Raw genomic sequence first — 144,179 nt, 5'->3', positions numbered from 1 at the left:
AAAAATAAGGCTGTTGTCAGAACTTTTCAAATACCGTTCCTGTGTTAGGTCGATCATCCAGTAAACAGGTTTCTTAAATTCAATTTTCAGTTCGGTATGACAAACCTTAGTATGATTTAATTACAATAATGTGTTTAGTATGGCATTGTATGGCGTGCTCGCTATACCTTTGACATGCTTCATCTACCTATTGGAAATGAACTTCCGAAGGCTGACCAAATCCTTTGCAAAATATCTTTAATGTAATCCGGGCACACAAATATATGATTTGTAGATATGTAAATAAAGGTCTAGCTGCGCCATATCAGCAAAACATTGCACATTGGCCACACCTGAATTTGATCATAGCTACCATTTCATAACATAATGAACGTTGCCTATCTGGTTGTGTTCACAATAACTTTCATAGAATTACTCTTGAGATATTACCCACCAGTCAAAATCAACCATGCAAGTTCGTCTTACATGCAATTCACAACCTTTACAAACTAATGGGACCTAGGCCTCAGGTCCTTCCCTGATTATACTTAAGAGTATGAACTTTATACTGACAAAATTTGTGTGTTATCAATTCAAAGAATGGCCAGTCAGACACAAAAACAACAAAGGACCTCTTGGGCATCGTGTAGGATGTACAAACTCGTCACTCAAAAATGCGTCGATCAGAGTCGACTTGGCCCCTCCATGGTTCTGCTCTCATGCATTTACTTGAACTATGCGTATCATTTCAAAAGTTTATGTTCAGTGTAATTCTTTAGGGTACAGCGCATGATATTAACCCTTTGAGCGCCAAAGTCAATTTTTGTCACCGTCATAAAATATAACTAAGTCAATTTTGTCAGATTTTTGCCAAAATTTTGCTAAAAAACTGTAGCCAATGAAATGTTGTGTTCATTTGGTCCAAAGTTATCATAAAAATTACAGAAAAGTCAATAAAAATTGGTAAAATGTTGCGCTGAAATTTTGGTGGGAAAAAATACAGCACTCAAAGGGTTAATGTAACATACTATTATCAGTGTAATGAATGGGTTTCTCTTGTTTCGTTCAATGGAATTTTTTATTGTTCTTGACTCTAAAATTTGACAAAATGCAATGGATGAAATGTGCACAATTTCTAGTTTGCAGCTGTCAAAACCATACCATGCGCAAACACATGAGGTGGTAAGGGTAACGGGCTCGCTTTCGCAGGATGCTGAGTTCGAAAGCCATGTCCTAAGTAGTAAAATCACTATTGGAGAATGTGAGTTCAAGACTCGAGAATAGTGCTGTGCTCTTGAGCAAGGCACTATACTCCACATGGCTTCATTTGGTAATAAGTAGTGAGTACCTAAAGATTGGGCTTTCGCCTGTTGAGTGATTGATGTGATAAATAAGTATATCGATACAATGTCAATGTAGGTGTCATATATAGTAAATTCTTTATTTATTTCCCAATCGAATTATATTTATATATACACAGCAAATATGAATTACGAATGTATTTTTCTTCGGAAATGAACAAGTATTTTTTCAGTGTCAAATCAACATACGATGTTATGAAGTTGTTAGCGAATCGATAACCCATCGAAGACGACAGTTACTGAAGAAGTCAGACAAGGTCTGAAATTGAACTATAATTTTACGAAGAGAAAAAAATCAGGTATTCTTTGCCTATTTATGAAGGAAAGAAAAAATGTTTGTGTATGGAATAGTGTTTTGTATATATATATATATATATATATATATATATATATATATATATATATATATGTATATAATGTGTGTGTGTGTGTGTGTGTGTGTGTGTGTGTGTGTGTCACAAAATATAATGTACTAAACATAGTGTAGACTTTGGCTAGTACCTGTAACAATCTGACTTCAAAACACAGTCTCTCATATCTAACAGGCAGCAGGCTTTGGCTAAACGATGGCGGTTTATCCATTACCATTTCAGTTTCAATCCATCAATTAAAAGGGACAGTACCTGTACCTTTTAATGATTTTTACTGTATTCTTTAATGTCAATTACGGTTTTTTGTTTTACTGGAACTTTACGCTGACGAAACATTCTGAAATTATCGCTCTTCGATCACTTTTGAAATCACTGGACTTAAACACAATAATTGGTCAGTATATCTGTATCCGCATTAAAAAGTCGGAGATAATTTCTTCTGTTTGGCTTGATAACATATTGATTCAATTGTCACAAAGATTAAACTCACTATCCTTGTACATACAATTTCCTTGGCTGCACTGTACATCTTGATATTGTGTATTTACAATATAGATTCAAAATTGACTAGCAATCACTGTCTGACAAAACTAAATAACAAGGAGAACGATAATCAACATGTACAAAGCCAGAAGATGGAAATTGCAAGTCAGAGCCATAAGAAGACATTTTTCTCTGTTATTAATGGAAAGAGAAGGGTCATTCCTTCTAGCACATGTGGTAGGAACACGTTCATTTTAACAACTTCAAACCTTCTTAGAACAACGCCAATATAGAGTCGTTCACCATAGGCAACAATAAGCAGAATTTGAAATCTTATACGTGCACTTGAATCGAACGACAATTGAAATATATGGCGACACAATGTTGCATTGTATGAGACAGAAATTTAAAAGTTAGGTGTTTCTACAACATGTGATGGAACGGAATGAGTCAAACAATCAGAATATATTATAAAACTGTCATGTTTGTTGTGAAGTCCACTGCAGCCTTTGCCCAATTCCATTCCACCGAGACCAGCCATTACAAGTACACAAGCTACTGCAGTGGTCTGACATCAACAGTTTTCTCCCTGGAGGTGCTTCTATTCTGGCAGACAAATACAGTGAAAGTCTGATGCAACTCATCTGGCAATTAGTGGCTGCAGACAAGTTGGTTGCTGAATTGTTGTATGTTTCTTGACACTGATCGCTCAGGGGATCACCAAATGCAGAATGGATTTGCAATCCTGCACTACTGTATATCAGCTACCTGCACAAACAAACGACGAAGAATACAATAAGCTTTATCGACAGCCGTTGAGACGATATAAAATAGGGATGAACGGTAGTCATCCGGCCACATGTAGTTATAAATAAACGTGTAGGTCAGCCGAAAAAAATAATTTCATGGCAAACTTTAGGAAGGCAGGAGATAGCCGATATTGTAACATGGACGTCCTTTATCCAGAAGATGTATATTTATGCTTTTATTTTTCCGGTGAAAGACGGTGCATTTCTTAAGGAAGGGCAGTCAGTCTAAACCATACACGGCGTTTGCCCTTAGCAATGAAAGAGGCAATACAAAAAGGCAAAAATTGCAACATGCGACTTTGTGAAAGGAATATAGGCGATGATGCGAACGACTCTAAAGTTAACTTTTAAAATTATGTATAGAACAGGTACTGGTATCAACGCTGTTACATGTGGGGTTTCGAGCGAAATGGTTGATTGCTTTAGCTCAAAGACGTTCAATTGAGAAAGATTATCAAAAACATATGCGTTATCGATGAGAAAGTCTATTTTATTTCTCGACGTGAGATTGTAAAAGTGTTGGGGTTTATCGAATTTTCAAAAAATATACGCAGCGATGAGAAATGAGATGTCATCACACGGGTGGCATTCATATATGGATGGCCGGCTAGGCCCTTATTTCAGATCATGTGTAAACAGAATAACCTTTCTAACACAGTAATTTGTATCTTATTTGTAAGAAAAAAAGATTCGTCACTTGGACATGGTGAAAGCGAAATTGATATATCAAAGTAATTGGTAAACATTGAAGGAAATGTGCATATTTCTACTGAAATAGGGCTGAATAAAGTTTGAATCTGGGACATGACAATTAAGTTAGTACGGACAAACATTTTCGTCTGCACTAGCTTCTCATGCGAAGATAGGAGGCTATCTGGAAAGAACTTTTTTTTTTCATTTCTATGAACAACACTGTTCACTTAAACAGGTATTGGAGTGCAGATACCTTTGTTCCATATACCTTTGTTCTATTCTCATACCTGATTCACACTTACGCTATGGTAGGCCTACTGTGTCTTAAATGACGTGGCCTTTTGTAGTTTCAGCCGATACGTCATACGAAAATACCCTTAATTCTCGTAATTTGGTCGCTCGCAAAAATGTATTTCTGTACATTACCAATGGAAGCTGGGGGTTTTGAACATCTCTCGTGAATCACAGGGGCTTTTCGACTCCATGTTGTCTGTTTGTTTGTTATTTGTGTACATGTAATAATATGAGGTCATCCCCAACAACAGCAATGAATGAGTACGACGTTAGACCGGAGAAACCCTGGTAAAATTTACCTAATGAATCATACTTCAATAAATTTTAAATCCCAAGCCACTTGTCAGTTAAACCTAAGGTAATGTGCAGCTGTAGACAGGTTTACTGGATGATCATTTGTCGTGGCGGCAACTTGCATGACTTGTTTGAAGTGGAGCGATCTCCCATAGTCTTAGATGCTTTTACTGTAGATTCCTATGCTAGACTTCAGGAATCTATCTTTTCATCTCTCGAGCGCTAGGGAGTTTATAATGTCATATTCAATGGGTTTAAAGCTAACTGTCAGGTTAATCCGTTGATTCACGGCGAAACGGGTTCAACAGAATCACCTACAGTGTGAGAGTTGAGAGGTCATCCTAGGACATGCTTTTTAATATTCATGACGGGCATTAATATTCATGACGGAGCAAGCAATGGAAGAGACACTACATGTTAAGTACCTTTCTCTTATTTTATTGTTCAAATATATAACAGTAAGTCTCAAGGATACAAAATCTAATAAAAAGAAGCTTATGCTTTCGATGAAAATAATGATCTGAAGATTGTATGTCTTGCAGAATTGAATTCGAAAATTTACACATGATATGTAGTTACGCCGGGGTAGGGAAACTTTTGTGTTCCCCTCTGAGGTGTCCGGAACTCATGGCCTCGATCGTCATTTGAACAGAATGCCTCACTGTGAAATATTGTTCGAGCGCTGAATAGCCCCGTGTTAGATCGCGTATCGAAATCCAGTGCTATTAACAGTCAGTCCATCTTCAATTCGGTCCTTAAAACCTTCAGCACGCCTTCAAGACCATGGAGTGGCTGTGCAACTTCAATCGGTCAGTTCTCGTTTCTTTGCTTGTTCTTCAGCTGTAGAATAGGAAAAAAAAGTGGTAGATAAATTAGTAACGAAAGAGAAATGAGCAAGTTAATGTTTCGTCTTTAATTGCTGTATGTTCGGTAAGAAGTGTTTTCACTCGTAAGACGGTCAGTTTTTCAGTGTGCAAAATTTCACTTTACCAAGACAGATTCATCTCTTCAAAATTTTGTTTCTCTGTCATTTACATAGTCATTCTTAATCTTTAAACGGAGTCACAATCTCAGACAGCAGGAAAATCTATCTTTGGAGTCATTGACATCATAGGATATGCAGGTGATATGTAGATTCTGGGACATGTTTTCTGTTGGCTTGACGCCCATTTACGGTTGTAATGAGGTATCGCTATAAATAGAAAACTTTTGACTGCAGTGGAAATCACAAAGGTGGAATGAAACCGCTGTGCAGGTCAGCACGCACTCACATATCTACACGAATCTATAAGATATCACAATAACTACTTTGTTTGTGCGTCATCCAAATATTAATACAAAACGTTTGGCAGCCAGACGCCCTGAGCAGCATCTGTATTTTTCTCTCATTATGTACCAGTGGTTCACTACTTGAAAACCAATCGCGTGTTTCAAATATTATGTTATTTTCTAAGTTGTTGTTGTCGTCTACAAATAAACGACTGAAATAATGTATGTACTGGGTGGAACGCCACCGATATGGAAAAAGACTGGTGACATGTCAATTGAAAGGCGAGCAACTTCACCTAATAACCAGGTATGTGTACACCAAGATCGATTCGTAGTCAGAGGTTGATGCTAAAATGCGAAGTATGACCAGGCAAGTAGACTGGGACAGGTAATAATTGTGGCAAAAATGACAAATTGATTTTACAATCTACCTTCGAGAATAGCTTTCTCCACTTCTGGGTTGTTTATCGGCTTTCTTGCACCAACTTCAATTCGTCTCGTTCCTGTGCCAATTTCTGCAGCTGTTTCACATAGTCTGTCCACGGTGGTAGTAGTTTTTTGGCTAGGTGCGTCGCTTTCGTTGCCCGCCATTTCGCCTTCTCTTGAACAAGGGTATTGATCGTCAGCGTAAAACGATGTCAGTGAGGGATATCAGCGACTCTCCCTGCTGTTAAAAATTATGTGATACCACGACACCAACTTCTCTCGAGCAACTTCAGATAGGACTGGATTATTTCAGTTGTGTCCTTCTAGGCTAGCAAGACTGATATGACGAAGTATTCTCTCTGTGAAAGTAGTGCCGAATTGCTTTACTTCGGAGAATGGCAGCGTAAATACCCATTTTCGGCAAGACAATGCAACAGTGACTCACTATTCCAAATTCGCCACCCTCTTTAGGGGAATTTTGGTCCAGGTTTCATCGAAGATTGATGATTACGATCGCGGGAAATTTCATGCTGACGTGGCAGTCGGAGAAAACCCAATATTTCATTTCAGACAAATATTTTTTGTGCATTGTCAGAGTAAGGCTATAGGGCAGTGGCGACCAATCACCACTAGGGTTAAACTACCCTCCCTATAGTTAGAGGTGTTGTCGTGTCCTATGATAAACCAGCTCCCACTTTATTTTGAAGCGTGATGAAGTGTTACCCCCTACCACACAAAGTCTTTAAACGGATCCAATCCCTTTGCATTATTCCAACGTCTTGAACTGTCGGACAATGACTTAGTAAAATGGCAAATCGAAAGAAAAGACTCAGCACTTTTCATAGGTTAATTTTGTGACTTGTACAGGCAATGACATCACTTTTTCTGTGTTCAACTGAAAATATCGCGGATTGATAAGGGTATTGCGAAGGTAGCAAACCGCCGCATCAGAGTAATTTCAAGTAAGGATACCTTAGTCTGTAAAATGAATGCAGTCAATTTTCTATCTTATGATGCCTACGTACGTTCAGTTTACTACGCCAAGTTAAGACTCCCTATGAGACAACGGAACAGCAAAAAATCAGCGGATGGATAACATTAACAAAATAATATGGTAAGAAAGATTTTTTATGTCTGGAGCTTATATAAAGCGAACAATGTTCTAGAAATATACGCGCTGCAGTGAAAAAATACTCGGTATCGCCTATCAACAATTACGTATTAATATGTCTTCCAAACATGAATTAAAAGAAGGTAAGCTTTGTATATGTTACTGTTTTGCTCCTTCAAACACTTTCAGAGCTGAGTAACATTACTCAAGAATTCGAGCCAAGCGTATTCTTCCGTGTAAGATTTGTGCTGGTTCTAAAATGTCTTTGGTCAAATTTACAGGGGCTCCATATTTCATCGACGAGCTGCCTCCAAATCGCAAGCTCTACAAGGGCGAAGCCACCTCTCTTACTGTGTCGTATGGAGGGATTCCACGCCCTGATATCAGATGGACAAAAGTAAGTGGAACGGAATCGACATCAGGCGGTACATCAAGACTTACTGAAGTGACCAAACCAGGGACGTACAAGGCAACAATTTCAAACACGCACGGCAAAAAATCGTCACCATGTAAAGTGGTAAGAAACACTCCTACAAAATGTAAAGTCAATCGTTCTCAAGTTACTGTGCATGTAAATCGGGTAATTAATTATGACAATGCCCAAACCTTCAAGCTTTGTAGAAAACTTTGAAAAACAATGGCCTTACCTTCGTTGTTGTCATGACGTTCCTAGTGAGTTTATCTTCCGATGTACCAAAGAAATAGATAAACAAACGCTTATGATAATTGTATTTGATGCAGCATAATTTGCTCCAACAATTCTTCCGAGTATCATGTTCGTTCGCTCATGAATGATTTTATTGTCTTTGATTGTAAAGTTGCATGGGACTGCTTTGAATTGACGATATAGCAAAAAAAATACCCAAGTGCCCCTATGTAAGTAAAATAAGGATTTCGTAGACTTTGATGAACTTTGAAAACTTTGATAGTAATTGAAACATCTATTGCTAAATCTCAAACAATTGAATACTCAATGCAATTAATATGTATACTTTTCTTATATGTACGCTAAGGGTAAAATTCCACTCATCGATTTCCGAGTCGCTCGGGCTTTCCAAATGACATCGATATTAGTACTCTGAATACATGTAAGCTCATATCAGCTGTTCGGCTACATTTCGTTCTACTCCGTTATCCGCCCTGTTGCTTCGAAGTGATTTACAACCTTTTTTGTAAAGCCGTCGGTCATGCCCTAATCAAACTTAAAATGGTTATGAACGTTTAAGGAGGCATGCGCAGCAAATTATTTCTTCTCTCTATGAATACGTTGTCTGCATTCGTTGTTTCAACAGGAAATTAAAGAAGAATCGTGGTGCAACCTATTGTGAAGCGGCTCCAACAGTGAAGAAGAATGCCATCCGTTCTCAAAGAACATAGACATTCAATGATGTAATTCTTCAACCAGTCGTTTGAACTACAATTTCAGTCGTTACTACTTTGCTATTGCCTCATCCCTCAAGCGTGGCAGAGTGTTCTCTTTTCGACCCTTTTGTCTTCACCTACGACTAAAAACAATTTCATTTCGATACGTCAACACTGTCAGGTTTGTTTTCCAAATAATCATGCAACAAGCAAAGATGATAACGAGCTCCCCTTCACTGACTTTAGCTGTAACCCTCCAATTCAAAATAAGGCAAAATGTTATTTAAGGTTACATTCATTTGATGTCTTCGATTATTGCTTCAATGATAAGTCTTGTAAGGAATCACTGAACTCCTATGTGATTCAGCTTAGATCTCTGAAGTTTCAACCAACGTCAATCCTGAATCCGAAAGGATCATTTTTATGCAAATCACCGGCTCACCTGGTTTAGTTACTTACAGGCAAATTACATGATGAAGAACATTTCACATTCTGTCTTTTGTTTCATTCTGCTACAGTTCAACTGATCTGGTGTTTTCATTAAGCATTCGTCAACTTATCTTTTCCTATTACACTCATTCTCTTAACTTGGAAGGTGTCACTTATTAAATATTTCATGTATGTTTTCTAGCCAATGGCTGAATGTGTTATGGTTCATCTACTAAGAGTCGACGATTTTAGCTTGAACTTGAAGATGGAGAATTTTCATGACAACGCACCTTTGACGTCGCCATTATTCAAACTCATAACCTTTCGGTCGTTAAGTCAGAGAACATGGGCGAGCACAAAGTCTCATGACAAGTAGGGCTACCTAATTTCGCACATAACCACACAATTTTTTATATCAGTAAAAACATGTCGGAGCACCAAATCGCAAAGGTGTGCTGGACCTTTCCTCTACACTTTTTGAAATCAAATGCGTTTTTTTTTTAATTCTGGACGGACATGAGTCATTGCTCAAGCAGTTAATATTATTCATTCAAATTTTATTTCAACCAAAGTTGGACAGAATCCAGTGGTGTCCCAACCTGGTGGAAATGCCCTCGTCACACAAAGATAATACTAAGTTTTAAGTCTGCGAAACATCTTCGCTTGTAATGACTGAGATTTTCATCTGCAGCAGAGATTACTGCACAGCGTATTAGAGAGAGAATATATTTATTCTGTAATTAGCACACTATAGTATTGCCAACATATTTCATCCCTTGCATTTCATATAGTGAACTTGATAAGTGATTTATGAATTAAATGTTGTATGTGTTAAGTCACTTACCGAGAGTTCAATATGTGAAGTTGCTTACGAAATATTGTCAAATGTTGTACTATCTTCAAATGCTAATTATGTACTTCCCTTATATATCTTTCGTATCTACTGTGTTTTTTTAACCATTAAATTTTCCTACCTGTTTAGAGATGTGATTTTATATGATTAAATACTAAGTCTTATTGATCAAAGAAATGTGTCCTTGTTGCTGTGTTCCTTTGAGATGTTGTTTGAAAAAAAAATGCTTGGTTGTGCGACAAAGAAACTCAGGCTGAATATTTCTTCATACCAATGTGGCGAGAACAAGTTTGAAATCGTACGAAGACAAGCACTATGTCAGTAAAACTATACATTGCTTCGATAAATTTGTGTGCGATGTGTGATAGTAAGTGTAGCAGTGTGGGTGCTTTATGAACTCTACATCGTGTGGAGGGGTCGTAGTCAGAAAAATTGTAACAATTTAGCCCGGTTATTGAACCACTCTTTTATAGAGTGGGGGTTTGCCCGAGCGGTTCTGTCTGTGGCTTCTCCGTCAGGTGACCTATCTAAAACCTGGGTCGAATGAGTATAAATTCGTCCCAGCTAAAACTTACCGTATACATGCAGTAGGTTTTCGAACATACGGCATCCAGTCACCTAGCGAAGACACTTAACTCATGGTAGCCTTGAGTTGAAGAAAAAAGAAGGGAGTTCGACGCCACGTTTGTGTACTGTGACGCTCCTTCTATGGCCTCTCACACCGGTGTGAGAGGCCGTATAGGAAGCGTCATAGTACAAGAAACGAACTCCCCGCCTGTACGGTGGAACCCAGGGCTAAACTTATAACTACTTTGGCATAATGGCATAGATTGACTTCGATGATGGAATAGATTTTTTTGTTTCATTTCCTTTCTGAAGTACGATAATTTAAAGCAGGACGAATAGGTTTTATTTAAACCTGAACCAAAACGGCAAACAAACTGACGGAGATCTCCAAAAAAGTTATTGTACGAATACTGGAGATAATCGCACGAATACAAGTGATACAGAGCATCCATGGTAATGCAGGTTTTACAGGTAAGGTCGGCCAGCGCGAAAGTTGGCAAGTACTTATTTAAAAACCAGCCAGCTCAACAATCGACCAGCCGTGCGGCAAAACACAGGGCGATGCAACTCCGTGGATGGGCTGTAACTACTGACATGAAAGTTGAATTCTACGAGAGAGAGAGAGAAGAGAGAGAGAGAGAGAGAGAGAGAGAGAGAGAGAGAGAGAGAGAGAGAGAGAGAGAGAGAGAGAGAGAGAGAGAGAGAGAGAGAGAGAGAGAGAGAGAGAGAGAGAGAGAGAGAGAGGGGGGAGGGAGGGGGGAAGGGAGGAGGGGGAGAGAGAGAGAGAGAGAGGGGGGGGGAGGGAGGAGAGGGAAGAGGGAGGAGAGAGGAGGGAGAGAGAGAGAGAGAGAGAGAGAGAGGAGAGAGAGAGAGAGAGAGAGAGAGAGAGAGAGAGAGAGAGAGAGAGAGAGAGAGAGAGAGAGAGAGAGAGAGAGAGAGAGAGAGCATTCTGTCGAATGTTCCATTCATTCACGGAGACATAACCGAGTATTTACCTTTCGCAAAAAAATGATACATTATTGTTATCTTGAGAACGGGATACTTGGCACTTTGTCGTGTTTTGAGTGCATATGCTTAACCGACTTACCGAGCTGAGAGGTTCCCACCCGCTGCATAGTTTCATTAAATTACAAGTTACTGCATCTGTGTAATACATCCATGTTGCATTATAATACAAATTGACTTACTCAAATTATTGAGTGTCACTTGGCAAGACTGTAAAGGGACCCTTATCTATGAATAGCAGGCTTAAACTTGATAATTCTCAGCGAGCTTTGAGCTTTTGAGGCAAAGATTCATTTGACATCTTCTCGATCTTAGCACACACTTCAATCGTCAAGTGCAAAAGCACACAAATACGCAACTCTAAAAAGAGGGACATTTTTTCAAAGTCTGAGAACAGCCCTATAATTTTCATTTTTTTACAACAAAAAGCATAAAAATCAAGGTTTGGCCAGAAAATTGAATCCAAAATCTATAGCTAAATAGCTATAGATTTTGAAATTGGCAAAAGAGTCAATTAGTGATAAAACAGATTATTTATATTGGTCAAACACATTGCTTGTTCCTCTGGTTAAAACGGCATAACAATATGACCTTAGTTCTAACGATTTCACATACAAAAAGAAAATTTATGAATTATTTACATTCAATAAGGTTATTATGTCTACTACGCGAAGTTTTCTGAGTCTTTTGACGTTTACAATTTGACGAGATGTAGAAACTGACTGGTCCCATTTCAATCTGGATTTTCTTGATGGACGGTATAAATGAGAAGAAGTATATTGTATAAAATCAAGTATGGTGACGCCATCTTTTTTCTCAAATATTTGATTATTCTCATGTGCCAGAATTCAAAAATCCATGGTAATTGTTAAATTTCCTAGTCTTCTATGTGTTGTTCTCTGTCTTGATCTTGTGTATACAAGTATATGTATGTTTCACTGTCAATTGAGTGTCCTTTGACCCAAACTCTTCTTAAACTACCTCAGACATCAGAATCATATCACTGTCACTGCGGGTATGCAGTGACAGTTACACTGCCCGTAGGCAGTAGCAGGGCAGTAGCTGCATTAACTTTATATTTTTACCATATTTTTGTTCAGTTTGTACAACTGCGTTCTTGTTCTACTCCCTGCAGCATGTTGAATTGTTCAGTATTTCAGCTTGCCAACACAGCGTATACGTGCACCGTGCATTTGTATCATTGACAAATAACTTTCAGTCTGAACTCTCATCCAATTATCACCAATATTTAGACAAAAGGGTCTTGTTGGCAAATTGAATATTGTGTTTTTCAGCATGCTGTAGAGAGATACCAAGAAACTGTATTTGAAACATTGCAACGAAAAACTGGAAAAAAATTATCAACAGTACTGTTTCAGTTCCTGCCCCATTACAAGGCCAACTTTTTTAAAGAGATTAAATGGCATTCATACATTTTAAGATTTTCTCGAGATTAAAGTCATAAAATACGACAAAACTGTTCTAGATTTTGTTTTATTATTAGACAATAGTTAACTAACTAATTGGACCAAATGATGGGAGCCGAAATATTTCCAGGCTCCCCATAAGCAGATCAAACTTTCAAGTCCCCCTCGACTACCCCCGAAATTTTCGAATCCTCCCCCTCAATTCATCCAGCCCTCCCCTTCACCACTTTTTGTGAACGCGCCCTTGCCATAAAAATTCCAATCCGCGAAGTTAAGCTGGTAAATTCTGTGAAATAAAAAGGTCACTACCATAACGGAAACAGTCAACATGTTTGGTCTGTATTTCTGTGTCTGTTTTACAACTTGAAGTCCGAGGAGAATATTCTGATGGGGTATAATGCTTATTCAATTTTCACCTTTACTTTGAACTTCGGGGGTAAACAAAACGCTGTGACATTTCATTTACAATGTAGTGTACATCAGTCAGCAGGTGACTATATTTATTGCAATCTAAATAAATAAATAAACAAACATAAATAAATAAATAAATAAATAAACAAGAAGATGAATAACCACCCTACACAATGTCAAAAGATGACGATTGCCACTATACATAATAAGAGAACATCTTGCTGTGTTTTCTTAATAATTGAATGATTGGCGGGATCATCTGTGTACCAAACATTCATAGCATCTCTGGTCATGCACATGCGTCTTCAAGAAGCATTTGCATGAGGATATATAATGGTAAGTGTAAATAGAGTTACATGAATGGTGGAATTCTTATTTGACATTGAAAGAAGTGAACAATGCAATACACATTAGAACTTAGTGATGACACATTGTCGATAGAGCAAATACAAAATTGCTGAAGTGAAAGTCTGGCTCTATATACTAAAATGGGATGAGTGAAGTAATCACGATTTGAAATTACTATTTGGGTTATATTTGATGTAGCTTTTATACGCCTTTTTCTGGTATTCAATCAAGATCTGCCGATGCATGTGTACAGGCCGTTGCAGTCATTTACAATTGCGGCCCCTTGTAGTGCTTCTGGTCTGACAACAGTGGTGCAACTCAGAGGTAGACAATTGGACTTAGTGGACTTTAGGAGAGTTTAGTTTTTCTTGATACCAGTCGCATGAGGACCATTGAATGCTAAATGCATTTTCAATCCTGTACCTGTCAGCTGTGTATCAGCTACCTGCACAAAGAACAACAACAGCAATGGTGTTATGAGGCCAAAGGTCAAATAGCGTCCAAGAACACCCAAAGTTATTGTACTCCGTTAAAGTTATTGGACTCCGCATCCTCTGATACCGGGCACTCCCTGTACTGTATGACTTAACTCGATAGGTGAGACTGACGCGGGTGTATATAAATTGTTTATATGACAAAGTGGGCGGGACTAGCAAACAGTGGCCATTGTAACATAAAATATCGATTATCATGGAGATGTAAATCATTTATGCTATAAATTTTCCCGCTGTTAGAGGATATGTGCAGTCATCCCCACAAACTGCATCTGCCCATAGCAATAAAATGTCAGTTTGACTGAGGTAAAAAAGGACTTTGGCTGTAGTTATCTTAGGACGCTTGCCACTCTCAATTTGAGTTTTCACTTCCATTTCATGACATATAGATAATCGAGAAACTACTGTATGAGGTATTCTAGAAAACGATGTATATTCTCAAAGTGATAAGTTTTATTAAGCTTTCGAAAAATATACTGAAACACGATTGGAACTAATTTGGGATAATGGTGAAGTAGTGTCGATTTAATCTGTAAATGTAACATCATCTGCATTTCTTTTTACGTTACACACTTGTTTCTATGAGTAATTTACAATATCGGAACATTCAGCTATAGGGCACCTAACGCTTTTGAGAACTTTGAAAAATTTAAAGATCCAATTATCCCAAATTGGTTCCAATCGTGTTCTGAGTAGTCTGCGAGCTGAATCGCCATTACAAGGGCAGCATTTCCCGTTTAATGCAATCTACATTATTTATTAGGGCAACTTGCGTCTTGTTTATGCTTTGCACTTTGTAGTAAATATAATAGCCAGTCGAAAATTTTGGAAGCGAAATTAATTGCGTAAAGTGGTCAGTACACATTAAAGGCGATGCACCCAAGGTCCAACGAGCATGGGGTTATGTTGAGGCATTGGAACTATACGTCTTCACGAGTTGTGGGGAGGGTAGGAACACGACAACTGATCAACTGCGCTATCCGCTGGTATTAAAGACAAGCGACTCTCTTGACACAGGTAGCTAATTTTCACGAAAACGTTCTGCTCGAATAGGCCTATGTATGTATGGAACACCGTGACACGATCGACCTGCATGACCCAGATTTGTTCTATTTTCATGCATGATTAATGCAACCGACTATATATGCTATAATTGTAGGTTTAACAGTGTAGACCTTTGTACTTTTGTTTCGCCCGTCAACAGAAAATACATATCATTCAAATTTAGTCGCTTATAAAATGTATTTCTGTACATTACCTGTAAAAGTTGGGTTTTTTGACACTATACGTGAATCACAGGGACTTTTCGTCGCCATGCGTGTGTTTGTTCGTTATTTGTTCACAATAACATGAGGTCATCTCTAACCATAACAGAACAGGTTTACGGGGCAGTCCTTGCGATTTTACAGCTGGAAATCCTGGCACAAATTTTCAGAATGAATCATACTCCAATAAATTTTACATCGCAGTCCACTCGTCAGTTTATTTTACTTACTGTGGATCAACGGTTTACAGGGTGATACAGTTTGTTGGTATAGTTTGTCGGCAGGAGAACGCCTTTCCTTCGCACACTGGCAGTCGTGGAAAGCCTGACTGCCGGGAGTTTAAATGATTCGTTCCTTCATCGCTTAAGTGACAAGAAGCTTATCATCTTTATATCACTTTCATGGAAACTACAAGCAGGTCAATCTGTTAATTTTCGGAGACTGAGGATTTTGTATGATATATTGTATCATTCGAGTACGAGTTGCGAGGTCAGCCAAGGACACGTGATTTAATATTCATGAGACATTAATATTCATGAGAGAGTAAGTTATGACGCAGACAATCCAAGTTAAGTATTTTTTCTTCTTTTATTATGAAAATACATGAAATATTTGATCTTAACGGTACATTTAAGTAATAAAATGAAGCCTGCATTTTCGATGACAATAACAACCTGAAGGCTAAATCTTGTAAAATCGAAAATTTGGTACGCATGACATGTTGTTATGGTGTGATAACTGATATGTTTCTGTGGTATATGCCCGGCGTTCAACTTTGGACATTCTGTGAGCGCTATATCGACGGGTGGCAATCTCGCGTCCAAAATTCATTACTGAGTCCTTCAAAAATCGTCGGAACGAGCCTAGGCTGCCATGTGAGACTTTACTCCTTTTCTTCTTGTTTCCTTTTTCGTTCATCAGCTGTAAAATAATGTAGATAGGGGTATATGATCAGGAGTATGAAAACTGTATAAAGTAAATCGATTGCTCATACAAGTGAAGTGCAAAAGAATAGCATGTTCTGCAAAAGGCTTTTATCGCTGACAGGAGGGACGGGTTTTTCCATCGCGCAAACTGTCGCTCAAGCAAGCTACATAAATTCACACATTTGAAAACGTTTTCTTGAAACCTAATAAGAACCACCGACGGCGGTAAATTCCCAGCATGCGTCATTAGCAATGTAGACGACGTGTAGAGACGCCATTTGCTGACGCGATGCCCATGGGGTGGAGCCGAGGGTTCGCTAAAAATAAAATGCTGGCTTGATAATGTATGTAACAGCCTAGAACGTTGCTTGCACAAAAAGAACACTGGTTTCTGACTGAATTCTTCTCAAACAAAGCATGCTTCCACCCTTTTCTGTGGGCGTCCATACTTATATTATGGCCGAACTTGGCTGCCAGACTGTCGAGGTAGAAAATGGCCGTTCTTGTATTATGCAACGGGTTGAGCGTAAGTCTCACAAAAATTGTACAGTTTGAAGGAGCATTAGTCCAGCACAAACAAATGCAAAGTTATTGGTATCATATAGGTAAAAATTAATGGCCTAAGGGACATAGAAGGGTGAGGTACGAGTAAAAGTATATGTACATTTAAATGATATAACTAGGTGTATGGGAAAGGATGGTGGAAAAAATGAGAGGTCGAGTTTCAAATGCGATGTTACCGATGGTTGATTGTGTTTTTTTTTTCCCAAAGTGCATAGTGCCATGTCAAACTCACCTTCACGAAGCTCTTTAAGGACTTCTGGGTTGTTGATCGGGTCTCTGGAACTAGTCTCAACCCGTCTTGTTCCTGTACCAACTTCAGCAGCTATCTCACGCAGCCTGTCAGTGTTTGTGGTGGTTTTCGCTTTGGTCGGTTCGTTGTTTCCACGGCCCGCCATTTTGTCTTTTGACTTCTAGGCGCGTATGTCGATCGTCAACGTAACTATAATATATATATAAGCGAACGATGACACTCAGTAACTCTCCTTGCCAAGAAATTATGCGATATCAGGAGACTGACGTCTGACGACGACTCCAACAAGGGCTTGGTTATTTCTGATGTGTGATGTCTGACAACGTTCGCAAGAGTGATCTGACCGTGACAAATTTCGCCCGTTGAAAGTACTGTGGCTGGTACAATTATACTTCTAGGGGAATTTTACGGCAGCGTAAATACCCGTTGCGGCAAGACAATGCTACGATGACTCATGATTCCAAATTCTCCGCCGATTGGAAAATTTTTGTAAGAATTTTACCGAATATTACCTATTACGATCTGGGGAAATTACGTGCTACGTCACAGTATACGTAGCAGAAAACGATTTATTTTCGACAAAGACTATGTTGTGCGCGTCGTCAAGAATGACATCATGTGAAAGCAGCGACCAATAGTGGCTTGGTCGAAACCATATGCAATGGCGGCCCGGGTGTTATTGTGTCGTTTTACAACACTTTCACGGCATAATGAGATAAAATGAAGAGTATTCCTCCCCTCGGTTATTACACTGATCCAAACCTGCTATTTTTTTTCTTTTGCAGTCAACTATCGGATCCTTCCGCAGAAAAATAGCAACCAAAAGCGAAAAACTTTGCTCATGGGCCCCAGAATTTTCCCCAAAGTTAATTTCTTCACTTTTACTAGAAATGACATCACTTTTTTGAATTTTCGACTTAAGATATCGCGGAATGGTAAGATCTCACAAACGTAGTGAATAACTCGGGAAACCTGGGTATTAAATTGTTGTCGAGTTGAGGATGCCTGGCTTGGCAAACGTCATAGAACCTTTTGAAAATCGCGCACTTTGCATATTTTGTTCACTACGCCAAAAAGACCCCCTCACGAAACAGCAATGAAGAGAAATTTCGGCGGAGGAATAGGATCAGAGCAAAAGGTAAGATGGTTTCACATTCTTTTCATATAAAGAGAGAGAGAGAAATCAAAAACGATATATCGACGATCGCCGATCGCAACAGAAAAACGAAACATGGATTCCGAACCAGAAGAACGTAAGCGTCGCAATTTTTACCACTATTTGTTTCTTTCTCAAGGAAGGTTAAATGTTGGGTAAACGTGTGCAAGTTTTCGAGTAAAGATTTACCAGTCGATCACTTTATTCTGTAACCTTAGTTTAATATGCCTTTGAAAATGCATTTGATCACACAGACGCCCCCTATTTCACCAATGAGCTACCGGCACGTCGCAGTTTGGAGAATGGTCGGACCATTGCGCTCGGCGTGTCGTTCGGAGGCATTCCAAGACCTAGAGTACAGTGGACAAAACACAGTGGACACGAGTCAACATACGGCTATACATCACAGCTCAAGGACGTGTCCGTGCCTGGGCGGTACACAGTCACAATTTCGAATACGCTGGGCCCAGAATCGTCATCATGCTCTGTGGTAAGTAACTAAGACTTTGCCACCGCAAGAGCCCGCCGATCGAAACTTTTTTGATTTACAAAGCGCATAAACGTTGAACACTCATTGGACAGCCTCTTCAACGTAATTTGTACCCGTCTTGTCGGAATATCCTCAATACTTTGCGAATGTAACGATATCGTTCTATAAATATCTAAGACTTAGTGAGAGCAATCCTGTGTGAGCCCATCAAGCAAAACAGTCACTGATTTGAAGGGATTAATGTTTTGAAACAATCCGGAGAGAAATACTGAACTTTATCTCCCTCACGGTGTTAAGCAGCTTTTCCTGGCTTGTCTTTCTTCCTTAAGCAATACGAAAAAAGGTGAACGCAACTGTCGGATAATGTTGATTAGTATAAATACCGCACAAATTTGTCCCCAAAATTATTCTGTATTGCCATTTTATTAATGTATAATCGTTACAGACGAGATAATATTCGTAAACGTATGTTACAAAAGTGCCGAATTTCACCTTGTCTTTGCCTTGGGGTTCTTGAATTACATCGATAGTATTCTCGGTACCTTAAATACGATTTTGCCTCCCAGGTGGGTCGTCAAAGTCCCAGGCGGTCAACCGTATTTCAACATGGCGGATTCTACAGGTGAAATACATAAGATTACAGAAGTCAACGGAAAGCTTTAGATTGTACAGGAATTTCGTACCAGAAATACCTAAAAAGATGAAAAGATGCAGGAATATATTCAGTTTCACAAACAAACAGAACTTTTTGACATGAAAATGGTTGCATTTGCGTTAAAAGTATTTATCAGATCACTATCTCAAACATGTTGTGGTGAGAAGTCGACTTTTTACCCACAATGCATTTCAATACCATACAGCATGACCCCTTAGCACAAGACAAAAGCTGTAAGGTGTCAAAATCGTATTTCCTCAACTAAGCTGTACTTCACTTTGTTCCGAACCTTCATTCGCTTATGTTCCTCAAATAGTTTGGAAATAATTACAACTTTTTGATACTTTTGAGAGACTATCGATCATCCACAAAGTCCAGTGTAAAAGTGTAAGTAAAAAAATGAGGGGGCGATGCTTAAAAGTGTAAGTAAAACAGTAAGGGGCTGATCCACAAACTGTATGTGAAATGGATAGGGAATGAACAATGTCATTACTTGGCAATCTACGAATATGTTATGTGACTTTGTCTCTCCAACAGGAGGAAGGTAAACGCAGTGCTTGCAACGTAATGTGAAGCGGCTTCAACTATATGCTGGTCATCAATGGAGTGGCCACTGGTGACTCTCACTTAGGTCATCAGTGCATTATACATTTGCCCCACTTTGGCGAAGAAGAGTTAAACGGTGTTTGCCTTCTTATGATTACAGCAAAATTTGATTTTCATGAGTATATATTATTAGGTTTGCGTAGCATTTCAACGTTAGTACATAGATGATGATGATAATGTTTCCTTTTATAGAACATTAGAAAATACTAACTTAGGCTGCATTCCTTGATTCAGTTTGAACCGTTGAACTGACGTCACTCCCCAACCTTGCAGAGTTGCTGCAAATCATCTATACACGTACTTTAATGGGATTTTAAAAGCATATTACATGTTTGAAAATACTTTTCAAATGCCTTATAGTGCTTCTACTTAGGTTTGCTGATTTGATATTAACTTGGTTTTTTTCCCTGTCGACACAAGATTATTATTCCAAATAAGATTCTCCGAGTTATTATTTATATATCCTGTTAATGTTGTTAAGGTTAATGATAGCTAAATGTGTTATGGTTAATCTGCTGAGAGTTTTGATATTTTAACTTGCACGTAGATAATTTTCTTTAAAATAGTAACAACCGAACAAATTACACTTGCTCATCTCGATCTTATTTCGATGTTAACAGTAAACTTGTGAAAGCATAGATTTCGATTACTGGTGCTCAGCATGGTAGCACACAACCGGGAAATGATAGCGCCATCACAGGCCAAACTGATAATTATTTTGTTCATAATGTCAAGAAGTTTTACGAGCAGGGTGACCCAAAGAGGAACGGACATCTTTTGGTGACCTAAGTGCATGTACACTTATACCATACAATTCCAGGTGAAACTCCGCCGTATAGCGTTCACTCCACTCATCGCGTTCACCCTACCAATCGCGTCCACTCACGCGTGCGTTTCACATGAAAGCAGGATACAAATCATTGCGTTCACTCCACTCAAACATTCACAAATCACAGACCTGAACCAAGTCTACAACTGACACAGGATTAGATTAAAGATTACACCCTGTAGCCAAAATGATAGAGACTTTCTACAAAGCTATAAGTAAAGGAAATCCTACGACTTCTCTAAGTTCAAACTAACTGTGGATTCTCTCTCAGATCATTCAATATTAGGTTTGCCGGGCCTTTGGATCTGATCAAATCTGTCCATTGGTTTGCAGGGACGTAAGTCACTGCCATTATATTTCAGGGAAATTTTATTCAAACTGAAGTTCAGCAGAAACATTAATGAAAGTATCCGTACTTAACAAAGCTGTGATGTCCAAATTTAAAGAAATTTCTCCATAGTATATACCACAGTTGGCACACACGTGAGCTTTCGGCAAGAGGTAAAATCTTTTTATTTTTTGACGTTCCATGCCATAATTTCAATATACTGTTATGATATAATAGCAATAAATCACATCTAGCGATGGTATACCACTCGATTTTGACCAGTTCACTTCACATATTTGCTCGTGCATATATGTCGTGAACTGGACTATCTCGTGGTATACCATCGCTGAGTGTGCTTTATTCTACTGTTTTCAAATACCAATCACATTCTCTTTACTATTTCCGTGTCTTCATGCCAGTGCTGTCTGATCATTTTAAAACTTTCTGTACAAGCTAGATTAAGTGTTATTTTGTATTAAATACTTATTTATCTATGAAAGTGTTCTTTTTTGCCTTATTCTGGTAAACTTAAAGGTAACGTTTCAGTGTAAACCGTGGTTGCACTACAACGAAGCTAACAAAGCATTCTTAAATGTAAATAGCATTGAGAACTGGCGAACCAGAACATCATCCAAACCTTGTGATAAAAATATCACAGGTCTTACCTCATGCTCACAGCCAAGTCGTACTGAGACCTTCCGATTGATTACTTCGATCGTTGAAAACTTCTGATATACACTCATCTCTGCCAATTAATGGAGAAGAAAATAAAGAAAACGCCATAGCTGATCATTTGCTCGAACAGTCGAATAATACCGTACATGTGTTTCTACAGATCGCAAGATAAACATCTGATAGTGTCAATTGTAATGCAGGGTATAACAGACAAAGTCTGGTACTGAGAAAATTAGCCGGCGATACGAGTCTAATGAGCCTGCGGCTGCATCAAATGTTTCATTCTTTATCGGAAATGTCGGAAAGCAGTTACCTACTGCAGAAATCTTGAGAAGTGAATACATGTCACGCGTAATACCTATAGGCAAGTTATACTGCAACGCGCAACGTGCATGACGATCGATTCTCACTCAGGCTGAGTGCATGAGCAAGGATCAAAAGTTTATGATGGTTTATGCAGTACTATTGGAAACGAAAATACCACAGCAAATATGTGCAGGCTCCCTGGTAGTACGTTTTAGATAATGTTTTAAACCGCAAACATTTGTGGTTTGACCTATAGCGAAGGCAGCTGTGTGTATTAGAAAGACAGGAAGTTTAGAAAACAGAATTTTCAACAGTTGGCACTGCGGCACATTTAAAGTAGTGGTGATGTGATTGCCCACCTGCTGTCAGTCCGTGTTCACCTGAAACATTTAAATTGGCGATGTATGCTAACTGGGCCGATGAGTACGGCACCTGTTGTTAGAAAAGCTCGTTTCTTATTGATAGCGCGGTCCCCTCTGAAATCAGACGTACCCCAAAATGTACGGTACAGTAGATCAATAGGGCCGTTCACAGTTTACGTCACTGTTCTCTAATTAATATGCAAAAATAAATATTTGTCCGCATTTTCAGATAACGCTTTTGAAAATTACGCATGCAAGAACGACGAAAATACATCTCAGTGGGTGACTGCTAGTGTAACAATGAATACTAAAAAACATATTCACGACTCTGAGTATTAGCTGCAAAAACGGCCATGTATGCAACATTGATAAAATTTGTCCGCATTTCAAGCTGCGTGTGCGATGTCGCGCGCGTACAGCTATATTTAGAAACAAACCTGTAACCGTGAACAGCGCAATTTGGCTGCAAAGATAGCAGGTATGAATTTAGAAATCTAGAGGGACTTGGGCCATCGATGCTTGTTAATTAAATAAATGTGTCTTTTGATGAGGAAAATCCGTCTCCGAACTGGGCGATACGCGTGTATTTCGGCCATTCAGAAATGAAAATAAATTCAGTTTCCAAACTTCACCCCTTTCTAATCCAGTGGCCTATGCCGTGTATCGAACCACATGCAACTGTAGTCAGTGTGTTTAATCATTTTCTCGACCCTGGGAAACGCTGTTTAAGTCAAATCGACCAGTGAAAAAGTTTGGCGTCTTTGTTGAGAGATACAACAGTACCATCCACAATCTTCGGGTGCAGCATTTTCTGCATCTCACTTTACGGCAATGTCGGAGTTTGCAAATAAAACCACAATCCATGAGAGGACATCAACAACCACTATTAAAAGGTGGGATGAGAATGATTCTGTAATCAGCAGTGGATTACGATTGCTTGACTTTGAAACTCTGCAAAGGATACTCTGTAAGTAATCGATTCATTTGAGTGATCAGATAACCTTTGCCTGTTTGCCTGTTCCTATCAAATCGTGCTTCAAAAGATTGGAGATAAAATTGCCTGACAGTTGTAGCTGAAAATCGAAAAATGTAAGCCCTTGCTTTCTCTGTATTCTGAAACACAGTCTGAAAAATACCTCAGAAGCGTTTGTTTACATGCGTTAAATTGTACGGTATTTCGTTTCTCCAAAGGTTATTAGACGGCGCTGACTGTCAATTGAGAGTGAGGCTTGTATCACAGGTCTAAGGTCCCACAGAGGGACCGTACGTAGGCATATAAAGTCTCAGTTGCATTATAAAAGTGTCTTTCTAGCAATCATGGTGACATTTAACCGGTAATACGCACAGATGACAGTTTGTAGGCAACATGTCTGTATCACATTCATTGGCCAGTGTGATTTCCATGGCTCGCCGCTCAGGGAGCTGAGCTCAGGGATGCTACAACTAGGTAGCTATGGGTTCATAGCTGTGGTGTTTTGTACGGGATTTCTGCCTTTAACTTGTTTTACGGGCAAAAGTCAAAACCAGCCCGTAAAAGGCAGAAATCCCGTCCGAAAACACCACGGTTATGGAGCCACAGCTAATGCTACCCACAGGGACGCGTTATCTTTCGAATGACGAATGTTGGTACTTTGAGAACCCATTTTCGAACATTATGACTCGATCTTTTATATTTGTTTTCCGTGTTTGCTTGTTCACAATAACATATCAATTATTAATGATTATTTATATTTCCGTCTGATTGTTAAAATAGTATTTTCAAGATTAAGTGCTTTGCCACTGTTCTTATATAAAACACCAAGGATGGACACAAACCGGGCACCTGAAAGAAAACTGCTCTGTACGTCAATCATTTCAAACGGAAACTGTCATTGGACAGGTGGCGCGTGGTTCATCGGAACGCGTACGGTCTGTACGTTACCACGTACGACTCGCGCTCGAATCCTAGTAAAAATCACTGAAATATGAAAAAAATGACCCAAAAGATATTCCACACTTCGCATATTGTTAGACAGGCACTAGGCATATATGTCTTACTTTAATGCCATGAAACAGTCGAAAACTGTGCGAGATCCACACTTCCGGGTTGAAACACTGGACGTCGTTTGCAATGTTTTTATTTGCACATACTTACGTCATAGGAAAGCAGGCACTTCATAGCCAATCAGCACTCGAGAAATCTATTGCGACATCGCGACCTGTAATTCAGTAATTTGCATACAGAGCAGTTTTCCCTTCGTTCAAGCAGCGAAATTACACTCCGTTTCAATGACCAAACGCACTATTTGGTAATGTTACCGAAAAATTATTTATTTGACGTAAGAAATGGCCATAACTATTGGTTTTGTTGGCATATAACCCGTTACAATGTAGATTTTCCCAAACGGTCTTGTTCGGTGTCCACCCTTGGATTTCTTATGAGTCGGAGTGTGTGTAGTCTGGTTCCCTGACCCATTTCCCCGGTAGAGGGCGTGGGGAATATAGGGTCAGGTACCGGTAGCCATCTTGAACAGAATTTTGTTCAAGATGGCGGAGGTTAGTCACCTGACAGAACATGCTACAACAAATATGGCTGCTACCATGAAATCAAAATTCGACTGGATCAGAATTATGTTCGAACACTGGTATCCTAACCAAAAACATTGGCACACGAGACAGGAAACATAAACTGAAAGGATTAATCCAAAAGTATCGGGAAATAGAGGTGATTGAAGGCTGGCTGTGATATCGCAGCAGTACTTGTTGCGTGTATCGAACACGCTAGGGTCATTGAGGTCATCGCCGACTGTTGCGTGACCCGATCGAATGACCCGAGCACGTTCGATACACGCCACAAGTACTGCTGCGATATCACAGCTAATTGAAAGCAAACTTTGTTGGAACTGTGAACGACGATTGATTTCGATGGATAGAATGGTGTCCGAATTTCGTGAAAAATGCCAGGCATCATGTCGACGTTCTAAAAGTATTAAGAGGTGTGCTAAATCACAGTGGCTAAATCATGGAGGTAGAAAGTCTTTCATTCTACCTCCACGGCTTTGTAGTTGGTGTCAAGTGAGCGAAACCCAAGAAAGATGAGAAAAAGTTACAAGTGTTACTTTCATCCAATCACAGCTTGTTTTATTTTAACCCAATAGCGTCCATGTTTACATTAGCCGGTACCTGACCCTTCCCCACGCCCTCTACCGGGGAAATGGGTCAGGGAACCAGACTAGAGTGTGTGTACAACTATTCATAGTACCCAAATTCCCAAGAGGTAAAATGCAGCGTGCGCATGACACAGCTGGGAGTATATAAACGCGTCCCTGTGATGCTACCTGTATAAGCCCCTGGTAGTACATCCAGTGAGCTGGACAGTTAATTCAATACAACAATACAACTACAAAATATGGAAACTTCACGATATTTTCTACAACCCCTAACAATGCCAAATACTGAAGTCAAAAATCTAGTTTATGCAGTATGCTGGGTCAAGACGGTATGTTCAGTCAATAGAGTTAAAAAAAATGGGTATATAAACATATATTATATCACAGACTACCTGTGTTCTATCCCGCTCAGTGCCCATGCGCCCCTGGACGTGTGTATATGCCACATACCGGTACGTCTAAGGGCGCATAGGCGCAGAGCGGAGTACAACACAGGTGACTGTAATTATATCAAAATTGGTCAAAACATAGAGGTCTCATGCATTTGTATTTTACGTCTGTCAATATTTTGTCTATGTCTGACTTTTTGTTTGCTATTTTTTTTATCAAAGTGAGGCCCGGACAGTCAAAAGTGTACAGAAAGCAACAAACTTTGTCAAAACTGTCGTATAATGAGTATACAATGGAGCGCCCCATCTTCCCTTTCTGTTCAATACGAACTTGAAATTGACCATTATCTTGGTTGGTATACTTAGTAGCTGAACTAACAGGGTATGCATGAAGAGCGAGACTGCCGAGGCAGTAACTTGACTGCATGTGCATTACTGTCCAATGCTACATCTGTTAAACTACAGACTCCATGTCAGAGGGTCTCGGGTCTGTACTACAACTGCGTGCATTTGGCATAAATACTGACCATCGTTCAGAATTGTAAGTGCAGTTGGATACTTTAGTAAGTATACAATAATAATAGAAGTATTCAATTTTTATCAACCTTATTCATGTCATAAATTTATTGATGTTATGACCAATGATGCCTTTTAGCCCTGTTTGTGAAACACCAAAACACCATTTCAAAATGCATGGTGTTTAACTTGTCAATTTGTGTGTAAATTCTATGCCATTCTATTGCTGAAAATTGTATTCTAGTCTGGACTAGATGTCATTTGTCAACAATAATATCAAATTCTGAACACAATGTGTCATGTTTTGAATGCACATTCTGATAATTTTGGAAGAAGAATAAGAAGACGTACATGTTTTCTAAGACAAAACAATGAAAATATTATCAAAAGGTAAGGTAATCCCTTTGAACATAATAAAAAATGAAGCACAATGTTCTCAGAGGTGTCCAACATTGTAAATATTCTCTTTATTCACTTTCTGACCTAAAAAAATTTCATATGAATATTGATGACCATAAAACATGAGTAAAATAACATTTGTGCGCAGCAACGATCAGTAAATCACTTTTGTAATGAATTAAACAAGAACATTCCATGGTGTCTTACTAAAAATACACTTTCATGGTGTCAGATGAACATATACGAAAGAAAAGGAAACCAAAATTGTACATTGCCAGTGCAACAGTCTTCACATCAGAGGTACACTTTGCCATTTCTGACAACACCAAGGGAACATGGATAATTGAAACCCACACATGACAAATGCATTTAGGGGAAGGGGATTTAGCTCAATTTTGATTATCCATGGCAATAAAATTTGCAAAAGCAATATGGCATATATGTAATCTTGGAAAATCCTGGCTTTCATGGTGTCATTGTCATTGTGGCCTTCCTGTTTCTCCTTTCATATATGCCCCTGCACATATATCTGTATATATATATATATATATATATATATATATATATATATATATATATATATATATATATATATATATAAGTATACAGATGTCCTCATGGGAAATTACAGCGCTCGATGCGTAACGCAGAGCATTATAAATAATAACACAAATTTCTTCAATTACAAAGTAGTAATATCTGTTACTTAAACCTGCAATCTTCAGACAGAATATATATATATATATATATATATATATATATTATATATATATATATATATATATATATATATGTGTGTGTGTGTGTATGTATGGGCAAACAGACAGAATTTTCCTGTCCAGGATTTTCCAAGATAATACAAAGTTGATCAAGGTGTGCTATATTGCTATTACGGCAAGTTAAACATGTTAAAAAAACCTGCATATTTACAGTTTACCATTGAATGCGAACATTGTATTTTGACATGGTGTGTGGCAAGTTCAACTACATGTATGTAGATGAGTAAGACAATGCCAAGAAATGGAAAGCACATCTCACTGTCTGACATTCTGATAACAAAGATAACATGATTTGTTTTCGCTAAAACTTGTAACAGTTGGAAAGGTAATTTTTAACACCAAACAAAATTTGAGGCACTGTACGATAGTATATTTTAGTGCTGCAGAATGAGAATGTCTACAAGAATACGATGATGAGAAACCCACTTTTTGCAAACATATTTTTACAAAGAACAGTGCCTGAAAAAAGCGTAAATACTTATTATTTGAAATTACAGAAAGATGAGGACCACAGCACATTTTTGAAAAGGTCAGATTCAGGCAATGAGAACAATAATGTTGCGAAAATGAGAGCCTGCCCTTGAAATAATCAATATAAAATGATTTGCCTTATCCATCTTTAAGTTACTATGTCTTTGGCTTGTGTTTGACAGTAGTTTTTCTATGTCGCCTGTTCTAAGATACCATCGGTAGACAAACACAGAGCAGATTCACAAGTCTGGAATCTAAAATGGTAGTTTCATTTGCCTGAAATTCTACCAGCCGTGAAAGAGATCAAAGAATTTGGTCAGGCTTGCATGCTGAAATAAGTGAAAACAGGCAAGGCAATGGGTGTATATTTGAGGACTGATTTTCTTGCTCTGCAACATGTCAGCAAGTAAAATAGAATCACTATGATGCTATCTGAGGTTGACAATGTGACAGCCAAGGCTGTTGTGAACTGTAAAATTGCAAAAATTTACATTTTTACACTTACAAATATTATGTCTTTAAGTTTTAACAGTACTGTAGTCTGCAGGATATACCATTCAAATTCATAGACCATAGTACACTCAAACTGGTCCTTTGGGGGTATATGTTTCCCCTCAAGTACATGGGTTGTTACCACTTTGGTCCATAATATTGGTGTTCTTCATTTGCCATTATCTACGACACCAATATATACAGAAATTCTTTTGCCAAAAATGTGAAATACAGATCAATTTCACAATCATTTCAACAACTGCAAGGTAAATTATACATGTACATGGCTTTTGGTGAATGTTCACAAATCTTGAAGTACAACTCACTGTAAATGAAAAAAATAATTCTTTCATAATATTTTCAGCTGTTGCGTGTGTGAAAAAATTTCCATTAAAACATGTATCAGTTCTACTGCAAAGAGTACAACGAACTGAGAAATGCAAATTGCAATAAGTACCATCCTCAACCTTGCTTTTACACACTGTGCACAATATGGTAACCATATCTATTTTAAAACACAACTCAGAGTTTGAGGTAAAACAGTGCAACTAGTTAAGCTATAGATAAAACTGTCAAATCCAACAGCAAAAAGTGAACTTTTGAAATTAGCTCATCCAAACAGTTACAGTAAGGCACAAATGATCAACTGCATACAACTGTGTCATTTGCATATGCTCTTTACATAAACTCACATAGTTTGCAAACTACATGAGTCATTCAGTATACCAACACTAGGGAAAAGACTGCATATGCAAAAATATTACTCGTGTCATGTAATGTTTTCGTCTAAACAGTGTAATTACCCAGTGACAACTTCCAATGGCTCACTACCAAACTATAAAGTGTTAACAGAGTTTATGAAAGCACATGAAAGTGTTATTTCAAGAATAAAAATTTATCTTGTAAAAAGATTAAAATTCATCATCGAACTTCAAACAAATTTATCATTCCCAGTACAATATTTTGCTAAACTCGGCAAAAAATTTTGTATTCCAGCTGCTTTTAGTCGTATATTGCTCTGCATGTGAGATACTGATACACAATACCGATCAGGAAATTTGGTTGTTTACAGCTGTATGGCACGCATACATTCACCATACCTCAAAGGCCGTAGATTTACAACAATGAAATTATATCATTTTGACTTCTTTATCAAGGTAATCGACAGTACAATTCCTTGTCATCAATAATGTTATAAACTGTGGTTGCATTAAAGCTGTAATAGTTGTAACTTTTGATGTTTTTTTCAGATTAAAGTGTTCTGTCTCTCAAATACAGTTTCTTGCTCCAATTTCAAAATTGTATAAAAATGCCAAGTGTTCAATTATTCAACACAGCTTACAAGCATGTATTGACCAATGTTATTATTGACAAACAAACAAATTTTTCGTCCAACTCCACTGGCATTCATTTGTCAACACCAACATTGCATTGTGCTCACAATGCCGTGTATTGATCAGGCCAATACCTTGTATTCAAACATTCACCACCATGGTTTGTCCCAAATCCATTGTTTTCTATGGTAAAGTTGGACCTGTATACAGGGAACTGGGGGTGAAAGGGTTAAGAAGTAGAATCAGAAAAGGGCAAGTAGCTGTAATTTTTGATGATTTTTTCACTAATTTTGTTGGTCGATTGCAATTTCTTCTTCTGATCCCCATGTTAAAACACCCACTATTTAGTTTGCCAACACAGCATCTATATGTGTAGAATGCACTGCTTTTGTTTACATTTGAATTCCAGTCCAGACCAGAATTCACTTATTAACAATGACAATGCAGTTTACACCATTATAAGTTATAGGCTCAGTTGACAAGCCGAATACTGTGTATCTAAACATCTCGAGGGAGTAGTACAAGAAACTGGGGCTGACAGTCATACAGAAAAATGGTGAAAAAAAATCAAGAAATTTACAGCCACTGGACCTTTAATAGAAGAAAAATAATCAAAAATAATTTCAAAAGTTACAACTATTGTTCCTGTAATTACAACAATGTCACTGGCACCACGGTACTCTTAGATACAATGTAGAGAGTTGACTTTCATAGTTTTGCTTTTTTTTTTTAGACAAGTCTTCCAGATGGAAATTTGCCCGCCATTTAGTCATACATAGTTTCTAAAAGTCAACAAATATGTACTAGAGAATAAAATACAATTTTTACAGACAAAATTCAGACTTTCACTAAAGAGAAAAATACCTGTAATATAAAGATTGCTAAAATAACTCAGCACTTGAGTAAAATAACCATCTTAAAATGATTTACAAAATCACTTGTTTTTATGAGGTAACATTACGGTTAATAATATTCAAGTTGCTTGTCAGTGATATGATGGATGTCTCCTATCACCATCTGTAGTGCTTGCTACATACAAACAATCTGATTGGCCAATCCTTGCATTATGTCCATCAAATCAGTGAGCAGAAAGTAGGAAAAAAAATACTGTAGTCTCAACACAGAAGGGAGCATTTTGTTTCAAACAGTATTTAAGTACTGTGCACAGTAATGTCTATGAGGTCAAAACATCTAGTCTTTATATCTTGCTCTGATTACAATAAAATAACGTGGACTTTTGTTGCAAAATGTGAGTCGTGACCTTTGACTTTGTCAAAGCCATTGCCCTGTATACAAGTCAAAAAACAACAAACAAAATAATAGGCTTGAGACATTTTTTGGGGGGTGGGAGTGGGGGGCTCAGAATCTAACAGATAGAATATCTGGATGTATCGTAGAGAAATCCCTGTACAGGACATGTAAATAACAATGTTAAATAGTTTTCTGCAGAAAGAAGTTATATGAACAGAATGTGATATAGTTCCGAGTATTGTTCGTAAATTTTACTCAAAACTCAACTGTTCAAAATAATGACATAGTTTGACTAAAGTACAATGTGAGCAACTTAATACAAAGATGTCAGTCTCAATTTACCTGTTCTCCCATACACCGCTATGGAGGTCAAACAATATCACTGAAAACAATGGGTCATGACCAAAGTTCTGGTGAAGATAGGGTCAAAGGTCACCTCATTGCTTGACACGACAAAATTACAGTTTTTGGCTGTCAATCTCACAATATGCTATCATGACTAAAGCTGAAAGCCTACTCAATCATGTTGCGGTTTGCCATTTCAAGTTTCATCTACAAATGACAAACACAGGCACTGCCCAATTTACTGTACATTGTATATTCTTTAAGTTATTTTGATCTTTGTACTCTTTACATGAAAGCAGAGTTGGAGGAAACACTTTGCTAGATTTAAAAACTAGGACTGCTTAAACAAAAAGAAGGAAACAGTTAAAAGAAACAGAGTAATATTACAAGCTGGTGACATTTTTCATGTAATTGACAGCTCAATGGTTATGTTGATTGCTGTCCAGTAGGAGTACGAAAAGTTTGTGTCGATTACATTCTACATGTATCTACTGTGTTGAACCAGCTACATTTTAAATAAGAGAATTTACATAGGACTCCTCATGTTGATGCCCCATCATGTTGTGAATTTGAAACTGAGATTTAAACTGTTTAAAAACACATTAAAATACACTTAGTAGAGCAATAGGCCAAACCCGGAATTCAAATCGAACACGGTACAAACAAAGCCATGTGCGCAAACGTGCATAGACGCATATTTCCATACGCGTTAGTACACATGTGGGCTTGTTTGTACTGGCATCACGTGATTATTTGGGCATACTGAGTCTGTAGAACGCATCGCGTCCTTTTTATTCCGGAGTAGAACCATTCTCTGACCCATTCCTTAACCAACTTTGGAATGGATGGCACTGTTTTCTACACAGTTTTTAGACATGATGACTGGAAACCCAAGGCAGGGACTAAACCAACCGCATGCACGCTGTGCAATAAAACATGAAAGCCATCGTTGTTGACAATCAAAGCCTTCACATAAAGCTGCATGCCTAACAATAAAATATGAAGATTTTCAAACTGAAAAGTTGGAAAGAGAGCCAAGTTCTTTTTCCCAAGCTGGCTATTTATAGGAATTTGGCCCACAAATTTTGTGTGTGTGTGTGTAAACATAGTTTGGGTGTGTATACTCAGGTATCAATAACAAATAAACACAGAATAATGGATGATCTTATGATTTACAGCCTGCTGAGCAGTTGGTCATCTTTGTTTAAAAGAATCACTCCTCTTTTACTGGAGTTGTGAAGGATAGGAATGGGTGCAGCCAAGAGCAGTGTGTCAAACATTCTGCATTCCAGTTTGTGGACCTTTGTCTCCATTATAGATGTGACCGGTCCTAACGAACTACAAAAATAGTAATATCCAAACACCAGTAAAATTTGAATCACCTGTCCAATGTTTGACTGAATAGTTCTTTTCCGGAATAAACAGGATGTGTTCTACAGAATCCATACGTCAAGGAGATCACATGATGGCAGTATAATCCAATACAAACGCGTATGGAAATACACATTTTTCTATGCCTATGATTGTGCATGTGGTTTTGTTTATAATGTGGCCCATCGGAAGATTGAACCTATTGCTTGGATCTGCATATGTGGAACACAGGTATGAGAAAGGGTCACTGAACTCCATTTATCAATTCTGAACCCTTTCACCCCCAGTTCCCTGTGTACAGGTCCAACTTTACCATGGAAAACAATGGATTTGGGACAAACCATGGTGGTGAAAGGGTTAAGAACACATCCCTCTCCTGTCTAACACTGTATGTATGTATGCTGTAAGGTAAGGGATTCTGAATTATGGTGACACTTTTGCTGTTCGAATTCCAAGAGACATGTATGAATGCTCTGTTATGCTATGGGCTCTAGTAAACCCATTACTGGGGGAAAGCCTGGTAGCCATTTACAAGCCTTCTCTGTTAATAATGTATCAACAGCAAACCGCAGAACAAGAAAACAATTAAATATATGAAACTGAGCGTGACAGTAACAGTGTTGCTGTTAAAACACTGGTACCTCAGATTGAGCGTTGAGTTTTTGAAAAATTCTGTCTTTCATAATAACATATACCTTTAGCCACATGTGAATAACAAAAAGGAAAAAACTTTAAGCTTACCATATTAAAATAAAATATGCATGTCCGTTCAGATAAAAACAGCATGAAAGAATATTTATAAGGTTCACCATAAACAGTTTTCCACTGCACGGTCTATGAGTTGACTATGATGACTGGGGCCCGAGATTTAGGTACATAAAGCTGAAAGATGAACAGGTGTACTTGCACATGAAACAAATCACAAGTTGTCAATGTATTTAAAATATACTTCCATGGGATACATACAGAGTCAATTAAAAATATTTGTGCCCACAGATGATACGCGACAGTGAGTAAACTCTTCGTGAGGGGAATACATGGAGATGCTTTTACATCACAATGACATTGACCTGTCCGCTCCATGGTCATCTCGTAGACTGAGTCTCTTGACTGTTTCGTAGCATAGCAACATGATAACTGAGCCCTGAGTGTTGGCTAGAGTTCGTGCGAACATACCGCGGGAGAAACCACGGACGCCCTCGGTGACGAAGATCTCCTTGAAAGCAGTCCTGATGTCGGCGTTCTGGTTGAGCTGTATGCGTACTCGTACAAGATCCATTGGGTGTGAGAACGGCACGGCACTCATCGCGGCCAGGGGCCCGGCACACGCTTGCAGCGCGAGAAGGGGTACGTTGGCGGGGGCAAGATTCACGAGGGCGCTCGTATACAGACTGTACATTCCCCACAGACACGCGCTGTGAGGAACAAACGTCAGAATGGAAGCAAGGAACCCTCTATAAAAAGCGGGCACCCCGCCTTTGTCACGGTAGATGACTCTGCACAGACTGGGCAATGTTCTGACCTCCTCCATCAACGGGCTTTCCACTAATTTCGCCGCTTTGCGATTCACCATCATGAACTGGGAGACAACATCTATTGGCACACCGATAAGTTGACATGTGAGGGACGCTAAACTGCCCGACATCATCGAAACTGAGAAGTCGCTCAAATCTGAGAACTGACGGTTTATGGCTTTCCGACTGTATGTGTATGTCGTTATGTAGATCAGAGTTGTTCCAAGGTGAAAGCATTGCACTGAAAATCCCCGGTAAACTGACGAGAAGCCCTCTTGCTTGATCACTTTTAAGAAACAGTCTACGGTGCCCCTGTAATGAGGTATACTTTCTTTGTCCATGAGACGCGTTTTGATCAAGTTGTACGGGTGTAATGTCGCTCGCATAGCGAACTGAAACATACCGTAGTACGGAAAGAACTTCCGCTTGTCCATGTCGTCCCATTCTATTGTGCTTCGATTTCTCCGCAAAGATGACATATTTGGCACACATTGTATCTCACAGTATTTACATCATCGAGTCCTATGCGGATTGTTCGGTAAATGATCCATTTTGCTCAGGTTTAACCACGTTTATCAAGACATCGCAGTTGTTGTCAGTTTACCGGCGTCGCCATTTTGGAGGTATGACTGCGCATGCGTTCGATCGCCGGTATACGAAAGAGGTCAAACTGGGTCAAATGATAGGTTGCACCACGTATAGCCACCGTCATTGTCGTGTTTGAACATTCAAATTATTAACGATCATATTACATAAGTTACTTACTTATTCATTGTCAAGTGTAATCTTATAAACGTTTTATGGGCGGAATATTTTGGTTGTATGAGAAACATGGGTGTTTGAACGTGGGTGTAGAATGGTGGGTGTTGAAGGCCCACCTTTGCTACCTTACCTTTTTCATACATTATTTAGTAATTTTATTGAATTAGAATCGGGCAGTATGGCGTCTCATCAATGATATTTCGCCTGAACTTCTGAACGATTCAATTGAAACGGTTGAAGTTTATTAGTTTTTGAGCAAAGTCTATGTTTTTCTTCGGGTTACGAAAATCAAGCAGGAAAACTTAAACTGAATGTCGCTGCTTTGAGTCCAGCTTTAAAGCAAGCCAATGGATAGCAACGGAGAAAACTCAGCCAATGGATAACATCTCTCAGGCACATATGGATGGAGTTTGATAACTCACATCAAGGAAACTCTATGAGATATGAGCATCCGAAATTCAAAATAAAGTTGCAAAGTGGTTAAAAAAAGCGCCCCGAGTCGGAGAATTTTGTTACAGGCCTGGCACAATGTAACGAAGAGTAAGAGGAAGTTTTTAAAACAATCAGAAATGGTGACTGCTCGTAGACCTGTATAACGCAATGCCATATTATTGGCCGCGTCGTGCTTGAATACTCGCTACCTTAAATGGCCTTCCTCTACGTGCTAGGGAGTCAATAACAGGTTACAGAAATGCATTCTGGGTAATAGGTCGACCATGAGCGGCCATCTTGTTCGTTCGTCTGCTATGCTGTCTGTGTGTGTTACGTGCACTGAAGGTCATCGAGAAAATGGTTTTTACATGTGAAGCAGCGGAATGTGGCTCTCATTCACGGAAATTGAAACATTTGGACAAATATCCATGGATGTCAGGTATTAGATGGGTCAAATGGCCTCGTAATCGCTTAGCTTTAGCTCGGTGGAAGAGGCTAATACGTCGAGAAGGTAGAAGTATCAAAGGTTCAGAAAACGATTGTGACTTTGCTAGGGACGTCTTGAAACTCTCAAAACGTTCCAGACTTTGTTCACTGCATTTTGATGAAGACCAGATCGACGATGGGGGATTTGCAAAAGGAGATCCAAAATATTTTGCTTGGAATAACTGGGGGAAACCTCTGCAAACACGTTCAACATCAACATTGACCAAGCTTAACGCAGCCAGGTCATCCAATTCAAAGGCAAATGATGCTTCGTCTGCCTGTTTAACACAGCCACCGAGTCTGAACAGTCATTGCGAAAAAATGGAATGTTACGATGTACCTGTCACGACTTCGTATTTTGGCAAGACAGTTGCGGTCGGACGTAAGTTGAAACTAAATCGCTTTTCAAACGTAGCAAATAGATTACGTGCCCCGACACAACTTCTGTGCAGCGAAGGCTTATTCTCTCCATCGCATTGTGCTATGTATGGGTAAATTGTAATTATACATCGCACATCTTGCTGACCCCAGTCATTTTGTTGATTGTGCAAAATGATAAACAAAACAATGTTGCTGCAATAGATTTAATCATTACATGAAGATGAAGAATAGTAATGCTCAATATTTTCGGATATTTATGTCTAATTATGAATTACCAAAGGAAAAAGTTTGCTTCCTACATTTTGCCAGTACTGGATTAAAAAATAGTTTACCATATATATTTCAACAGAGCTCAAGGCTAAGTGTTTGCATGGTAGTCAATGTAGACAACCATTTCCGAGAGGTAGTATTCTAAAGAAGACATCTGGAAATCTACCTTTACCCTAGCCATATGGCAAATTTTAAATAATATGTCAGTTTATCCACTTCCTCAAGCCATACAATATCAAGTCAATTTAGTTTCACCATACTACTTGTTTTAGTAATGTTGAATTTAAACATGTACATGGTGTATGAGCATGAACAGACTTTTCAAACTAAATGTATTCATGATATTCAAGAGAATTGTATTATGTAGAACATGAGGAATTTTTCTCCCAGTTGTTTATTCCTTATTTTATTTACAGGGATGAGGCCTCTTTTACAGAGTTGGGTTGGTACACCACAACCGATTGACCATGATTATCTACATAGTGCTGTACCTAACCTTGTCAGTATTGCCAGCCAAACTGATTTAACGTTGGAAGATATTGATCACCTGGAATGTTTAGCCAAATCATCATCTCCACCAGGACAGAACATTGTTGATGCTATCACGAAAACAGATGAGCGAGTCAACTTTTATACTGGTATCCAGTCTCGAAGTCTGCTGGAAGGTATATGTTTGTGATTTCTTAAACTGTCATAAATATGTATTGTGCTGTCCATATGATCAAGTTTGTGTAGTTTGCAAGGATGTCACTGTCTTTTGAAATGTCAGTCTGTAAACAGATACCAAAGTTTTATTTGGTAGGAAGTGCCATCCTACAGAGGCATAATTTTCTAAATGTTAAATTTTGTATTTGATTTTAAAGTTTGATTTGTTCTATGTGATCACAAAGATGTTCAGATTGCAAATTAAATAAAAAAGGACATGCAGGTGTAATACATAATAGAATATGCCTAAAATTATATCAAGGAAATTTATGATCCGTAGAATGTACTGAATGATTATACTGACTGTCTCCGTAAATGCCTGTAATTTTGTGGATATCTTTCAGTGAAGGTGAAAGACAAAATCCAGTTGCATGTGTAGCTATAAGCTCAATCATTCTTCATGTCTTAATAAAATTTAATGCTCATGTGTAAATATTAAAGAATGTCTTGTCTTAATTTTAGGTATCTTCAACTCTGTAAAGTTTGGTATTGATTACATGAAATTTTGGCGAACTTCAGACAGTGCAAAAGAGAAGAAATATGAGCAGAACAGCAGTCGGCGCCCTGGACGTCGTCAAGAGGTCCCTGCATACTTTCAGTTTATCATGTGTTTGATACGTATCCGACTGAATCTGCCCCTCCTTGTTTTGGCAGATTTGTTTTGTGTCAGTACCTCAACTGTTACTAAAATTACTATCACATGGGTATCATACTTGCATCAAACTATTGTTCCAGCATTGCTGATATGGCCAACTCAAGAACAGATTCGTGGATGGATGCCGTTGGAGTTTAGAAAGGAATTTCCATGTACACGAGTTTTATTAGACTGTGCAGATTTTTTGTAGATAAGCCCATAATAAGAGTGAACAATACAAAACATACTCCCAATATAAAAGCCATAACACATACAAATGTCTGTTTGGAGTTTCACCATTTGGAGCCTTTACCTTTGTTAGTGATTTGTGGTCAGGGAATGTTTCTGACAAATATATAACAGAGCACAGTGGACTGGTAGAGAAAATTGAAGCAGGGATGAAGTCATGACAGATAGGGGTTCCAAATAGAAGATTTACTTTTGAAGCGTGATGCAACTCTTATTGTACCCCCATTCACTAGAAAATGGCATAATGGCAAAAAGAAACGGCTAAATGTAAATGAAATTAGGAAAACCAGAAAAATTGCACATCTGCGCATTCACATTGAACGTGCTATCCAGAGAGTCAAATGTTGGCGTATCCTTAAACATCAAATGCCTGCAAGTCTTAAGGATGTTGCATCAATGATTGTACAGCTTGTTGCAGCTTTATGTAATTTAAAGGGTCCTTTGTTCTATAGTAAAGATGAAAAGCATCTCAAGAAGTTTAAATCCAGCAAGAAAAAGCCTGTCAAATATTGTTGATGCTGAACACATATTGACATGTGTGTGTGTTTATCCCATCTCATACTATTTCTGATACTGAATATTGTATGAAAAGTTGAGACTGACAAACAGGAACTGGCAGACCAACAGAAACAAAAATGCCTGGGTCTGTCTGTATCTGTTTCCATGTCTGTCTGCACCTGTTTGTGTCTTTTTTATCTTTCTGTATGACCCTTGCTGAAAGATCTGCAAACCTCTGGCATTGTCTTGGTATTCTGGCTTGGTCAGCTCTGCCTGTGTCAGACATGTAAGTTAATTGCAGAACTTTCAACCAGGGTAATACAAAAAGAATTGACAACTGAATAGATGCAAACAGATGGAAATAGACACATGTAGACCAAACTTTTTGTTTCTGTTGGTCTAGTGCTCTTTCCTATCTGTCTCTCAGCCTGTCATGAATATTCAATTACAAAATATTCTGAAATGGAGTAAACTTTTGTGCAATATGAAACCTCTTTCAGTTTTGGAGAAATTTAATCAACCCCAAGTGAAGTTAGGCATGAAAGGGTTAATGTGTACTACATTATATGCTCATTACTGTACAAGATATCCAAGATGAGATGTGTTGATAAGTTGTGAAATAAGTTTAGGTGTGATACCACCTGGCAATTTGACAGTCCAAACAAGCATTATTTTCAAAACTGAGCAGAAAGTACATATACATGACTAAATTATACATGCATCCAAAAATGAGTCAAGATAACACTGATAAAGCTGTAGAAGTGATAAACTCAGACAACAACACAGTGGTATGCCAATAGCCTATTCACATGAAACGTTATATCAGGTAGTGAACAGAGGAAGTACAGGCTGTGTTCAATTTGGACCAAATTTTGACTTTGTTAATTCATCTCACATTGGAGTATTACTAATAAATGGAAAGATTTTGCAAACTTTGAGTTTATGATTGTTTGTGACACGCGCTAGAATGCAAAACAAAAATAGACTTAAATGTAAAGTTATAGTAACATGTATCAATTTTGCGTTATTTTCCAAATTATTTTGATATTTCCAGTGTTTAGCTTTTCAGCACAACTTGTGTATAAAAACGTTGATGTTGTTGTGAACAACTAAATTTCAGTCCATAAATTTCAGTATGGACTGAATTCAGATATACCGGGTATTGTCTGTATTTTTACAGGTTACACTGACAAGACAAACAGTGTATTTCAGTAAAAATGTACATTGAGTATATTTGCATTCACATGGACTGAACATTGGAATTAAAGATACTTTCAACACAAAATCTTGCATCTACAATCAATGTCTTAATGTAATTTGTCCAAGAATTAAACACTCTGTTATATAAAAGTGGTGAAAGTTTGTGAAAAAACGTCAGATTAACCATGAACTCTTTTTTTTTCTGACATAAGGCATATCATTTTAATTTTTTTAAAGAAATTGTTCAACAGATTTTAGCTATACACTAAGGAAACAGCAAGTTTTTCCTGGAAATGTGTCTCAGTAACATTCACCTTTACAGGGCAAGGTAAACAGTAACACAGTAACAACAATATTCAGTGATTCAATACAGGTGTAGAATTAAAGGGCCAGTAACTCCCACTTCTGATTAGTTTTTGTTATTTTTGTTTTAATACCAAACATAGTTATTGTTCTACTTTCCATAGCATGTCCAAATACACACACACTAATCATCTTGTCAACTCAGCTTGTGAATGTATAGACTGCATTGCTATTGTTGACAAGTGAATTCTGGTCTGGACTAGAATTCAAATGTAAACAAGAACAGTGCATCTTACACGTCGACACTATGTTGACAAGCACAATAGTGTTTAAACATACTTTGGGCAGTAGAACAAGAAACCATGGTTGATGTCAAAAACAGAAACTCAAAAAAATCAAAGGTATTGGCCCTCTAAGTAGCAGATGTCAGTCCTTTTGTCCTTCCAGACTTTGAACAGTTTAATGAAGGAGAGGTGTTACCCTATCAAGAAAAAATGCTCTTGCTTTTTCTCGAAGAATATCCCATATTGCCTTATTGAAAGGGATTTTTATTACCGCTATAGCTTTCCTAGTATGAAATACCAAATCACATTGAGGCACACCAGTAACTCCCATTTGGAATTGTACTTGACTATACCATGGGGATTTCTCTTTTAGAGTCAGTCTTCCGTTTGATATATTGAAATGATAATCTGGGTCAAGTTCAGGAATTTCCCAGGGAAAAGTATTCTGATGCTTAAAACTGCACTTAACCTCAATAACTCTTTTGTTACAACATTCACAGACAGCCATGCCGTCGGGAGATGCACCCATAAATGGACTATCTGGATAAATGAAAAAGCCACATTCATTTACTTTAAAATTCTTGTGCTTTTGTCCTTCCTGCATAGAGTACAAATGTCTAGCCACAGTCTCATATTTCCTTCCATGTTTTACATATTTGTTCGTTTCCAGGCTTGCAGCTGTGCCCATTATCTTGTCCAGTAGTGATTTTGCATGGCTTGTGTTTTTTGTAGCTCTGACAGCATCTGCTATACTGGCTGTGATTCTACCTTTGCGTACTGCCTCCCACTCTGGAGTATTCTGACAGAGATTTTGTAGATATTCATGATGACTTTGAGTTGTATTTTCAACCATATACTCAATAAAGTCATCAGATAGAGAAGACTGTTGGAACTGATGATACAGAGTCACCATGCTTGGTACAGAATTATATTGCACATCTGGAGGTGGAGAGACCAGCTTCAACAACAGAGCACCAGGGTGATCAGTCTCACAGACCTGCCAAACAGATAACATGACTATGTAATGAATCACAGATAAAAACTAAGGGTCAATCTCACTAAACAGTCTATGAATAAATAATTAGTTTGGTTATGGCTCTCATAGTTCTTTCTAACAGTTACCACTATTTTGACCCATATTATTGGGTGTTAAAACAGTTGCAAATTTGAATTAGACAAAAATGGTTTTGTTGACATCCTCACCCTATCAGCACGGATTGTGATCATACATTGTAATACTGGTCACCAAGGGATGAGGGACAATCTATATCTATAGCTAAATGGCAGTATTGCAAAGAATCTCAACAAAAAGTTATTTAAAAACAAAAATGATTCAACTAATCAGACAAAGGGACAGTTGCTGTAATCTTTTTCAGCATTTCTTTTCATGTGAATCAATGATTATTTCCTGGACAACTCACTATTTGAAATGCCAAGTATTCAGCTTATCAACACAGTCTGTATGCATCACCTGCCATAGTTGTGAACAACTGAAATCATGTATATAAATTAAACTTTGAACACTAGAAGAAACGCTGAGTTTTTGTTTACAGGTCAAATATTGTTTCTTTCCACATGATTTACTGGGCAGAACAAGAAACTATAATATATGCATGCAGCAACAAGTTTACAAATGCCATAAAAATCCTGGGAAAAAAAAGTCAGCTACATGTACTGGACCATCTCTGTGAATGCTGCCTATAATGCAATGATTGCAAAGTAGGAATAAACTTACATGAGTCATGTGTTGGCGGATCCTTATAATATCCCCATTCTCCAATGACTTCAGTGGTCTGTAATTTGAGGGTGTTGGACCTGGCTTTTTGGTGTTGTCTTGTCCTTGCGATAGTCAAGGTCTGTGACTACCACAGGCTGGGACTCCCTTCTTGGTCTTGACCACTCACACCTGTTATCAGTTCCAACAGCTGTATGTCTGTCTGTTCTCCTGTCATTGAAGTCTGCCACGGCAAACAACAAACATGTGACATGTTTACAAGAGCCGTCATCTCTAAATGTTAGAAAATACAATATCAACAGAACTGTGAGAAAGACATATCTTGTACAGCTTACACGTAGGAAGTGAAAAATACAGGAGATGTGACATCACTTTTTAACCTGCAAAGTACCTACTTGTTAGCTGAATGTTCTTCCACTCTGAGCCATACAATATTTACAAAAAAGGAAATGCTTCTTGATTAAAGTTATGTATTTTAATCCCATGGAATTGAAATGTGCAATCCCATGGAACTGCGATGTGCAACAAAGATAATATTTTTTTTTTTGCATTAAGTATCAAATTATTTTTGATGGAAGTATAGTCTTCATTCTGTTACCTGCACACCTCCATCTGACCTGTGCACAATTAACTGGTACAGTAAGGTACACCACAATTTTCTAATACCCTGCAAATTATCATTATTCCTGCAAAGCATGTTTTTTGTTGCTACAATATTTATCATAACACTGAATCTATACAATAATAATTGGTCAGCCAAACATGTGATACTACCAACAGTTCATCTCTTTCCTTCACTTGTTATTACTCTAGTAGATACACTATTACTCACTAAAGTTCAATGTTTTACTTCTATGTTTTGTTGACCATGATTTCATAACATTCCTTCTGTTGATTTGTGTGTAAATATTACATCTTTGGTGTTATTACTCTTCCAGACTTATTTCATCCTTTGTTTTGTTTATGACGTGTTTGGCATGGCCCTGGGCCACAAGGACAAACTCAGAAATCGTACAATAATTTTAATTGTAGTGCAAAAACACAACACCTGAAGATCAAGGTCACACATTGACTACAAATTACAATTTACAAGTGCATCAGGGGAATGTTTTGCATTCTGTTATTCTACCCATTTCGACATAAACACACTGTTCAAGTAGATTTCTGTGTACAGGGCGAAAATTTTGATATGCATGGTAAATAAGATCATGAAAGCTATACTTACGCGGCTACACATGCACAGCCAGCTGAAAGTACTACTGCATTTTTTGTCATCAAAACCCATGTCTCATAGCGACCTGCAGTTTGTCTTTGCTCAGGTTTCACAGCCCCCTTTAAATAGACATAGTCGTTGTTGTTGTTAATGATGCCGATACTAACGCATTCAACATGACCGTCCTTGAACATCAGATATCCATCATCACATTTATAGTTACTTAGTCTCTCGGAAGTCCACTTGCAGTGAGAAACAATGTACGCAAAAACATCGCCCAGCGTTAGTGCAGGCGTATTCTGCAAGTCTCGGTCCCAGACGACAGCTCTGCCATTCAAATCAACACTTTTCCCATCGTCGTCCACAACAAGTCTCCGGCTTCGTTCCGATATCTCGTGATCACATTTCTCCAACACTTCATATCTTAATCTGCCTTTCCGCCAACTCAATTAATTCATTCTTTTTCTTTCCGCAATACGAAATTCCTCGATCACGAAGAAATTTCTGCAGCTGCTCTCGTCGCATTTGTTTGAATCTGTCCGCCATTTTTAAAAGTGGTCGACTGATCGGGACTTTTATAACTAGCTTAGGGGGTCAAAACCTAGTTAAGGTAGCGAGAATACCATCAGCAAATATTTCAGTCGTTGTTCATGTTGATTAAAACGATCCATTATTTTGTTTGAGTTATCGACCTAGCTCATGTTCCTTACATCTTTCTTTATCAAACTTGGCCATTTTGATGACAGCAAGATACGCGCTTCTTGAGACTACAGCTGTTTAATGAGTTTCCAAAGCAATGGTGATTGGTAGGAAAAGCCAATTTTCGACGAGCCAAAGTCTATGATTTTGAAATACCATGCCAGTGAAACTCCGTGAGTAGATAAAGTTCACAATCAGCAAGGTATTATAAAAGCAAGTCAATATGTACTAACGGAGTATCAACAAACATGATTTGAAATTCTCAGAGTGAAGAAAATTAACTTCTATGCAAATTAAGATCCATTTTTGCCATCAGGAATGAAAAAAAACCCAGAAAAATTCTGTAATTCAACTACTGTACAAGAAAGAGCTCAATTGAGGTGTATCCCACAACACTTGTTGGTGAGAGTTCAATTCTACTGCGGTTTTTACACTACAGCGCCCTCTACAGTCCCTTGCAACTGCGAACTTCTCTGAATATGTAAAGTTCACTGCGATGGATGATAAAGATTCTTTTAATATTACGATTTGAAAATGTGTCTACATATATGGGTGACGACATAGTTGTATTAATCGGTTGATGTAATGCCATAATACTACAATTTACGGTGTGGCAGCTAGAGGTAGGAAAGGGACAGCGAAACAGACTAACATGCATAATGATGATGCGCCTCGGGGACAGATATTGGGACGCTCGAACTTTTACAATTTTCTTTTGACCTACTACCAACTGTGGGAGCTCATTTGAAGCTTATTGGGTAAAAGAAGTTTTTACCAGCTTAGTTTTGAACACTTACACATGTATTTTGGTTTTCACACATTTGAAGTTTCTTGTCTTTATTACACACTTGTGAAAAACGGAATTTAATTTCCCACATACTGCCTTTTTGAATTTAAAAATTGGTAATGTATTTATCAACCCCTGAATTTTTTCTTGGTTTTGAAAGAGATTGGTTTGATTGAGGAGAGTTTGAACAAAGGTTTAAAATCGTTCATCTTCGAGGCGCGAACTACCTCGAATGACTCATAAGTTCATTCACGCACGCACAGATGGCTTGTTTCTGACCAGTATGATTGTCTGCAGCCGTTCCCGTTTGAGCCTAAAAAAAGTTGGTTTCTCATCCTAGACATATTGCAAAAATGATGCGCTGACGTGTTTTTTTTCTTCTCAATTTTTTGTTTTCTTCAACCAACAAGAACGCGAGCGCAACCCCCCCCCCCCAAAAAAAAAAAAACCATGTAACCGGCGATATAGGAAAGAGATAAATGCACATCAGCAGCGTTGCTTGGTTATTTTTGTAAAGTTCTGTGGTTTGACTTTTAGTGCAGCAATGCACAGTTTTGACAGCTAAATAGAACAGTGACATATGTGTACAGTTCTGAATGGAATGTTAGTGTTTACAGTTCCGTTTTATACAGCACTGTGTTATGCACTATCGTTGCGTATTTTTGCGGTTTTTTTTCAATTTTATTTCCTCATGAGCAGAAAAAAGATTGACCCGGCGGATCTGAATTAATCACGCGAGGATGAGAAACAAGCTTGTTTTTTTCTTGGTCTTGTCCTTGTTTATGTCATTGATGAAGAAAAATGTGAAATTTTAAGGTATTCTCTGGTGATAGACGTGAAACTTTTTCGTGTATGTCATGTACGTCCGACCGAATGTTTGTATGACGCAATACACGAAGCCTGTATGACGTAGTACCCGAAGCCTGTATGACGTAGTACACGCAAATCCTTATCATTTTAGGTCGCATTGCTAGGAATAGGAGATTATATACAGTAATTTGTTCGTGTTTTTTAAAAAGGATATTCAACTTTCATCTTGTCGCGTCAACAGAAATTTTAACAAAGTGTATGTGAAAACTCAATGTCGCCACGTTCATAATCAAACAAGGTTGCGTAATAAGCTTCCAATTATGTAAGGTAAAATTCAGTATATAGTCATAAGATTTTTTACGGGTAGAAAATTCTTAAAGCGTCAGAGATAGACGGAGACATACATGTACCGTGCAACGTGGAGGCACAGAGTACTACTACTGAGACAGGAATAGCGAGAGCCTGAGAAGCCAAGAGAAACTTAGAACACTTTAGAAACACGAAGGGAGGGTCTGACGGAAACAGGGACACAACAGAGACGGGGCTAGATGACACGAAAGATGAAAGACTGCAAAATATGAATAGAAATGAAACCATTTCACACCTTACAATGTTAGCCCTGGAGGCGGCAACTCGAATGAAGCTTAAGAAATCTTGTACGATTCGGGGGGGAATGTAAATTGTCGTGGAAGAGACACGAGAATAATTTTGTGTAGTAACTTTGAATTTTGAGTGATTTCATATTTGAATGTGAATTTGTCAATTCCACTGTGTGCTGGTGCGTTACAGGGGCCCGGAAAACAAACGATCACATTACAACAAGTCATAGAAACCATCTATGCAGAAATTGCTCTAAAGCTAAAGTATGCTCACTCCATTTTTCTACATTTTACTTATTCATGTTGATCGAAACCTACTTCTACATTACAACAGGGGGGAGGGGGACAGACAGACAAACTGAGAAAATATGAAGATGTACTAATTGACTTTATTGAGCAAAGGATGTGTCTGTGGGGTATCACTCTATTGGCGTCTTTGGTTTGGGGAGTTCAATTGTCTTGTAAGCTGAGCTCCATAATATAACGATTGTTATATTTCAGAGTGGATAAAAACATTTCTATGGTTTTAAACTTTAAGGAGCTCAAACACTTTAATCATAGAAACGGAAGTGGTACGCTCACCGTAAAAGTCACATCAATCCAACACTTCAAGGGTGAGTAGAGAACAACACCGTCTTTCAGTGCGGATCAAACTATAGTTTTCATGTGTGCCGTTGCACAGTGCATTTTGTTGGAAAAGCTAACACTTTGTATTTCAAACATGTTTCAAGGATCGAAAGGAAATCGTGTTTTTAAGTCACAGTTATACGATCCCCTCACCAAAGCACCCGTTGATTTCGTTGCATTTTCTCTAAGAAACATGCGAAACTCATAAAATTTTCAAGAAGATAATTTCTCCACATGAGGAATATTCTTAAACCGTCTTTCTGCCCCTCCGATTGAATCGCCTGATTTTCTTTCACACTGTGCAGTTACAGTATATACCTCTTTAAGAAGGCGTCATATAAAAAGTGGATATGAGACTTCAACATTCCGTTCATGACAGGCAATCATAGCAAGTATTTCTTCAGGTACAAGAACGTTTCCCGTACGCCATAAAATGAACACCTGTCACGGTTGTTTGCGTTTACACTGGGTCTTTCGTCGGGCTGATGTGTTGCCTGTGTCCCGACCTGATCAATGCTTTCGTCGTTTTCGATGCCTTGAAATATCAATCCATATGTAAGGACAACAGAGAATTTGGATGGCTCATTTGCCGAAATTCTCATCAGCAGTTGATCTAATATTTAAAATGGTAATTCACTAATTTTTGGATAAAGTAGAATTAATGTGGGGTCGATATTGTTTAGGATTTATTCATAGATTGATTCACCTTCTAAGTTATTGATTGACTGGTTGTTTTATGGCAGTTTATAGTAAGTATCGTTCCTGTTCGAGTTTTGTAAACAACTTGTGTACTAACAAGCTACGATCCATGAGCGTAAACATAATCACTGTCCTGGGTATGAGCAGTGGTTAAAGGTATATCTATACTTAAAGGCCCAATAGCTGTATCTTTTAGCATTACTTTTGTGATATTACTTCCGAACTAAAACAAGTTTGTGGGAATGTACTCATTGAGGGGTGTTTATACAAGTATAATAAACTGTCCACTGGGACTGCATGTGCAATTTTGAGCAAGACAAATAATAAACTTTTGCCCAAACGCAAAATGGCGCTCTCATGCAAATACAGCAACAATACTGTACGTCGTGCATATATATGCATTAGAATCTTCACAGAAAGAACAGAGTAGTTTAATATAATGCGTAGTGCTGACTGTTTTCCACTGGGACAGTATATGTTTCGTTTTCTTTGTAATATTATCAGTTTTTAAAAATGGCGGGGAAACAAAATAACGGTTAAAATTTAAATTTATTTGTCCAATTTTTCAGTAGCAAAAGACTATATCATTTAAATTTGTAGAATTGAAAGAAAACCAGAGAAAATAGTAAGCCTTTTTTCAAGACAACAAATTTCAAGAGTTACAGCTAAAGGGACTTCGACTTCGAGGATTGAAAAATAACTGATACACGTGACGACAGAGGTAATGTGCGGTATGCGGTGGTCGTCAACCCCACAAGCGTACTGTGTACCGTCGACAAAATCACCACGTTTATTACATTATTCCCCCTCTTAAGCTTACAAAGTATTGTCATAAGACGGAGGACTTATAAGACTTACAAAACTTCATTATAAGATTTAGAGGATATACACGAAAATTACTTATGCCGACATCGTGGAGTTGAAGAGAAAAGACATTGACACCAAAATATACGCATGCAACACCCATCGAGGCAACGTGGAGGGAAACTCGAGTTGCTCATCGAGTTGCTCATCGAGTTGCCTCGTGTAATAGGTGTAACGACATTAATTAAGGTGCAGTATTGTGTTTTATTGTTTTTTTGATAATTTTTGCTGGACGTTTAGAAAGCTAAATCAAACAGTTTAACAGTAGTAATATGGCTACGGTTAGACCTGTAGCTCTGGTTTAGCCGTCCGACCAAAACCTCGAGCTACAGATCTGCAGCTAAGTCTCGGGCTTCTTTCATTCGAGGCCGTGGGTCATATTTCCGAATACACCGTAGCATTCACATTTTGGATATAAGTTGACTCCCTAGTTTGCTGAAAAAGTCAAAGTTTCGACTCCTCATCCTGCATCGCATAAAATGATGTCCGCATTCTGCATGGCATAAATATTTCACGCTCGTATTTTTTTTTATTTTCTTGTCGGAGCTGAAATTTACGGCCCATCGGGAGATGAGAAACTCAGAAATGAAAAATGTCGCCCTAATACTGTGTAAGCACATTAAGGAGTATTATGTCAATAAATTGCTAATTTGCAGATTTGATAAACTTTCATAATTAGGGTGATATGTCTAGAAATACATCACATTTTATAAAACGGGGTAAGGATGTAAATCTTCCACTAATGTATATGTAATGACGTGTAATGATATGTTACAGTGTTTTGGTGCAGATGTTCATCTGACAGTACGGCACAGTACTGAAGATTTCCCATAATTCATCATGATTTGTACACACAGAAACTCCTCAGTGGAATCTACTGTGTCTCCCATGTGTAGACAAATTCACAGACAATTTTTTTAAATTTTGAAATCGTACTTTTGAGGACACCATTCTTCTCAATTCCCATTTTAAATGATTTAGCAAAGTATACTTGATTGAGAGAGGAGATAGCATTTTTGTAAATTTTCCACGGATTGTGTCTTCAGCCATACAGAATAATGTAATGAAAAGTAGGGAGACTAGTTGCACCTGCTTTATGAAACAAAAGGATATTGATTTTTTCCAAACAGAAAGACAAAAGAAATTTGCATGCTAAGTTTCCTCAGAGAATGACCCCTTTAGTTTGTCATAACTTGCTGCCAAAAAGTATGGCATTTGTAGTACATGTACCTGCAGAATGTGACTTTTACCGTTATTTAATGGTTTCTTTGAAATTTAGACTGAAATATCTAATCATACTTTCAGTAGATATAATTAATCAAGTATCTAGGGATTTTATATTATTGCTTTCAGGCAGTACTGAAAAAGTTATAAAAATTTTAATGTCGTGTGTACAAATCAAACTGAATTGTGGGAAATGTATTGTACTGTGTATACTGTAATACTGTGTGAAGACATTAAGAAGCATCATGTAAATTAATTGCTAATTGGCAAATTTGATGAACTTTCATAATTAGTGTAATATGTCTTGAAGCGCTGAATCAAATTTGTTGAAACGTGGTAGAGATATTTATCCTCAAATATTGTAATTGTGTGCAAAGATGTGTAGCAGTGTCATATTAATTAACTGCCGATTTGCATATATTATGAGTTTTCGAATTAAGGCTGATTTGCGAAGAAACGGTTCATCAAATTTGCTTCAACAGTAAATAATGACATGTTAATAAATTTTTATTTGCATAATTTATGAACTTTCCTGATTTGAGTGATGTGTCCAGAAATGCTACATCAAATTTGATGAAACATGGTATAGATATTGATCTTACAGTGCTGTAATATAATTCAGTGACACTTAGCAGTGTCATTTAACTTAATTGCTAATTTGCATACATAATTAATTTTTGTCTTTAGGATGAATGCCAAGAAGCGCTGCATCAAATGGTATGAAATGTGGTGCAGGAAATAATCTGTCAGTGTTATAATAGACTGAAAATAGTTTTGCAACATCCGGTTAATTAATTACTACTTGAATCATTTTTGTAATAAGGGTTGTAGCCGAGATTGGTTTTATATTTTCACCACCATGGAGCTCATTCTCAGCCATTAAGCCTCATCTGTGTCGCAGTGATTTTAATCACAGACCAAATTAATGAACAGGACACTATCTTCGTTCTCCGAGGACCTGTAATAAAATTACTAATTAACAAGTAGGGACTGTGTCATCAACAGTAACTTGCTTCATGAAAAAGTGACCCATTCGGGTGGTATACTCTTTGTACGGGTTACCCCACCCCCGGGAGTAAAACTGACCACCCCGTCGTCGGTGGTGGAAAAAGTGACACTATGTGTCCATGTTAAAAAATGAGCCAATTTCTATACCACTGCAATTGACTGTAATATACAGAGTTTGACAAACAAGGGTCACAGAGACATCTGATATTCAGCTGAGACACTCTGTCAGACTGACAAGTCTGTGAGGCGATGATTCATGGAGATAGTCCAGTAGAAAGCCAACTATCATATATGTATCTGCAAAGTCTGTGTCCAGACTAAGTATTCCACCTTCGCTTTTCTGGAATGCTTCATGTATCATCCGAAGTGCTCTGGGAGTCCTGTACACTGTCTTGTGCTTGAAGTAGTTGTCATTGGTAAACACGGAATCTGTGATTAAAAGAGGGCAATGGAGGAAATTCAATCAGCAATCTCAAAATACCTAGGTTTGCCATTTAGTTATATATGTAAGAGTATATATATATATATATATATATATATATTATATATATATATATATATATATATATATATATATATATATATATATATATATATATATATATATATAAATCAGTGCATTGATTTGAATAGGAACATCCGGGGAGTTAGCGGGCCGGTGAACGAAGTATTGACCTGTTTCCATGGTTACCCGGTCCAGTGAAGCCCTTCGACATTTTCCACGTCAAAGTAGACGCTTAACGCTTGAAGTAAAATATCTATGCGCGAACTTCTATTTTAATTTTCGTTAAAATCTGTTTGATGCTGGTTGATGATGGTAAATTGTTTGAAAATGCCCTGCATGTAACTAAATGACATATAGTATTGACTGTGAAGAGGTATGTAATAAAAATATTATTGCCTGAATACATGGGTTTATGTGCCCTCGCGGCAGGAGACAATGCCCTCCTGGCGTCGGGCAAATTGTCACCTGCTCTCGGGCACATAAGCTCATGTATTCAGGTAATAATAATAATAATAATAATAATATATATATATATATATATATATATATATATATTATATATATATATATATATATTATATATATATATATATATATATATATTGTTATTGCCCCAACTCAGAATCTAAAAAGTCAAAGGTTGGTGAGCAGTTGAAATCATGCGTGAGTTTTAGTGAACGGCAAAATTACCTTCGTGTGGCACTTTTTTCTCGAACAGTATGCATATTCCTACAACAGTATAAGGCAAGATTTCTGTCATTTGTTGCCTTCGATCTTGTTTTTCCTTATTTCGTTCTCTTATGCTCGGTTCCTTGAACGTCGTTGTAAGGTGTGCAGAGAATTGTGTGATTTGGATGATATACTTTACTGTTCCACAAATTTTGCAATCTTCGTGATATTAATTTAAATGCAGCACCTTGGTAGTGTGAGGAAAAGAACAGCTGGCTTTTTCATTTCTTTACTATGTAATAGTTTTTGTTTTATTCAAGGGAAAGCAGCTTCCAAAGCCATAGCTCCAGATGTCGTTTCCATCATTGTTAGTTTTCGTCAGCTGTTTGTTTGAATGGGACACAAATGAATGGGACACCGCTGTATAGTGCTTAACTTCGGTCACATATTGTACTTTACAGAGAGGGCCCGGGTGTCGCAGGAACTGCGCATGCACTCAAATGTCGTATGGGACCCATACGGCCGATTTAAACACTGTATCCAAGGTACGTTGGCGACTGACGAAAGTTAAACATGTTTCGTCACAATGTATATTGTAAACTTTTAATATTGTTGCAGCTATGTTGGCGTGATGCAACTAGATACCGTACATGAAATAAATCATTTGTAAACAAGAAAGTCGCACATGCGCCGTTCCGACAACCCCTTTCCTTCTAACCATGGATGGTACAATTTTTGTGATCCACCTTAATGGGCATTTCAAATTCTCTCTCATCAATCGCTTGATTCCATGTTTTTGTGTATACCCTTCACTGTATCGCTTTCAATGGTCCAAGGGAGTACATTCTTTGACAGACGAGTGATCATGATTCGCTTGAAGACGTGTTCGTTTGTCTGTCTTGTTTCATTAACGGTATACTTTTCGGGAGGTTTGAAGGAGTCTTTTTTATCAGCCCTATCTCTGAAAAATGATTAACTGAACACAACTGTCAAAGGATAACAAATTACTAACATTACATAAATAGACAATGTCAACAACCTCTGACTGTCGCTTTAACGTAGACTGCGCCTCGGGGACAGATAGTTGGACTCTCAAACTTTTTAAATTCTTTTCTGATCTACCACTTGCGTGGGTTCATTTTGAAGCTCTTTATTAGTTTTCTGTAAATCGAAATTGTATTTCTCTCCATAGAGTTAACACAGGGATGGCGGCCAGTTTGAATTTCAAATATCGGTAAATCTTTGATGATTTGTTTCTCTAGTGCCAAAACCCCGACCCACGATTTTTGTTCTTGATTTTGAAAGTGATTGGTTAAAAAATTCCTTGAGCAAAATTTGAGCGAAATTTTGAATCTTTTACTTTCGAGGCGCATACTACCTTAAAATAAGGCACTTTCCATAAAATAGAATGCAGACTTACCATTTCTTGGCGGCAACGAGAATACGGGTTCAATCATTTTCAGGTGTGTCTTTGCTGTCACATCATCGAGCTTCGGGTTATATCCAGGTGGTAGAAAAAATCGCGGTTGTAACCCAATCTCCTGAAGTCTCATTCCGGCACTGACGATCTCCCTCCGCAATTCATCTTTGTTTTGCCACTGCCAGAAATGACCAGGTTGCGGGGCATTACCACGAATTCCCACTTCATACTTCTCCGCCCAGTATTTCACCAACTCCGGGTGCTGCTTTGCAAAGTCTCCATAAACAAACACAGTTGGTTTCATCTTCCTCGGGTACGCTGCTATCGTCTGCATAACTTGCCCGAAAGTGAACGCGTTCATGCCGGCTTCTATCACGAGGGACAAGTTGCTTCCATTCCCGTGTTTGTTGCATGAACTTTGTTTTTTGCCAGGTATTCCAGGTGTATCTGAAGGTAGCTGTAAATTAATTAGAAAAAACCCTAATGCTGCTAAAGACAATTTGTTTTCTATAAGCTATTCACTCCAAGTACCCGTATGCTGGTTCACATAATTCACCATACAAATCTATCATAGGTTTAAGTCAATGGGTGGTAAACGGAAAATGAAAAGTCATGAGCTCGCGCGTAATTTCATCAAACAGCCAGAATGCAACAATTAAACCTTGATCAGTTCTTGATGCGTTCATAGTAGTGGCAATCATACTTTGCATAATTGTTGAATGGCCGTGCCAGCTCTCCGAATAGGCCCACTCTGAAATAAAACGCAGTGTTCTATAACGGACGCTGAAATGATCTCTATAACATTTACAAAGGGGAAAACGAAGTCAAAGAAATCACAAGGTTTTTAGGAGTGTGGATGATAATAATTATTATGTCATCAACGTTAAAGGTATATAGTCACCTGTAATCTAAATATGCCCATATATGGTCAAAGGGGCGTTCCTTGGTAACTGTGGCAAAATTTGGAACAGGTGACAGTATACCTTTAAATAACGTGAAGAAAAAGTGATCAATATACATGCGGCGGCCACATCCTTATTTGGTAAATTTACGGGAAGATAGAAAGTCACATAACTATCAACTGGCTACTATAGAAGGATGGAACCAATTATTAGGTCAACCTACCACTGGTCTATGTTCAGGAAATGTGTCAAAGTCTCCATAGGTCAGATACTCCGCTGACCACTCCAGTGGTTTTACTCCAGCCTCTTTTAACCTCTGATGGATGACCCGTTGGGAATTCTTGTTGTAATACTTGGCAAAGGAGTGAAATTCACCGTAATACCTATGCGGAAAACAGAGATGATTTGACCATTATAAAATCAGAATTTCCCATGATTAGCCTGTTTAAAACAAAGTCTGTCTTTTTTTAATCTTATCTTGTGAAAACTCGGAATACTAAATAATGTAAGGAAAAGCTGCTACCCTTATCTATATGTAAGACATCGTCAATGAAAATTCATTACAAAGCTTGAAAAGGTTCAAACGTTTAGTAAAAGTACGTTCCCCATAATTTTGCACGGAACTCGATATTTTAGTACATGGAGTAAAATGTTGCACTGAATGACATAATAATGTCTGGCTGAAAACAGAGTTGAGGTTATGCACAGTTGACATCGACCAGCATTTTAGAATGTTTAACAAGAAGTCACTGCAAACAACACGAATTATTTTTCATATCAAACAAAATTCATGAAAAAAAAGATTAAAAAAGAGCGACTTTGTCCCCTTAAGGTTGAATAGAAGCGTGCTGTTGTTTAGTACTGCTAATGATTTTTTTATACTTTAACAAAATCCACGACACGCCGTACTATTCTGAAATGTCTTTAAAAAATTAATGTCACCTTCACGGAAAAAAACCGCGAAAAAAAACATGCTGACTGAGCACTTTCTCCGAAAGGAAATATGTATATATATATATATATCATTGAGCATGCCTATCGTTCGGACAGCGACAATTGTATCTTCATCCTTCGGAAAGCAGTTTTTGAATGTTTGACAAAAGTATACAGAAAGAAACCTTCTTTGCTTAATACGTATTAGTCTTAATCAGATTTTTGCTTCTTTAGAATGCGCCTAGGGAACAGATATTCGGATCACAACTCTTCTTTACTCACTACTACCTCAAATACGTGCAGTATAAAAGAAAATGGCAACATCAAACACCATAAGAGACGAGTGTATCAACGGCAACGATGACGAGAACATAGCAACACCGACAGTTATTATTATTATTATTATTATTATTATTATTATTATTATTATTATTATTAAGATATGCTATCCGGTGAAAATAATCTCAAAACTTTTCAGAAACCTACTTATCTATCCAGGCGAACGTTCCGTCTCTCAGCATTTTGTCAAGAATAGCCCATTCAGCGCCCTCAACGTCAAGTTTGAAAATAACATGGTCTTCTTCCCTTGTGTTCTGCTGAATCCACTGTGACAGATCGATCGATGGTACTGTGATTTCTTTCGTTCGGGCGAACTTTTTTCTCATGTTTTCATCTCCAGCTGCTCCGTCAATCGCTCCTCCTCCCCAGTGCATGTCTTGTTTGTTTTGAATCTTTCCAGGAAACCAGGCTACTTCTAAGAAAACCTTTACCTCGCCTGGTTAATAGAAAGACGTAAAGCAACACGTGCAGTGTGACAGTATTTATGACAAATGCATAGCGTGCAATGACACATTATTGAAGAATAACGTTGATCGTAAGTTATGCTTGACAAAATAAACAAACTGTTTCTCAGAATCACCCCTACAGGTTTTCGATTTGCCATATCATAACCGCAATGACCTCTGACTTGTTTTCATCATTTATTTCAGGGTACTGCTATTTACCCTCTTGTCCATCAATGGTGACCTCGATAATAAATACTATTTAGACATATTACGACTCATTACAATACAGAGACTGTATCATTGAAGATTCTCATTCTGATTCTGTTTTGGAGTGCAAGTTTACTGTGCAATATCGCTCAGATCGCTGCGCAGTCCATTTTGACCAGTCGGCGAATTGTGTCTTGGCACGCTGGTAAAATATTGAACGTTATTACATGCCTGGATAAGATTGCAAAATTGTGCATTGGTTTAAATAGGAACATTGAGGGAGTTAGCAGGCCGGTGAACGATGAGCTGACAGGTTTCTATGGTTATCCGGTGACGTCAAGATAGACGCTAAACGCTAGATGTAAAATATCCATACGCGCACTGCTATTTTGACTTGCGTTAAAATCTATATGATGTTTGTTGATAATTGTAAAATACTTGAAAATGCCCTCCATGTAACTAAGTCATATAACGTTAACTTTGAAGAACAATGTAATAAAAATACTATTGCCTGAATGCATGGGTTTATGTGCTAGGAGACAATTTGCCCTCCTGGTGTCGAGCAAATTGTCACCTGCTCTCGGGCACATAAACCCATGTACTCAGGCAATAATATATATTAGGGCATTAACTCATGAAAGTTGTGAGGCACAAGAACTATATTGTATTTTTTTTCAGATTTTTTTTCTGTACGTTTTAATAAACTTCTTAATACACTAGGCCTACCTGTAATGATCATTCGCTTTAAACAGTATTAAGTTATCGTTTCTTTTTCTCCGGCAGTATACTTTTACTAGGCATTCCTTGTCGTAATATTACTGGGTGTAATAAAAAGAATAATCGTTTGTCACCCCTTTGAATTTCTGAAAAAATCCGAGAAGCAATGTTCTTTTGTCTTGCTTCAGATTTATTTGTGAAGGTTTACAAAACGTTTTTAAAATGTTTGCCTGCTAACTTGACGTGTTAGAATATTTTGAGATGTGTTTTTTGTCTTCAAAGTTTGCTTTAAATTTCCACGGCCAGGAGGAAATACTCATCGAACGTCTCTTTTATATAGTTATTATAACTTGCACCAAAATAATGCAATCAGATATGATTCATTGCCATATGATCGTAATCCACACTCCTTACCTGTTTTATTGGAGACAGCCACAGGACAATGTAACACATGCTTAGGGTCCTCTTTGTAGGGAGCAAAGTAAGGTTTCAATCTTTCATCGATTTCGAACGAATGTATGATAAACTGATCGGCGTCTGGGTACGTTTCTCTGAACAATCGGACCGACGAGGCAACATTTCCTCCGCAATCAAGGAATATCTTCCGAGGCTTCTGCTGCCTGTCAAAAAAAAGATTAATCAGTGTGCGTACCTCTTATTTACAATTTCTTCTTATTGAACATTTGCCCAACCGAACATCCTCTAGCCGTGCAATTACCAATGACTTGAAGCCTATTGCAGTATAAGATTATGTACAACACCAGACTTTCGAGTCTACATGTGCTCAGATCTCGTTTACATTTGCCTTTTTACTCCAGGTGTCAAGTCATTGCGGTTTACCTTACAAAAGATCGAAGTTAGCAATACTCGGGAGCGGGGTTCCCATAGAAAAATTGTACGGGTATGTGCCGCCCGAATGGGTCACGTTTTCACGAAAAATACCTAAACACGGGTCGAGTTTTCATCAGGAGAATTCCGAGTCCTTAACAGGGGTCGATAACAAAACAGACGTCCCATCCTTTAGGAAAACCTTCACATGCAACTGAATCAAGGTGAAAATTCCCCAATTTTGTCAACCAAAACCCTAACAATGGGTTATTTTGGAATTTACAAGGGTAGATATTTGCAACTCGGGCGACACATCCCGCATGCATATTATCAGGAGTACCCCCTGTCCCCCCGGTAACAATGTTTCTCTGTCGCAGTATATAGGCCAAGAAATTACATCTAATCCTCCTTGATAGTAAACGAACGTCTCAAAGGTGGTAAAATCTTGCTAAAACTTTTATTGAGTTTTTTTTTTGTCGAGAAGAATGGTTTTGTTGATAATAGAAATACCCCTTGATGAAGCATTTGTTTTGTATAGTTGTTTGTTTTGTTACCGACGAGCCTATCGCCCATGTGTATGAATCCGTTATGTTTTTTGATCAATAACAAATGGTTTCAAATCAGCTGTCACCATTCGCCATGTTGTCTGCACAATCGTGCCTAGGCTTGACTTTTCTCAATTGTGCGCGTTTAACAAAATTCTTTGTCTGCCGTCTAGTCCACGTACTGATAGATTTTCATAGAAAATTAAGAAAACAAACACAATTTTAACACTATCGAGAATAAAATTTAATACGATTTTTCTAAATTAAAACTGAGCTTATGTCAATACACTAAATGAGTTTTTTTCGTCTGTGTTTGTTTTTGCCCCGGCTGGCTGGTAGGTTTTTCAAAATTCCAAGGACGGCGAACAAAGAATTTTCTTTAAGTTCATTGCTTTTGTTCCATGGTCGTCTCGGTAGACTATTGGCTTTTCATATTAAAATGAGCTTCAAAGGTGTTAAACTTTTTGGAGGCTTTGTTTGTGGTTGATGATTACACGAGATTATGCGAAATATACGACGAGATGGCATCGTACTGCCAGTCACGTAGCAAGCATAGCTACTTTGTGAGCTCTCAGGCCAGAAACACTGCTTCACGCCAATCAAAACATAACACGCCAGCAGTTTCATAAACATGTCCTTCCTTGACGCACGTGTGAAAGACGGTATGACTGACCGTGAACCATTGAGTAAAACAAGACAGTATCGATAGAAGACTTTCAAATTTGGTTCAAACACACTCATTATATATTCATAAAAATATGAGAGGAATTTTTAAAACGGTAAAACTCACTTTCCTGAAGCTAAAAACAATCCCGTTTTCGCCAGCACGTCAATTCTGCTCAGCACCACACGAAAACAACAACACAAACTTTGCCGAACATACTTTCGCTTAACAATTGGCGAAAATCCGAAAATTAACGAAGGATTCATGGTCGGCACTCTTCGGAAAAGAGAGGCGAGAGCAACCTGAGGTGAGGCGAACATGGATGGGTTACGTAACCGCTTCACGCCTTAAACAATACCCGTTGCGACTCTATCTATCCTTCCCTATGCTTTTGTGTACGAAGTCTATCACGTCAGCACCTCCAAAGTATGCTGTTGGCCTACTATTGTGCCGCTATGCGTCACTGACTTCATCGGCACGAACTGTAATGTGCAGGCTATATACTAACACATTTTCGTCCTAATTTCACGGACACGATGCCACGCCCTGGCCATACAGTATACGATATCTTCACCAAACAGTGAAGTAAATGAGAGGAGGAAGTGTCAACGGTATGTTATTGGGTTGTGAATGAAAGGCATCGGATTAAGTTCGAAATGCCTTTATAGTCGGCTGAAAATATGGTTTGACCCCCAAAAATTGCTACAAAGTCGGCTGAAAATATGGTTTGACCCAAAAAATTGCTACAAAAGGTTTCTCAACGGATTTTTATAGAGTCAAATGTGCTTAATAACGAAGTAAAAGTCTACCAAAATCTGATCACCGGAAACGTGTCATTTTCAAGATGGCATCCATGATTGCCCGTATACTTAAAATGGCCATAACTACTTAAAAACCTAGACTAGTGATTTACACTTATTCAGCTGCTGAATGCATAGACCTCACAAATGTTTCACATCATTTAGACGATGTCCAGTTATGGTGTCACGCAAACAAATTAACTATAAATAGGGGAAAGACCAATTTTAGTGTTTAGAGGACGTCAGACGAAATTAAATGTGTGTGGCTCTGTCTCAATCAGTGGTGAGCACATTGTGGAGGCTGACGTAGTTTCATTTGTTGGTATTTTGATAAATAAACATCTTTCTTGGTCTGACCATATTGATAAAGTAAATAAGATCATTAGGAAGAAATGTGGTATTTTGTTTAGGCTGAGACACATCCTGCCACTACACATTCGGTTGTTATTTTATAATGCTTTTATACTTCCTCACATAAGTTATGGTATCGAGATTTGGGGTAATACCTACCCAACGCACTTGCACTGTATTTTAACAGCTCAGAAGATGATTGTTCGAACAATACTTTTTAAAAAACAGACGGACCACTCAGCACCATTATTTATCCAGATCAACATCCTAGACATTTTCAAGCTTCACAAATTGTCCCTTGGCACTTTTATTCATAGTCTTATTCATCAAAACTCACCACACTCTATAGCAGACTATTTCAGTGATTATAAGCATGAACATAATACTAGAATGAGCCTTCAGACGCACCTTCGACCATATCATGCTAAGTCAAATTCAGGTCAATTTGCCATTTCTTTTTCAGGTGCAAATGTATGGAATAATATTCCAGTTCATATTAGACAAATTGTCTCACTGTACAAATTTAGGCAATATTTCAAACGCCATCTTTTGTATGGACTTTGATTGGTTCTGTGACAGCTTTGTAGCTTTTGTTTGATAGGCACCTTACATGTTTTCCATAAGTTTTTGTTTTGGTTTGTTGTTTGTAAATTATTTTTTATTTCTTAAATGTATTCATTCTGTGAGCCCTCGTTAAGTATTTTTTACACCTCAATTTTCACATGTCGGGGTTCAGGCTCGACTAGCTACCAGCTATATCCTGTTTCCCCTTTGCCCAGATCATTTTTGACTTATTCAAACTTGTTGCTGTCTTTCATATTGTATGTAACTTTTCTGGGTAATAAATAATCAAATATGTGAGCTAGTCACAGGTATACTGATTGAACTTTGAACTTTGTCTTGGGAACGTGTGTCGGACGCGGGGGGTTACTCAGTCATAGTGCTACAGTCCGCTTTCTTTTTGTGTCCAACCTAAATAAAACCAACAATTCTTCAGCCGAGTCTAGATTTACCTTCCACTTTACAACTTTCTGCACTCCGCTGAATACCTATATGCCCCAACACCCATTATGAATATGGACTTGACACTCTGTGGCTGCATTGTGGCTTTTCTGTTTGAGTGATTTTAAGCATGGCAACGTTTTGAACATGTCACCGATTTGAGCCTTTGAGCCAATGCGAGCAGGGTTGCTGTTTCAATGTCATCTGTTTAAGAGGAGCCGTGGCCCTTTATATATCTTTTGAAGCCTAACAGTGGAAGCACAAAAGAGAAGTTTGTATTCAAGTTGAAATGAGTGGAGTCTTTTGAATGTTAGCATGATCTTAAGGTCAGAATTTTATTGCTTACACAGATATGCACATGTATTGGAGGATCCGGACTTAAATACGGTGAATCGATTTGTACTATAAGTCAGCCTAGCGGACTGTAGCACTATGACTGATCCACTGCTTATGGAACCAGTTCTTCTTGCACCGATAAGACCAGCAATTTGTAGTACCCATAAAAACGACAAATAGAACACGAAATATCGCATGAACAATACGCGTATTAATACTAGTTGAAAACCCGTATTTATTGGCGTAAGCCCATGCTTTGGTTGCCGCGGTAGTTCTCCTGTTGTATTGGGCAGCCCATAAAAGGGCCACCTATCACATCCGTAAGACATCAAACGACTTTGATGATATATTTTGACCAACGTAGCGCATGTTGTACTTGACTCTCCACAGTCGCTGTGCCTTGTTTTGTGCGCGCCCACGATGGGACTGCATTCGAAGGCTACGCGCTGCCAGACACAGCGACTGTCGGTTTTTGCAAGTATATGAATATTCATTAGGGTTGTGACTTCAAAAGAAACACCTATCTAACTGGGCGGAGAGAATATATACTAGCAGCTAGTAAACCTCTATACGCGGTATGGTTTTATTTTTCATTTTCAATTTTATTTGGCTATGGTACTTGTCATTGTTTATTTGATTTACGGATGTGTGGTGTTCTATAAAGTACCCGGACAGGCAGAAATCCGACCGGTCGCTTGCAAGAACGTCCAGACCCTGGGATTCGCGTCGCGTCTCTGAAGGGCGCGCGCGTGTTCCAACAGCATGAACAGGGGAAGACGCGAATCGCAGGGTCTCTGCCAGACTAATGTTGTACTTTTCTTTGCCTTCTCTTCGCTGACATTGAAACATGTCATTTTTTAAAAACGTTGGGGGGGGGGGGGTAATCTATCACCAAATTTCGAAAGAAAATTTCATAACTCCTGATCCGGGGCGCTTACGCGGACAAATACCGGTATATATGCAGTCTTTAACTTCTAAAACTGCAGACTAGTACACTGTTAACTCAGTGCGGTTCTTGACCCCCACCCCACCCCACCCCCCCCCATAGTTTTTATTTCTGTGAATGTTGCACACAGTATATCACAATTTATCTGTAGATGTATGTGTACAATGTATACGTTTGTAACCGCATATATCTATAAACACACCTCATTCGAACACCTAACGCATGAAGTACAGGCAAAATGCCATTCCATGAGTTTGTCGCAAAGGTTCGTTTGTTTGTAATTATAGAAAAAAAATTCTCGTTAGACATGCATGATGGCAAAGCCACAAGGGGAAAACATAGGATAAAAGAAAGTAATAAAATAGACAACGTTTAACTTGAATACCTTATTCGTATTCCATAAACACCGGAATGCAATATACATTTGCCGTTTTCAAAAATTAGACCAGATGAACACCTCCAAAATCCAGGTAGTTATACTTACCCGGCGTTAGCTTCTCCTTTGCTTCGATGATCATGCGATACAGCTTTGCTAAATTTTTCTGGCAACTTGAACCTTGCGGTGGGTGGTGACGCTACATAGAATCCCAGCATAAACGTTAGTATTAACAATCCTAATATGAACAGAGAACGTTGTCCGAGCCGGCGCGTCATTATATCTGGAATAAGCAATGAGGCTGTCGAGTTAACAATCCGATATTGTACTGGTCATAGTATTTCAACGACATCATTTCACATCCAAGGAACTTATTTCGTGGACAGGCGACACACTGTTCGCCCGTTAGGATCTTTCATCTGAATTCAAAAGCCAGGCAGTTATAATGATTGGAGATTAAACTGACGGTTAGACAACCAAACGTTTGTCGTATGGTATGCGGACACTGGTATGGCCTATACAATAATATGTCGAAATAAACACCAGTTTTATGAAACACTAAAATGCTTTTAAGACAATAAAAATGCCTACCTAACGAAACAACACCCTTAGTATGAATCCGGAATATTACGATCAATGTCTAGTTGGCGAACCCAAACACAAAGGAAAGCGGATGAACAGCAATGCAAGATATGGCCCATTTCAGTGTCAACATATAATACTGGACAAACCGACGTTTGGCCTCCAAACCATGGTCGCCGCTAAGAGACACCTTTGGTGTATGAAATGGGGCAAGGTCGACTTTCACAACTTGTGCTATAGACGGATCACCAGTCCGGGTCATTTCCACAATTGGCGACTCATTATGATAATGTATTCCGACTTTTAGCCAATCATCGACCAAAATATGTACATCATTTATGAAGTACAGGTCACGCCAGGTCACAAATTACGCACCAAGTGTGATCGGCAGTTTTTAGCCGCTAATTAAGCCCCTGTCTTATGAATTTCGACAAACTTCGACTGTCAACATAATCCACGTGTTCTGCAGAAGATCATGGCCAACAACGAGTCCGATAAGTGAAAAATATTCGAAATATTTTAGATTCATTTCTACCCCCAAGTTTACCGATTTCTCTCAAGTACCGAGAATCATTTTGTAGATGTTTGTCATCTATATTAGAAAAACTGTTTTCAAGGTCATTTGTGTAGGTACGCGTATGACATTTCAAAGTAAGAGCGACGTCAGAGCTTTAAAATCATACCCATGTTGTGGTTGTCCGACGACGAAGACTTAAAACAGTTCGTGTACACTCTAAATAGGAGACATTCAAAATATATCCCATAAACGCCCATGTGACTAAAATAAACCAATCACCGTGTCGATAAAGTCATGCGGAACACCGCCGCCAACGTTGAGACGTACGTCTGTGGTCTGACACATGCGCATATCGCGACTGTTTCGACTCCGCCTATCGAGGAAAACAACAGAGTCGCAGCAACAGAATCATGGAACTTAACATCGTAAAGTTCATGCCATGGACGGAAGACACTTTCACATGGTCTTCTAGACGTTTTCAGCTGAGGACTGACAATTGATGTAACCATCGGATGGCCAGTCATTTCATGTCTTCGTTCACGGTTCGATATAACGCCGGGAAAACGGACCTGTACGCAGGGCTATACGGCTGCAATACTAGTCACGACCTGCGATCAACAATGCTTCCCGTTTTCAAAACCGCGCACCGTTGCGCACCTATCCGTGGGACCCAAGTGTTAGGCATCATTAGAAAGCTGGTTTTCTGCCCCTTTGAATGATATAAGAAATAACTAAGTAAGCTAGAACTACGATCGTAAAACGCCCGCAAAAATGAGTCGACTGTCAACGTTAAAATCGCGGGAAAGTGTGATGGCGATTTGCGTATTTCAATGACTAACTTCAAAATGACGTAACGAGAAGAATCTCGCACGTACTACCCTCCAAAACTGCCATTTTAAAGTGTAGACCATTTTGGAGATATTTTCATTCGAAAGACACCGAATATCTGTCAACTGGGGTTAAAAAACCCGCCGAAAGTTGCCAATGGGTTCGTTCCCGCAAAATCGTACGTTCACTTCCGCATTTACAAATTTAAATATTCATGAGAAATTCCCTTCTGCCATTGGCCAATACAAAAGGTCATGACTTCAGCAAATGTCTCCTATTTTAGAGTGTACACGAACTGTTAAAATGGTGCGCGATTTTGGGACCTTATGTCAAGTGCCCTGCCACTGAAGTACCCAGCAGTCTGTGCCATTATTTTTAAGGGGTGGCCGACAGTTGTGAGGGACTAAATCCACGTGATTATGGAAGGGTAGGACTAGCAGTAGTGAGCTTATTGCAGTAGTTATTCTTATAAAAAAAATCGTTAGGCCATCCAAAATGTTCTACGGTCGATATAACGACATTGAGGCCAAATATGACACCTCGGTCACTCAAATGATTTGCGACATCTGTACAATGCGCTATTGTGCATGAACACAAGAAAGTTCTAAGGACTTGAAACAACCCGTTCCCATGTAAGATTTATTGAACTAGTACGCTGTTGATCTTAGTTAAGACCGTTCAGATGACAGAGCATAGGACGTATTGAAGTAGGCAATTGTCTAACGTCTACATTCAGCCCCTTACATCTTTCGGGCATACCTAAAAATAATTGTACACTAGGTACTCTCGTGGCAGCATACTTGACAAGGTTCGAATTTTGATCGCCGCCATCTCCGATACAAATGGGGTTTTCAGAACGATCGATGTGGGTACACGATTAATATTTGATGGCGCGCTGGCCTCTGATTGGCTAATGATAGGAAATATATTATGGTATAGCTTCGCCAATTTTGGAAATGACCAGGACTGATCACAACGGAGCGAAACAATCAATACTATTCGAGCCGCAACATGCATTGCTTCGTTTCAGGATCGCTTGCAATTGCGCTATCGCTATCACACTACACTGCAAACGGCATACTAATTTGCATTACGGAAGGACTCTGACGATGTGTGATTACAGGCTCCACGAAAAAACAAGAGTGTACGATGACGTCAACCAGAGAAAAATTCCATGAGATTATAAATATATCACATGAACAGTCTTCTTACTTTCTTTTGATGTGGATGGATCAAATTATTTTCACCAATTGCATGATTTTTGTCGCGATTTGTTTTATTTACCCGGATTACTTTCATTTAATGAGTAAAGTGAAAGCGGCCCATCACCCAGGAGATATGCCAATGATTTACAGGTACTTTCATTCATAAATCTGATCAAGTTGAATTTTTTTTACACCGAATGGTATCGCCACCAATCAGACATACGGATTCGGTCACGTGAACGTGTCAACCATTGTCTTGCGCTGTCCCGACGCCAAGGCAAGTCTGCCATCGGCGGACATAGCTTTCACCGCGCTAGCGACGGAAAGCCATAGTAATTCAGAGTTATTTAGAATATTTAAAAATATATTTATGAAGTTAATGCAACGACGCAATCGAAACAACAGTTCTCATTTTCAGAGATGCCGTGCCTTTAAAAATATCACAAGTTTACGACCTTGGCGAGCCCAAAAGATTCCGTTCGATGACACAGAGTGTACCTCATTGCATGCTTGTGGGAACAAGTGCCACAGCGCTGCCATCACCGGTCTCCGCCGGTGTCAACATGTCATTTCCCATCTCGGTCGTCAATGTCTACGTCTTAAGGACTTTGATATTTGCAGTGACGCATATTTCGTCTTTAGATACCTCAAAATTTTGTTACTGGAAGCTCTCTGGGTTCTGTTGTCCGTGTAAACTTTATATATATATATATAATATATATATATATATATATATATATATATATATATATATATATATATATATATATATATATATATATATATATATATACTGAGAATCTAGGAACTTGTAGTTGTCACTCTACAGGCTGTTTCATGCGCTAAGCAATCATCAGGATCATCCTGATGATTGCTTAGCGCATGAAACAGCCTGTAGAGTGACAACTACAAGTTCCTAGATTCTCAGTATTACCGCCCTGCAGAAATGCATTGAGCACTATACTTTGCCTGCATTGACAAGCAAACCATTTTCGTAATATATATATATATATATATATATATATATATATATATATATATATATATATATATATATATATATATATATATATATATATATATATATATATATATAAAGTATACAGATGTCCTCATGGGAAACTCGACGCGTAAAGCATAGCGTTATCAATGATAACACAAATTACTTTAAGTATAATATCTGTTACATGTTATTTGGGATAATTGGATAGCGTTGTAATGTAAGCTCACTGGGTTCTTCTTTCTATTGGTAATTTGTAATACTGCAACTTTAAGCTATAGGGCATTTTACACTTTTGATAAATTCTCCCAAATTTGTTCCAATCATGTAGAACATAAAAGATCCAGAAAACCGTTGAAGTAAGACATATCAGATTTATCAAAGGTAAACATTGACAAAACAGTTACAGCAATTTTGTTAACGTCCGTTACTCAGATATAGGGCATCGGTACGCTAATGGTTTTTGCTTCTTTATAAAACTAACTTCTGTACGTGACGACATCCGTGTTTAATGATGATGATGGTAATGATGATGATGATGATATTTTTGTTTTTTGTTATTATTATTATTATTATTATTATTATTATTATTATTATTATTATTATTATTATTATTATTATTATTATTATTAATATTATTATTATTATTATTATTATTATTATTATTATTATTATTATTATTATTATTATTATTATTATACTTTATTTAATTATTTAACGAGTGTAGTCTGATTTACAAAATGAATTGTAATTTCCATCACAGCTCTCTAAAATAAGTTCATTGTCATACAAGGGAAAAGCGTGTATTACATAGAATAAATATGAATAAATATACAGAAGATTATAAAATAAATGTCATGAAAGGTCTCACAAGACACAATCAATCCAAATCATAGCCCTCGCAGGGCTCGAAATTAACTTTTTACCCTGGTAGTCCACTTGGGCTACCATTTTCTGAAGTTGGTAGCCCAGTGACAATGGCTGGTAGCCCATGAATATTTTAGTTTAGGGATACTGTACTCGTCCGAGTATAAGCCCCGGTTCAGCAACACAAAATAGCAGTAAAACTTGGGGCTTCAACTCGAGAAACCCCATGTTATGTGTCACGAACGCTTAATTTATGCTAATTTATGTACATTTTAACACTTTCTATCACTTTCAAAATCGGCTTATACATCCAAAGAAATTGTAACTTGAGTAAAGAAAAACAGAAAAAAATATTCTCATGATCTTTATGAATTGGAGTCTCTCTATACAGAACGTAATACATACTGATCGACAACCATATAGATAAAAGACAGCGAAACTCAGCCAAGATTAACTGACACATTGTTTTATATTACTATTTCAAATCAAACTGATTACACAATCTCTTGATATAGAAGTGACAGTTTTGTGAAATTTCAGCATCAAAACCCCAAAACTTGACACAAGTACATCTTGTATGCTGCCGATCAACAGCATAGTGTGAACAGGCATACAAAGACTGCCCACAGGGAAAAGCAACTCAACATCCTAGTATCAAACGCTCTGCATCTTGTGAAAACAACAACATAGCAGTGAAAATTGTAATAGTCACCAGAAAAAAAACTCTTCACAGATGAAAGGATAATTGCTTCAAACAAATGAAACTGCATGTTGACTGCATTTAGCTTGTCCCAAAGTGACGGACATCGCACGCCAAGTATTTCATGTCCAAGGCTTTGGTAGTCCGTGTGGGCTACCATTTCATGGACTTTGGTAACCCAAGAGAAAATTTGGAGTCTGTGGACGCGGGACTACCGTAATTTCGAGCCCTGCCTCGTTCATGAGTTTAGTGTTACAGAAATTCCGTAATGCGGATTTAAAGGATAACAGAGTTTCACAGCTTCGAACGGATGAGGGAATAGCGTTCCAAATTTTTACTACTCGATAAGCGAAGGATCATTGACCCATAGCCGTATAAATTTCCATGACTAGTGTTACTTGTTTTTAAATGATGCATATCTGTGGTAGGATGGAATAAATAACACAAATCGGAAGCTGCGAGATTGTGCAGAGCTTTAAAAGTTATTACAGCATTAAAGTAAGTCATACGAAAGTCTACGGGCAACCAATGAAGACTATGAAAACAATTCGAGAAGAAACAGATGTATCGACACCTAAAATAACCCTGCCAGCTCTTTTCTGCAATTTACACAATTTCTGGAGATTTGTCTTGGAAGTACTACCCCAGACAGTGCAACAATAATCGACTACAGAAATAAATAACGCATTGTAAACCAAGAGTAGCACATTTATCTGAGTGAAAGAGCGCAGTTTTCACAAGATTCAAATTCTCCTAGACAAAATTCTTACCTAACCTATTAATGTGATCATCCAAACTTAAGATGTTGTCAATTTGCACACCTAGATGTGTGCGAGTAAAAACATTTACAATTGGAGTATCGTTGATTTGTATGGTGCAAGGGGCATCAGAATCAGTAAAAAGCTTTATTTTAGGACGTGATGCAGCAACCATACATTTTATTTTAGTAGTATTGATGGACATAGCATTGTTTGAACCTTGAAGTTGACATTTTCAATGGTAGCGATAATTAGTTTATTGAGGCAACACACTTTTATTAAATCACTGATATGTTGTTGTCAGTTTCAATGTTTCGGGCGTGATAAGTATTGCTACATTTCTTGTAATTATACTTTATCATTTTGGTTCTAGACAAGGGTAATTTTTCTCGTGGTATTTTTTTCCTAAGTTTTTTCCTATCAGGTTTGTTCATAATAAAAACTCAATACTTTTTTCTCAGCCTCATTAATTATTTCCTCGTGCCAAAGATTAGGCTCCAGGATAGCAGCAATTGTATGACTGCAGAGTATCAAATTTTCGCATCGATGGCGAAACACGCTCGTCTGATAGTTTTGAAATTTACTTCATTCTATGGGATAATGTCATGAATCAGCACAATCCAGGACCATCCATTTTATGATTGTGATATTGAATATGTTTTATGACTATTTCTGAATGTTCATCAGAAAATGTTTTGCTAAGACAACAAATGTCCGGTCATACGGCTTTAAATAATGTGAATATCAGGTGCTGCCGGCTTGTTAATTTCGTCAATTTTACAAAATCACCACAAAAACATGTTTAAACGCATAATGTACTGATTTTACATATTTTTGACCTTGACATAAAATTTGGGAGGGGAAAGTAGAGCTGTTCGTAACTGCCCTCATACCGGTATATGCGGAAAATATGCTCACTGAATTATAATACCCACGTGCACTGCTCTCCGGTATTTATGGTCTGCCTGTTTCCCTCTCCAAACATCAGTTAAAGCTCCCCTCTGCCCTCTCTTGTCTCCATCACAACCAAGATCGACGCAAATCTGTGCAAGCAAAAAACATCATTACCTTTTGGCATTGCTTCCCTCTAAGTTAGGCGCTAAATCTTCCCTGAAGCTCAACCAACTATGGCATTACCCTCCATACACCATATGGTAATTTTTCCGGTATTTTCTGGTATCCAGAAATTTTTCTCCCAACCCACTGTGAAAACTGAAATTTCTTTCCTTCCGCTGTTAACACGATGGGAACTAATTTGGGATAATTGGATGGTGAAGTGATGTCGATTTAATCTACAAATGTTATCTCATCTGTTTTTCTTTTTAAGTTACACACTTGTTTTTATAAGTGATTTGCAATATTGCAACATTCAGCTATACGGCACCTAACACTTTTGAGAAATTCGAAAAATATGAAAATCCAACAATTATCCCAAATTAGTTCCAATCGTGTTTGTAAATATTGACCTTCTTCTCCCCGCCCGCTGATTAGTTTTTAACTTCGCCTGCACGCTGAAAAACTGCGCACTAAGACCTTATTCCACGAATAGCTTTACAGGCGGCACCTGGAATATGCACATTCATCGTCTTCATTTGAACTGACTTTACTTCTAATATGATAAAACGCTATACAAATATTAATATGCTGTCATATTCATTATACGGAAATGTAGGTTTCATTTATAGGTCTTGGTTTTAAAACCGCGCCATAACATTCGCCTCGATATCTTCTTCGGACCGATTCATAATATGGTCTCGTTCTTACCATAGCCGCTATTTCATTACCCAAAGTAATATGAATTTCATGAATTTATAATCCAAGCGTGACCTAGTTTTTCTCCACACTTTACATATCGGATCGGTAAGTATCCGAACACATCGACAGTGTGTCATAATTTAGAGTTTTGTTGTTTAGATTAAAGACACTTCATTTAGAAACCAACAACATCTTTGATTTGTACCGAATGGGCCTTGCAAGTACATGGTATAACAACTATGGTGTGAGCACCCGGGGCTTTAACTGCTTATTCAAGTGGGCGGAAGTGGTAATGTAGAACAATCAAAGGATTGCGCATGACCGTCAGGCGAGTTCTTGTCTCACTCACTTTCAGCATTGCTTATCACGTTTAGCGTCAATAAACCTAACTTTGGCAATGTTACTTTGAAGTCAGATCAAATGCTATGAAAGCAGTATGCGTAAAATAGCCCTATTACGAAGCAAATCTGAAAGCCACAAACGAGCTTAATGGCTTTATCATAAAATCCCGCCGTGAAATATACAGGTGAGCCACTGCAATATTCTGTCGAGTTATTATCGACAGAGCATGTTTGCCTGATCATTAGATTCGTAAATGCAAATTAGTAGCAATTATCATGATGCCAGCCGCAGCCTCTCAAAACTTCTTGACCCGGATCTTCACAACGACATATCAGATTATAAACAATTCTCACTTTGGCTTAGAATTTTCTTTGGGTTATGGCAAGAATTAAGTTTGTTTCCATGGACAGCAACAGGGACGCTCTGAAACGATCAAGTTCTATGACATAGGCCCACTGTAGGAGCTGAGCTGGGAAAAACGTAAACCATAAGAAGATCACGATCAGAACTTGTTTGGTTACTGGTTGATCTCTTGGTATCTCTGATTTGTTGAGTCGGTATTAAGTAATGGATACCTGGACATAGGGGCTATAGTACTCGTTTACAACCCATGGGACGGTGCGCTGGCAGAAATATATTGCAATTCCCAGAGGCAGTAGACCGAGGGGTATAGCGGTGTGTTTCTTGTAACGCACGGCCACGAGCGTTTATAAGTGGGCACTATAGCCAGAATAAAGAATAGTACGATTTATTCGTCTTAATTTTGCAATTTTTTCTCTCTCAGTTTTTGTCACTAGTTTGTTAATTATTTATTTTCTGGTTGCATGTTTTGTATTGTATTTTTTACTGGAGCTGTAATTGGGCGCTTGCTCGTTGTTTCTAGTCAAATAAATAAATAAATAGATAAACAAAAAAATAAATAAATAAAGACCAGGTGACATTTCTCTTATAACAAGTCACGTGAAAATGCCATTGTGTTTGTGATTCTGTAATGTGCTTTTATTATATGAATTGCAGCAATACATCGTGGACGTTTACAGGGCATGTTCTCCACAGCAAATCATTGCAAATTTCTTCACAGAAAGATGCAAAATGTCCTCAACATACGGAATAACGCCCTGGATTGCACTTGAATCTTTGTTGTTGATGAGCTGATCAATTTCCTGCGCTATTTGAATAAGTGGAAAATCTTAGTGTTCTTGTGTAGTTGGAGGTTCGTTGCTCATTGAACTTTAACAAACCGCCATCGTTTGAATTTAAAACTTACGACGACATTAAAGGTATTTATTTATTTATTTATTCATTCATTCAGAAATCCTATGGGATGGAGTCCCATCTACAGGTTCGTCAAAAATTCAAAAGAAATCTGAGAGGAAAACATTGCGTAAAAAGTGGACGAGCCAATTAAACGCAACAAAACATTTACAAAACTAAAATCGACGGTGGGATACACACAGAAAATAAAAAAGCAAACAAACAAGAACAGCCATCAAACTATAACATGTCAAATGCCAGTCTTAAATGAATCACTATAATATCAATATTGTGATTGTTACGAACCAATTGCTCATACTTTTGCTGATTGTAGAAAATTTAAAAAAACATTGATCATGATACGGCTACGGGGTGGTCTGAAAGAAGGACAGTTGCGCAAAACTTTATCCGGTGTATTAAAGCAAAGCTTCCATAAAACATCCGGTAAGTTATAAAAGCCAGTTGCACACTTGTGTAAAAAACATCATTTCAAGATAGGAGAAAACGTTGCTGCAAAGTCGGTAATTTAAACAAGGTATGGTTAAACCACCGGAAACATTTTGAAAGACCCTTTTTGCAAAGGAAATGATCTTTAAGGTAATATGTGCCTCGAAAATGAAAGACTTACACATTTGCTCAAACTTTCCTGAATAAAACTTTCAACTATTTTCTTATCAATCGACAATAAAAAGCGGATGTCACCGTGCAACTAACGAAACAAATTGCCAACATTTTGCGATAATTGAAATTCAAAATGGCCACTAATCCTGTGTTAACTCTATGGGCGGAAAATAAATTATTGGATTTTCGATAAACTAAGACGGTGATAGTTTTTCTTTCTCCAAGAGCTTTAAAATTAGCCCCCTCAAGCGGTAGATCAGAAAAGAATTGTAGAAATTTGAGTCTGAATATCTATAAGAAATATCCCTCTGGCGTCACTTTCCAAGCCATTTATTGAAAAATACCTATTCTGAAGTACTATAACATAAAACATTAACATAAGCACAAGTATACAAGAAATTAGCCTCAAAAGAACTGCGATTCGTACTGCATGAGCTTCTGTAACAATACAGTAGATTTTCGATCGGATTCGAACTCACAACGTACGGCATCTAGTCACCTAGCGAAGACATCACAGTCAAAACCGCTCGGCCAAATCCCCACCCTTATAAAGAGTTGTTCAATAACCGAGCTAAGTTGTTACAATTTTTCTGACTGCGACCCCTCCACACGCTGTAGAGTTCACGAAGCACTTGCACTCACATACTCGCTATCACACATCGCACACAAACTTTATCAGAGCAATGAATACATCACTTTACTGGGCGAAAGACAACCTCGCAGAACTATATCAACCAAGGGTAGAAAAGTCAGTTTATTTCAATCGGATACGAACCCATAATTTACGGCACCCAGTCACCTAGCAAAGACATTTCAGTCTAAACCACTTGGCGAAAACCCCACCCTGGGAGCTTAGTTAATAAGTAACAACCATCAACAACACCTTTTAATTAAAAAAAGTCAACATATAATTTTTCATTATCAGATTCAGCACAATTTCTGATACTACAGTCTTGCCTGTCAGTCGGTAGGTCACTCAGTAAGTCTGTTTGACTGTCTGAAACCGTCTGTGGTTTGTCAAACACCTGAGCCAAGATGCACAGTACCGCACCGGACGATGACGTTAGTATTCTTCCGTATTTCTTTTTACGTGATCGCGCAGGCATGAAAGGGGACCTATCGTGCAGAAGATGTGTACTCCTTCGCAAAACACGATTCCTACCTGTTTATAATACAATGAACATAGGAGCATCATTACCACCAGGGAAGATAATAGAATATCGAAATCCTGTTAAAACGGATGGAAATACTGACGCTGATAATCAGCTATCCCTGGTTCGTCTGATGATATCGTGCAATTTTTGTACCCATGTCAACCTCTGTAGAGAACGAATGACTTCATGGAGTAATAACGTGATATGAGGTACTTAGTGGTAGAAAATCAGGCAATGCTCGACCACATTGTACTGTCCAAGTAAACAAATTCATTTGTTGTAAGTATTCTGTGCTGCTTAGACTGTACTATAGTCCACTGACACCTTTAACGTCGTATACAAAACAAAGAAAGAAATAATGTAAAGAAAGCAAAGCAACGACTAGGAGGCCATACAGCCTAAAGCTATAGTTACAGGACCAATTCCTTAAAAATGCGCCCAAATTTTAAATATCATTTTAAATTTACAATCCCATTTACGAGATATTTCACTTATACATGCATTAATCTTTCATTTTCAATTTTTTGGAAGAAAATTCGTTTGCTCTTTTACAAAAAAATTTGCAACTTTACCCATCTTATAGCTATTCATTAATTTAATTTCTTCTCTATGATATTCTTGTTTACATTGTACCTTTGTTTGCAATGGCAATCTACCCAAAGATGCACCGATTCAGCCCGATAAATTAAAATTTTAACATATTCAAGAACTATTACAGTCGATGGCACCTGGATAGGAAGTGAAGGCAATCGATTGAATATTTTAACCATAATGAGTTCCTCGCTCAAAAGATTCTGAAATAAAAAGATAGTGACTGCATTGTTCAGCTTAGACACTCTATCAGACTGACAAGTCTGTGAGGCGATGATTCATGGAGATAGTCCAGTAGAAAGCCAACTATCATATATGTATCTGCAAAGTCCGTGTCCAGACTAAGTATTCCACCTTCGCTTTTCTGGAATGCTTCGTGTATCATCCGAAGTGCTCTGGGAGTTCTGTACACTGTCTTGTGCTTGAAGTAGTTGTCATTGGTAAACACGGAATCTGTTCAGACAAACATGGATATAATCAATTATTGGAAATGTCCACGTGACCGTTTTTTGCGAGCTTTGTTTTTTCTAAAACCAAAGTAGTGAGTGGGAATCGTAAACCTTGTAAAAACATGTATCATCCATTTTACAAATAAAACATCTCTGTCTGTCTGTCTGTCTGTCTCTCCAAACACCCAAAAGTGTGATTAAGCTTCTAATGTTTCTGCTGAAATCGATCGTCACAGTGTTCGAAAGAAAGAAGAAAACTGAACAAGAAACTGAACATGCCAAAACGCTATGCCCTTTCTATTTGTTCTTATCTGATGTGTGTGACATCTTGCACCGACAAGCTTAATTACCGCATCAACTATAACAATCACGATGCCATTGCCATTGCATTGTCATTATACTGTGAATGCAAATTTAGCCAATATTTCATGATATCATTTGTTTACATATCATCTGGCTGATCTATATTGTGCCGTTATCAGGTCATGAAGGCATGTTTTTCAGACAAAAGACAAATGTAATTTGTTTCTTCTCTTGGCTGCATTCTGAATGTAACAGTTTGTAATTTAAAAAAGGGATTAATGGAGTTTCTCAAAATTACAATGATGGTGAAGATTCAAAAACCACAATTTTAATTTCTCAGAATTAGATCAACTGAAATCGATTCATTTTTTACGTTCCATCTTTTTTTGCGAATTTGGTAATCCTTCACATTTAATTGAGTTTTGCGCCAGCATGCCTTACACAAACTCTCTGCATCGTTCTGCGGTGGAAAATTTGTGTTTTTCTAATACTTACTAGATCTACAGAAAAAAAAACTGTCGTGTAATGAAATAGCTTTTTGTCTGGCAAAGTAAGATAAACATCGGTTCTAACACTATCCAAAAGACAGTATACAGCCAGTGCATGCGCAACAGCTAACTCGCTTTCTTACCATTTCTTGGTGGAATTGAGAACACTGGTTCGATCATTCTAAAATGTCTCTTGGCGACTATTGCTTCAAGCTCCGGGTTATATCCGGGTGGAAGAAAGAAACGTGGTTGTAATCCAATCTCCTGAAGTCTCATTCCGGAACTGACGATATCCCTCCGCAATTCATCTTTGTTTCGCCGCTGCCAGAAATGACCAGGTTGCGGGGAATCACCACGAATTCCGACTTCATACTTCTCCGCCCAGTATTTCACCAAGTCCGGGTACTGTTGAGCGAAGTCTCCGTAAACAAACACAGTCATTTCAATCTTCTTCGGATAAGCTTCTATCGTCTGCATAACTTGTTGAAAAGTGAATGTGTTCATACCAGCCTCTATCGCCAGGGAAATCTGTGTCTGTGTTCCATTTTTGTTGCAAAAGCGAATCGGTTTTCCGGCCACCCCGGGTGTATTGGGTGGAATCTGTAAAGAAATTGGAGACCAACACAGAATAATTTTAACGATGCATTTTGCAAGCCTTCGAAAACAATGCAATGGCCTGGATAAAACACTATAGATTTGTCCGTTAGGGTACTACACTACACTACGCCTCGACGCTGAATGATTTACGCTGTTGCTTAAATTTTCAATAAGGAAATCATTCCCCTCGGAATCAAGAATATAAGTCAGGAGTCACCGTGCAACGTTGGTACTAGAGAAACAAATTACCCGATTTACATTTACCGGCTCTTGAAATCCAAAATGGCAGCCATTCTTGTGTGAACTCTATGAGAAAAATACATTTTCTATTTCCATATCAGTAATCCCGTGAACAGTCCATTTATACGAAGAGCTTCACAATGAGCAACAGAAGAAGTTGACCAAAAAAGTATTGTAAAATTTTGAAATCCGAGTATATATCACATAGATGCATTCTACCTTTACATCATTTCAATAGACAATGTAACAAGAAGTTTAATGTTGAAAAAGTTGCAGCTGTATTAATATAGCCAGTTTGGATAATGGTAATATATTTTCACCTCGATAGATGAATTTATCACGTCAAATTTCTCTTAAACAAATGCGATAATTTTGACGCAAAAGGATCGTTGCTTTTATAGCGTCATATTGCACCAGTACAACAAAACTTTGTGTTGGGGTCGCCACAAAATTGCAAAAATTTAAGTCAACCAATGAGCCACCTCACTCGTGATGTAGATGTTGCGATAATGAAATTGAATTCTGTCACGTGACTAAACGGAATAATATGTGAATTTGTTCATTTTGCTATATCACAAAGTCGAACGCACCCGAGTAGCAATAACGGTCACCTAAAGCTGACATGGAGTATGTAGTGCCCGTTTTTCGCAAACATCGCCATGCCTTGGTTTATACTAATACAGAACTTGTCTGGATACAATGCCCACGTGTGATGGCTGCAAAAATTGTAACAGATTGATTTCAGGTAGTTCGCTCTCTAAATGAAAGAGTTAATATTTGATCGAACCTTGCTCACACAAACCTTCACCATTCTCTTTCAAAGTCAATAATCAAAATCAGGGGTGCAAATTTTGGTTCTAGCGAAACAAATTACCGCATATTTACCAATGAAATTCAAAATGGCTGTTATCCCTGTGTTGTCTCCATGGGGCAAAATAAAACTTCCGATTTACAAAAAATTAAGTCGGTGAAAACTTAAATTACTCCATAAGCTTCAAAATAAGCTTCCGTAGGTGGTTCGCCAAAAGAACATTGTAAAAGGTTTTAGAGTCCGAATATCTGTCCCCGGGGTACATTTTACCTTATATTTAACAATGAGTGCACAGAAAGGCACTCTGCACAAGCAAGATGTGGAAATCGCTAATTCTATTAATGACCTGCAAAGAAATATACATATAATTCAGTAAAAAAAGAAAACGTACGTTTTTTATTGCTATATTATTGACCGTCTATTTCTGTTAGCTCTTGAAAGATGAAGTTTACTGAGTATACATGCAAGAACAAATTAAAATTCATTATGTATAGAAATTCTTTGTTTGTTAAATGTACTGAGCAAAACTACCTACCTTTGTTGTGAAAAGTGACAGTGACAGGTAAGTATAGGAAGCGGATAATAAATATGTACACCTACCACAGGTATATGCTCTGGTAAACTGTCGAAGTCTCCGTATTGCAGATACTCTGCTGACCAGTCCATTGGTTTTACTCCAGCCTCTTTCAGCCTTTGACGGATGTCCTGCTGCTGTTTCTTGGTGTAATACTTCGCAAATCCATGAAATTCGCCATAGTATCTGACCAAGCAAAAGGGGTCCAGGGAAGGTACGGAGTACTCATTAACATAAGGTTATGGCATAACGCTTTTCCTATTGCACTTCAGTGCCGATACCCATTGTACACTCGCGCTGTAATACAAGTCGACTGTGGTACAAATGTAATGATAACTTTAAGCGGTAGTATTATCGAGTACTATTTCTTCTTATACCTCAGATCTCTGTAACAAATTTCAATAAGTATTTTGTACAATTATTATGAACACAGACTCTTTAGCGCCGACGGTCTGAATAGAGGACAAAATGGCAAGGACACCAACCAAAACTTAAAGCATAAAAGTTCGAATTTTAAAAAATCTCACTCCGGATGTATTGCCCCATAAGGACTGAAATTTTAAAGAAATACCTTTATGGTCAATTGTAAAATTAGCATGGAGCAAGAATTTCGTATCAGAACAGTCAAAAGTAAATCTGATATAGCAGCACGTCGTCAAATCTAATTTACTTGATATAATAATATTCTAAAATATATCTTCCAGGATGTCGATATTAACCAAGCCTGAAAAGCAATTCGTAGAAAAGGAATAAATTATTGCAATTAATCTTTCATCGATGGGTAATATGTACCCTTTCTGACGTATATATTATCTCACACATTCGTTCTTACAAATTTTCACTGTGTACTCTTGTAACATACTTGTCAATCCATGCAAAAGTCCCATCCTTCAGCATTTTCTCCAGGATCTCCCATTCAGCGCCCTCAACATCGAGTTTGAAAATGACGTAGTCTTCCTTCTTTGTGTTCTGCTGAACCCATTGTGACAGATCGACTGAAGGAATGGCGATTTCTTTTGTGCGGGCAAATCGTTGTCTCATCCCAGAGTCTCCGGCTGCTCCGTCCATTGCGCCACCTCCCCACTGCATATCTTGTCTGTTTTGAGTCTTTCCAGGGTACCATGAACTTTCAAGGAATATCTTTACTTGGCCTAAGAGGGCAAAGATAAACAGATACAATAAGAGGTTACAAAAGTACAATTTATAGCCATACCACGAATGTTCTGAACAAAGGAAGGGTCAATGATTATGATAGACAAAGGCATGATTAATGGTACATATTTTGTTATCTATCCAGCACGGCCAATCAAAACAAAAACACAGATGTTATCGTATGCATCAGCGGATCATTATTGATAGATAGGAAAAACCCTTACCAGTTTTATTGGACACGGCCACAGGACAATGCAAAATGTGATTTGGGTCGTCTTTGTAAGGCGCAAAGTAGGGTTTCAACCTTTCATCGATTTCAAATGAATGCATAACAAACTGATCGGCGTCTGGATACGTCTCTCTGAACATTCGAACTGTCGATGCAATATTCGCACCACAGTCTAGGAATATCTTCATAGGTGTGTGACTCGGATGCCTGTGAAAAAAAATGTTTGATCAACATGTCAGGGTTCATGTGGTCCTGATCAAATTACATGATTGTATAGCTCTTTACGCGGCTCTATTTGACTCACTTTTTTGAGGTACCAAATTTCGACAGCTAGATTTAGACAACTTCATTTTCATCGACTTTGCTTTGGAAAATAAATTTGACAAATTTCTTTCTAACGACTTTTATTTATGGCAGCAATCTTAAACAAACTGCAACTTCCTTGAGACTACAGTGCTGGCCAAAATACAATACTAGTTGCCGCTACTCGACTAGTACTTGTTCCTTGATTATTTGGTGCCCCTTCTCCATACCGTAATAAGAATGATTGCTGCAGTTTTTTTTGCCTTGTCAACTACAATTTTCGTTATCATACACATAATTTTACTGGTACACCGTGGTAGTACTCAACCCAATCTCTATTCGTCGTTCTGCTGATCCACGTCTTAGTCCAGTAAATCTGCGAGATTTTAGAACCCAACCCACAACAAAGTCCAACAGAATTTTTTTCTTCAGCATGTATTTTGGAGAGGTACCTAGGAAAACATCTTACAGTAAAAGTTAACCGGAATCTACCGGAGAGTTGCAAATATGGCTGCCAGAATTTCGACAAAATAACATAATTTACCATATACCATATGTGGACAAGCTATTTAAGTGTTTTAAAGTCTTACATTACTCATTTGGCACAGGGAATCATTTTAGAGATACAATATTTTACATTGGCACTTTGATAATTTGCATAATTCGATATGGCTGCCAAAATTTCTACAAAATAACATTTGCACCTATACTTCACTTAATAAACAAGCTATTTAAGTGATTTTACAGTTAAAGTATATTTTTTGGCATGGACAAACGATTTTGGAGGTACACTGATTTTCATGGGCACTTTGTCACTTTGCATAAATCCAATGTGGCTGTCGAATTAATCCGTGGCACATTTCGGCCAGCCAATCAACCATTTTCACCTTCAAAAACGAAATCGAAATGGAGCTATTTTCAATTTTCAAATGATTGAATTATCTTGATTATTAACTTTAAGGCCTATTTTTAAATTAAAATCTTTGGTCTTAGATTGATATGTAGGAAACAGGTGTATACTGCCGCGAGGATGGCACTTTGCGGCCATTAAAATGTTCCTCTAACAAACTTTATTTCCCACAATGCGTATTTCCGTTTTTCCAATTTTCAATTCACCAAATATCTTATTCTCCTATTTCATTTTGTGCGTGGCAGCTAATAGTATCTATCTTTGGCCTAGGAATGCATCAAATTGTGACTGTTATTTGCTCGGGTAACTCGTGCAATGGATCGAGTAACGAACATACAAAGAACAATAGTGTTTCGGCCGCCGGAAAGGAAAGTCCGAGATATTCAGTTTGACCTGACCTGCTGAAGTTTTGTCGCAAACTGGAACGTTGTGAAAAATTATGACAGTCATCAGCCCAATCAGAGTGCGGCGTCCACATTTAATTTTATCTGATCACTTTATTCAGCTGTCAATCTTTGTACGCAATGATGCTCTCCACATAATGATCTATAGCTAAGTACATTTAACCCGTATGCCGGCTCACTTTATAAATTGCACCCGTTCCAACCCGATCCAAATCTTGACCTTGAAGGCGTTTGATATCATGTTTGAGACATCATCGTCTTACAGTTCGTTCAGAGATACCACTTGCCCTGGGCAAACATTTTGGAGATGAACACCTATTTCGCGGTGACTTCTTCCTTTATCAACCATTTCTTGAATTTCTTGCGGCTGAACGCACCAACTTAAACATTGCCTGAAGTGCACGCGCACTCTACCATCCAAAGAACAGTTTTTTTCTTGTTTTCCAGTATGTGAGACGATGTTAGGGACTGGTTAGTTTCTTTCTTCATGATTATCACTGACACGTCTCTATGAATTTTCGAAATTGTCCTTGATTAATTCGATCTGCAAATTATTTAGTAGGAGTTTCTTTTGATTCGACGATTTGAAGTATTAATATTTTATGTGGGCGAGTCATAATGTGGTTTGCCACGGCCTAATGAACGTTTTGATACATTGGCTGCCACAGAACATGGACTACTCTTCAAGCATGCGCCAAGGAAACTCGTGACAAATTTCCGAATGAACTGCCACGTGTAACTGTTCCCGGAGAGTCGCGTCTCCTGACTGCGTTAAATTGCTTGCCACGCTGCTTTAATAAAATCGAGTTGCCCAGCAAGTTGCCTCATGCAACACAGTCTTTAGACAAACCGTTATTGAAGACTTTCTTATGCAGTAATCGTAACTATCTGCAACTTCCTTTGGATTATATCGGCCAAAATACAATACTAGATACCGCTATTCGACTGCTACTACCGCCACGATAATTTGATACCCCTTCGATATATAACCATGATTGCTGCAGTTTGTTTGTCCTGTTGACTTCAACATCTTTCATTACACACACATTTACTTGTACATCATAGTAGTATTCAATCCAATCTATATTTATTGTTCTGCTGATCGGCGTTACTGATAGTCGACGAAATATATCATTGTAGTAAATCTGGCTAAGTCCGAGTCGCAGGAACAGAGAATCGTAGCAGAGATGTCAAATGGGCAGACGAACCGAATCGCGAAGACTGCTTGTGCATCTTTTCCAGTACAGTCTCCTGTTGCTGGTTGTAACACTATTTACCCTTTGCTATGGTTTTCTACAGGTTTTCTAAAGGTTTTCTATCTGACAGAAATAATGTAACGATAGCCTACTTTTGTTGGGTTATGAATTCTATAGAATTGCTTAGTAAGGCTTTTCATTAGATTGCCGGCAGCCGGGAAAAAAATCGCTATATTCAACCAATCATACAAAGCGTTTCATTGTCTCATTGAAAATGGTTTGACCTAAGTTGGTAGAGTTCGCAAACTAACAATGGCATCTAACAATCGATCGCGCTGTATGGGCCACGAACCAGCAATCTTTGTTTGATTTTGGCGTGAGAAGGAAATCTCGGGGAAAGAAAGATTGCGCACTGTTTGACAATAATTTTCTAACGATGGAAGCCTGTGCCTAATAAAATAACAACGTGTTTTCATGAGGATTTTGATAAGATTAAACAACGGACATCGATCGCCAGCTGCAGATTCGAGTATCCGATGCTTGTAAATACTGACTACTGTCAGTGTTTGCTATGTGTTTGAAATGGTCCGAAACGTGAGCTTTTCGATCAGTCATTACTGTTTTCTGAAATAATTTTAAACTAACAAATTTCGTCATTGTCATTAGATTATTGCATATGCAAAGTCACCGATGGTTTAACTTGCAATTAAAGCTGCTGTCGAATGATAAAATGAATTCGCGTACGCGCCATCCCTGTATTGCAATCGATATTTCAGCAAAGAGACTCGTGACACCGACTGAAACATCAAGTCAAGCGATTTTTACAGTCTGACAGAATAAGCTTTTATGAATAATACGGTGTCTGTACGATATATGTTGATTTCCGTTCAGCAACAATGAGTTAACAAGTTTTCAAATGTCAGATCGTGTCACATAAATCTACGCTGTGACACGGTCCCACTATCACACAGCGACATTGCACGCCTGAATTAGTGGTAGATTATTGTTCGATTGTCCATGAAGGGGAGTAGAATTAAAATGACCAATATTTTTTCGCGATTTTGATGGCTAATATCGTATCTTTGTTAATTTTGCCATTCCAACAAATTCTTTGATCGGCAATATCTGGTAAACTGAGATCTTTTTTATCGAGTACAAAACAAATTGAAGCACCTCTCAGATTGCACCAGATTAATTAAACCATTGCACACATCAATTTCTCAATTTTTTTGATGCGAGAGGGGGACATCTCGTGCTCTCCCCCTCGGCCTCTTTCGCGTTCTCCCCCTGTACTTTCAAAATTCCTCCTGAGAGATATCTTAGTGAAAACCCTGTTAGTAATTACGCATTTTCGTTCTTTTTGCGGCAAAGTCAATCGAGACCCTTTGATACTTTGATAATTGGTGTTATATTTACAGAGACAGACCGAGAAGGTTTTTGAATGAAATAAAGATGTTTTTTTTTATTTGGATAATGTTGTCTTTTGCAATATCGCCCATCCTGAGTATGTGTAAGTATGATTGGAAATATCACAGTAAGGAAATAATGGGAACCTCTGATCAACATTCAACAATTAAGTTTCATTTTGTTTTGGGTGTGTGTGCAAAACTTAAAGAATTAAGTTTTTATCAGACATTAAAATTGTCGCCCCTTATACTGTGAACAAAGTTCGATCGCTATAGTAAGCGATAAATTTTGCACGGAAACAGAAACATTCTGTGTCCACCTTTGAAGAATAAAGTGCATGGCGTGCAATTGTCGTAATAGGCAGCAGTCTATAGAAGTTTCCTATGGTTTTTAATCGACGTCGGCGCATCTTGTCCAACGGCATCCGGTCGATTAAACTACATTTCAATAGTCCACTTAAATGACCACTGATTGATCTTACATCCTGGGAATTTTATGGTAAGGCATCATACAAAATTTGGATCATATTGTGGCAGAGTAAATTTTTCGTTAACTTCCGATATGAGTTTGAGTGCATAAATATAATGGTATGGTCGACTGTTGCAGAGTTTGAACTCAAGATGGCAAACTCATGCCCAAAAATGCTAGGATGTAAGAGTCACACAGGGGGTCATGGAAGTGGCCGTTTTATTACATACTGAGCTTACCCAAAATGTCATGACCATTGTGTCATGACTATACTGATGGTCTCGAGTGAAAAAGTACGAACAAAGGTGACATTGTGTGCGACTAGTTTAGAGGAAGGCAATTAAGTTTCCATAAGAGTGTGCCTGAAGGCTTTGGTATACTTCTCACTAAACCGTGAAGTTCTTTTCTTTTGATTTGAAATCGAGGTCGACCAGAATTCTCATTCTGTCGATCGAACTGCAGCTGGATTTAATACATTTAGACTAACCCTTTTTAACACTCTTAAAGCAACATGTATCAGACTGTTGCTAATTGTCCAGTCTAATGCATGGTCAATGTTGTTCAGTATTGTGAAATATCTGAAACTGATTGCGAAATAGTAATCCGAAAAATGTCTGCCCACTTTCACACTCACTCCATTTCATCATGATCTCTTATACGTCATTGGCTTCACCAAGGAGGTAGCACACTACCACGAACTTCAGACAATCAAAGAGATAGATTCTCGTTTCTACCTCCATGAGGGGACTGATACTTTAAGTCTTTATTACAATTCACTGCAGTCATTCGATTTCAGCTATCTGGAAAATCGCGAAATTTTCTGTTTTATATCGCCATATTTCATAGGTTATACAGGTGCCGACGTATCTACGATAACACAAACATGAGACGGGGTTCGCGGCAAACGTGGACACATGATTACTGAGCCAGTTCATCGGTATATCAAATGCATGGTTCAGTTCTTCCCAACGTCTATCTATCTATCTATCTATCTATCTATCTATCTATCTATCTATCTATCTATCTATCTATCTATCTATCTATCTATCTATCTATCTATCTATCTATCTATCTATCTATCTATCTATCTATCTATCTATCTATCTATCTATCTATCTATCTATCTATCTATCTATCTATCTATCTGTCTGTCTGTCTGTCTGTCTGTCTGTCTGTCTGTCTGTCTGTCTGTCTGTCTGTCTATCTGTCTATCTAGTATATTTGTTGTTACTTGCATCAGAAGTAGAATGCCGATGTGAATTAACTTTCTTCGGTATGCACAGGTCAAGAGATACATAATTCTTCGACATTCCGTCTAGGTCAGGGAACTGCATTGGATTATGGTTAACGTTTCTATTCATGTTAGTGAAAAGTGACACACCCTAATAAATACAAAAGATTCCAAAAATAGATGAATGGTTCCAATCCAGAGCACGACCTATGACTTTGCCTGAACATAGAGGTAGAAGTGAGAATAAGTCACAACTGAACGCACATCAAATGGACGTTGTGGCAGTGATAGCTGTTTACGAACGACCGATTCAAGCCTATCACTTGGTTTTTTCTATGATCGTGCGAACGAGTTCTTGATGTTATTATCAATCGACAAGGCATGGTCTGTTTCAGGGATGATTTTCGGCGTCCTCCTATGTTTGCAATAAACTAGATTCTCATATAAAGCTATCCCTAACTATCAATAATTGAAATATTACATCCTAGCTTTGTTGCTAGCGTTTTTAATAAGGGATAATTGATTCTTTCTCACTTCGTGTAATTAACGATGGTATGTATGATAGCTAAATATTATATCGTCTACTGCTTCTAAAGAGGCATCACACTCTTTGTAGTCTCAGAGACGAGAAAAGTCTGCACTTGAAGTGACCAAAGTTGAAATCAATGCAAACATTAAAGCTGGCTTGACATGTATATGTTGCATACATTAGCCTACGGCAGCTTAGTTTTGTATTTCATATTTACGACGTCGCCACAATTGCCTTAAGGTAGAACGTGACTCGGGGACCAATATTCGAACTCTCAAATTTCTACAATTCTTTTCTGATCTACCATTTGTGGGGGCTCATTTTAAAACTTTTTTGCAGAAAGACAAACTTTAACCGGCATGGTTTATCGAAAATCTAAAATTTTATTGTTGCCCTATAGAGTTAACAGAGGGATGGCGGCCATTTGAATTTAACATATCGCAAAATGTTGAGTACTTCGTATACCCAGTTTACAACTTTGCACGTTGACCACTGATTTTTATTGTTGATTTGGAAAGAGAATGGTTGAAAGTTTCATTTAGAAAAGTTTGAGCAAAAGTTAAAGTCTTTCACTTTCGAGGCGCATAATACCTTAACATGTTATTTTGGTAGAATCATAGACAGCAGCTACACCGTTTCTGGTTACTTTTACATACCTTGCGTTTCCTTTTTCGTCTTCTCTTCTTCTGTTGTAATCCGCTAAAGATATGACGTTACTTGCTGGTACCTTAGACCAAGCAGTTGGTCGCGATGCTACGAAAAATCCAAGCATAAATGCTACTATAAGCGATCCCAATAGGAACAATAAACGAATCTTCCCGAGTCGCAGTGCCATTACGTCTGAAATCAAATCAAATTGGTTTGTATACGACATGTTATTAGATAAACATAATACTAATGAATGGCACACTGGATGTTAATTGTACTTGAACAACTGTAAGGGGTTGGAAGGTCGACAATGGACGAACTATTTACTGTTGATAAGAAGTAAAAACAGTCATTGTAAAAAGGGACAAACAGATAATAAAGCATTTACAATAACATTATGGTATTGTATATGATAATCGAGGCAATTTTCTTAACGTTTTCTTTTATTTCCTAGATTGTAAACTTCAAGCTTCCAGGGGTAGTGTAAACTTTTACTCGCTGTAATAAATTTGCCTCCAACAGCTGAACATTATCAAGCATCAGGGTATCCCTAAGTATGAAGATCAATATCCGACTCAACATCAATATACTACATAAAGCATTGGCACAGCTTGAGAATTGCGAGGCCGTACCAGATCTTGTTTGCCAATAATCCACCTGTTAACCTTTTGAGCGCCACAGTCAATTTTTGTCGCCTTTGTAAAATGTATCCCAGTCAATTTTTTTGATAAAAAAATTAAAAAATGGATAAAAAACTGTAGCAAATGGAATGTGATATCCATTTGGTCCTAAATTGTCAAAAGAGGTAGAAAAAATATAAAAATTGGTTAAATTCCGCACCAAAACTTTATTTGTAGTTACAGCACTGTAAAGGTTAATTCAGATTTTCATAAACGACACAGACATTCTAAGCACAGGTGTCAGAGGAAGCTGGCGTAAACGTATAGCTAGGGAAAGTGAACGCTAGCTCAGTGTATATACTCAAATTTGTAATTGTATCTGAGTCCACATACTCAAAATTGTAATGTTGTAGAGATCACTGTGACGAAATGTGATCGTTAAACTACATGGGATCACCTTATCTCGGGCATCGTTATAATTAGATCTCATGATCGTCCGTTATAGGTTTTTAATTAAGATATCTACAATAACCATAGAGGTCGTTTACCCACGTCACCAAGTTTATGTTACTATTGGTATCGATCACCTTGACGTATCCTAATGAAAATCATCTATATCGATGTCTATCAACGATACATCGTAGTAGAACGACGCTAACCGTACATTGCAAACAACTTTGCTAATTTGAGTCTTTCTGTTGGTACTTATTCATTTCATTAGGCTGGGTCATTTCAAACATTATCGGTGAGCGAGAAATGTATGATATTAAAAACCGCAAGTAGCGCAGCAACACAAAACAGAGTCTAAACAGCAACAAATAAGGAGGCTTGTAGACCTGTTCCAAGCATTGTGTTGTTTATTTAACATCTGAAATGTCCTCTGACACGTAAAAATCATGTGGCATTTTTATTGAATTTATCACTGAATGTTTACTCTAACAATACTGTAATGACAAGTGGCATCCTTGACTTAAACGCAGACAGGCATTTTCCATCTAAGAAAGTGTAAGTTCAATAGCCAACAATGGTCCTTACAATATAGCGAATTGAGTGTGTTTCCGAAAATTAGGTCACCCCTGATAGGAGGCCAATAATAGGCAAGTGCGCGGATAGTGCACATGACGAGCGGGCGAGCAATGAAGCGTAAGTCTGTTTACACAATGTTCTGGAGAAATATGATCAAATACGCGGATTACCAGCGAAATACATTACCGGCGCTGTTATATCGGCCGACATGCAGCGTTTAACCGGTAGCATAGGGTGGACGGATTCTCGATTGTTACAAAGCATTGCCATGGCACAAACATCCGTATTCAAAGAGTGAGGCCTCCGTATCAAACGTGTGAGGCAAGAAGACGAGTTTGTCGCGCTGATATAAAAGGATGAATATAAAATATACCTACAACGCTTACAATTATAGATGAAAAAATCGAATCTAAATAAACGGCACCATACACTAATAAATACCTTTGAGTGTTTATTGTTCCGGCATGTACAGTGTACAGTCTCAATACGCTCCATGCGCAATATTGCGTCTAAATCTCACTCTCCATGGAGATGTTTAACATATTATATGTAGTTCATCGAAAGACCATATATTTCGATTAGCTACGCGGACCATTCCATCTCTAAAGAGAAGGGGTTTGAAAATGATATGAGATGGGAATTTACAGTAACCCTCGTTTGATAGTGATTTCAGTTCGCAAGGAAAGCACGAGCGTATTTTGAAGCTTTAATACTATATTAATCGTTAGCCTTTAATCTCCTGCCATTAGGCCTAAGGCATGAGAAATGATCATGCAAAACCAAATTATCGTCATATTTACTTATATGTACAAACAGTATAGCTGCAAATATAAATATAAATTTCACTAAGTAGATATAAATTTCGCTGAGTATACCAAGTTTAAATCAATTTTCATGGTTAATACCAAAATAAAGGCTTTATCCCAAAATATGGATTTCGTTTATCCTGAAAGTGAAGCACTGCCGCTCTACTGCACTTTAGATTGTCTCATATATATGTATGAGGGGTATTTATGTTATCTCCGATAAGACATATTGCTTTGAAAAATGTGTGTTGCAAGGTTCCACGCTACCTTAATTGTCAACTTATCAATAGTAATAATTATAACGACCACATGCTCATTCCGTGTCGCGATTCGCCAGAATACGTCACGTGACGAGATAATAGATACGTCTAGTCCCCTTTGAATCGAGAAAAGTGACATCAGAGGGTATTTTTTGAAAAGCTAGTTCCCTAGGGAAATAGTTCAGACCAAATTTGGAAATGTGCCCGTCGTCTGCAACTTTGCAACTATGGTAGGTGACTAGAACGTGATTTGCGTCCGGGATAAGCGACGAGCCTCTCTCTAAAAAAGATTTTCCAACATTTTCCAACATTCCAACAGCGTAGGATTTAAACAGCTCATCGTCGAAAAGATTCAAGTGCAACCAAGGAATGTTGCTAGGTATGCATAGGATATTCTTTGAAAGAAAGTGGTACCAAGTAAACAACTGTAAGCCCTGTGGAAATATCGCCAAGTAAACTTGTCATAATGGATTGTTGCGGTGCAAAATATCAAAACACATTAAAAAAATTAACATAATACAACATGAGTGTGTGGTGTGTTATAAAACACCTATAACCTGGTCTTTATTCAGGGTATAGCACCCGTTCATTACCCCTCGTGGTCGTGTGTTACCAGAAACGATGTTTCTGGTAACACACGGCCCCTCGGGGTAATTGACTGGCGCTATAACCCTCATGACCGGGTAATAGGTGTTTAATACCCATTCTTAATTTTCTCCGAACTCTGACACGAGAATAATATATTCTCACATGACCACAAAATGCGTTAACACACATGGAAACTTTGAATATTCAACTGTATCAGCGACTATCCTACTTCGAGGCCATCTAGTATTCCATGTCAATAACGTTAACTCCGTTGCAAGTTCCACTGCTGATACTTCAACTTATGCTACGGACGAGACGTCCAACAACAAAAAATTGGCTATATGTCCCAAGTGGCCTATGTTCACCAATTATTTGGAAAATGTGGCCGTTGTTAATGAGTTTGTCACCAACGACGTACAACATTATCCAAAATCGCGACAACGCTGTCGTCTGCCCTCGTCCTCTGACCCTTCGACCCGCTTACTCTGTAGTTCCGGTCAGTGTGTTACTCAGCGTGCTATTGGATGATATTTTGTGCGGGGAACGAAAGACTGGGATCGATTTTCCCCACATCGTCGATCCTACACTCCCAGTGACCAGAAATGTGAGAACAAATTTTCCTGATCTTTCATAGATTGCTTTAGTGCATGAAACTCGAGAAATGGGTATTCAGAGTAGCTGGTATGTTAACCATTTTCACAACCAAACATGTAAACTACGTTATATCTGAGTACATAAATCAAATTACCTTTAAATCTTCACCACTCAAATTACTGTGGTTTGCTTTTACGCTTTGGCATTACGCGAACTAGACATATTGTCTAAATTAAGGTGTTTCCAACATTGTCGGGTGTAATTATCAGCTAAGTATAGTGTAAGTGCCAGTCGATCACAGAGAGATAAACTCTGCCAGAGTTGAAACATTGTCTTGCATGATGTCAGATGAGATCAAAACAACTACACCTGAAAACAAGTGATGTGACTTGGGCAGTGCGTGGACGTATGCGGTGGTGTTGTTTTGACCTCGCCTGACAGCCTTCAAGACAATGCTTCAACTTTTGCAAAGTTGATTCCATTGTGATCGACTCATATTACCTTAGCTGATAGTTTCGCCTGATAGTGTTAATAACACATCAATTTAGACAATATGTTTAGTTTGTCTATTGCCGACGGGTCAAAGCAAACCCTGTATCAGCTGTAATAGGGTTAACACTATCTTTTACAAACTAGGGGATTTAGAGCATTCAATTATCACCTGTCTGAATATCAAAATCGCTGATAGTTTCGCCTGATAGTGTTAATAACACATCAATTTAGACAATATGTTTAGTTTGTCTATTGCCGACGGGTCAAAGCAAACCACTGTAATAGGGCTAAACAGTATCTTTTACAAACTAAGGGATTTGGAGCATTCAATAATCACCTGTCTGAATATCGTGGAGTCCGCTGCAGAATATCATATTCCGTGGCTGTGAGAACCATAAATCCCCTTCATCGTCTCGTCTGCCTAACAGTCAGTGCGAACACGCAATGGAAATACAGCTTTTTATAATACCACAGTCGCCTGTATTTTAAAATTCCGGTGTGCGCCAACGCCCCATAGACGCATAGTGCAATAAATTACCCACAATTCTCTTTGATTTGTATCATTGAAGGTTACTTTTCTATCAATTTTTCCAGTTTTGCATATGAGCAATGATGTGAAGCATCAGAATAATTGGTAAACAATATCCAGTAAAAGTATGTTTAGATATTTCAGTGAAAGTTTCCAAATAACAAAGAAACAAGAAACAAAAAGTCGCATCATTTTGGTACTACAAATGCCATACTTTTGAGCAGCAAGTTATGACAAACTCAAGAGGGGTTATTCTCTGAGAAAACTTGGCATACAAAGTTCTTTTGTCATTTCCATTTGAAAAAAATCAATATCATTTTACTTAATAAAACAGGTGCATTTAGTCTCCCTACTTCTCATAACATTATTTTGCATGGCTGAAGACACAATCAGCGGAAAATTTACAAAAATGCTATCTTCTCTCTCAATCATGTATAATTTTCGAAATCATTTAAAATGAGGATTGAGAAGCATTGTGTGCTTTAAAGTACCTTTTCAAAATTTTACAATTAGTCTGTGAATTTGTCTACACCTGGGAGACAAGGTAAACTTCATTGAGGAATCTCCGACGAGAGCCTGCAGCGAGTTGGCCGACTTTGCTAAGGTGACATAGACTGGGCCCGGTCGCTTGGAGCTTGTCTCGTCAGAGCAGTTACTGTGGGCCAGGGCGTTCACCCAACGATCTAAGCACCAGCCTACCACCTAGCCCGCTAGTCAGTTGAAGTTCATTCCTTCAATTTATTCTGTTTTGATATTTTTATGCCCACAGACTTAGAGCAAGCCGAAAGTTGACCTTCGGCGGCACAGAATCTTCAATTGGCCGAGGGGGTGACGTCATTGAGGTGACATGACGGACTTTACATCCATGGTGACATGTACGTAGCAAGGTGAACTTTGAACGCATGCGATACAGGAAAGGAAATAATACAGATATAATGTAATAAAAGTAGAAGTAAAAGTTGTGTCATTAATGTATACTTCGATAATTCGACTTCGATAATTATTTCCACCTCCTTGTGACGCAAGAAGCCGCCAGTAGTCAGGGCACCGCTGTCATAAATAGTCTATACCCGAGTTGTCTGTTTTTGTTGTTTTGGCTTTGGTTATCTGGTTACAAAAATTCAGAACTACTCGTTGGCCTAGCTTTCGAAACTGTGATAACGGAAAAATCAGATGTGTATTGCACCCCACTTATCCGCAATCTCTTCAAGTTGAATATCTGTCACGGATCGATTGTCTGTGAACGTGGCTGTCATGTTGCGGGGAATTTCAAGATGTAGCGATTGCAATGAATACGCGAACAGACACAGTACCGTTCACTTTTGGTAAAACGAAATGCAGCTGGGCTCTGAAATAGATATACAACTGTAGGATTTTTTCGGGCAGTACCGAAGACTCAATTGATGATACGATCACTGCCCGACTTTCTTTGATCCGTCGAAGTCGGCATGCATGGGTTACGGGTATATAGCTTGCGCGTACTTCAGCTGAAATAGTGTACGTAATTTTCATGGAGCATAGTTTTTTCTCATTCTTGTTGTCATGATTCATACAGACAAAGCAGGCAAAATTGTGGCGCAGTTATGAAAAAATAACAAGAACACCCGTGAACAGAAAAACTCCAATCATCAAGTCCTATAGGCACGTCAAACTCGATGTTTGATGTTGCCTGACTGTGTTTATCGTCTTTACTCATAGGGCGTTCAAAAGAACGTTACGATAGAAAGGACTCAATAAAACCTGCAATTGTACTGGATAAGATTGAACAATGTCGTCACATACCAAGTAGGCTGCACAAAATCTTACGCAAGACAAAGGTCAAGCACTGGCAAAGGCCCTGCCCTAGTTGGCAATGTAATTCAAGCCGTAATTTTGTTTTCGACACTATAGTGACGTTTTAACTTTCAAAGGGGCGAGGAATTCATTGTGGCAAATCAGTTGTTGTTCCAAAAAAAATTATCACGATAAAACTCCAAGGGACCGAGCAGCTGCATTAAATAACCACAAATTAGTCTAGAGCACAGTAGGAAACATTAGTTTGTAAAATACACATTAGATGTGTCGAACTGTATCCTGGTCTTGGGCCAATTTTCTCAATTTTGATTTCTGAAATCGCGTTTCCCACATCTTTTACATCTGTTAATATGTTCCCACAGTGACTTCATTCGAATATACGCAAACCACGATTCAATTTTCCTATCAGATAGACATTATCACTGGCAATATTTCACATTTATGACAGTGGAACTAGGGCAACAACAAGCCTAGACCTTAGTTGTCGTTAGAGGTTTATGGCCCAAATCAACACTGATGTCCTTTGTAGTTTTAGCCTTTCTGAAAGTTCAAACGATCAGCGAAATACGATAAATATCAGCTATTTGAATTTAAGGCTTTATCTGTGATGAATACAGGCCTCTTACCTTAACCTTATGTTGCCATTCTTTATTTGTATCTTATGAAACTTAATAGTTCCGAAGTCAGCAAAGCTTGAATATGAGTAGATTAAAAGTCAGTGAAGGGCAAACGACTGAATTACGAGTAAACTGTACTGATTGGCCAATGGTCATTGCCTCATATAAAGTTTTATTAATCTTGCATGGCCAGACTGTGTTAACTAAGAAAAGTGACTCTCAAATGAAAATATCTGACACCTTCCTTAAAACGAAGTCCCTCCATAGATCGTGAATAGAAGGATGATCAGATCTCTTCTATGTAAAATCTAAATAATAGTCTGTATGGTATTACTCACCTATGTGCTCTATAGGGTCTTAATTACTTCTCATTCCGTCAAAATATTCCACTTCTAACGACTTAACACAGACGCAAGACCCCGGATGTCCAAAGAGCTCGGAAACGAGACAAAGAACTATTTCGAGTCATGCGCACTAATATGCTGCTTTTACTTTACCACTTTCGACCACTTGGGTATGACAAAATACTACTGTTTATGTGGTCTTTGGCTGTATCTAAACGTAAAGCTATTGAATGCCATATGCCCACTTTGTGGTCAAAGTGTTTCTTGATTAGCAATCAATATACATCCACTTTCTGCTTAAAGCATTTCTTGATTGATAATTATTAATAAATCATTAAAGTATAACACGATTGGAAATATTTTGGATAATAGGATATTGTAGTAATATTGGTTTATTCAGTAAATTAAGCTCATCTACTCTTCTGTTTTTGCAATTCACATGTTTTTAAGGGTAATCTGTAATATTGTAACTTTCAGCTATAGGGTACCCGACACTTTTGATAAATTTGCACAATAAATAGATTTCTACCATTTCAAAATGACAGATCCTATTGTTTTCTTTGAAATTGTCATTATTGTTTTGTCCATTCCCCAAGTTTTGGTAATTTGAGAAAATAGAGGGTCATGTCCAAGGTGGCCCTGAAAAATAGAGGGTCATGTCCAAGGTGGCCCTGAAAAATAGAGGGTCTTGTCCAAGAGGCCTTGAAAAATAGGGGGTCATGTTCAAGGTGGCCTTGAAAAATAGAGGGTCATGTCCAAGGTGGCCCTGAAAAATAGAGGGTCATGTCCAAGGTGGCCTTGAAAAATAGAGGGTCATGTTCAAGGTGGCCTTAAAAATATAAGGTAGTGTTGTCATGTACAATTTTTAGACATTTTCAACTTTTCAATTTCAAAATATCTTTTCATTACAAATATTTCACCAGCTACTTGAACTCCTTGTATTTTTTAAGTAGATAGAATAAAAAAATACAATTTTAACTATTTTACTTTGCCTTATTGAGGTACTAACTTCAAAAGTATGAAATACCTTAGTTTCCTGAACATCTACCACACAATGAAAATGACAGTTTAGCAAAATAGGAGAGTTTACAATGTACTATCAGCAGTCAAACAAAGTAGTGGTTATAACTGTTCGAAAAATCGCAATTTAACAACCGTGATATATCAAAAACAGGTAAAGGATCAAAATTTGTAAGATTCAAAACATTCTGCAGAATTATATGATAAGTACAGTTTGCAAAATTTTTGTTTATTTCACTGTATTTACATTTGCAAAAAAAGCAAATTTGACTAGATTTAGTAAAAAGCAGTTAACTTAACTTTGTTGCCAAGTAGATTGAACAAAATTAAGAAATTTACCTTAGTCTGTAGCAACAAATTATGGTCTGGTGCCTTATTTTTCAATAATTTTTGACAAACTTTTCAAAATCCTATAAACCCAAAATATTTCCAATCGTGTTGTATCAAAATTAACTATAATCTAAAATCAAAGGTACTGTTTGACATTAAGTGTTAAATCATAACAATTTAAAATCTAATAGGACAAACTATGCTTGAAGAACAATAAAAATTGTCATCTCTGGATTTATATGAGTTTTCTTAAGATGTATGCATTAAGATATAATTGCTGCTATGATAAACCAGGAAATTTTGCAAACAGACACGATTAGGTGGAAAATGCAAAATATTTTTTTTCACAATGTTTACAAACTTGTCAGAGAAACCCTGAGAAACAAATGGAACGAAAAGCTTTACGTTTATCACAATGCCTTCCTAGATCCCATAGTGTGAAAATGCCAATGCACAATAAAAATGCAATGACTATGGGCTGATTTCAACGAACTAAAATGACCGAAATCCAGAAACTGAAAACAGTAAATCAGACAAATAGTAACAACCTTTCCAAGAAACACGTTTCAGTAAAAGCATCTAAATATCAAGTAAAATACAAAATACACCACGTTTTTATCATAATTAAAAAAAAAAGTTGTTATGAATATCAAAAAATAAAAAATATCCTTAACCTGGAAACCAAATAAAGCTATACGAAGAATCATTTTCAACCTCCTCTGCAACAAAAATACTACAAAGTAAAGTACTGTTTACCTTTGAGTTTCGCTAGCGTAGGTGTCACTTGTATTGCTAGAGCCTATATGTTAAAGCCCCACTAGCTGTATGTTTAGCACTATTTTTATGATTTACATTGGTAGTAAAGCACGTTTGTGAGAATGTGCTAATTTAGGTGTGTCCATACACTTATTATTGACTACCCAATTAAATTATATGTGTAATTTTGAACAAGATAAAGATAGCCCTGCTATTAAATGTGTACTCACTCATTAAATAGCAGCCCCATGCAAAAAAGCAAAAACCGTGGACACTGCATATATGCACTGAAATCTTCACATAAACTTCAAACAGAGTCGTTGAATGTATTGCATAGGGGTGAATGTTTTCAGCTGTAACATCGTATGTTCTTTTTCCTTTTAAATATTAGAGATTTTTGAAAATGGCAGGAAATCAAAATGACCTAAACTTTGAATTTGCTTGTCAAATGTTTCACAAAGATATGGCTTTCTAATGCTGTAAAGCCCATATCCCTTCAGAAGGCAGAATTCAGAGAAAACCAGGAGAGAATAAGATGATACATTGAGGTCAACAAATTTCAAGAGATACAGCTAGTGAGGCTTTAATTTTTGGAAGAATCATTTTCGTTTGAATAAAAAAAGTGGGTGTCTTCTTCTTTTTTTTCTTTTTTTTTTTTGGGGGGGGGATGTCTTTTTCTGCAGCTAAAGAGTGCGAAATCTCGCCCTTATCGTTTGTTAACATAAAATGTTCATATCACGTTCGCCAAAACGAAAGCAAGCTGGTTCCCATCATGGCGCAAGAGTTTATCGACGACACAACGACAACTATTACACTTTTCAACGTGTAATCCATTCGTGATGAAATCAACAGGTACATGATGCTGCACGACTACAATGGCTTGGCTTTAATGTAGCATAATCTCTCCATCTGATAATACCGTTACCGGTTCCATGATGCAGTGTGCGCCAGGGTATACAAGGCGTAAGTTACGCTTATTTTAAGTAAGTTAAAGGGTCATAGCTTTCAGTAACTATTTTCTGTGAAGTAATAATTTTTATAGCTCATCATTTGTCTTACTCAGATTTTGTATCTTGGACAATAGGGTTAAATTCAGACCTTAACTATGCCGATAAAATTTACGTAGGCATGCGGTATTTGTTTGTTTTGTCCTTTAAAGTCTTACTTTGATTGCTTCGACCTTTAGACCGGAAAAATGTATGATCTATTCTCCGGTCTGCATTTCATCGACTATTTGAATTGTGTTCCTATATTTTGAACCTTTAGCAAGCCATTGTTGTGCACGTGTGTCCACTGAAGTTCTTAATTCTGCAATTCGCTACGCATGTAGGACGCATAGAAGAACTATGCTGTCGATCAGGCGTGCGTATCAACTGTCAAAGTTCCGCGTTCGATAAATAAGGAAAAGGCTTTAGTTCAGTTTTAATTTTAACTGTATAGGAATCACTTTGATCAGGATTCTGTAAGTTTAAAAAGTGTTTGAGTCACATGTATTTCACTACACATATATTTATTAAGTATTTGATATGCGAGTAATGAACAGTGGATTTTTCGAATATCGGCGGACTTCAAATTACACATATCATTTGCAGGAAACAGGGTCGGCCATTTTGGTCAGGTAATGAGCTCATCAACTTTTGTGGCCACCTGACAACAGACTGGATCGTACATCGCGTTCTTGCAGGCGGTAGTCATGCAATTTATCTTATAAATGCAAAGTCAAAGCAGATACTTGTCCATGCAAAGTCTTTAAGCCCATGATTGTTTCGAGTTACTGTTTCACCTTCAGCCTCCGCCGCCAACATCAATTGCACGAGTGCCTTTGCCAATCAAGTGAGAATGCATGTATGAAGTGAACTGGTCAAAATCGAGTGGTATACCGTCGCTGTGTGTGATTTACTGCTATAACATCATAACAGCATATTGAAATTCTGGCGTGGAACGTCAAAAACGGTCTTTTGCTCAAGCCGACAGCTCGCGCGTATGCTCTCTAATTCAGTTTTTCAATACTATTACGTGCCGAGGGTACTTTGTCGCACTACGGTTATCGTGTCGATAGCCAGAACGCTAGTCGGGACCTGCTGCATGACCTTGTCAAACGGCGAACTCGTCCTTACTTGGTTCTGTATATTTAACTCACTAGAGTTTTGTAATTAATGATGCGAATAGCAGCTGCTGACCAAAATGACTGTATATAGAGCCTGGAAAAAAGTGCAAAACTACACAATGCAATGTAGTATCTAAGGCGGCGAGCCTTATTCAAGCCCTTTCAATAAGTATCACTCCTGATGTTCTGGCAATAGCCTCCCACGTCAGGCGTCATTGAAGTTGATGAACATATTTACAGCTGTAGTATTTCAGGATTTATAACGTAGTGCAGTTTATCAAGTAGTACAGTTTAGGGAGCTACTTATTATGAAAGGCCTCATTGAACTGGGTAGGTCGGCTCAATGTCCAGGCATACTATTCCTGTACAGTACACTGCGGTTGACTGGGCGTGGGGTCGGCTGCTGGTATTATATCACACTGACACTCAACACACAACTCTGCCATGCTCTCATTGAAATATTTCTAGGTCCACACCAAATTGACGAACACATGTAGACTAAAACCATCAAGGTTTGTGTTGTACATTAAGTATATCTTTCAGTCCAGACAGAGCGGCTGCCCTATGCCGGTTCACTGTAATTAATCAATGAGTTGGTAGCTTTGAAATGTGTCGTGATACTCAAATTAATCGTTTGTTTTGTGCGTGAAATGTGTCCGTCTCATACGCTGAGTTGCGCATCTAGGTGAAAGGTACGTTATGTGTTGACTACTGCTCACAGGGATTGCTCTCCATGTTAGCAACGTCTGACGTCATGCCAGGTGAACGATACGCGGCGAATATGAACTCGGACGTTTCCTGACAGGGTGAATTTTCAAAACTTTAACAGTTAAATACACTACTGCATTTTAGGATTTATAACGTAGTGCAGTTTATCAAGTAGTACAGTTTAGGGAACTACTTATTATGAAAGGCCTCATCGAACTGGGTGGGTCGGCTGTACAGTACACAGCGGTTGACTCGGCATAGGGTCGGCTGCTGGTATTATCACATTGACACTCAACACACAACTCTGCCATGCTCTCATGGAAATATATATTTCTAGGTCCACACCAAATTGACGGCACACATGTAGACTAAAACCATCCGGGTTTGTGTTGTTGCAGCCCAAAACTGCATCTTTTCATCATATCGTAGTACCTGAAATCTTCTTGAAGTTGGTACCCTACAGTGCGTTTCACCTTGGTACCGCAAACTCAGCGTATAAGACGGACACATTTCACGTACAACACAAACGATTAGCTTGGGTATCACGACACATCTGAAAGTCCCCGGACTCCTGATTAACTACAGTAAACCAGCATGGGGCAGCCGCTCTGTCTAGATTGAGAGATACACTTGATCAACAATGTAAGTGCCTTTACAATTTCAGCAAAGAGTTGAAGAGCGGAAACTTTAACCTTGAAAGAAATGAAATTCACAGGGCTCGAATACGATGTCGAATTCGAGATCTCACATGAACTTCAAGTCTGTTGTAAATGCAAGAAACGAAGTTTACTTTATTCCTTTCAAGTTAAAGCTTCGTATTAACGTTTATTTCGAGAGCAGACGTTTCTGTTGAGGAAACCTTCAGCTCTTCAAACTCTAAGCTGAAATTGTAAAAACAGTTACATTGTAGATTAAATGTATCTCTCAGTCCAGTCAGAGGGGCTGCCCTATGCCGGTTTTACTGTAATTAATCAATGAGTTGGTAGCTTTGAAATGTGTCGTGATACCAAAGCTAATCGTTTGTTTAGTGCGTGAAATGTGTCCGTCTCATACGTTGAGTTGCGCACAGCTACTGCTCACAGGGGATTGCTCTCCATGTTAACAACGACTGACGTCATGCCAGGTGACCGATACGCGGCGAATATGAACTCGGACGTTTCCTGACAGGGTGAATTTTTCACAACTTTAACAGTTAAATACACTACTATAAAAACAGTCGCCACTTCAACATTATGGGTTTTTTTTGAAATAATGAATATTGTTTTATGCAATTCGATTTAGTTAAGATATACAAAAATTAGGTAAGAGATACACTTTACCAATAAAAAAATGAATTTTGGCGTAGTATGTGATGGTTTTGAATACTAGTCAAGATCAGAATTCGATGTTGACGAACATCGGAAATCTGTTAGAGATTAGACGATTTCATCAGACACGCATAACAATGCCATCACGATATCGCTTGGGATTCCAATACTATCATTGTTTAAGCAACGTCTGACCTGCCAAAGAAGATCCAAGAAATCATACACATTATACGTCATTATCCACGGATAAACAGAGATGGAGGTCTTGAAATATTACACATTTACAATCAGTAGTCAATTATCACACCACCACTTAGTGGTAAATCATAAGATATGCTGAAAAACATTGACTAAACGAGTACCATACCGAGACTATATCAAGAAGAAAATTTCTGGATATGCACCCGGTGTCAACGGTAGAACGTCCAAACACTTAAATGTGCTATCAGATAAATTACTCTACCATTAAAGTATATTCAGTTGTTTTGTGTTCCAAAATGTCGCCATATCATTTACTCATAGTGCGCTTACATCTTTATGGACGATACGTATACGTGACCCTGCTGCAAAAATCATTATAGGTCTTTGACTTTGACATGTAGGCTTTTCTAAAATTTTGACCTTTATTTTCTTGATGCATCAAGTGAACAGAAATTTAGTGGTTTAACATTTTGGCAACCTTAAATTGCTTTTGCTTTTAGTCAGAAGGGCAAACAACATCAGCTCAAAATACACGGTGAGGAAAGTCGACTTTACTCCACAGCAGGAGCAGGAGATGGTAATCTTATTATACTTACACCACGAATGCGATCGTTGTCACGTCAAAAAGTTCCGTTTTCCGTAAAACTACCTAAACTCGTTCCTCTTTACATCTTTGTAGTCCTTTCTGGTATTAAATTCCTGTATGAGCTAAAACGTTACCGCTGTGTTTCTAATCTTATGCATTTTACCTTTAGGAATTCATCATATTGAAAATATGGTTGACCAACTAAGACTTTTATGATCTTACTTGTAGCAAAATCGTATTAAGGGTACGTAGAATTTAGCTTTCCCTTTCTCCGGTCAAGGGGAAGTGTCACTGCTACAGCTGAAGAGAGTATTTGTATCTAATACTATACTAAGCAAGCGTCATCAGTTTATTCCAGTTCTTTGGACGCCGAAAATACTCTTCATTTTCTTTTCATGGTGAGTTGTTTTGTAAAGTAATAAATGTAAAATCCTAAAAGTAAAAATTTAATGATAAGCTTTTGGCGAGAATATTTGCATTACTTGTTCACTGATGTTCAAAACCTTGAAATTAATTGATGTAGGGAAAGGGGCCAAAAGATATGGGTCAGGCTGTCTTGCCAGGAAATTCACCTGCTAGATTACAATTTTAACAATGGAAAACAAAAGGCTATGACAGCTCCATAATCCACTTACAGACTAGAACAAACTTGATCCCTGGGATCGAGTACCCTACCTTTAACGTATCGCACCACTTATCGTGATCTCTTGCATATGTTATTAAGGTGAGGGCTAAATTAAAATGACGATTCTTTAAGCAATAGATTTGGGGTGTGTAATTCGCTTAAAAAACCGTCATTCCTAAGTCAAAAAATGTTGCCCAAAGATACATACTTAAATATGGTTTCACACAATTTGGATGTTTGTTGCTAAGATGTCTCTTTACTATTTTGTCTGTTTACAGGAGCGTTGATCTGGAGAAAAGCATCGTATATCAAAGCGTGAAAAATAAGAGGATATAAACAACTACTGATATAAAAAATTAAAATTGCGCTTTTGATTTCGGCTGACTAACTTTAGTAGGGCGCAGTATTGACGGCAAGCTGAGGGGCGCGAACCATGTGAACCTGTCATCTGGTAACGAAAAGACCCAATAGGAGCCGGATCTAGACCTGTGGCATGACTAACCAAGACAGAAAATTGACCCGGTGGAATGATGAATTAGGGACGCCGTGAGCAGCATGAATATAAACAGCCAAACATTGCTTAAGGACTAATGGGGACTTAGCAACCTGAAACACTCAATAGTGAACCAAGATGACCTCAATAAATGTCACTATCATGATAACGTCTTGATTTAAGGTTCCAAGACAAGAAATTGACCTTTTTAATCTACAATTCTCTCTGATTAATAAGCTCAGAACCCCCGTAAATTGTACATTAAATTTGCTAAAAGCCTAGATATAGGGAAACATTTTGGTAACAACAGTGTCACCATTGTTTACATAACTATCACGTGACAAGTAATTTGCATAACCTTTCAAAAATTGGTTTTCGCTATGTTTTGTCTCAATTCTTCAAAATATCTGACTCAGACTGTTATCTTGCTTAGTTGTTTTGGAGCACAATATAAAAAAAAATAGCTAGGATTAAATTCGCTGCTCTGGAAATTTTTCTCGCATAAAAATTGTTTTAGAAGGTTTAAAAAAATTCTGAGAGAGTTTTTGGAAGATCCTTAGGACAGCTTGCATTCACAGAAATTTCAGCCTTATATCTCAAAGCATTGAGACAAATCATAGGGAAAAACTATTTTTGAAAGTAATGCAAGTACCTGTAACGTGATAGTTATGTAAACAATGGTGACACTATGGTAACCGAAATGTTCCCTTATATCTAGCCTTTCCGAAAATATACAATTTACGGGGGTTCTGAGCTTATTAATCACTGGACAATTGTTAGCTTGAAAAGGTCAATTTCTTGTCTTGGAACGGTAAACAGAGCAAAGGATAAATGACAATGCCGAACGCTTTGTAAGAATATTGGTGGCAAGTTAATTAAACGAGGGCACACGCATACAACAAGAAAAATGACGTTGAGTATATAAGTTTGTAAGCCGACATTTTCTTAAATTACTAAGAGATAAAAACTTCAGATTGATAAATTCTAATGACCGTTATGTCAGCGAAGAGTTTGTACAGTAACTGCCGAAGTTGTTTATTGTCACCAGTGCATCCTTCTATAGTTGCTTGCTTGTTGTAAGTTCTTCGTTGCATCGATAGTTGTGGCACGTATTATTTGACGTGAACTGAACGCTTTTCTCAAATTAGCACATTTCGTACCCTCATTTTCAATAACTTTACAGTCGAAACTATCTTGAGTTGGTAACTACTAGTATAAAATGTTCGTTTTTGTGAGCAAAATCTGGACTTTACGTAACCGTAACTAATGAAACCGTTACCAGAATTAGCAGACTATGTTTGTTCATCTTGACTCTGTTGTAAGCAAACACCAGTGTAATATAAATAAAAAAGCACTTCATTTACTGCCGTTGGAACAGCGTTTGTTTTCTCCTATAGCATTACATGTTTGGTATATTCTGGTACCAAATTAGTACTTGAAATGTATACGATCAAAATTACAAACGACCTCAAAAGAGGGATAAAACTGCAGCTAGTGAAAATGAATACAGTAAAATAGTGGCCGACCAGCAGGAGATAAAATATTTATTAAAAGGCAGAGGATAAAAACTGCAACAAGTTAAAACAAATACAGTAAAATACTGACCGACCAGCGGGAAATAAAAGACTTGCAAATCGCAGAGACTAAATACACACAGACGTTTCGGGTGCAACCCTTCGTCGGTACTAAAAATCGCTAGAGAAACGTGAAAAAACAAGAAATTTAAAACAGCCAAGCAAACAAGAGAACGATCAAACGCATTAAAATATGCATTCATTCCGTCTGGTGCCAGAGTGTCAAGTTTAAAAATTGTGGCCTGTTCGAGTTTATGGCGGGTAGAGTCGGTGGTGGCAATAATAGCAGACACTGCCATGTCAGACCAACCACGGTGGGGTCGTGTACAGAAATGTTTGGCCTCCAGGTATGCAAGCTTGTTGTCGATCACGGTGCGAAGGTGTTCAGCAAAGCCATAGCCTAGGCGACGCTTTGTTTCGCGAATATATAACAAGCTGCAGCGTTTGCATTTGATAAAGTGAATAATATTAGCCGACGTGTACGTGAACACGCCGGAAACATTGACTCTACCACGCAGGCAAAAAAATTGATCTACTCTCCGGTCTGAATTTCATCGACTATTTGACTTGTGCTCCTAAATTTTAAACCTTTAGCATGCCATTGTTGTGTGTCCGCTGAAGTTTTAAATTCTGCCATTCTATGCGCTTAAAGGACCCATAGAAGAATTATGCTGTCGATCAGGTGTGCGTAACAACTGTCAAAGTTCCGCGATTGATAAATTGGGGCAAGGCTTTTGTCCGTTTTAATTTTAACAGTATGGAATCACTTTGATCAGGATTCTATAAGTTTAAGTCTTTGATTCACATGTATATCACTACACAAATACCTATTAATTATTTGATATGCGAGTAATGAACAGTAGATTTTTCGAATATCGGCGGACTTCAAAGTACACATATTATAATTTGCAGGAAACAGGGTCGGCCATTTTGGTCAGGGAATTAGCAATAGGCTCATTAACTGTTGTAGCCACCTGATAACAGACTGGATCGTATATCGTGTTCTTCCAGGCGGTACTCATGCAATTTCTTTTATAAATACAGAGTAAAAAAGGCAGATACTTGTCCATGCAAAGTATTTAAGCCCATGATTGCTCCGAATTACCGCTTCACCTTCAGCGTTCGCCGCCAACATCAACTGTACAAGCGCCTTTGCCCGATTAATCAAGCGAGATTGATTCCTTACGGAAATGGGTTCTACAACAGACCCATATTTAGCTCTAATATCAACTACTTAGATCATGTACATTTAATTACTGAATGTATGTAGGAAAAATGAGCAAAGTAAGCTTATGTGAATCACCTCTACAAGGCCTGTCTTGTTGTTGAAATACTCCGCTCAGTGTGTCTGTACAAAACAATTCGCGAGAAACGCCTATTTAATGGATCACAAACCAGTCTCTCATGTAATTTACCTGCAACGCATCTGGTTACTGACCTCAAGCGTTCGCAAACTGTGAAAATCTGTGCATGGCACTTCTTCTATTTGGCACGACCAGCAAACTCAATGCTAGAACTTTGTTGTATTAGGTTCAATCTTTCCCTTGAAAGCAAAACGTCGTAACAATGACATTTTAAAGCACTTTGAATCTATGCAATGATTTTACAGGGCATAAACACTGCATGAAATTACGGATTTAAGCTCGTCACCGAGCACCCGATGTGTAAACCGCCGCACTACTCATAACCGCGACACACTTCCGTTTACAGGTTACGGTTCAAAATTTAAGCTGTTTCTCTCACAAGTGTCCAAATGTCCATGAATAACTATTTTACTTCACCTTAGACTTTGCTTGATTTATTATGCGATAAAGGTAACGTCAAGAAAATCGGAACTAAATTGGGAGCATTGGATCTTTATATTGTTCAAATTTCTCAAGTGTTAGCTGCCCTAAAGCTTAGTGTGAAGGAACTCAAGTTTTGTAGTACAACCACAGGGGATCGCACAAAAATCCATCTCAAGGGATAGGGATGGGGGTAGGGGTGTCTGAGCACATGGTTCTTATTGCTATGGTTTATTTTATTTCAATGCGTTTGACTATGATATGTATTGCTAATAAAGATTTATACTACCAACCTTTCTTTGCAATTTTGGTGTCTTTGTCTTATTTTAGCACTGGTTTCGTAACGATTTATTTTCTTCCTTCGCCATGCCACGTATTTGTCCTGTGACAATCTTTTAAGAGATGTTTTGTCACTGTGTTGCGTCTATTATCTGACCAGTTTGATTGCCTAATTCACCAAGCAAGCAAGGTAGTAATTTAGTCTATTATCTGATGAGTTTGAGTGCCTAATTTGCCAAAGTAAGAAAGGTAAATTACTAATCTGTGGACGCTGCCACCAGATTATCACCGCATTAAACTTTGACAAAGTCAACAACGAACGCACCAGCAAGATATATCGGCAATAAAGTAAAGTGATTTCAGGTTTGCTTATCATGATTTTAATCACGTTTTTAATCGCTAGCCTCTCATTTCCTGCCATTTAGGAATAAGAAATGATAATGCAAAACAAAAATTGTCGTTCTATTTACATACACTGCAAATTCAGAACACTGTTTTATGTTCATTCCAATTCGGTTTGAGGACAAGCTTGAGTGTGTGTCTTTGAGCATAAAATGCTGGTTTGTATACTATCCAGGTAAGTTTAGCTTGTGTGAAGGTAAACAAACTCGAAGCAAAATCTGGCGAGATGAGTGATTTGTATTCCCGCCACAAGATAACGCTGCAAAAATTGGTCTTCTTTGGTTTGTTGACAAACAAAAACTATTCTACGATTATTCGTTAATGTATTCCAGTTTGTAATAGATGTCGCAATTCATATCGGTGAATGTTTTACCTCTTTTCATGAAATGCAGGTTGGCCCCCGGGTTGAAAATTACTTGAAGTAAATTTGGTTTGGTCAGAGGGCGTATTGAAACAGAATTTGTGCATATGAGGTACACACTTGGTCAAGTCGATGGTCGTGTAAAATAAAGTAATTGCAGCATTATCGCGTTATTGTGACTTTTTAAATGAAATGTTGGCCGAGATTCCGCTGTATGGCTCTTCGCTGTATTCACGCTCGTGAGAGGTGAATGCCAATTCAAGTGTATTTGCGCATGCGTGGACTGAATGCGATGGGCGGCATCAGCGAGTTTCTGAGACTTTTCCCTGAAATGATCTGGCGACATTCCATTACATTGCTGAAAGGTTATAAACAGTCATCAGGAGATTGATTATCATTGTAAAATGCAGGTCAATTGACGTAAATACAGTGTATCTGAAGGAAAATGACAAAATCTTGTAAAGCATAGAAATCTCTTCACAATTGGGTTGTTTCATAGAACACGACAGATTGTCACATCTATCACCTGTATCACATTTCATAACATAGACATCACCCTAATTATATTTTCATATTTCTCAAAAGTGTTAGGAGCCGTCGTACAGTTGAATGTTGCAATATTACAAATTACTCATAAAAACAAATGTGTAATATAAAAAGGAAAGCATATGAGATTAAATTTGTAGATTAAATCTACGTTACTTTACCATCCAATTATCCAAAATTAGTTCCAATCGTGTTCTAGACGTGAATACCTGCTAAATTTGCATGGCATTAAACTTGCTTGACCGTGGTTGAACATTAACAAAATCAAAGGGACATAGACGAGAAGACGGAGGTCGCCTGAGGGTAAGGGGTCAACGTAGGGTGTTTGTAAATCCAGTAACTAGCCATAACGACCAGAAACGAGCAGTAACGAGCAATAATGACCCAGAACTAGACAGAACAAGTCAATAACAAGTCGTAACAAGCCAAAAAAATGATGTTTACATAAATAAAACAACGAGCGCAGTTCCCGCCAATCCTGGAAATCACGCCCTCTATGACATTTTGTACTACTAAAGAACTCTGCAACAGCACTCATAGAGTAAGCAATAAAGAGCTAGAAATAGACACAACGAGCCAAAAACTAGCAATCAAGAACAAAATAAAAATGATTTGCCAATAAATTGAACTACAACCACAGTTCCAACCTGTTCTTGAAATCCTGCCCTCTACGACATGCAAAACCTCTGCGGCAGTGCTCAGTGAACACCTGGAAAACGAAATTGAAACCAGATATATAAGCACTTTTCGAATAACAAAAACAATCACATTTTGTATTATTGATATCAAAAAGACATAACAGTCACTTCCCAGTCAGCTTATAAATTTTAGTGTGCATGGTATCCTTTTGCATTCATTGAACTACAACACCTGCCTCAACTCTGACCCAAGCCGCTGATCTTGGTAAGAGACTGGAGAGAAATTATGAGGAGAGCGCCGCCATTTTAAAAACAAGTCATCGTTGATGACACAGTCCCCACTTGTTAATTGGTAATTTGATTACAGGTCCTCGGAGAGTGAGGATAGAGTCCTGTTCATTAACTGGGTCTGTGATTAAAAATACAGCAATACAGATAAGGCTTAATGGCCGAGAATGAGCTCCATGGTGGTGAAAAAGTAAAACCAATCTGGGCTGCCACCCTAATTACAAAAATGACTCAAGTAGTAATTAATCAACAGGATGTTGCAAATCATTTTTCATTCAATTATAACACTGACAGATTATCACCTGTATCACATTTCTTCACATAGACATCATCTTAATTATACAAATTCATCCAATATGCAAATTAGAAATTAATTTGTGCAATACTTAGAGGTTATTACCCAATTTGCCTGTTCCTGTGTCGTATCAGCATGAGTGTCATTTGTGCTGCGTCAGACACTCGACTTTGTCTCGTGTCTGACGTTGTTTGAGAAAAATTGTCCAAAAAAGGCAAACTGATTTTGTGTTAAATTTTCGGTGCGTTTTTTTAAACCGCTTACCCGCTTACCTTTTAGGATTGAGAGTAGACGCAAAACACAGAATTTACTTACTTTGGCCTGATGCTGTTGAACTGTGTAATATGTTTTACCAAAACGAAAATATATGGATGCTTTCTCATTTATATTCATATTTTAGTAGTAGTTTTATCACTTTATTGTTTGCAAATCTTACATAAAATAAAAAGCTATTGAAGTTGGGCCGTGACGTACGATGGCAGTCACAAAAATCATGGGATTCCAATGGCAGTGACCACGCTATTTTAATCTTGATTAGTACATGACTCTCAATCCACGACGAGTCTGCATGTAAAATTTCCTACCGAGTCTGTGTGTAAAACTTCCCAGCTAGCTGTGTCTCCAGAACGAGTCTGTCTGTAAAACTTTGCAATTATATCAGACCGAGGTCCTATATATATATATATATATATATATAATATATATATATATATATATATATATATATATATATATATATATATATATATATATATATATATATATAATATATATATATATATATATATATATATATATATATGTAATTTTGCAGTTGTATCAGAACGCGGCCCTATATATCTAAAATGTTGCAGCTGTATCAGAACGAGGCCCTATTATAGTGACATTAGCTGTAACTTTTTACTAATTTTTCACTACTCTGTTTCAATATCTCAACTACAGAATTTTACATAATCCGATCATCATGACCAATGCCTGGTGTCCTGCTTTACAACACGGTCTGTATATGTGAAATGGCCATTGTTATTGTTGATAAAGTTTGAGAATAGATTTGAGAATAAGTTTGAGATAAAAGCTTTCAAAGAGTCCGGACCTGAATACAAAATTTAAACAATAACAATGCAGATTATACTCATATATGGTATACTAATGAGCTAAATATTAGGAATTTCTTCAAACCAGAAACTGCAGATGATACACAGAACGAACAAAATTTACAAAAATGACCAAAGTTACTGCTAATGGATCTTTAATAAAAAAATTGCAGCTGTGTCAGCTCGAGGCTGAATGTATATATTGTAGCTGTCTCGACAGCTAGGCTCAGTGTAAATTTTCGAATTTATCCAAGTCGAGGCTATATGTATGTATGTATGTATGTATGTATGTATGTATGTATGTATGTATGTATGTATGTATGTATGTATGTAAGTATGTATGTATGTATGTATGTATGTATGTATGTATGTATGTATGTATGTATGTATGTATGTATGTATGTATGTATGTATGTGCGAATGTATGTGTATACGTGTCTACCTATGATGTATGTGCGTATGATTATATTCTACATATCTGAATGAATACACTATGTGCGTGCGAGTGGTTTATGTGTATGTATTAAGTACCGTACATAAGTGTGGTCGATGTGTGTATATATATATATATATTATATATATATATATATATATATATATATATATATATATAATATATATATATATATATATATATATATATATATACATATACACACACACTCACATTGAAAATCCCTCTCTGTATACATTTTCCGTCTGTTAGATCTCTTAAATAAGTGTGATTGTGTAAATTGATTTTTTACATTGGCGCCTTGTAACTTAGCCCGGTTATTGAACCACTGTCTTTTGCCTCTCCGCTAGGCGACTGGATTCCTAACGTTGTGAGTTCGAACCCGATTGGAACTAGTCATGTTTCTACCCTGGGTTGATAGCTCTTTTGGTGGACAGAATTGTACCCAAGGCTGTCTTTCGCCCCGTAAAGTGATGTATTCATTGCTTCGATAAAGTTTGTGTAAGATGAGTGATAGTGAGTGTACGCGCGTGAGTGTTTCATAAACTCTACAACGTGTGGAGCTGTCGCAGTCAGAAACAATGTAACAACTTAGCCCGGTTATTGAACCACGTTTTTTGAGAGTGGGCATTTGGACGAGCTGTTCTGTCTGTTGCCCCTCTCCTAGGCGACTGGATGCCGAATGTTGTGAGTTCGAACCCGATTGAAAACTAGCCGCATGTTTTCATTGTGAGTAATGAAGCGTCATCATTTGTCTGTCTGGACACTGCATTTGTCTTCCAATCAAGGATCGTGAGTTGTTGATATGTGTTATTATTTATGTCATTTCTTCGGTGACACCAAGGTTTATGTTAATAAAACTGCAGGAGTAATCTCCTAATACCTTTATGTTTCCACATTAAAGAGACAATAGCTGTAACTCTTGATATATTCGAATATTTATTCCATAAAAATGCCTTTATTTCCATCATTGCCAGTGTACGTTAAAGAGACAAAGTCGCCCTTTCTAGCTTGCTTGTGATATCAAAAAGATGAAATGTCAAAAAAGTCAAAATTAAAGCTGCAAGCAGCGTTGCCTGGGTCCAAGCACTTGCAAACATCGGCAAAAGATACCAGAATAAAAATGATAACACCTGGATGATGACACTCAATGATAGCACTCCAATGCTGCTGATTGGTACTACAAACAGTTAAATTAAAAGAGTGTCGCACTTTTGGTAACTGGTGTATAGGAACATTTATGAATCGAGGTCAAAGGTCGTTTGGGTCTTTTAGGCTAAAAACTTGTTCCAAATTTTATCCATATATGCCAAAAATTCAGACGTGTAGCTTTATTGGCTAGCGCAAAATGAGAAATGCACATAAGTAATGAGGTACGGGTTGTGGTGCAATGAGGTCCCTCACTGCTGGCTATGGAGGGTGTAGTACCTGTGGTTACTTATTTATAGGCATATATGCATATATGAGGTCAGAGCAATGCTTTAAAAATCTTCTAAAAATTAACGTGCCTCTGGCCTTGAAATGTGGCATGAAAGACCCTTGCCATGTAGTCCACAAATTTGTAAACAAAGTTTTGATTGAACTTTTATGCAAATCAAATGTATTTAAAAGTTTCAATTATTAAAGATTTAAATGGACTTTTTCGCAAAAGCCGATATTGCTGCCAAACCACGTGACCGATCCAAGTGATTTTAGCAAATTTGAAACTACCTACACTAAGGATGATAACACTTCATTTCAATTGGTGCGTCGGTTTTGGTGGAGAAGAATTTTAAAGATTAAAATGGAATTTTTCGCAAAAGCCAATATGGCTTCCAAACCATGTGACCACTTAAAATGATTTTAGCAAACTTGAACATAGCTGCACAAAGGATGATACGAGTTAATTTCAGTTCAATCGGTGAATTAAGTCTGGAGTAGAAGATTTTTAAACATTAAAGGGACGAAGTCGCCCATTTTTCATGAATTTTGTATGATACGAGATTCTACTCATATTATTTTGACATGTTGAAAGATACTGAATGAATGGATTACCATTCATATATTCGACCCCAGTTAAAGACATGATCAATTAAATCCAATATTGCTGCCAAACCATTTGACCGATCCAAATGAATTTAGCGAATGTCAAACTACTCGAAGGATGATACTAGTAAAATTTCAGTTCAATCGGTGCGTCGGTTCTTTTTGAAAAGATTTTTAAATATTAAAATGGAATTTTTCGCAAAAGCCGATATGTCCGCCAAACCATGACACCACTTAAAGTAATTTAGCAAACTTGAGACTAATCACACAAAGGATGATACGAGTTAAATTTCAGTTCAATCGGTGAATTTATTCTGGAGTAAAAGATTTTTAAACATTCAATTGGTATTTTTCGAAAATCAAACATGGCCGCCAAACCACGTGACCGATCCAAATGATTTTTAGCAAACTTGAAACTACCTACACTAAGGATGATACGAGTAAAGTTTCAGTTCAATCGGTGCGTCGGTTCTTTTGAAAAAGATTTTTAAATATTAAATTAGGTATTAAATAAGGTATGTCGAAAATCCAATATGGCGGCAAAGTCACGTGACCGCACGCTATTTTATTTGCAAATTTTAAAGACAGGTAATTGTTGCAGTACAAAAAATTTCAATTTTACAAGACCCTTAGGTCATCAGAAGAAGCCATTTTGGGGGTTTTAAAAATACAATATGGCCGCCATGTCACGTGACCAATCAAAATTTGTTAATCCAAGTACTCATAGGACTATATTAGCTCTGCAAGTTCGAAGCGGCTGTGTGCAGAGCTTTTTGAGATCTAGGTGAGCAAAGAATTGTGGCGGAAGTAGAAGAATAAGAAGAAGATTGAAGCTGCAAGCAGCATTGGCGGGGCCCAAGTGGTTAACATGGTTAAAATTCTTGCATTGATGAAAATATGTGCAAAATTTGAGGTTGGAAAAATCTTTTTGTTCTTGTAAAGAAGGATTTTGAACATCTTCTCAAAGTTACTGTAGGTTTTGCTGGTAATCATATGTTTTACGCAAAATCCAATATGGCGGCCAAACTACTTGATGGATCAAATTGCATCCACAAACTTTAAGAGCTCACACTTCAATTCAATCAGTGTATTTATTTTGGAGAACAAGATTTTTAAGGATTAAATTGTGATTCTCGCAAAATCCAATATGGCGACCAAACCACGTGACCAATTGAAATGCCTCTTGCAAACTTCAAAGTGATCACACTGAGAATAATACAAGTAAAACGTCAGTTCAATTGGTGCTTTATTTCTTGAAAAGAAGATCTTTAAAATTAAATTGCGTTTTCCACAAAATCCAATCGGGTGGCCAAACCAGATGACCAATTCCAATATCTCTAGCAAACTTGAAAGTGATCTCACTAAGGATAATAAGAATAATTTTTTAGCTCAAGCAGTGTTTTGGTTCTGGAGAAGAAGAATTTTAAAGATTAAATTGCAAGTTTTGCAAAATCCATTATGGCTGCCAGACCACTTGACCAATCAAAATGCCTTTCACAAACTTGAAAGAGATCACACTTAAGATGTCACATGTAAAATTTCACTTCATTCGGTGGGTTGGTTGTTGAGAAGAAGATTTTTAAAGATTAAAATGGTATTTTTCAAAAATCCAATATGGCGGCCAAGCTACATGAACGATCCAAATGCCTTTCGCAAACTTGAAAGTGCTTACTCTAAGGATGACACGACTAAAATTCAGTTCAATCAGTGTGTTGGTTCTGGAGAAGAAGATTTTTAAAGATTAAATGGGTATTTTTTTTGAAAATCCAATTTGGCGGCAAAGGTCACGTGACTGCATGCGATTTTATTTACAAATTCTTAAGAACTCAGATTATGCTTGCCATGTAAGAAATTTCAAATTGTCCAGACGAGTAGGTCATGAAAAGAAGCCATTTGTAGGATTTTAGAAAATCCAATATGGCCGAAGTCACGTGACCAATCAAGATTTTAAGGATAATGTGTCTAAGTATTCACATCTACTTATTAGCCCTGTAGGTTTGAGAAGTTTACGTTAAGCGGTTTTCTGTGATCAAGAGGGGCAAACAAGTTAGGGAAGAAGAAGAAGATGATGGGGAAGAAGAAGAATATTGAACTCCAGTAAAACCAATAAAGGGCCAAGCCGCAAAGCTTGGGCCCCTAAAGAAAGCTCAACTCCTGTAAAAACAATAGGGGCCCAACAGATTGGGGTGTGTAATCGAGTCCCCGACCTTTAACGTATCGTACCACTTATCGTGTTCTCTCGCATGTGTTATTCAGATGAAGGCTAAATTAAAATGACGATTCTTTAAGCAACAGATTGGGGTGTGTTATTCGCTTGAGAAGAGCATCCATTCCTAGGTCAAAGATGGTGCCAAAAGATATATATTTAAATATGGTTTCACACAATTTGGATGTTTGTTGCTAAGATGCCTTTTTCTATTTTGTCTGTTTACAGGAGCAGTGATCTGGAGAAAAAAGTCGTATATCAAAACTTAAAAAATAAAAGAGGATATAAACGACTTCTGGTATAAAACAAATTAAAATTGCGCTTTTGATTTCGGCTAACTCACATTTTTGGTGCGGTATTGGCGGCAGGCTAAGGGACACGAACCATGTCAAACTGACCTCTGGTAACGAAATAACCCAATAGGAGCCACACTTAGACCTGTGCCCAGACTAAGCCAGACAGAAAATTGACCCGGTGGAATGATGAATTGGCGGACGCCGTGAGCAGCATGAATAAAACAGCCAAACATTGCTTAAGGACTAATGGGGACTAAGCAACCTGAACACTTAAAGAAGTGAACTAAGATGGCATAAAAGAAGTCAGTATCACGATAACGTATTGATATATAACAGAGCAGTAGATAAATTGCAAGGCCGAACGTTTTGTGAGAACGTTGGTTGCAGGTTCATTCAACGAGGGCACATGTATAAAACAAACAAACAAAGAAATGGTGGTGTGTATACAAGTTTGTCGGCCGATATTTTCTTAAATTACAAAGAGATACAAACTTCAGCGTTGTGAATTCTGATGAACGTCATGTTAGCTAAGAGTTTGTATAGTAACTGTGTCAATCGAAGTTGTTAATTGTCACTAGGTAAGCTCTTTGCTGCATCGATGATTTTGGCACGTATTAATTGACGTAAACTGGACGCTTTTCTCAAATCAGCACATTCCATGCTGTCATTTTCAATGATTTTACAGTTGAAATCATCTTGAGTAACTAATTCCTAGTGCCAAATGATTTTCTGTGCGCAAACTCTCTGTGTGATCTTAAAACTTATGAAATCACTACAAGTATTTATCAATAGCAGTCTATGTTTGTTCATAGCAATTCTGTTGTAAGCAAACAGCAGTGTAATGTCAGTATTAATGTCATTAGCTTAGTGTTCGTTTTTTCCCATGGAATTACATGTTTGGTATATTCTGATACCTAATTATTACTTATAGACTATAGAGCAACATTTATACGATCAAAGTCCTGCAAAGACGTTCCAGGCAAGAGCATACAGTCTGGCTAAAAATGCATATGGATCGTTGGAGGGGCATAAGTGAGTTAAACGGTTAGAGCTTTCAGGAAATATTTTCTGCGAAGTAATAATTTTTATCGCTTATCCTTAGTTTGTCTTACTCATATCTTATCTCTTTGCAAGTAAGCTTACATTCCGATCTTAATTATGCCGATAGAATTAACATATGGATGCAATATTTGCATGATTTGTCCTCAAAAGTCTACATTGATTGCGTTGACCTTTAGACCATTATTTGACCAGAAAAATGTATGATCTACCTTCTGGTCAGATTTTCATACTCAACGAGTTCAATACTGCACGAAACCAATTTCAGCAATTAACCATAGGTTCAGGGTAACGTAACAAGCTTATCGGTGCCATCCAGGAGGAGACACTGGCGCGGGTCATGTGATCTTAAGTGTTTAAGGCTATCCATTAGGTGTTGGTGCCGAGGCGTGCGTTTGTATGCTGACAGCATCATGGTAGCAAGTTCTTTTTCATGGACAATTGAAGTTATTCTATCAATTCTTCAAATTTAGCTATTTTTCCAGAAATTTACTCCATCAGTTTCTGCGTGATTGTGCATAGTAGAAATTCCTATTTCGTTATATGTTACCCGCTGTCATTGACTATTTGACTTGTGCGCCTGGAGTTTGAACCTGTATCACACCATTGATGCGTGTCCAAGTTTATAATTCTCTGGTGCGCTTGAAGGACGCAAAGGAGGACGATGCTGCCGTTCAGGTGTGTGTAACTATCAAAGTGAGTGTCTTTGACAGCATATCGTGGTATGAAGCTCCTGGAAACCTTAGAACATAAGTGTTTTTGTCCACAACTCTTTTACTGTTATAGTTTTCCGTGTTCGATAAACAAGGGCAAGGCTTTAGTTTCGTTTTAATTTTAACTGTATAGGGAGTACTTTGAGCAAGATTCTATAAGCTTGAAAGTGTTTCAGTCACATGTATTTCACTACGCAAATACCTATTAAGTATCTGATATGCGACTAATTACTGTTACAGTAGATTTCGAATATCGGCGGACTTCAAAGTACACATAGTTTTGCAGGAAACAGGGTCGGCCATTTTGGTCAGGTAGTGAGCACATCAACTGTTGTGGCCACCTGACAACAGACCGGATCATATATTGCGTTTTTGCAGGCGGTACTCATGCATTTCCTCTTATAAATGCAAAGTCAATACGCCCATGATTGCCCCGAATTACTGCTTCACCTTTAGCCTCCCCCGATCAATAACTGCACGAGCGCCTTTGCAAAATGCAGTAAGAATGACTCCTTATGGAAACTTTAGTGTTCCACGACAAACCCATATTCAGTCCGTAAGATCAACAACTTAGTTCATGTGAATTTAATTTGTTAATGTATGTAGGAAAAATGACCAAATATGTGGCTCACCTCTGCAAGTCCCAATGCCTTGTTGTTGAAATACCCCGCTTGTGTTTGTACAAAACAGCTCGCAAAAAACGCCCCATTAATGCTCGGTCGAGAGCGAATAAGAAGCAAAAGCCAGATTTTATCTGCAACCCATCTGGTTACTGACCTCACGCATGCGCAATTACCTTTAACATCGTGCATGATGACATGGCAGCAACATGTTGCTTGCATTGATCCATTAACCCAGATTTTTAATTCTGAGCCACACAATATACAGCTGTACACTATCTCGCTGCCTTAATTCTTAACTGCGTTTCATTCCTGCATTTGGTATCTCTTCCCGCTACTTGGCCCCAGTTTTGCTCCATTGTTGCAAAATACACATATGAAACACCCATGACAAACACTCGACCCATCCTCGATCACGAGAAAGCTTTTGTACGAGTCAAATAGCACAAGTCGGTCCGTCTTCATTGATATGACTGATTTGTATAGCCCCTGAAAACGCACGCGAATGTTTGTTTTATCTGAACATAAATCATGATTAGAGGCTTCAGTTGTTGCACACTAATTACATTGTTTCCGGACACAATGAACTAGGTTGAAGGCAGCATCAAATTTGTGTTTCGACGTGCAGTGAGTTGTTGTGAGATCACATACGCATGACATTGTTGTTGATATAAAAAATCAGTGTCTATGCATATTCGGTCGAACTGAGGAGCGTCCTGTTGTCACACTTGATAAACCGGCTTTAAGTCAAAGTATGATTCGGCAAAGGTTGCCATATACCTGCAAACCTTCCGTAACAAGCCCTCTGTAGCATTTTCAGGTTGAGACTACCTTTAAGGTATCAAACTGTGAATCCCTTTAAGGTAGCGGAAAGGCAACGTTTGTCATGGTGAAAAGCAGTTTTGTTGCCTGAACCTCAAACCTATATGAAGCATTATTTGTAGAAAGAATAGTGCACTGCACCTTAGTTGCCCCATTTGTTTATCACAGAGTTTACTAACTATGAATGTTCGAAAGTTATATTTGAATGCAATGCAATGCAAACATTAAGAGCCATTTATCATTAATAGTTTCTGAGTTTATGATTTTTTTCTTTTTCTGCTGCTGTAATGTAAGGAATGATTTTTTTGCACGGTTTATAGTTTTAACACAGGGTTTTGCAAATAATATTTGTTAAGGATTATGATTAAGGGAGTGTTCAATTATTGTCGGAGGTGGTCGGCAAAATCCAAAGGGGGGGGTCACCTTGATTTTGAAAACTGTGAAAGGGGTTGTCATGTATTTTTCAAACAGCACCGAAGGGGGTCACTTTCTTTTCATAAGTATCCGTCCCGTCAAAAAGAAGTTTCAGTGTTCAAACATATTCTGGGAATATAAATGATTCGCTACCTGATTGCATTCTCTGAAGTCATTTAACTGTAAATCTGAATAAAAGTATAATTATCTGTCACATGAACATCTTGCCTTGGCAACTCTGAGGCGTATCTTCTTGTAAATAGAGCTCAGTGAGGGCAACGAACAATTCCTGTTACTTACATATTAAAGATATAGCAAGTTTTGTCAGGAAAAATATTTAACAGTTACCTGTAGACTATCATGAAAAGTGAAATAATACTTTTACGTGAAATTCTAGTATTATAATTGTTGTCAGCATCTGAACTTTCAAACACCTTACGTTTATATGAATTGTCAAACACCCATAAAAGCACAGATGTAGTTAGTTTTGTATTGTAAAAAAATATTCATAGTTTTCTCATAGACTCCGGTGTATAGTGAATCAATATTTTGGTGAAATTCCAAAATCAAATTTATTGCACACACATACACTTTTAACTTCCTAGTCTAATCAAGTACTTTAAAATGAATTATCAAACGTCCATAAATACACAGATTTAGCTAGTTTTGTATTGCAGAAAGGTCTTCATAGTTTCCTCATAGACTACAATACATAGTAAAATAATCGCAATCATACCAATCTACATTTCGGTGCAATTCCAAAATCAAATTTCTTGCACTTACATCCACTTGTAACCACCGTAATCTAATCAAGTACATCAATATCAATAACTGAGAGTACATAAATACACACAATTACCTAGTTTTGTAGAAAAAAATGAAAAAAAATTATTCATAGTTTCCCTGTATAGTGAATCTACATTTTGGTAAAATTCCAAAATCAAATTTCTTGCACTCACATCCACTTGTAACCACATTAGTCTAATCAAGTAATCTCATCAAGTACAATAATGTCCATTATCCAACGTCTAATATCAATAATCAAGAGTACATAAATACACAGATTTACCTAGTTTTGCATTTGAAAAAATAATAATCATAGTTTCCTCATGGACTACCGTGTATAGTGAATCTACAATTTGGTGAAATTCCAAAATCAAATTGCTTGCACTCCCATCCACTTGTAACCACCCTAGTCTAATCAAGTACAATAATGTCCATTATCCAACGTCTATATGCATAAGTATAGCAAGTTTTTTATTGGAAAAAATTATTAACAGTTTTATCATAGACTCCTGTGTATAGTGGATGAACATTTTCAGTGAAATTCCAAAATCAAAGTTTTTGTACAAACACGAGTTGTAACAAACCTATTCCAATCACGCACATTTATGTCAAGTATAAAACGTTTGGAAATGTATAGATATTGCTAATTTTGTATTGAAAAATTATAACGTCGTTTTTCTCATAGACTACCATGTATAGTGAATCAACATTATCAATTAAATCCAAATATGAATTTTTGTACACACACACGTTGTACCTGCCACTGCAAGCTTGTTTTATATTCACAAGTGTTAATAGTTTGCCCAATACACTCTCATGTATTGTGATTTGATATTTTAGGATGAAGCACTTTATCAGCCACATTTTGCCTTCTAATAGTTGCGCAAAAAGTGGTGACCCTTCCCAAAAGGCATGCATGAAATTTCATGACCCTTCAAAAAGGCTTGCACAAAAAATTTCCACTCACCTGTAATTTCTTTGAGGGGGAATTATAGCAAGTCAGAAGGGAAGATTTGAATGTTACCAAATTGTGTATTTGTTAGGGTATCATTTGAAAAAAACCTCACAATCTTTTTTGGATTCTATCGCACCCCACTTCAGGCGTGTTTGTGTGCAGCTTTACTTAAGCACTTTTTTTTGGGGGGGGGGGGGTCATGAAATTTTTGTCATCTTAAAAAGGCGTCATCAGTTTTTGCGTGCAATGGGTAGGGGGTTCACTTATTTTGACTGATGCAAAGGAAGACTTTGTCAGCCCACCCACTGTCATAATAACTGAACGCTCCCTAATACATGTCATTTATTATACATTTTAACAATACAAGCTTTACTTGTGTCGTGTGTGTGCCTACTGATTTACCCTCGTTATTCCGTACATTGCATTTCAAATGAAACTGTCCATATCTGTTAATTACCCGCCCAAATTCCCTTCATTACGTTCTACCGCCCTGACCAAACAAATCATTGTTTTTACCTTATGAGCTGCTAAAGAGCCAAAAGATATGACATTTGTCGATCATTACTCCATGACGAATATTGCTTGCAATACCCTGAAGTTTTGAATAGTGCTTTGTTTATAAAAAAATCAACCAGGCTAGGGGAACCTTTGTCAAGCTAAAGTAGCCAAAGTTAAAAATACGAACCTAGCGATAAGAACAATATCATTCATAAAACTGCATTCCTCAGAATTTGTAACAAGTAGATCCTTTCAATGAAGGAAAAGTTGCTACTATCAATTGGATAGCTTGTCCAGCTGCCACAAAACAATGAATGCAATTTTTGTATGCAACATTCATTAATATCTCGTACACCAATAGTTACACAAGGTTGGACTCTTTGTATGTGGGCATATAATATCCAAATCTTACATCAAAATCGACCTGCCATCAACTAAGAACGTTTAAGCATTGTTTTTACCTTTTCTAGCAAACTCAATCAAATATTTAACCCGCCACTTGTGACTTACCCAAATACCACAAACTATTAGTAATGTTATGGTAGCTATTCTTTCCCCGAAACGCTATATCAGAAACGTTTTAGTGTCATAAACTTTTATGTAAAACTTCAAACAACCTACCTATAAAGCTGAAGAAAGATAATACAATTGAATTGGAATTTTACCAGAACTTGGACAACAAATAAGAGTAATCTTGCCAGCAAGTTTATGACTTATGACCAAATCCGCGTTAATCTTTAATTAAGTCCAGACATTTTTGACATTGACGCATTATATTTTCAAAGAACAGTTTTAGCATCACTTGTATAGTTCAGCACTGCATCGAATACCAATGTTGTAGGCGTTTTGTTTGGAGTCATAAGTGAAGTTATGGTTTATATAATGCTGATATCCATCTTTTTTATGTGGAGAGGCGCATTCCAGAACATTTAAATAGTAATATATACGAATTTACAAATGAAAATATGTTAAATATTAAATATATAAAAAATCGGTTCGAAATCAAAGCTTTTCACAACTTAACTGTTGTAGTAATTTTTGGTATTCCATGAGCGCTTTCGTCTTTTATTGGAACATTACTTAATATGTGACAAGCTCTCAATCATCAACAAAAATAGTACATAGCTCTACTGAAACGCATGCGTAAACTTCTTTATCATTCTCCTTTTTATTTTGACTCTCGCGATCAACGTTAAATTTCCTTTTCTTCATAGAGGCATCAATATCAACATTCCGCAGTTTTAAAAGCAACTTTGAAATATTACACAATGTTTTTTCAAATTCAAAATCCCTGTTCACGTTCTGTCACCTTTTTGTCATTATTTTGTAAACGAAATTTGGCAATCGCCTCCTGCTGCAAGTGGTTACACCCTGGAGATTTTAGTATAGTGCGAGCTACTAGATTAGGAACGACACGTTGTGAAGCCCTGTTTAATGTGTAATTAGGCCGAGTTAATGTCGGCTGAGTGGAGGGATCAGGTGAAGTGGATTAGGTCGAGTTGGTTTTTACCCAAGCTCACCATTGCTATAACATGTAGTTAAACATTTTAGAACGAGAAGTTGACTACTTTGAGCAACGTCAGAAGGTCAACTACATCATACCAGTATATTCATGGCGAATAAAGTGATCCGATTGTTTGAAAAGTGAAAATAACAGTGGCGTATTTGCGATACAGCACAGTTCAAACAGGGACAAATTCTAAGATTTTGAAATATTCCCTATTTTAAAGCTTCACACAAAAATATCAATATAGTGTTATAATATAATAGCAATTCTCCCACATCGGCAACTTTTGTGTCTCTCGGCTTTGACTAGTTCACTCCATATGCACTCGCGATAGCAAGTGCGTATATGTTGAGAACTTGTCAAAATCTCGGATAACAGTTAGCGATGCCGATGGCGCAATGATGAATGACATTGATCAATTAAGGGTTATTGGAAACATGACTATGAGCGTAAATACAGAAATGGTGTAATTTCTGAAAAGTATTAAGGTTCCAATGGTACCCATCTTGGTAGTTCGGGGAGTACTGCAAGCCAACTGAATTCTTCACAATGCTTAGGTTAGCAGTTGTGGAAAACGCTCGACGGAATAACAGCGTTACGTCAATCACTGTCAATCTACAAAAATCGTCAATTAATTGATAAATGTGGAAATTGAGGCATAATGGTTAATAAATATAACTATAAGTCCTGTCCTATGAAGACGGCTAAATGATTCACGCCGTTCCTGTTTCTTGGATCGAGAGGAGGGATAGGTCATGTGTCCCCGGACGTGTTCGACTAGTTTGAATACTAGTCAGTAAGTCAATAATTATCAGTATTGGGCTAGTACCACAACATTCACCGCCTTGACAGAGAACTGACTCCAACTCTCAATGATTGGTAATTAACCTTTGGAAAAATAATCGCAATCATACCTATTCATAATCCAATAACACTAGGTCAGAATTTGTAAGACAATAGTTGTAAACATAGACACAAAACAGCACAGAACAGACAGTAAATAGACGTTACACAAACAAAGTCAAAATTCATGAAAGAAAGATATATGGACTTCTGGCCAAAGACCAAGAAGTGATGTCAGGTGTTTCGAAAATAGTAAGCGCATCCTGCCCCACATGTGGCACCCGCCATATATCAATCTGTAAGTCAGATAGGTAGTGGTCTCTAACTAAGAGCCCATGTGACGATGCCATCAGTGATCATTTGTCGAAGAGAGATATTGTATTTATCTACCAGCTTGCGATACCTGCCAAAAAAGCGTTTAAATGTAGAGACAAGTTTTGCTCTGGTTTAACCTTGATTTAACAGTTTGTAAGAGAGATGGCCATGTCTCTCTACAAAATTACCATATGAACTGCATGCTCATGCATATCGAATAAGCTGGGAAATGTATACCCCATAAGCAGGTGAGAGTGGAATATTACTGATGAGGTGTGGAAAATTGATACTAAAGTTGAAATCATCTCTCTTGTCATATAGCCTAGTAGAAAGGTGACCATTAGAGTCAAATTCAAGTAAAATGTCCAGATATGAAGCAGAAGAGGCCGTTTCTGTAGTTTCTTTAATCTCCAATTCTGGAGGATAAATCATGGCGAGATATTTACTGAATTCAGAGTTATTCAATGAAATAACATCATCTATGTATCTAAATGTAAGGTTGAAAGTTAGAGCTACAGAGACCTTTTTCTGCTTGATAAGGTTCTGAATAAATTCTGCCTCGTATGAGAACAGAAATAAGTCGGCAAGTACAATGCTATTGAATTCATATTTTAATAATTATGCAAATGTTTCTTGATCTTTTGTAAGATTTAGGCCGATCCCCAGCCCCTATTTTAACGTAGCTACTGTAACGTTTCCTGTATTTTGTCGTATTATAACGATTCAGAAATTGTAAATAATACGGTTGGTTGCTGATATGACACCTTTGTGGGGAACATTTTAGTGATTACAGGTCAACTTCAAAAATTTGACGTTCCGGCCGTCTGAATAGCGATTTACGATTCACGACAAATCACGTTCGCTTTCAACTTTTTAACCTGTGCTTGCGAAAGTATTCCTTCCAAACCGAGAAAGAGAATGTTTGAACTAGGGTAAGTTAGGTTACGGGGAACACAAATTATGAACAGCTAATTAGTTACCCTCTGGACTTAAAATAAGTCGGTTCAAATTACTTGTCATGCACAATATAAGCTTATCTTGTCATAGTAAAGACCCCTTTAAAAGTGCATTGTTCGTTGGCTGCACCTGTCAATGGATGGTGTCTTTTGTTGCGCCGAAAAGGGCAAATGGTCGAGGCAATCATGTTATTGACAACACAAAGCAGCGTAGTCATCGGCTAAATGACGTTATTAAGTATTGATGGACAGTGTACAAACACGAGTTCACTGATATAGCCTGCAAAAAACAGACATCCACGATCATGGCTAGTGAACTAGTCTAGTCGGAATGTAGGGTTCCCATGCACACCATGGATGTATTTTTTTAACCTACATTTTTGTAATCCTTAGGGTCTATATTTAATGAATTTGATGTTCCCAAAATCAAATAGTGTCCCATGGGCTTCATTTGGCAACATCTTGGCCGCCATCTTGGCCGCCATCTTGGATTTCAACAATGATGTAGGGGTCATGTATTTACCGCTCGACGGAAACAGAAACAATAAAATACTATAAACGTTACATTTTTAGAAAGCCAAGATCATGGCCTTTTCATTGATATATAACTTAATGGGGATAAATTATATTCGAACGTCGATTAGACTTTATATCGGCCATTGACCGTAAATCGTAAAATTTGCTAAATTTCACACCCAATAATTAAGTTCCCGTTCCTCCAAACAATTTTTCATAAGGTATTTATATATTTTTGGAAGAACTCAGTGCAATAAACAAGAAAAACATCATTAAAAGTATGTGTCTTGAGATTTAGTTGGTGCATGAGCTTGTTTTCTTATTACGCGGTATGCCATATACCCGTGTGTAACATAAGGGGTAGGGGTAATGTTTCCCTTTCTGTTTCGAATCATGAATGATGAAATCATAAAAATGTTACATTTTTTTAAAGTACTGCATCAGACCTTTCTAAAAATATATAGAGTTATGGGGAAAAATTGCATATTTAAAAGTTACAAAGCTTAAACCTTTCAGTTTGTGTCGATTTTAAGTGATTTTTTAAGAACGAAATTACAACAAATGGGGTAGGGGTAATGTTTCCCTTTCTGCCTCGAACCATGAATTATGAAACCATATTAATGTTAGAACTTAATTATTGGGTTTGAAATTAAGCAAATTTTACAATTTACATTTCATGGACGATATAAAACCTAATCGATGTTTGAATATTGATTTATCATCATTAAGTTGTATACCAATATTAAGGGGATTATCTGGGCTTTCTCAGACTGTATTGTTTATGTTACTTTGTTGTTTTGTTTCCGACTAGCGGTGACTATGTTACCCCTAACCCATTCCTATTTTACTACTGAGGGCGTGACAGCCCCCTACAAAATAAGTCGTTAACTCTTACACACCACCAGTTAAATGGAAAATAAGCAGATTATGACAGCTGAGAATACTAGCTAACAGAAAATCATAGTGGGTAAAATGCCTTAGAGGTGATGATTTCGATACCTGGCCAACGGACTAACTGTTTTGTTCATATTGTTCAAAAAATCATTTAAAATTGACACAAACTGAAAGGCTTAAGCTTTGTAACTTTCAAATATGCAATTTTTCCCAATAAAACTATACATGTTTGGAAAGGCCATCATCAGAGCTTTCAAACAGTATAACATTAATATGGTTTCATAATTCATGGTTCGTGGCAGAAAGGGAAACATTACCCCTACCCAATATGTTGTAATTTCGTTCTTAAAAAATCACTTAAAATCGACACAAACTGAAAGGTTTAAGCTTTGTAACTTTTAAATATGCAATTTTTCCCCATAACTCTATATATTTTTAGAAAGGTCTGATTCAGTACTTTAAAAAAAATGTAACATTTTTATGATTTCATCATTCATGATTCGAAACAGAAAGGGAAACATTACCCCTACCCCTTATGTTACACACTGATATATGGCATACCGCGTAATAAGAAAACAAGCTCATGCACCAACTAAATCTCAAGACATATACTTTTAATGATGTTTTTCTTGTTTATTGCACTGAGTTCTTCCAAAAAATATATAACTACCTTATGAAAAATTGTTTGGAGGAATGGGAACTTAATTATTGGATGTGAAATTTAGCAAATTTTACGATTTACGGTCAATGGCCGATATAAAGTCTAATCGACGTTCGAATATAATTTATCCCTATTAAGTTATATATCAATGAAAAGGCCATGATCTTGGCTTTCTAAAAATGTAACGTTTATAGTATTTTATTGTTTCTGTTCCGTCGAGCGGTAAATACGTGACCCCTACCCCATTGTTGAAATCCAAGATGGCGGCCAAGATGGCGGCCAAGATGTTGCCAAATGAAGCCCATGGGACACTATTTGATTTTGGGAACATCAAATTCATTAAATATAGACCCTAAGGATTACAAAAATGTAGGTTAAAAAATACATCCATGGGGTGCATGGGAACCCTACCTTCCGACCCGACTAAACGTAGCATCGCTGACTGTGAGAAATGCCAAAATTGATTTAATGAATAACAGAAGGCAAAATTCGTGTTTTGACTACCTGGCCTGAAGCAAATAAGGGGAAATCCACATGACTTGTACTGATCAAAGGCAGCGAAATCGGACAGGCAAGACACAGGCATGCGTATAGGTTCAATACGGCTACTCATGATTAGAGTTGACAAGAAATCGTAGACAAACGGACCACATCTGTCTCTCTGACGGGGATTTTTGTCCCAGTGTGCATTGAATATGAGTTAAATAAATCCCCACAACAAATACAATATGGATTTATCGCTGCCAGGGCCATGGAACGCTATAATAGTGCCGATCATCAACTTATCATTAATTTTTACGTATCGCAACTTCGCAAGTCAGGGATGCGTAAACTGCCTGGTTATGGTCACACCGGACGCTTGTCTTCAGAGCTCAGAAAACACCCAAATTCAACAGAAACTAACACCATAACAGCTGACCGCGGTCCATAAACTGTCCGTTTTCGGCTTTTGGTAAATCTTTATTATGTGTCGAAAGTCTGTAACGCCTGCAAATGGCCATATCCGATGGAAAACATTTGCCCATGGCCGTTAAATGCCTACTTTATGGTCAAAGTATTTCTTGTTTAGCAATTACTATATACATCCACTTCATGGTTAAAGCATGTTTTGATTAATAATTAGTAACAAATCATTAAAGTGTCAATATTCAATATTCAATCCGAAATTGATGGTGCTGAATGACATTAACTGTTAAACCACCATAATCTACAATCTCATAGGACAAGCTATGCTTGCGGAACAAAAAATCGTCATAAATGATTTATATGAGTTTCCTCAAGATATATGCATAGAGGTATAATAGACCATGTTCCGAACCGCGCGAGACATTCCGAGATATTGCGAGAATATGTGGTTCGCAGTGGCAGTGTTCTCGCAACACAGGACAAACTGCGTAAAACAGGACAAGTCGCTAATTACGTTAAACACTGCATAAAATATATGAAGTTGCAATCTTTGCTCAGTTCTGCACTTTTTCTAGTTCCATACAAAATTCGACTTGTATTACTAAGCTGGAAACCTGTTTCTACTGGCATGTATTAAAGTCTCGCGAGATCTCGCAATCAGCGGAATATCGTCTATTCCTCCTATGATTAACGAGAACATTTTGCAAACGGACACGATTACCGGGAAAATACACACTTATTATTTCTTTTTCATTATGTTTACAAACTTGTCAGAGAAAACCCTGAGTAACAAATTGAACGAAAAGCTTTACGTTTATCACGACTCCTTCCTAGATCCCCTAGTATGAAAATGCCAATATACGATTAAAATGCAACAACTATGGGCATATTTCAACGAACCAACATGACCAAAGACAAAATCTGAAAACAGTAAATCAGACAAATGACAACAACCTTTTCAAGAAAAGCATTTCAGTAAAAAATCCAAATATCACTTAAAATACAAATGCACCATATTTTCATTATACTTAAAAAAAAATATCCGGAACCTGGAAATCAAACTATGTTATACGGGGAATCATTTTCAACCTCCTCACCAACGAAAGTATTTCAAAGTAAAATACTGTTTACCTTTTGATTTGCTATTGTTAGTGTCGCTTGTATTGCTAGAGCATATATGTTAATTTTTGGATGAATATTTTTCTTTTGAATCAAGAACAGCGGGTGACGCTCTGTAGCTAAAGAGTGTGCAAATCCTGCCCTCATCGTTTGTTAACAATAAATGTTGTTATCACGTTCACCAAAACGAAAGCAAGCTGGTCGTCATCATGGCGGCGCAAGTGTAACATTAATATTATCGACAATAACAATGCCAACAATCATTGATTAAAAATCTTAATAACGCGAAAAATATTAGGTCTGATTTTTATGAAACTTATCGTACGATATAAAGTTGAAGTCAAAAACGCTTGGAAAATTACAGTCCTCGAAACTAAGCAGAGCGTTATAAATAATAACACAAATTACTTCAAGTCCAAGTAATGAAATCTGTTACTCAAGTTTCATGCATCCTGCAATCATCAGACAGATGGTAATGATTGCAGAATGCGTGAAACTAAGTAATAGATTTCTTTATTTTGTTCTTGAAGTAATTAGTGTAACATATATATATATATATATATATATATATATATATATATATATATATATATATATATATATATATATATATATATATAATACACACACACATATGACACAAAAGGTGGTATAAAGTCGACATATCAATCGATCTGAAAAATTATAAAAAGGCCAAAATCAATAAACCATATTATTCTCAGAGGGGTGGTCGATTTAGTGGCTATAATGTTCATTGGCAGACAAATAGAAATAAGTCTTTAATTTATGCTTGAAGTTGCTCACAGGTAAGGAATTCAAACGTCAAGAAGCCAGAGATGAGAAAGCTTTTCTACCTCAAGTTTTGAGTTAATGTCGGCGTACGCATTACTGTCTTTTTATTCTTGGCTCAAAACACGACCACGTTTTTGCAGGGATTAATCAAATCTTGAATGCAGACCGTTCAACATGTCGGTAGAAAGATTTTCTGTCGAATCTGTATTGACTAGGTAGCCAGTGAAGATGCTGGGGACTGGATGTATATGGTCTTATGTTTCGGAACGTGAAACGATTCTAGTGGATGTATTTGAGCACAGTGAAGAAGATAAACACTAATCTTTACCGCCCTAATACGGTTTTTGCGTACCGAGGTTGTAAGGCAAGGGCCCGAGCGTGCGAGCGCCCGTACCTCACACGTCAGGGCCGTAAAAGTTTTATCATATACCTCATGGAATGATAAATATGTAGTTAATATATTGTACAAAAATTTTAAGATAGATATTTATGCAATGTCAAACATTTATCGCCATTTTTGTAAAGTTTTCGGAAAAACGATGGCCGTATTTCTTCGGCGTATTTATATAGATAATGACGTCATTCGATGTAGGTCTGAATCGTGCAGAGTTCACGTGCACGAGTTCAAGTCTGAAGGTCTTGAAGCGAATCCAAAAGTCTTGTGACAGTATGTATTGACATACATACATACATACATACATACATACATACATACATACATACATACATACATACATACATACATACATACATACATACATACATACATACATACATACATACATACATACATACGTCCTGTGCGCGATATGAACGAGGGTGTACTACCAGGCGCCTAATGTAAAATAATTATTTTACACATTAGAAGAACATATTCATACGAAAAGGGTGTATTTGCATGCATTTATCAATAAAAATAAACTACTATAGCATAAGTATAAATAAATCAATACAGACATAAGTACATACATATATGAGTGAAAAAACATACATATATGTGAACCAATTCACACAAGACATGAAGACAGACACATACATACATACGTGCATACGTACGTGCATACATACATACATACGTACGTGCATACATACATACATACATACATACATACATACATACATACATACATACATACATACATACATACATACATACATTCATACATACATACATACATACATACATACATACATACATGCACTCACGCACGCACATACATACGTGCATACGTACGTGCATACGTGCATACGTACGTGCATACATACATACATACATACATACATACATACATACATACATACATACATACATACATACATACATACATACATACATACATACATACATACATACATACATACATACATACATGCATGCATGCACTCACGCACGCACGCACGCACGCACGCACATACATACATACATACATACATACATACATACATACATACATACATACATACATACATACATACATACATGCATGCATGCACTCACGCACGCACGCACGCACGCACATACATACATACATACATACATACATACATACATACATACATACATACATACATACATACATACATATACACACATACAGGATCGAAAAGTTTACATGAGGGGAACGAAGTACGCATGCGTATATCCAGTCGCACACACACACTCACACACACACACACACACACACTGCTACTCGGAAAAGTTTACATGAGGGGGAACGAAATACGCATGCGTATATCTACTCGCACACACACACTGCTCTGAAAAGTTTACATGAGGGGGAACGAAGTACGCATGCGTATATCCACTCGCACACACACACTTACACACTCACACACACACACACAACAAACACAACACACACATTGCTACTCTCTCTGAGATACACACACTGACGCGACGATCTGCAGGCCGGAAGTGCCACACCGGGGAGCTCACTCCCTAACTCGGACTCTACGTACCTCGCGGCGTCGAAGGCTAGTGACGATGACAAAGATGTGCGACACTTTTTCTCTTTCTTGCCTTTGTGTCGTGAGTCGGGTTCGTACAGGGCTTTACACAGTGGTAAAGTGGTAGCCGGCCTGAGTAATACTACACTGCTTAGAGGCCCCGTAAGGGTTTCTGACTTAATGGTACCTGCCATGCCGGCGAAGTTCTGCTGGGGTTAACGGCCCAACCCAGGCCAATAAAACACTGGGAGTCGTGTATTACAGCTCTCTGCCATTCGGCTTATATTCTTTAATGGTTAAATACAGCATTCAACAGGAACTACAGCAACAGCTTACTGGAACTAAAGCAACAGCTTTACTGCTAAACTCTCTGCTCTCTAAACTCTCTGCTTACTTTACTCAGGATCGTACGTAGCTCCACTCAGCAGGGAATGAATGTCTGGAATGCCAAGTATGCCCACTGGAACTAGACAGCAACGGAGTACGGAGAACTGGAATTTTCAAACTAATATTAAGAGCCACTGTGTATTTTCTAATAAACTCATTTTCACGCCTACGACATTTTAGTGCCTGATGTACAAGGCAGTGGTATATTTTTACGAATTTTCATTAGTTCTACGCGTGAATTTTTGATCGAAAAATTGATGCTTTGTAAAGTTTGGTCAAACATCAAATGTATTCACTTTTCCCCGGACGTTTTTTGATGAAAGTCATATGGTCAACCCGGTCAATGTAGTATCATTCGACTCTTAATGGTACGAAATGTGTCAAACTGTCATCCGACCCCTATCGACCCCTAGCGTTTTCACGTAATGGGGGCTTTCTTTCTGCCTACTTTTAGTGATTTTCTAAAATGTGGACGCCTTATGTAAACATAGCCAGGCCGTCAGGCCTGCAGTTGAGGACCGGGGCAGCAGGTCACCTCGACCCCTGTCCGTTTCGACCCAAGTAATTCACACCCTCTTGTCGTTGTTTGTGGTCAAATCAATCCCGGTGCCTTAGTCACTTCGACCTCAGTCAGTTTTCATGTTACATGTACCTGACAACGTTTTACTGAGTACATTATGCAACTTGTTTCTGTGAGAAAAACTGCTGGCTTCGCTACAACAATCCACGGGGTAGCTGTGATATCGCAGCGGTACTTGTGGCGTGTCGAACGCGCTCGGGTCATTGGTTTGGGGTCATCGCCACAGTCCCTGTGGCGATGACCCCAATGACTCGATCGCGTTCGCCACGAGTACCGCTGCGATATCACAGCTATCCACGGGGCTGTGAACAGGTAGAGTTGACTTTTCAGATCCTCAGATTCAGATCCTCAGATTCAGATCCTCAGATCTCAGACCTCAGATCTCAGACGCAGATTCGGAATTAAAATTTCACAACTTTCAAAGTTTGATGTAATATACTGATAAATAAAATATAATTTAGATTTGAAAAGGCCTTAAAAATTATTTTATTTCTATCTTGAATCTTGAACTTAAAAACTTCGATCTCAGAATCAGAACGTCATCAGTCGAAGACAGGGTGCGCAATGATTCGACTTGTTATGTCATCACGTGAACGTTCCCTCTATAGTCAATACATAGAGACATAGAGCTCTAGAGATAAACACAGCAGCGCGGCGATCGAACGATCAAGACCGCGACGATCATGTAAATGCTGCTATCGGCATGTCCGTATTTTACCATCGTTCGTAATATTGATGGCGAGGGATATAACTAATCCATGTTTGAGGCCAGTGACCCCGGGCTAAATCAGAATTTCAGGGGTCGGAAGAAGCAAGTTAGCTAATCTGTAATTGTAGACCCGTGTTCGTTGAAACTTGTTAAGCGAAAATGTTATGTAGACTATTTTGTTTTCATAACTGCCTTGTATATGTCATATTCAAATTATTGTTTTAAATATTGCAATCATATTGTTAAAACAGGTATTGTAAAAGGCTTGTAAATTTGAATCTGCATCTGAAGTTATAGGATCTGAAATCTGAGATCTGAGGATCTGAATCTGAGGCTCTGAGGATCTGAATCTGAGGATCTGAAAAGTCAACTCTACCGCTGTGAACACTCTGATACTTGTGGGAGGCCTGGGGTACCCCGGCCCCATTGTCATTTACTGACTGGGGAACGTGTCTCACTGAAGTACGGATGGATAAAGCATGTCATTTACTGATTTGTATAGGATAAAGCCCGAGTACGAGGGCTCTTCTGGTATATAAAGTCCAACCCAACGATAAAATGTCGAGGCCGCAGGCCGAGACATTTTATCGTAGGGTTGGACTTTATATACCAGAAGAGCCCGAGTACGAGGGTTTTATCCGACTTAAAAACTATCGCCCCTAACTGATATATTTTCGTTTTCAATGTGTTTACGTCAACCGTCCCCTTTGTGAAATAGCCTTTCAATGTAATGGAACATCCTATAAATGCCCTAGGGCACATTATATAAATGCCCTAGGGCACAGCAGATTTTGTGTTGCAGCTGGTTTCCGCTGTGTTACCAAATTTGAATATTAAAACGTACCAGATGTCTACAGAATATGACATGTTCACTTTGATTGGACAGTACTTTACTACGGCGCTGTCATTCGTTTCTGGAATTTGGTGACCAAGGCTTTACGAGTAAATAAAACACCCTGAATTGAGCACTCTGATTGGTCAATCAACAGTAGATAGTTTTTAATTGGAAATAAAGCATTCGTCATTATCGCAATTGCTTGCCATATGCGGCAAGATTGGATGAGCGAGGCCGGTCCGCTCGCCTTGGTGTCTTGACGCCAAATGAGCCTATTTCCGGTTTAGGCGTTGGGCTTACAGCAATGCATTATAGGATATCTTCCAGGGCGGCGTGGATCAACAGTTGCGTGGATCAGTGTGTGTGTGTGCGAGTAGATATACGCATGCGTATTTCGTTCCCCCTCATGTAAACTTTTCCGAGTAGCAGTGTGTGTGTGTGCGAGTGGATATACGCATGCGTACTTCGTTCCCCTCATGTAAACTTTTCGATCCTGTATGTGTGTATATGTATGTATGTATATATGTATGTATGTATGTATATGTATGTATGTATGTATGTATGTATGTATGTATGTATGTATGTATGTATGTGTGTATGTATATGAGTGTGGGGTTTGTGTGTATGTGCGTGCGTGCGTGCATGAGTGCATATGGGCTATGTATGTATGTATGTATGTATGTATGTATGTATGTATGTATGTATGTGCGTGCGTGCGTGAGTGCATGTATGTATGTATGTATGTATGTATGAATGTATGTATGTATGCATGTATGTATGTATGTATGTATGTATGTATGTATGTATGTATGTATGTATGTATGTATGTATGTATGCACGTACGTATGTATGTATGTATGCACGTACGTATGCACGTATGTATGTATATGTCTGTCTTCATAGGTCTTGTGTGAATTGGTTCACATATATGTATGTTTTTTCACTCATATATGTATTTACTTATGTCTGTATTGATTTATTTATACTTATGCTATAGTAGTTTTTTATTGATAAATGCATGCAAATACACCCTTTTCGTATGAATATGTTCTTCTAATGTGTAAAATAATTATTTTACATTTGGCGCCTGGTAGTAAACCCATACATACATACATAAATACGTACGTACGTACGTACGTACGTACGTACATACGTACATACATACATACATACATACATACATACATACATACATACATACATACATACATACATACATACATACATACATACATACATACATACATACATAAGTTGTGTGTCTAAGATTTAATTAAAGTCATAACGTACGAGACCACTTGGTCCATAGCGACATAAAACATTCAAAACTTCCTGGGGGTTTCTAAAAATGCGGTTCAAATAAGGGTTGCAACATCGCAAGTACTCGACAAGTAATGTAACAAACGCTATTTACACCATCAAATGTAACATTTCTTACAAATCCAAAAAGCTGGTCTATTTAATCACATTTAACAGATCCATAAACCAGTATGTAGAAGAAAATAAAACAGAATTTTCCCTAAGTTTCAATAACCATCTATCAACGATAAGATTCAAAACTACCACTCCTATTGCAATTCATTTCAACGAAAATCAACACATTATTCGTTGGGATTATCAAAATAAATAAACAAGATGACACGCTACGCAAGAAAATAGAGTCCATCTGGATTTCAAAACTAGTACATTGCCACCAAACGGCCTCAACATATGATCGACAAATAATTCACATAACAATTGCCCACAGCGCCCTCGGACAGGCACTATAAATACCATTAATGCCAATTTTTAAATGCCTCTTTCCATCTGCGCCATACATAAACGGTAAGAATTGCCAAACCGCATATCTTTTGTAACTTTCTGATCTACTCAGCCCATAAAATACGTCCAGTATTTAATAAAGATCGACACTAGCCTTACGTTGTTCTGTTTTTTGTCTGTATTATCCTTTTGTCGACATCTTCAGCCTGATGAAGTCCTACTTTTAGGTTAAAACGCTGTGTCAAAATTACCAACAGAATAAACAGAAAATATACAACCAGATCAGTAGACGTGTGCAAATATAATCATCCGCTATTACCAAACCACGCTACGAACAACACTGAGAGCTATCTCTCCAACTCAAGTTTACTTACATATATAACAATACATACATACATACATACATACATACATACATACATACATACATACATACATACATACATACATACATACATACAACCTCGATTGGATAGAGCAGCTCAAACATTTTACATTCAGCCTCGATTTCATACAGCTGCAAAAGTTTTGTATGCATCCTCCATTTCATACAGCTGCAAATGTTTACATTCAGCTTCGATTTCATATAGCTACAACACTTTTATATACAGCGTCGATTTCACACAGCTGCAAAATTTTACAACCGGACTGGGAAGCTTGGAAGCTGGCCACACAGCTGGAAATGTTTACACACAGACTCGCTTTCAAAAATTATACATTCAGCCTAGACTCGGACATATGGACTCGAAAAATTGTGTATTATACATATATATATATATATATATATATATATATATATATATATATATATATATATATATGCACACAAACATGCATATATATATATATATATATATATATATATATATATATATATATATATTTATATATATACTCGTTTTAGAAACAAGATAGTCACTTTCTAAATGTACTTATAGTCACAACTTGACTTACATACAGAAGGTGGTGCTCAAAATGGTGCACATACGCCAATAGACATGAAGTGGTGCCTGTCTTTTGCATGCGTATTTGAACTTTTCCTATTTTTTACAGACAGCAAGTAAAGTGTTTTCTAAGCATACACACGAAAGTGGCATTTGCCGCTACTGCCTTAGCGACATACATGTGGTCTCGCAACCTTAGAGTTTAATATCATATGTTATACAGTTGCAACTTGCCAGGGCCGCTTGCTTTGCCGGTAGCTGAGACTCCCTCACAGCCCCTCACTGGCTGCTCACTTGTATGGCCTGGCTCAGCAAGAGCCGGCTGAGTTTGCGAAGCCTCGCGCTTCCGAAACCAACGTAGCAGGCCGCCACCTGTTCACAGAGAACAGGTCTACACAAGTCACAATGCGAAGCAGGCGAGAGACCAGGCTCTGAGCGAGTCTGGACACCAGCTGAGTGTGACATATTAGCTCTGCATGGCGCACGAGGGCGTGTTGATGAACCGGCAACGCCTAAGGTGGAGTCATGGCCGGTGCAGTGCAGTTTGTATCCCCTGCCGATCTTATCCCCGCCCATGCTTCGCCGGGATTAGATCGGCAGCTATAGTTGTTGATTCAGTTCTGTTGCCGATTACGACCCCAGTCACAAAATCAAAGTTATTCTTAGGCTGTGTCACAAAAAACATAGTGAGTGTAAGGGACTGGTCAGTTTCTTCAGCCTGGGGGGGGGGCGGTGGATTCATGGGGGGTCACCCTGTTTTTGACTTTGGTGATAGGGGGGGTCACCATGTTTTTGAAATGCCCAATAGGGGGGTCAGTGTGTTTTTGAATTTTGACACAGGCTCATCATTGCCTAAAATGCTAGTGTCAGCCACAAAATTCATCATTCAGTTGTATTTTTCGGCGCGCCCTTCGGGCGCGTAACTTTAATAATCAGTCATATTTTTCAGCACGCCCAACTTTAACATATCAAGCATACATACATCAGAGATATCTGTATGTTCAATATTTTTCAGCGTGCTCTTCAGGCTCATTACTTTAATATATCATACATCTTTCAGCATGCCCTTCAGGTGCATGACTTTAATATACAAGGCATATATATCAGAGATATCAGGATGTTTCATATTTTTGGGCGCGCCTTCGGGCGCCATACTTTCAGAGATATCTTGATGTTTGCTAAGTGAAAGTGTACCATTATGAAATCTGCATTTCATATGAAAAGGATGACAAATTCCTGATACTTTTCTGTTCTCTCTGTGAGAATTCAGTATGAGAAAGCAACATGCACAAATATTTCACAATATATATTTGATACAGTGACTTATTTTAGAGATAGAAAATGACAAGATATCTTTCCTTCTCATTGATGCAATTATTTTCCTTTGTTTCATAGGTTTTCTGTAGAAAGATGCTTTTTTATGAACAAAATAACAGTTAAAAAAGGCAGTTTTGTCATTATTAGCTGTGCTTTTATGGTTTCAATGTTACACAAGAAAAGGTCCTCTCAGACACTGTACACATCAGATTTGGCTAAAAAAGCTCTCTATGGCTCCTCAGTAGATTTCATTGGATGGTTGGCAAGTCTTAACACCCATCAAAGTTTTTGATTCACTGCTTTTTCCTCTTTGATATTAATGATTGACATCCATTTCTGTACAACAGTTCAGGACATCTGGTTAAGCAGAGAAAGTGTGAAATACATTCACAGCTCATTCAAAATACAGCTCATTCAAAATGTACTGTATTTAAACTTTAAGATTGACACTTTGAAATTCCTATCTTACAACTGACATGTCAACAATTTCACTAAAACATAGAATGACTATTTAAATATAATATATGTAAAATGTAAAATATTATATATATATATATATATATATATATATATATATATATATATATATATATATATATATATATATATAATTTATGTCCATCTTTTGTTTTACCTTTGTCGCGCCCGGGGGGGGGGGGTCACCCTGTTTTAGAAATTTGGAATAGGGGGGTCACCCTGTTTTCAAAATTTGGAATAGGGGGGGGTCAGCCACTTTTTGACGTCGGCAAAAAATAATCCACCGCCCCCCCCCCCAGGCCGAAGAAACTGACCAGTCCCTAAGAGGTTTCGAAAATTCTTGGGGGTAGTAGAGGGGAGGGAGCTTAAAAGTTTAGCTCTGTTATAAGGGGAGGAACCTGAAAATAATTTTGGTTCCCTTTCACTTTTTACATTATCCGAATCAAAGGCCTGGTAGCTCGGTATATCAATGAAAAAAATATAAAACAATTTTATGTCATTCAATAGTCTAATGTTAGTAATAATGAACAAAAACTAGAACCATTTTTGTCGCATTGAGTGACTTTTGTGTCGAAAAAATATAAAAATGCATGAATGCAATATATTTTATGGAAATAAAAACAAGTAAGCTTCGTAAGGGGGTAGAAGCTGCAACTGTTCGTAGTTTTTTTGAATATTTTTATGTATAGGATAAAGCCCGAGTACGAGGGCTCTTCTGGTATATAAAGTCCAACCCAACGATAAAATGTCGAGGCGGCAGGCCCTAGGGCAGAGCAGATTTTGTGTTGCAGCTGGTTTCCGCTGTGTTACCAAATTTGAATATTAAAACGTACCAGATGTCTACAGAATATGACATGTTCACTTTTGATGGACAGTACTTTACTACGGCGCTGTCATTCGTTTCTGGAAATTTGGTGACCAAGGCTTTATGAGTAAATAAAACACCCTGAATCGAGAACTCTGATTGGTCAATCAACAGTAGATAGTTTTTAAGCAATGTTTCAGATGCAGCTTTTTTTGCTGCCTCTCTGTAACATGCTAAAAATACACAACATTCAGTTTTGCGACATAGCCTACATATAAGAATACTTGTGATAATTGAATTAAAGTCCAGACTAAAAGTAATATGTCAATAATACAAATGGTCGGTACACATACACATGCTGTGTGTAAGATGTATACTGGACAATTCAACATGGTGTATGGAGAAGAACAACAACGCAGTGCTATAAAGTGAACAAAATATTGTCACAGTTATCAAAGATAATACAACTACTGCCCTGCTACTGCCTACGGGCAGTGTCACTGTCACTGCATACCGGCAGAGACAGTGATAGCTCCGACTCTGATGTAATTCAAGAAGAGTTTCGGTCAAATGACGCTCATGAAAGTGAATTATACTTGTACACAAGATCAGAGAGCAACAGAGACCAGAGAGCAACACATGGAAGACTGGGAGACTTGATACTGAGTATATCCCTGAATTTAGAATTCTGGCATACTATAATAATCAAATATTAAAGAAAAAAGATGGGGTCACCTTGCTTAATTTTCTACAAATCAGTCAATGGAAAGTCACTGTTTACCCTAAAATCACTTAAAATCAGTATGTGAAACCATTCATTTCAAGTTCATGCAGTGAGTGAAATTTTCACATTCTTATTGTGCAATAACACAAAAGTATAACTGTTTGAAATATTCATTTTCTCTAAACCGTCTTGGGTATTTTCATTTTTCGTTTCTAATAACAGTCTCCACTTCTTCGGAATAGACAAAATAATAACCTTATATGTTACATGACCTACCTTAAAGTTATATTTTTTTTGAAATCTTTGAAAAGGGAGCGGGTTTCGTTTTTCATCGAAAAGGTCACTTACATATATTTTATTATGCAACCATTTCTCGTAAAATATAGATTTCCCTCCGACGCTTACATTTTGGTTATTCCAAATTATTTGGGATGCCACATCTTGGGCTGTTTTGATATGTTGAGTGTTAAGATCACTGAAATATGACAGAATATCTGCATAAAACATAGGAATTTTTAATGGCCGATTTTCGCTTGTAATTACAGTTCAGAAGGAATTTAAGACCACCTAATTTTTGAAAGTAAACATTTGGTAAACATGTCCAGTTAGAGTCGTTTTTAATATATTAGATACCAAACAGCTCTCACTTTAGCTTAGGATTTTTTAAAATTATGGCTTGAATTAAATTTGTTTTCATGGATACCCACACAATTGCACCGACACAAAAAAGTTCCTATGCCATAGGCCCCTATATGTGCTGGATTTATGGAGAAAACCAAGAGAAAATTCAATATCAGAACTTGCTGGGTTACAGGTTGAGCTCTTGATATCTCTGGTTTCCTGAGTCTGTATGAAATAATCTGCTATAACCTGGTCATGAGGGCTATAGTGCCCATTACCAAAGACCAATGGGCCATGCGTTAGCATAAACACATTATGATTGCAATTCCTCGAGGTTTAACCCGCGCGGTAGAGTGATGTTTTTTCTTGTAACGCACGGTCCCGAGCGTGAATAAGTGGGTGCTATAGGCAGAAGACCAGGTCACAGTGACATTTGCTTACAAAACGCCAAGTTCTCTTGCCATTCTATTAGTTATTCTGTAATGTGCTTTGATTATATGAATTGCTACGATACATTGCACACGTTTACAGGGCAAGTTCTTCACAGAAAGATACAAAATGTCCTCAACATAGGAATAACGCCCTTAATCCCACTTGACTATGTGTTGTTGATAAGCTTATCAAGTCCCTGTGCTGTTGGAATCTGTGAAAATCTTAGTGTTCTTGTAAACTCGGAGGTTCGTCGCCCTTGGCGCTTTAACAACTCGCCATTGTTTGATCGCGCTTTAACTACATGCCATTGTTTAAAATTCAAAGCTTACCACGAGGTCGACATTAAAGGTATTTATCTATTTATTCGGAAATCCTATGGTACCAAGTCCCACTTACAGGTTCCCCCGAAACTCAAAAGAAAACTGTAAAGAAAACACTGCGTAAGAGTGAACAAGCCAATACCAAACAAAAAGCAAAAAAAAATTACAAAACTAAAATCGAGTGTAGTGTAGCAAACAGAAAATACAAATACAGCAAATAGATCAACAAGAACAAGTCATTGACGATGACATAGTCCCCACTTGTAATAGGTATTAGTCTTGATGGGGCAGGGAAATGTGGTCTTTAAGAAGTATCACTGGAGTGTATATGTTCAGATCTATGGGCACATAGGTTTATGTCATTTTTCCCCAACTTATAACAAGAGGCATGTCTAAGTTATAGTTCTAAATCGGGAAAAAAGATCGGACCTCTAGCTGTATTGGCCAACCAAGAAATACATATATGCATAATAAATGAGGTACAAGATGTGACATCCTAAGGTCTAATATCCTATTAAAATTGAAGCGTATAGAACTTGTGGTTACTACGTTATGCATATAAATGTATAATCAAGGTCAAAGGTCATCAAGGTCACGTGACAGTTGGGAAAAAATTGCATTGCTAATTTATCCCTATATGCCAAAATTCAGACCTCCAGCTCTATTGGCTTGCCCAGAATTAGATATGTGCATAATTAATGAGGTAAAGCGTGTGTTGTCATAAGGTCTCCCATCCTACTAAATATAAAGGCCATAGCACTTGTGGTTACTTATTTATTGACATAAACGTATATTTTAGGTAAAAGGTTATCGAGGTTACATGAAATTTTGTCAAAAAATATCTAACCTATAGTTATCCCTAGTATATATCCAAAAATCAGACATCCAGCTCTATTTGCTAGCTCAGAATTAGATATGTGCATGTTTAATGAGGTACAATATGTGGCGTCATAAGGTGTCCCATCATACCAAATATGAAGGGTGTAGCACTTGTGGTTACTGAGTTATGGACAAATATGTATATTTGAGGTCAAGGTCATTGAGGTCACATGGCATTTTGTCAAAACATTGTATTGCTAAGTTATCCCTATATACCAAAAATCAGACCTCTAGCTCTATTGGCTCGCTCAAAATTAGATATGCGCATAATTAATGAGGTACAATATGTGGCGTCATAAGGTGTCCCATCATACCATATATGAAAGGTTTAGCACTTGTGGTTACTGAGGTGTGGACAAATATGTATTTTTGGGGTCAAAAAATTGTATTGCTAAGTTATCCCTATATACCAAAAATCAGACCTCAGGCTCTATTGGCTCTCTCAAAATTAGATATGCGCATAATTAATAAGGTATAATATGTAGAGTCATAAGATGTCCCATCATACCATATATGAAAGGTTTGACACTTGTGGTCACCGAGTTGTGGACAAATATGTATATTTGAGGTCAAAGGTCACAACACATTTTGTCAAAGTGTCTGAGATATCTGCGTGAACGGATGGACTCACGGACGGACATGTCCCAATCTATAAGCCTCCTGGACTTTATTTGTGGGGACTAAAAAACTGTCACTGCATCCTTTTTGCAATATGAATACGATGACAAACTAAATTTTTATTTTTCTTGGCCTTATACATGGGAGTCTATGGAGAGCTGCCTTATACATGGGAGTCTATGGAGGTGTAAACTAAAAAGTCCTCTAACACGGCCAAATTTGATCGCATTGTGAAACAAATCAATGTGCATCTGTATGAGGTAGGGTACTATTCTTTTGCAAAGTTTGAAAGAAATTGACCAGGGCATCTCTGAGATATCTGCGTGAACGGACGGACGGACGCACGGACGCACGGACATGACCAAACCTATAAGTCCCCCCTGGACGGTGTCCGTGGGGACTAAAAACCATCAAAATATTTCTAACATCTGACTTAAATGGTCACCACAAATATCAAAATTATGATTGTTACAAACCAATTGACGTAAATGACTCATACATCTGTTGATTGGAGAAAATTTAAAAAACATTGATACGGCTAAGGGGCGGTATGACAGGATAACACATCCAGTAAGTTATAAAACTGGTTGCACACTCGTGTAAAAACATCATGTCAAGATAAGAACGACGTTGCTCCAAGGTCAATAATTTAAACAAGGTATGGTAAAAGGACCTGAAACATTTTGAAAAAACTCTTTCGCAAAGGAAATAATCTTTAAAAAGTATCAACTCTATTCTATTCAGCCTCAAGTCCTGATTCGTTTCTGTGTGTGTGTGTGTCTGTGTGTCTGTTTGTGTGTCTATGGAGGTACTATGATTCTGATGACACTTTACCGGATTCTTGGACGAAGGACAGTATATCTATATTGCATCGATTGCAGCCCATTTGTTATTAGTCATACATTGAGAAATATCAATTCTGAAGTAGCTTGAAACAATTCGTCATATATTGAGAAATATCCATCCTGAAGTAGCTTGTAACAATTCGTCATATATTTAGAAATATCCATTCTGAAGTAGCTTATAACAATTCGTCATAGATTGAGAAATATCCATTCTGAAGTAGCTTGTAACAATTCGTCATATATTGAGAATTATCCATGCCATTCTGAAGTAGCTTGTAACGATTCGTCATATATTGAGAAATATCCATTCTGAAGTAGCTTGTAACAATTCGTCATATATTGAGAAATATCCATTCTGAAGTAGCTTGTAACAATTCGTCATATATTGAGAAATATCCATTCTAAAGTAGCTTGAAACAATTCGTCATATATTGAGAAAAATCCATTCTGAAGTAGCTTGTAACAATTCGTCATATACAGAGAAATATCCATTCTGAAGTAGCTTGTAACAATTCGTCATATATTGAGAAATATCCATTCTGAAGTAGCTTGTAACAATTCGTTATATATTGAAGAATATC

The 144,179-nt window shown here is 37.7% G+C and overlaps 3 protein-coding genes, 4 long non-coding RNA genes and 1 pseudogene across 11 annotated transcripts; 2 read left to right on the top strand and 6 right to left on the bottom strand.

Annotated features, from left to right (window-relative positions):
* Window positions 1–4,701: 4,701 nt before the first annotated feature.
* On the bottom strand, window positions 4,702–6,556 carry LOC139118711 (uncharacterized). Its single transcript, XR_011548794.1, has 2 exons — window positions 5,985–6,556; window positions 4,702–5,124 (listed from the first exon to the last, which is right to left on the bottom strand). It is a non-coding gene; the product is annotated as an uncharacterized lncRNA (long non-coding RNA).
* A 6,647-nt stretch (window positions 6,557–13,203) lies between these two features.
* On the bottom strand, window positions 13,204–17,590 carry LOC139118712 (uncharacterized). The gene is made up of 3 exons (XR_011548795.1): window positions 16,974–17,590; window positions 15,482–16,172; window positions 13,204–13,937 (listed from the first exon to the last, which is right to left on the bottom strand). It is a non-coding gene; the product is annotated as an uncharacterized lncRNA (long non-coding RNA).
* A 551-nt stretch (window positions 17,591–18,141) lies between these two features.
* On the top strand, window positions 18,142–21,554 carry LOC139118707 (titin-like). The gene is made up of 3 exons (XM_070682129.1): window positions 18,142–18,244; window positions 18,402–18,637; window positions 19,830–21,554. Exons 1-3 carry the CDS (start codon window positions 18,223–18,225, stop codon window positions 19,863–19,865), a joined length of 294 nt encoding a protein of 97 aa, XP_070538230.1. The 5' UTR covers window positions 18,142–18,222; the 3' UTR covers window positions 19,866–21,554.
* Window positions 21,555–33,948: 12,394 nt separating this feature from the next.
* LOC139118059 (solute carrier family 25 member 44 pseudogene) lies at window positions 33,949–34,887 on the bottom strand (annotated as a pseudogene).
* A 905-nt stretch (window positions 34,888–35,792) lies between these two features.
* On the top strand, window positions 35,793–40,110 carry LOC139118702 (uncharacterized). The gene is made up of 3 exons (XM_070682124.1): window positions 35,793–36,470; window positions 37,156–37,404; window positions 37,907–40,110. Exons 1-3 carry the CDS (start codon window positions 35,960–35,962, stop codon window positions 38,287–38,289), a joined length of 1,143 nt encoding a protein of 380 aa, XP_070538225.1. The 5' UTR covers window positions 35,793–35,959; the 3' UTR covers window positions 38,290–40,110.
* LOC139118703 (uncharacterized) lies at window positions 39,320–44,173 on the bottom strand. The gene is made up of 3 exons (XR_011548786.1): window positions 43,573–44,173; window positions 42,348–42,620; window positions 39,320–41,609 (listed from the first exon to the last, which is right to left on the bottom strand). It is a non-coding gene; the product is annotated as an uncharacterized lncRNA (long non-coding RNA).
* A 6,785-nt stretch (window positions 44,174–50,958) lies between these two features.
* On the bottom strand, window positions 50,959–117,523 carry LOC139118699 (uncharacterized). 5 transcript variants are annotated; one of them, XM_070682119.1, is made up of 7 exons: window positions 91,700–91,854; window positions 86,985–87,168; window positions 79,876–80,087; window positions 79,362–79,650; window positions 78,526–78,685; window positions 76,421–76,877; window positions 50,959–51,306 (listed from the first exon to the last, which is right to left on the bottom strand). In XM_070682119.1, exons 1-7 carry the CDS (start codon window positions 91,734–91,736, stop codon window positions 51,086–51,088), a joined length of 1,560 nt encoding a protein of 519 aa, XP_070538220.1. In that variant the 5' UTR covers window positions 91,737–91,854; the 3' UTR covers window positions 50,959–51,085. The 5 variants fall into 5 exon arrangements, with proteins under 5 accessions (XP_070538220.1, XP_070538222.1, XP_070538221.1 ...); XM_070682121.1 differs by lacking the exons at window positions 50,959–51,306; window positions 91,700–91,854 and adding exons at window positions 72,699–75,490; window positions 117,426–117,523; XM_070682120.1 differs by lacking the exons at window positions 50,959–51,306; window positions 91,700–91,854 and adding exons at window positions 72,699–75,490; window positions 94,641–94,727.
* LOC139118701 (uncharacterized) lies at window positions 57,430–63,646 on the bottom strand. The gene is made up of 3 exons (XR_011548785.1): window positions 63,455–63,646; window positions 62,972–63,146; window positions 57,430–57,635 (listed from the first exon to the last, which is right to left on the bottom strand). It is a non-coding gene; the product is annotated as an uncharacterized lncRNA (long non-coding RNA).
* Window positions 117,524–144,179: the final 26,656 nt, after the last annotated feature.

The sequence above is a fragment of the Ptychodera flava genome, chromosome 19, assembly GCF_041260155.1.
Source record: "Ptychodera flava strain L36383 chromosome 19, AS_Pfla_20210202, whole genome shotgun sequence".
Taxonomy (NCBI): Eukaryota; Metazoa; Hemichordata; class Enteropneusta; family Ptychoderidae; genus Ptychodera; species Ptychodera flava.
Note: the sequence above shows the minus strand (reverse complement) of the source record. Positions and strands in the feature narration are given on the sequence as shown.

Coding starts and splice junctions, on each gene's coding strand:
- LOC139118702 (XM_070682124.1), top strand. CDS start 35,960: ATGGTTTTTACATGTGAAGCAGCGGAATGTGGCTCTCATTCACGGAAA. Junction 36,471..37,155: donor CAAGACAGTTGCGGTCGGAC/GTAAGTTGAAAC, acceptor TTTTATTTACAG/GGATGAGGCCTCTTTTACAG. Junction 37,405..37,906: donor GTCTCGAAGTCTGCTGGAAG/GTATATGTTTGT, acceptor TCTTAATTTTAG/GTATCTTCAACTCTGTAAAG.
- LOC139118707 (XM_070682129.1), top strand. CDS start 18,223: ATGGATTCCGAACCAGAAGAAC. Junction 18,245..18,401: donor GGATTCCGAACCAGAAGAAC/GTAAGCGTCGCA, acceptor TTGATCACACAG/ACGCCCCCTATTTCACCAAT. Junction 18,638..19,829: donor AATCGTCATCATGCTCTGTG/GTAAGTAACTAA, acceptor TCTCTCCAACAG/GAGGAAGGTAAACGCAGTGC.
- LOC139118699 (XM_070682119.1), bottom strand. CDS start 91,736: ATGATATTCTGCAGCGGACTCCACGATATTCAGACAG. Junction 79,651..79,875: donor GGCCGTGTCCAATAAAACTG/GTAAGGGTTTTT, acceptor TTGCCCTCTTAG/GCCAAGTAAAGATATTCCTT. Junction 51,307..76,420: donor CTCAATTCCACCAAGAAATG/GTAAGAAAGCGA, acceptor TTTTAATCACAG/ATTCCGTGTTTACCAATGAC.